Source organism: Lepidochelys kempii, chromosome 1 (genome assembly GCF_965140265.1).
Source record: "Lepidochelys kempii isolate rLepKem1 chromosome 1, rLepKem1.hap2, whole genome shotgun sequence".
Taxonomy (NCBI): domain Eukaryota; kingdom Metazoa; phylum Chordata; order Testudines; family Cheloniidae; genus Lepidochelys; species Lepidochelys kempii.
This window is the reverse complement of record NC_133256.1, coordinates 202,901,653-203,045,831: the sequence shown is the minus strand read 5'-3', so window position 1 is coordinate 203,045,831 and position 144,179 is coordinate 202,901,653. Positions and strand designations below refer to the sequence as shown.

At 45.9% G+C, this 144,179-nt stretch overlaps 1 protein-coding gene across 2 annotated transcripts; it reads left to right on the top strand.

Annotated features, from left to right (window-relative positions):
- The first annotated feature begins 51,854 nt into the window (after positions 1-51,854).
- ARHGAP31 (Rho GTPase activating protein 31) lies at positions 51,855-143,556 on the top strand. Of its 2 annotated transcripts, none has more exons than XM_073308932.1 (12): positions 51,855-52,044; positions 114,528-114,630; positions 115,205-115,349; positions 120,797-120,879; positions 121,618-121,725; positions 123,282-123,427; positions 125,368-125,566; positions 128,810-128,934; positions 132,006-132,065; positions 132,790-133,404; positions 133,881-134,179; positions 135,297-143,556. In XM_073308932.1, exons 1-12 carry the CDS (start codon positions 51,945-51,947, stop codon positions 137,835-137,837), a joined length of 4,524 nt encoding a protein of 1,507 aa, XP_073165033.1. In that variant the 5' UTR covers positions 51,855-51,944; the 3' UTR covers positions 137,838-143,556. The 2 variants fall into 2 exon arrangements, with proteins under 2 accessions (XP_073165033.1, XP_073165023.1); XM_073308922.1 differs by having other exon boundaries at positions 132,790-133,419.
- The last annotated feature ends 623 nt before the right edge of the window (positions 143,557-144,179 follow it).

Below are 144,179 nucleotides of genomic sequence, written 5' to 3'. Positions count from 1 at the left end.
AGGCATTTTCTCCCGCCCTCAAATAATTTTTGTGTCTCTTTTGGCTCCCTCTCCAGTTTTCAACATTCTTTTAAAAACTGTGCGCTGTATTCTAGTATTGGTCTCACCAGTATGGTACATAGAGATAAAGTCACCTCTCTACTCCTATTCCCCTGTTTATACATCCAAGGATTGCATTAGCCCTTTTTGCCACAGCATCGCACTCTGCTGCTTACGTTCTGTTGCTTGTCCACTATGACCCCTGTCAAGCTGTCAACAAAGTCTTTGTCCGTTGATTTTTCACAATGGCTCATTTTGTTTCAATGGGCCTTCTTAATGCTTCTTTCCTGTTTTATGAATTACAACAGTTGGCAAACACACAGTATAAGTTTATACCATGGGATCCAGCTGTTATAAGTGAGATCAATGCACGCAGCAACTCACAAGCATTTCATAAAATCCAAACACTAAACGCATTCTTATAAACTTAGCAACTGTTTTAACAATGCTAACACACAGGTGAGCCAGGCTGTTTTCTAGCTGTTTTTGAGAGTGTTCAGTGAGCTGGCACTTGGTCTGCCAGCATCACAACCCCTAAGTCATTTTCAGAGTTACTGCTTCCCCAGATGAGGTCCCCCATTCTGTAGGTGTGACATGTATTCCTTGTTCCTAGAGGTATAACTTAGCATTTGGCTGTATTAAAACACGTCTTGTTGGAATAGGCCCAGTTTACCAAGCAATCCAGATTGCTTTGTATGATTGCCCTCTAACCATCATTATTTACCACTCTGCCCATAGGCGCCGGCTTCTAATTTTCTCTGGGGGTGCTCAACCCCTGCTCAGCCCCAGACCCCACCCCAACTCCACCCCTTCTCCCAAACCCCCACCCCACCTCTTCCTGTTCCCGCTCCACCCCCATCCCCATCCCCACCCCCTCTCTACCCTTTCCCCCAAGGCTCTACCTGCCCCCCCTATTCCCACTCCTGCTCTGCTGCACTCGCCTCTTCCCTGCCTCTTCCCCACCCTGTTCTGCCCCTTCCCCTGAGCATGCCCTGTCCCCGCTCCTCCCCTCCCTCCCAGTGCCTCCTGTATGATGCTGAACAGCTGTTCCGTGGTGTGCAGGAGGTACTGGGAGTGAGAGGGAGAAGTTGATCAGTGGGGGCTGCAGGCTAGCAGGAGGGCGGGGGGGGAGCTTGGTTACCTTGGGTGCTAAGCACCCACTAATTTTTTTCCATGGGTGTTCCAGCCCTGGAGCACCCACGGAGTTGGCACCTATGAGTCTGCCAATCTTGGTGTCATCTGAAAATATTATCAGCAGTGATTTTATATTTTCTTCCAGGTCACTGATGAAAATGTTGATAAGTGTTGGTCTTAGTACTGATCCCTGTGGAACCCTCTGAGCAACACCCTCATTCAATGATGATTCCCCACGGACAACTACTTCTTGAGATCTGTCAGTTAACTAATTCTTAATCCATTTAACATGTACTTTACTGACACTGTATAATGCTCATTTTTAATTAGAATGTTTTGCAGTACTAAGTCAAATACTTTACAAAAGGCTAAGTATATTACATCTCTACACAGTTACTTTTAGCAACCAAACATGTATACTCATCAAAGAATAAAGACAGGTTTGTTCGACAAAATCTAACCATTTATGATACTTTTCAGGAATTGCCAAGGTGTCTGGGGTGAATCATTACCACCTGCTCACAGTGGGAAGTAGCCCTGCCACTACTCACCAGGGGAAATTCTCCCCAGCCACTGGCTGCTGCCAACACAGGTGCTCCGCTCTGGGCTCTGTGAGCCCTGCTTTTTCCCTGTGCAATCTAAGAATTTACCTCCCACTCCCCTGATTTTGTTACACTTTGAGTGCCCAGTCCCTTATCATCTAGACACCTGCAATGTACACTGATCCACTTTGTCTGTGGAAGCAGTGCACCCCAGTTCACCACTCTTAGTAGAAGGCACAATAGTAAAACCAAATTGAAGTTTATTGCACAGGACTTGAGATAGAGATTCAAATAAAAGCAAGCGTAAGGGTTTGGAAAGATTAGGTTACAAGCTAAAGAAAAACATAAAATGAAATCTATAGACTATACTTATTAACAAGTTACTTTCCTGTCTCGTAAAGTATTTCTCACTCACTGGTCAATCCTGACTGCACTTGTCCAGTTTAGTAAGCTGGGATCCATCTTTCAGGAGAAACTCCCACTGACAGAATCTTACCCCTGAAATGGACAACAGCTTTTGCTCTTTCTTCATCCCTTATACAGTTATGGACTATTGCCTCTTATTGCAAGGGGGCCCCTATTCAGAGACTTTTGGGGGGTTCTTCTGTCTTTGTAAATCCTCAAGCCTGCACCTGATCCTGACTAGCAGAGGGGTAGCCATGTTAGTCTGTATTCACAAAAACAACGAGGAGTCAGGTGGCACCTTAAAGACTAACAGATTTATTTGGGCATAAACTTTCCTGGGTAAAAAACCCACTTCTTCAGATACATAGAGTGAAAATTACAGATACAGGCATAAATATACTGGCACATGAAGAGAAGGGGGTTACCTCACAAGTGGAGAACCAGTGTTGACAAGGCCAATTCAGTCAGGGTGGATGTTGTCCAATCCCAATAACTGATGAGGAGGTGTCAATAACAAGAGAGGGAAAATTGCTTTTGTAGTGAGCCAGCCACTCCCAGTCCTTATTCAAGCCCAAATTAATGGTGTTAAGTTTGCAAATGAATTGGAGCTCTGCAGTTTCTCTTTGAAGTCTGTTTTTGAAGTTTTTTTGTTGAAGGATGGCTACTTTTAAATCTGTTTATAGAGTGTCCAGGGAGATTGAAGTGTTCTCCTACCGGCTTTTGTATGTTACCATTCCTGATGTCTGATTTGTGTCCGTTTATTCTTTTACGTAGAGACTGTCCGATTTGGCCAATGTACATGGCAGAGGGGCATTGCTGGCACATGATGGCATATATCACATTAGTAAACATGCAAGTGAATGAGCCTCTGATGGTGTGGCTGACGTGGTTGGGTCCTCTGATGGTGTCGCTAGAGTAGATATGGGGACAGAGTAGGCAACGGGCTTTGTTATTGGTTCCTGGGATTGGTTCCTGGGTTAGTGTTTTTGTGGTGTGTTTCTGACTTAGAACAATGCCTCCTCAGCTCTCGTCCCCTAGCGCCCCTCGTCTACTTCTGCTATCATCATATGGACCTATGGGAAGGAGGCCCTTGAAGAATTCCACCTGGATTTCAACAAGTTCCACCCCATCATCAACCTCAGCCTGGACCCAGTCCACACAAGAGATCCACTTCCTGGACACTACAGTGCAAATAAGTGATGGTCACATAAACACCACCCTATACCGGAAACCTACTGACCGCTATAGTTACCTACATACCTCCAGCTTCCATCCAGGACACATCACACGATCCATTATCTACAGCCAAGCCCTAAGATACAACCGCATTTGCTCCAATCCTTCAGACATATACAAACAAACACTTACAAGATCTTTATCAAGCATTCTTAAAACTACAATACCCACCTGGGGAAGTGAGGAAACAGATTGACAGAATGAGATGGGTACCAAGAAATCACCTACTAGAGGACAGGTGCAACAAGGAAAATAACAGAACACCACTGGCCGTCACATACAGCCCCCAGCTAAAACCTCTCCAGCGCATCATCAATGATCTTCAACCTATTCTGGAAAACAATCCCTCACTCTCCCAGACCTTGGGTGGCAGGCCAGTCCTCACTTACAGACAGCCCCCCAACCTGAAGCAAATACTCACCAGCAACTACACACCACACCACAGAAACACATGAAAACCTTTAAGAATGGAGATTCCACCGCCTCTCTAGGTAACCCATTCCAGTGCTTCACCACCCTACTAGTGAAACAATTTTTCTTAATATCCAACCTAGATCTCCCACACTGCAACTTGAGACCATTGCTTCTTGTTCTATCATCTGCCACCACTGCGAACAGCCTAGCTCCATCCTCTTTGGAACCCCCCTTCAGGTAGTTGAAGGCTGCTATCAAATCCCTTCTCACTCTTCTCTTCTGCAGACTAAATAACCCCAGTTCCCTCAGTCTCTCTTCATAAGTCATGTGCCCCAGCCCCGTAATAATTTTCGTTGCCCTCTGCTAGACTCTCTCCAATTTGTCCACATCCTTTCTGTAGTGAGGGCAGGGGCCTGCTCTAGGTTTTTAAACTCTGGTTGGTACTTTAAACACTCTTTATTGTCCTTTTGTCTGCCAGCCATGAATTTTTCTCTGATGTCTTCAGCTTCCCATATCAATTTTCTGCATTTCACAACTTCCAAATTATATTGATTGCTATCTATTTTCTTTTTTTCCCCATTTGCTATATGTTGCTTTTTTATTTCTAATAGCTGCCTTCATTTCACGAATGAATCAAGATGGGGTTTTAGCCGAAGTTGTCCTCTTTCTTGATTGTGGAATTGTGCCTTTTTGGCCATCTGATAAATACTTCTTAAAGAACATCCAATTTTCATTCACATTTTTCTGTCTACATTTTTCTTCCAAATCAACTTTGCTCATAATTTTCCTCATCTTTGAGAAATTAGCCCTTTGAAGCACCAAGTGTGTGTGTGTGTGTGTGTGTATATATATATATAATATGTATGTATATACACACACACATATATATATATATATATATATATATATATATATATATATATATAAATACTGGTTGGGACTGTCCTCTGTTTGCCCATAATGAATGTAATCAAGTAATGATCACTGGTCCCTAGGCAACCATCAACTTCCAGTCCGGTGATTAACTCATCTTTATCCATTATAATGAGGTCTAAAATAGTTACCTCCTGCTGGGTGCAATACCTTTCATGTTAGAAAATTATCACCTATAATTTTTTTGAAACTCTATTGATGGTTTTTCCACACATTACAGACAGGTATTTAAGGAGTCACTCACACTCTTCTCTGGTTTGTTTTGGTGATATGTAACAGACCCTCCCCAGCACCCATACTGGGTTTTGTTAGTTATCGATCCATATGCATTCAAGATCCTGTTGTTCTACGTTATCAATAACTCTAAACCAGCTAATCGTATCTCTAATGTAGAGTGCCACCCTCCCTCCTCTTGTACCCTCTCTGTCCTTCCTAAACAGGTTATAACCCATGGTTTTAACATTCCTGTCATTCCACCAGGTTTGGGGGCCAGGTTTGGATTTGCCAGATCTTCCGGCGAAATCCTGACCATGGCCCCAAACATCTGTGTATTGACTGATTTCTACTGATGGTGATGAAACTCTTACAATTGGGCTTAGCCTACAAGTGACACTTAGCTACTTAGAGCGTTCATAATTTCCAGTAATATTCCACAATCCTCTCCCGCTTCATTTGCTCATTTACACAAGAGCATGAGAACTGCTGTATCAGAACAGACCCATACCTGGTTGGTCAGTGTGTCTATCTTTAACAAGCCCATGAGCATGGTAAATAACCTCAAATCACACCAAAACACATGCAGCAAATATGGTATGTTTTTGTTTCTCAGTTTGCCATCATCAGCGAGGTATTTGTCGGAAGTTAATGTGAAGGGATGGGATTGTATTTCAATCTAAAAATAGTAAAATAAAGATTCCAGAAGGAGGTTGAATCTGTGCAGTGCCTTCAAGAGCAGAGAGCAGAAGTCTTGGGCAGGCGATGTTATGGTTTTGGTTTTGATTAGCTTTCTTGCCATACATGAACAGACCAATTGTTTATTTAGATCAATATCCTCTCTCCCTGCAGTATTGGAAGAGACCTATTGTCCATCCGGTGTGGCAGAGTGTCTCCAGCTGTGGCCAGTGGGGAGTGATTCAGAGGAAGGTGCAAAATCCCTACAATGCAACACATCATTATGTACCCCTTGGGGGGCATTTCTTCTTGACCTACACTGATGATTGGTTTAGATCCTCAACCATGGGGGTAGATGGTCCTTGTCATTTTTATCCCAGCTAGTGTAACGGTAGATGTGACTCATTCACCCAAAAGTGGTGGTTTAGTTTTGTACTATTTACTATATATATAGAGAGAGAGAGTAAAGAGATTGATATATAGTTTATGGAGCATAACATGATTAGTCCAAAGTCCAACCAGAAGCAGATTAACCACAGATCTTCTGTGCAAGAGGATCTGGGATGTTATTACCCAGTGAGTTACTACCAGCCACAGACTCCCCACTGCCAGGACAGCAGAGCAAAAGATGGTGCAGAGTGGCAGCAGACCAAGGAGGAGAAGCTGGGGAGGAAGTGGGCTTCCTCTTCATTTTCTCCTGACTGCATCAGCCCTTTTTGTCTTTCTGTCCTGGCTTATATCTCTTCCATTGCCAGCTTGGAGCAGTTTATACAGCCTGTATTTGCTGAGCCCTAGCCCGAGTGTCACTCCAGGCTAGGGGAAAGCTCAGGTGCCGGCTCCAATGCAAATCACTCAAGAGACGCTTGGTCAACCCTCAGCTGAGTCAAGCACTTACAGGGGAGTACATCACAAGAAGTGACACATCAGCTGTTTCCCCAGCCTTTCATACTGCTGCCTGCCCCCTAAGCGGGAAGAGGAGCCCAGCTCCAGCTGAACAGCATTAATCACAGCTGGCTTGTCAGTTGCACCAGAGGCAAAAAGTTTAACAGCAGCGTGGCTGAGGAGAAACAAATTTCCAAGGAGTCCTCAGGGCTCCCTGGATGTTGCCGATGATGGCAGTGGTTTCTGGAGCAAGCACAGCAGGCAGGATGGCTTGGTGCTGATGCAAAAGGGTATGTCTACACTGCAATTAGACACCCGCGGCGGGCCTGTGTCAGCTGACTTGGGCTATGGGGCTGTTTAATTGCGGTGTGGTCATTCAGGCTGGAGCCCCTACTCTGGGCCCTGAGAGGGGTGAGCAGGAACTTTGTACCTCATTGCAGCATGAAGGAAAAAGAATGGCATTGTGTCTTATGGAGTTGAGAGAATGCTGGTGCAGCAGGATTCCTGCCTCAGGGCACTAGTGCCAGCATTCATGCTGCTAAGCCCTGAGTGAAGCCGGATTCACATCCCTAGCCTCCCACAACAATGTGATCCAAGCCTCAGGGCACTAGGGACAGGATAGGTTTGGGGGAGGTCCCGGATGACTGGAAAAAGGCTAATGTAGTGCCCATCTTTTAAAAAGGGAAGGAGGATCCGGGGAACTACAGGCCAGTCAGCCTTACCCCAGGCCCTGGAAAAATCATGGAGCAGGTCCTCAAGGAATCAATTCTGAAGCACTTAGAGGACAGGAAAGTGATCAGGAACAATCAGCATGGATTCACCAAGGGCAACTCATGCCTGACTAATCTAATTGCCTTCTATGACGAGATAACTGGCTCTGTGGATGAGGGGAAAGCAGCGGACGTGTTATTCCTTGACTTTAGCAAAGCTTTAGATACGGTCTCCCACAGTATTCTTGCCAGCAAATTAAAGAAGTATGGGCTGGATGAATGGACTATAAGGTGGATAGAAAGCTGGCTAGATCGTCGGGCTCAATAGGTAGTGATCAATGGCTCCATGTCTAGTTGGCAGCTGGTATCAAGCGGAGTGCCCCAAGGGTTGGTCCTGGGGCCGGTTTTGTTCAATATCTTCATTAATGATCTGGAGGATGGTGTGGACTGCACCCTCAGCAAGGTTGCAGATGACACTAAACTGGGAGGAGTGGTAGATATGCTGGAGGGTAGGGATAGGATACAGAAGGACCTAGACAAATTAGAGGATTGGGCCAAAAGAAATCTGATGAGGTTCAACAAGGACAAGTGCAGAGTCCTGCACTTAGGATGGAAGAATCCCACCGCTACAGATTAGGGACTGAATGGCTAGGCAGCAGTTCTGCAGAAAAGGACCTAGGTGGTACAGTGGACGAGAAGCTGGATATGAGTCAACAGTGTGCCCTTGTTGCCAAGAAGACCAATGGCATTTTGGGATGTATAGTAGGGGCATTGCCAGCAGATCGAGGGACGTGATTGTTCCCCTCTATTTGACATTGGTGAGGCCTCATCTGAAGTTCTGTGTCCAGTTTTGGGCCTCACACTACAAGAAGGATGTGGAAAAATTGGAAAGCATCCAGCGGAGGGCAACAAACATGATTAGGGGACTGGAACACATGACTTATGAGAGAGGCTGAAGGAAACGGGATTGTTTAGTCTGCCGAAGAGAAGAATGAGGGGAGATTTGATAGCTGCTTTCAACTACCTGAAAGGGGGTTCCAAAGAGGATGGATCTAGACTGTTCTCAGTGGTAGCAGATGTCAGAATAAGGAGTAATGGTCTCAAGTTGCAGTGGGGGAGGTTTAGGTTGGATATTAGGAAAAACTTTTTCACTAGGAGAGTGGTGAAGCACTGGAATGCGTTACCTAGGGAGGGGTGGAATCTCCTTCCTTTGGGGTTTTTAAGGTCATACTTGACAAAGCCCTGGCTGGGATGATTTAGTTGGAGATTGGTCCTGCTTTGAGCAGGGGGTTGGACTAGATGACCTCCTGAGGTCCCTTCCAACCCTGATATTCTATGATTCTATGACTCTATGATACACAATGCCAGGCACTGAGCTGACAATTTATTTGGACTTCCAAAAAGTATTTTACAGAATCCCTCACCAGAGACCAAATTCCACCACCCGTACTCACATTGAGTCGTCCCTTACTCTGTGAGTATTCCCATTCATTTCAACTGGCTTTCTCATGAAGGTAGGCATTACTCAATGTGTGTAAAAGCAGCAGAATCTGGCCTTAAAGAAATAAAATAGACTTGGGAGGAAAGGTATAGTTCTCTCATGGATCAGAGAGATCAGAGAGGTCACCAAATGAAATTAATAGGCAGCAGGTTCAAAACAAACAAAAGGAAATATTTCTTCACACAACACACAGTCAACATGTGGAACTCCTTGCCAAAGGATGTTGTGAAGGCCAAGACTATAACAAGGTTCAAAAAAGAACTAGATAAATCCATGGAGGATAGGTCCATCAATAGCTATTAGCCAGGAGGGGCAAGGATGGTGTCCCTAGCCTCTGTTTGCCAGAAGCTGCAAATGGGCCATAGGGGATGGATCACTTGATGATTACCTGTTCTGTTCATTCCCTCTGGGGCACCTGGCATTGGCCACTGTCAGAAGACAGGATACTGGGCTAGATGGACCTTTGGTCTGACCCAGTATGCTGGCTGTTATGTTCTTAGAAATTAGCTAAGAGATAGAAAACAGGGAGTAGGACTAAAGGGTCAGCTTACAATGTGGCAAAATACCACAAGGTTTCCTATTAAGATCAGTATCATTCAATTCATTTGCTAAAAGAAGAAGATGTGATCAATGAGGTTGCAAAATTTGCAGATGACACTTCCTTAGGTAAGTGACGACTAGAGAAGACTGAAGAACTTCTGAGGGACCTAACAAAGCTAGGTGAATGGGCAGCACAGTGGCAGGGGAAGTTTAGCAGGATAGTGCACACTGGAAGGAGTAATTTGAACTACTCGTCTATATTGCTGTTGCTAAATTAACTCTAATGAGCCAGGGAAAAGATCTGGTCAATTACAGGGTGTGGCAGTGGTCAAAAAAGCAAACCAAATGTTAGGATGCATAAGGAATGAGATAGAAAACTAGGATTTTCCTGCACATCTGGGTAGAGATAGCAGCGATGATGGTGAAAATTGCAATATATTTTGGTAAACATCTTCATGTTTTTATTGTCTGATGGCTTTTTTCCATTGAAAGAGGTTGCATTTTGGCATTCTGCAGATTTTTAAGCTTGTATGCACCATAGTAATTTCTTGTCTTCATTATTTGTCTGTAAAACACATAGCATCAAGGGATGCTATATTGCAAATATGACTACTAAAATAATAAAATAATACTACTACTAATAAAAATAGCTACTGTTAGCATTAGTGATATATCATTGTAAAGTTGATCAAATTTGAAAGTTTTGAGACAGTTATATTATTTTCCCACTCTTTAAGCTAAACAGGTTTAGTCACTTCAATCTCTCTTCATACAGAAGTCTCTCCAGGCAACTAATCATTCTTATAACCATCTCTGAACCTCCTCCATTGTTGCTTTATCCTTTTTGAGATGGGAAGTCCAGAACTGACACAATCTTCTAAGTAAAGGGGCACTATTGATGTATTTAATGCCTTTGTAACATTTCCAGTCATCTCCATCAGCCACATTGTGGTCTCCAATGCTAGGAGAGTAAGTGGATAAAAAGCAACTTCTCAAGTACACTAACATGGAAAACTGCAGCTTCAACCTCATACTTCCCTCTGGAAAAATAACACGTTGTACACCCCACTGGTGTGTGGATGTGTAACAAACATACATGCCAGCATTGCTGAGATCAGAGCTGAGATTTTGTGTTACAGTGTGTTCGCGAGGAATGTGGTGTTTACTGTGTTACCATACATTTTGGAGGTGCATGGGACTTCTTTATAGAGGGCGGAGTCTGCCAGTTAAAACAGTTTATGGGATATGTTGGGGTTGAGCTATGTGAAAGAAATATAATTTAAATGGACATTTCTTGGACTTTAAGGGGGGGGTTGCCTATAAGCAACCTGAACTAGTTTTTAATAAAGATTTTTGTTTGTTTGTGGAATAAATATATAGTTCAAAAAATGTAAACCCGGGTCCCTGTAAGTAAGCTCCTAAACCCCAATTTAGACAGCTAGTTTTGGATTTAGGAGCCTACTTTAGGCACTCAGTTTTGAAAAGGTTGGCCACAAACTATATATAGGGACCGCTTCCCCCACCGTATTGGAAGGATGAAGCACAGTACCAAGTAAAGCCTCATTGTATCCCTGTGAGTCACTTTAGTAGAGGAATGGAAGAATATTGTGTCCTGTTGAAACTACAGAAGGCATTTTAGGTAGGCAAAAGTATTGATTCAGTCTGACCTCCTGCTCATCTCTCAGTCTGGTGGACTGAGTTCTCACAGAGGCTCACAGGCAGATCAGCATCTGGCTTCCAAAAAGGTGCTGTTGGATTTTAAGAGACTCAGGAATGGGTTTCTTCTGTCACAACAGCTGCAATACAGATGCCCTCGGAGGCATCTTTAGCCAATTGCTGGCAGCCCTCTTGCTGATTCTGGGATTTTTCTGCTCCTGTGGGGACCTGAGACTAAAGCTTTTGACATAAAGAGGCTCAGGCTCTATCCATCTTGGCATATGCCAGTGCAGATAAGACAGTGTGTGGCTACATGCTGAAGCTGGCTGCTGTAGCCAATGGACAAGACGTAAATGGAAAACCCCTGCAGTGGAAATAATAAGGGCTGGCTTTAGGAATTGGGAAGTTAGTTTTAGGGAGACCCTGCCCCAAACACAACTCATTTGGCTTTGCGAGGACTTTACATTTCTCTAGCTATGAGTTTCCATAGTGCCCATTACTACAGTATCTAAGTGTGGTCATGCGCTACATTGTGATACCACTAGTAAATGCAGGGCTCATTTTTGTCCCTCAGGTATTCATATGAATTAGAGGACTTGCACTCAACTCACTCAGATTATCAGGGGCTACCTGCCGCTATGGATACTGGGGAGAATTAATCCAGTTTTGGGCAATATCCAGGATCCTTCTTTTGACAAATACTGTAGAAATGAGACCGAGTAGTTTGCAGAACTTAGCCTTTGACCTGTGCGTGACATCACAGGTGATAGGTGGGCCTACTGTGTACAGACACCATATTGGGCACCTATAACAGGCACCTGGAGGCCTAAATGGGGAATTGGATGTCATCATGGATCCCCCGAGTGTGAAATCTGAGCCCTTAACCCTTAACTTTAATTATCAATACATCAGTGTTATTCCTATGAATCTCATGGTACTTATAGCTCTATTGTTTGGTGCTTGCACCTATCATAAATAAATGCCATAAACGACTGACAGATTTAATACAGCTGGTATGTTAGGAGATTATGGTTCCATATGATCACCTTGTGGATTAGCAATATCTTAAATAGTTTGCTATCAAATGCTAAGTTTTTATCAGAGGGGTTGATCTATTGCTCTGTCTAGGCTCATGCTTCTGAACATAGCGTCAGACTGTCTAACAGGGAATATAAATCCTGTTTCTGGGACAATATAGAAACGGAAAGTTGAGGAGCCAGAAGGATGGTTACCAGACAGTGGAAGTTCCTCTCTGACCAACCTCCACCATGGCCAGACACACTGCTATAGCTGGGTGGAGGGGGCTGGGTCCCGACCTCTCAATACAAACTTGAGATCTGCAAGGAGCCTAGTAGGAACTCATGCCATTGGTCTGAATGAGGAGCTTAAATAATAAGGTGAATGATGCCAGAACATCGCCCATCCCCAGTATTTTTTAGATATTTGACTTCTCTTTTGTCAAAAATGACTAATAGGGGAATATATTATTATATATAATAATTGTGGGAATGCAAAAGGCCCGTGCGGTCCCATCGTGATTAAGGGAGAGAGACCTTCTGGCAGTGCTTGGAAGCAGGCAACTTGGTATCACTGCTTTTATGGGAGACGGAGAAACTGAAAAGTTAAAAAGGGGATGTATTAGGTGCTGGTTCCGACGACAGAGGAGCAGAGACTAGCGATTAGGAAGTGGTGATGGGCTAGGTGCTTCAGCTCATGACAGCAGTAAAAATTCTAACCTTCAAGATTATTCTGGAATCCTACTAGAAGTGGCTTCCTAGGCCAGAACTGCCCCCAGAAAAGTGCCAATCGTAGTTCCTGAGCACTTCTTCTGGGCTTGGATGGAAGGGCAGAGATATAACCCAAGAGGAGAGTGAATTGAAGGTGGAAGGATCTTTTTCAGTCTTCAGAAGCTGGTTCTGTCTTGGATTAGTTATTTCATTGTGGCTGGCTGTCCAGTCCCCTTGCTGAACAAAGGTTCTTTGATCATTCTGTTCCAATCAGTACAAAGTTCAGCAGCCCACTTCTTAAGCCAGGAAGATCTATGGGGCCCCATTGTTCCAGTGCTGTGCATGCTTCCCATTTGATTCCAGAGCATCTTCACTATCCTGGTCCTTTGTCTTGGCTGGCGAAGGCCTTTCTGTCTTAGAGGCAGTCTCACCCTCTGCAACCCATTGGGACAGGTGCATGCTACCGGTACAATTAGTGAGCCACAGGTGCTGGAAGCAGAGCACTGTCAGCAGGAAGCCATTGGCTGTGAAACTCATGGCAAAAGGTCAGAATAAACTGGCCATTTTTAGAGCATGTACAAACGTTGTCTTTTCCCCTAGAGTTAGGGTAGGTTTGAAAAGGGTAGGTGTTTTCCATGAAAAATTTCAAACAAAATAAAAATATTTTATTTCATTCAAAAAGTTTCACCAAAAGTTTTGATATTTTTTGGTGAAATAAATTGAAACAAAAATTCCACTTAGTTTTGTGTGTAGAGAATTGATTGTTTGATTGGAATCAAAACCATTTCCATTCAGTTTGCACAGAAAGAGTTTGTTTTTATCTCCCCCCCGAACAACATTTTTTTAATATGACACAAAAGGATCATTTTTGTTTATTTAATTAAAGCATAGAAATATCTGTAAGGGAATACTTTTCATGAACGTTTTATTTCCTTTGAAAAACCACTTTTTGTTGAAAAAAGCTTTTGATGAAAAATTTGCAACCAGCTCTTATCTGCAGTACTAAAAGTAACCCTTCTACCAGGTGGTGTCAGCAACAAAAAGGAACAGATTCAAATATCTATGGGTACCTCTTAAAATTCACAGCTACGTTTAAGGGCCTTCTATAGAAGGATGTAGTAACACAGAATAGCCAGAAAGTAGGGTGCTCCAGCCACACCCCTTTCCTCCCACAATATATACACCCTCTCCTCTAGCTGGAGGTCTTCAGTAGAGCCATTATGCCAGCCTTATTCCACCTGAAAATCTCTTTTTTGTTGGAGGAATTCCAAGTGGGAAGATCTGCAGGCTTTGCAGCCCTTGCACACTGGCAGAGCTATACAGGGGTTGTAGCCGGGGACCCCAAGTTGGGGCCATAATTCATATGTTATATTTCTTTTATTTTTCTTTTATTGCTGATGAAAGATGTCAGCCTGACAGTCCTGGAGACTGAAATCTATTGTCTGCCCACAGGGCAGATAGCTGCAATGCAAATGTCCCTCCCTCTAACAATGTACCTCACACCTTCCCTGGGGAGACTGCCTCTAAATGCAGGTCAGACTCCCCAGCCTTTTTTTGCTGAGACTGCTAACAGGGGGATGTATCAGCAGCAATGTTGTACCACAAGTACTCCTTTTCTTTTTACGGATGCAGACGAACATGGCTGCTACTCTGAAAAGACATGAGAAGTAATTCTTCTGCTGTACTCTGCACTGATAAGGTCTCCACTGGAATAGTGTCCAGTTCTGGGTGCCACATTTCAGGAAAGATGTAGAAAAATTGGAAAAAGTCCAGAGAAGAGCAACAAAAATGATTAAAGGTCTAGAAAACATGACCTATGAGGGAAGATGGGGGGAAAAAAACCCTGTTTAGTCTGGCGAAGAGAAGACTGAGAGGGGACATAACAGTTTTCAAGTACATAAAAGGTTGTTACAAGGAGGAGGAAGAAAAATTGTTCTCCTTAACCATTGAGGATAGGACAAGAAGCAATGGGCTTAAATTGCAGCAAGGGAGGTGTAGGCTGGACATTAGGAAAAAACTTCCTAACAGTCTTGTTAGTTAAGCACTGGAACAAATTGCCTAGGGAGCAACTGTGGAATCTCAGTCATTCAAGATTTGAAAGGACAGGTTAGACAAACACTTGCCAGGAATGGTCTAGTTATTACTTAGCCCTGCCTTGAATGCAGGGGACTGGACTAGATGACCTACTGAGGTCTCTTCCAGTCCTACACTTCTGGTCCCTTTAATCATAGAATCATTTGTGACAATGGTTTGTGTGATGCGGACACCTGTCCACAAGGAACTGAACTGAGATTCATCGACTCATTCCACACAGACCACCTGAAAGCTGTTGAATAGCAATGACTTTCAGTTGTTGCTGAGCTGAGTGGGATTTAAACTAGCTATTTAGACATCAAAAGCACCACATCCCCTTGGCAATCTCCTCAGCTACGCATGTCCTCATGGCACAAATGCTAATCAGCCTTCCACATCTTTCCAGCACATATGGGTTGTTGATAAAGCAAGGGCAAGCGGACATCCTATTAGAGCACACTTCATAATGCAAGTGGCATCACAAAGATCATGAGAGAGCTGCTAGAGCCATTGATCAGAGAACTCTCAGCCTTCTGTCTTAGGGATCCGGCAAATACCAGCTTGCAGATCATTCAGGCTAAGCATGAATTGAGGACATTCTATACTTTTTAAAGGGCAGAAAATGTTTTATTTTGCATCAGGGCTATGTGCGATAATCTCAAAGAGCAGGCAGAAAGGTTGTAAATTCAGTAGAGGGTAATGGGCAACAAGGATTAAATGGGAAATTTCAGAGAGAGATACAAATCAGAATTGCATCTGCAGTGCTCCTACCTTGGATAAACATAACCCTGGCCATCAATCCTCATGCTTCAGGGCATAAACTGATCACCAGCTGGGGTCAGGAAGGAATTTTCTCCCCTGGTGTATTATTCAATATGTAGTTGCATCATGGGGGTTTTACTCCTGCTCCAGAAAGCATCTGGCCTTGTTGACTGTTATAGGATACTGTAATAGACGAGGAATGGATCCTACCTTTCCTGTGGTCCTATTTTGGTATGCCAAACCTATGTTCCTGTGCACATAGAATTATAGCACTCAACCTTTGTTAATCAACCCAGTTTAAGAGAATATATTGTGAATATTTGTGTAAATGGAGCTCAGATCCAGCAATGGGGGAAATAGCAAGTATGGGGATATCTGTATCTGCAAATAGACAAACCTCTAAGAGGAAGGATGGCCTAGGACTTGGAATATCCGATTTCAATTCCCTGCTCTACTACAAACTTCCTTTGTGATCTTGGACAAAAATCACTTAGCTACTCTATCTCTCTCTTCCCTCATCCGTACAATGGGGATAACAGTACCATCCTACTTCACGGAGGTGTTGAAGATAAATACATTAAAGATTATGAAACACTTTGAGGTCTACTGATGGCAAGTGCTCGGTAAGAACTAGATGTTTTTATGTGGATCAGCCAATGGCATGGGACAAAAAACAACATTTTGTCATGCACTATGCTTTAGTTTTCACATATGAATTAGGGAGCATGAAAGAGCATCATCAATTGACAGCAGACCTGGTCAGGTGCTACAAAAACAGTGTTAGCGAATACTGGTTCAGATTCTGCACAACTGTTCAGCTCACTCTCGTTCATCCCATTTTAATTTCTTATTCATGAACATTTGTGTGAATGGGTTTTTGTTTGGCAGGAATGTTTGTTGCACAGCTGTTACCAGGGTATTTGTGTCTGAGGAAGAGGATTTAGTATTCATCATCTGTAATTCTTCTAAATAAAAGAAATCAGTCCTCAAATCAAAGATCAGAAATAATACCATGTGACATCGGTGACCAATCACACACCAAGACCAGACTGCAAACAACCCGATGGGCTGCAATTCATTTGCATAAACCATTCACCAAAGAATTACAAATACTGAATAAAAACCAAAATCTGTTTGTGAATGATTCATGACCAGGATAAAGGGCTAAATTAGTCAGATAATTTATTTGTAAAAATAATCAGCCAACTCTTAATTAGAGGCTGGATACAGGATTCTCTAGGGAGGAAAAATGTTCATGACAACACTAAACCCTATGTGCTATACTGGTACTGCTAGTGTAAAACACTTTCCCTAGAGAGTAGGAACTTACCTGGGTGCACGGTGGGCTGGGAGAAGGCCCAGGAAGCACAATGCCTGCATTATCACAGAACCCCCACCTCTCTTGGCTGGGTCTGTTTGATCACAGCCTATGCTATGCCCAGTGGTCCTCGGGTGCAGATCAAAGGGATGCTGAAATCGCTTTCAAAATGAGCGGGGAGCACTGAAATTAGAGCAGCTACTCGCTTCATTTTAAAGAAACAAAAGTTCAGGTGGCGAGAAAATTAGCCATTATTTTGAAGCATAAGGGGACGCTATTTCTATCCTGGAAGAAGCTTCCCGCAGTTTGGGTCTCTGCTCCCAGCTCCAGCTCTTGAGATGTAAGAGATGATCCGGGGATGCCGCAGTTTAAACACTACCTTCTAGGACCTATGCAACTTACATGGGCATGTAGGGACTGTATTTAGAGGGATCCCAACACCACTCACTTTACTTGCCAGTTAGCATGGCACCTCTGATTCACCATCTGCCGGCTGGTTTGACTCTGATACCGGTGACAGAGGCTGAACCCCTGCACTGTCCTTTTTCCTCAGGCAGTTGGGTTTTAACTTCATCTCCTGGCTTTCCTGTGCAGGTGGGGTCAGCAGAGAACCCAGAGCCTCGACGACAGATGAGGGAGGAGGCCACAGGCAAGCAGGAGACCACCAGGCTGAGGGCAGTGGGGGTCCTGCCTATACGGAGGTGGAGAGGAGGGAGCTGGGGCCACCCTACCCTCGGCTACTTTATGAAGAGTTCTGCAAAGTCGGGCCCAATCCTGACTCAGAGGCTGACATTTGCCTCGTGTTCATCCTTAAACACTCCTGCCTTTGCAGTGATGACAAAGGTGCAGACGTCCCGTTGGACTGTGTCTGCCACCTGGTGGCCAGAGCTGAGTCAATTTGTTAGAGAAGTTCCCTAACTTGATCAGATATGCTGTGCCCAAGAGTCCTGCACATCGACACAAACATGACTAGAACCAGGATCCTCCTGGGCTCTTCTGTCAGAGCCCAAATCCTCTCCCATGGGTTGGAAGTCAGCCAATCTCTGCCTGACCCAACCAGCAGAAGCTGTGCTCTGCTCGACTCAGCTGTACCCATTATATCTTCAATGCTCCCACTTCTGCCTTTGGAACCCATTCCCAGGTAGCAACCTCTTGCAATAGCAGCCAAAGGAGCCTTTCCTCTAAGCCATGGTGGAATGTGATGAGGATGGTCAGTTGCACGAGGAAGCAGCAGGAGAAGGGGAGACACAATAACTGCGTGGACAATATTTTAACAACGGGCTCCCATGAAATTCCTCCCCTTAGATGATGATGAGTCTTATGTCCCAGCAGGGTGTATATATTGCAGAGAGGACAAGTGATGGGCGGGGGATCTATTTATTTGTTATCCCATTTCAACAAAATACTCTCTCTCTTCCCCCCGCCACCAGGCAGGGAGGCAGCTCCGATGGGCAAACCAACCGCTCTTCACCCACACTTTGCTGTAAAGGTTTATCCTTTGGCCCTGGAAACCCTCCTGGGCCTGTTGCTAGGGGAGCACAGGGCTCAGCTGGGGTCATCTGAAGTGGAGTGATGTCTTTATAGAAGGGCCAAAGGGTCTTTACCTTGAGAGATTTATTTCTTCACATACTCCTCAGTTGGTGCAGTCTGGTCTTTTCTATAGACAGAAAAGACAGGTTTCAGAGTAGCAGCTGTGTTAGTGTCTTTTCAAAGTGTGTTTTGGAGCCCTGGGGATATGTTGTCTCTGCCAGGGAGGATTCAGTTATGTCCAAAGAGGATTGAGTCATTCAGATGCTGAAAAATCACCCCAAGCCCTCTTCAGTTGTGTAATGGAGCCTAATACAGCCGTAGGCTCATAGGAACCATACATGCCACACGTGAGAGAGATGAATCTTGCTTCCCAGAAGTAGGAAGGGGACAAGCTGGCATTTATTCAGAGAGAAGCAGCTATTTGCGAAAAGAATGACTAAGCACCCAAAGCTACCAGAGAGGACTGGTAAGAACAGATCTGAAACACTAGACTCCCTGCAATCCAGCGCCGTATTAATGCCTAGGCCTAAGGCTGCAAATTTGCAGGGGCGGCAAATTTATAATAGCAGCCAGAGGCTGCTTCCCCCGGCGCCGGGTTCCCGCTCCCCGCCCCAACTCCACCCTTTCCCCACCCCCATTCCCTGTCCCTATTGGTCCCCTTCACCAAATCCCAGCCCCGCCTCCTCTCCTGAGCATGCCGTGTTCCCCCTTCTTCTCCCCTCCTTCATGAAGCTGTTTTGCGCACAAGCACTGGCAGGGAGAAGCAGGACCAGGTGGCGTGCTCAGGGGAGGAGGTGGAGGCGGAGCGGAGGTGAGCTGGGGCGGGGGCAGCAATTATTTCAGGGCCTAGGGTCAGCAAAATCTTTAATCTGCCAGTGCTGCAATCACAGGGTTAAATTTAGCAAGATCAATTTCCTCCTTACAAGGCCGATAACCAAGCACTATGCAGGCCACATGTCTCTTTTAGACCAGATTTTGAAACATAAGTCCTCTGCTCTACATTGACATATAAGGGGTGGTTCAGCACCAGCCTGGTTCTGCACCACCGCAGACGTGGTTTGGCCTGCTGCACTGGGCTGTGTCATGGGGTGCATCACTCACTGCCAGACTGGCACTTCCTCCTGGTCGCTCTGGGGATTCGCTCGAGGCCAACACCCCCTTTCACAGTCTGCACACCATCACTCAGTGTCTGCATCCACCTGCAGTGCCCTCTTTGCAGCTCACCGAGTGTGTCACCATCCATGTTTCCCCTTTTGGGGGTTAGCGTTGCAGTCCAATAATCATGCCACTTCCCCAGTGGTGACTGGGGGGACAGGACCCGGGGGATCCTGTGGATAGAAGCCTCCTGCTGCGCTTCTAGTTCCTCTCACCATAGCTACGGTCCCCAAACCAAGGCCATTTCCCATGGCCCCAGCACCTTCTTCACCCTTGCCTCAGGGCACTCAGCTGCTCAGTCCCTGCAGCCTGCTAGGAGCTCTCTCTTGCTCCCCCGGTCCCTGAGAGCAACTGACCTGCCTGAGGTGCTAGCTTTCTTTGAGCCTGCTAGGGACACAGCCCTCACCCCTTGGGCTTCCAGCAGTAACTGACTGTCTCTGGACCTGCAGCTCCTTTTATGTGATCCTTCTATGCCCTAATTGGCTGCTCCATGCAGCCTCCCTCCAATCGGTTGCTTCCTGTGCAGCCTTCCTAGGCTGCTTGGAGGACCCATCTCCAATGCTCCATTCTGGGACAGGGTGTGGCAGGACCATGAGGCCTCTATTAACCCCTTCTTCTCCAGGTTGGGGTGAACACCCCATTACAGGGTGGCTGAGCCTGCTTTAGCCCTAGCCACCTGCCACGTATGGCATAAACGATTTAGGCCTCTAGTCCTATCGAAAGTCAGAAGGAATTTTTAAAGTGCCACTGTTTGGTTCATTTAAAACTAGGCAAGGCGATAGAGGATATATTGTAGGGAACACCACAGACACACCCAACTCCTTGTTCAGGCTGTTGGGCAGTGGGGTTCAACAGACCATTCCTGTACCAAGCCGTGTTATCGGAGTGACCACCAGAAGGCATACAGTACATTATATCCCTGTATGACTTTGTTGCAGCTTCTGTCTACAAACTGGATTGTTGCAGAAAGCGGCTGTCTCTGAGGCTAGGGCTCTGAGGAAAGCTGTTGCCTGGAAACCTGCAGGCAGGCTCCTACCAGCCTGACTGTTCAATTTTAAAGCGTAGTATCTACAATGTTCTTCCTGGGGAGGGAATGGCTGACATTGCAGGTGCTGCAAGTAATTAGCAGCAGCTGTGTGTGCAGGTAGATTGTACTGGTGACAGGTAGATCATGCAAGTTCAGGGGATCTATTTAAATAAGCACCCAAAAGTTTCAAGTTGAGCAGCTCTGATCTGGAAATCAGATTGTTTCAATAGAACAAGATTTCCAATCAGATTTTGGTTAGAGGCTGGGTGGGAATAGCAAAATAATTTTTTTATAAATATTTTGGTATTGTCGTTTCCAGTCCTGATCTCAGGAAAAGCAGAGAGGTATGAAAATAGGGAGAAATAAATCAGCCTCTTCTTTTGACTCTCCAGAAGGGTTAAGTTTGGAGCTCAGGTTAGGGCTAGGGTGGAAGTTTGGGTTGGTACTTGTGTCATCTGAGCCATTTTATTTTTCCCTAAGTTGTTGATGGGTTTTTAAAATTCATTTTTTATCAATTTTCATAAAGAAATGAACAATAAAAAATAAAAAGGTAAACGACTTACAGCTTATATATGTTACCTCACGTTTCACAGGATCTCCAGTAAAATGATACAATTATACAACTTCACTACTTGTCAAAGCTGCAAGACCAAACAATACAAAATCAGAAAATATTACACAGACGTAACATGTGAGGGTGAGGATAACAAACAACCAACAACAACAATAATTAATAATATATAATAAAATCATCATAATAAATCATCATAATTAACAAGGACATATACAAATAAGCCAAAAAGGGAAGGAGAGGACCAGGCTGTAGGAGGGGGTGGGAAGAGGGAGAGAGAAAGTGGGGAGGTCCAGTGGAATGGAAGTCTGGCATTATTTGACCTATTTCAGCATTCTTTATCCAAATGTAACAAGAAATGGGGTCCACGTTTGTTTGAATTCATATAATTGTCCTATCTTGATAAGCTATCCTTTCTTTCACTGCTAATTCAGACCAGTTCAAATACCACTGCTCTATTCTGGGCACGAGCCTTCTCCTCCATTTTAGTAAAAGCGTGCACTTGAGGCCCTCAAGAACTAAAGTCTTTGTGGCGGAGTTAAACCCAGCGCAGCAGGTACATAACCTAGAATATAATTATCAGCTGAGGTTTGGTTGCTGAAGCCACGCACTATTTTCACTCTTGTGTTCACCTCTTTCCACAGCTGCCTTCCTGTTGGGCAGTCCCATAGCATATGCATCAGGGTTCCCTTTTCTATTACAGTGCCAACAAACATCAGAGGACACAGCCCCCATCTTGCACAACCTCTGCGGCAGCCAATCCATATTAACTAGAATCTTTTGCGGTATCAGGCGTAGCCTGAGATCACAGAAGCATATTGAACATTCTGTAACAGGCTCTGCCACTGGGGTTCTTTTAAGGGCTGTGCTAACTCCCCTTCCCACGCTTTCACAACGAACTTCAGACCAATGGAGTTCCTTTTCCTTAGTAAAGCATGCATAGTGGCCATGGGCCTGGGGGGTTTATGAAGCATTTCCAAGGTTCCCTGTAGCTCTGGTGCCATTGGCAGTCCTAGGGCATGCGGACTAAATTGATACGTTGTTAGCAAGTGACTTTTCCCTAGTTTTTAATACTGATAGCTGTGTTGGTTGTGTTCATTCACCAGATCTTTACAAAACTCCACTCTGAGCCCCGTTTCTCAAGACACTTGCTTTGGCACAGCACCCCACAAAACATCACCCAATTAAATGGGTCAAACATACATGACATTTAGGGATGCATACCAGCAACCAATCCTGTGAAGATGTTACTTTTCTGAATAGGATCGTATCTAAGGAAATTCCATCTGGCCGTAAGCTGAGCTAGGCAGAGTGTGTGAGTTCTTGTAATACATGGATTATGGATACAATATGCAAGTGTGTCCTTAAATAGGCATGATCCTTGAATAACGCTTCCAGTACATCTTGCATCATCCATGTGTGTGCTGCTTGCACTTTTGCCAGTGTGGTCGTGGTGTTATACCACATGTTACCATTAGATGTCAACCCACGCCCCAATATCCAGAAGTCCTCTGGTACCAAGTCAGGAGGCCATCATGCCACAGCTGCAGCCATCTCAGCAACAGGGTTGATTTTATTTTTCTCAATGGAAAATGACTGACTTGGTTTAACAGCGTTAGTTACTGCAGCCAGAGTCCTTTCCAAGCAGGAGAACAAGCTGCTTTTCCCCATAGCCACTGTCAGGTGTACCTCGTTGCCCTCCTCCAAAAAATAAACTCACCTTCCTTCCCATGAATTGTGGAAGAGGCATGAAATACTAGGGCTTCTACTCCATAGGACCTCCTACTGACTAAGAGGGAGCAAGCAGATATTTTGTCAACCGCTGCAACCCCTCTCCCCAAAACAAAGACCAAGGAGCCAGCACAGAGGAGCCTTCAGCCTTACTGTGGTCTTGGCAGCTTTCATAACCTAAGTAGGGTCAGGATGGGTCAATACGTGAATGAGAGACCTCCTTGTGTACAAAAAGATCCCCACAAGTGCTGCTGGTGATTCAGTAGGTGGCTTTGTTTGTTCCTAGTTGGTGAGGCACTCACTGTCTTTTTTGTCTGAACTGTAAAATCAAAGCCATGTGGTTATTAAAAATCCACAGACACATCCTGCAAGGGTGTGTGCAGGACTAGTGCTCTGGCCAAATTCCAAATCAGTACATTCTGTCTGTCTGATTTCTTGGATATGCTCTTCTTCATTCTGTGCCCTGTGCTGATAAACAGAGCCAGTGTTCCAGCCCAGAAGGGGTTGTATTACAGTGGCAGGTGAAAGTGATTCCACTGTGTAAGAAACTCTGGGAGCAAGGGGAGTAGTGAGGGCAAAAAACCTAACTGGCTCAAAGACTGAGCTTGATACATTTATGGAGGGAATGGTATGATGGGCGTACAGTCTACAGCCTACAATGGCGCGTAGCCGATCTGCGACTGCTAGTAGTAAATATCTCCAACAGCCAGAAATGGGGCACTAGAGGGGGAGGGCTTTCAGTTAACACAGATAATTCTTTCCCAGGTGGCTACCTAGTGGGCCTTGCAAACAGGTCTTTAAAGCACGATTTGAAGACTTCAGTAACTCAGACAGAGGTGAGGGGTCTATTACAGGAATCGTGTGTGAGTGAGGTGATGTGGCCTGCGATGTGCATGAGGCCAGACTAGATGATCATGATGATCTCTTTTGGCCTTAAAGCCTATGAGTCTATGAAAGATGCTATGTAAAACATAAGTTCTTGTTGTTAATGTGCAGAAGAAAGTACACAGTTTGCCAGTCATGGACTGAGAGTGTACTGCTCTGGTTTTTGGCTCACCAACAGCTTATCCAGGGTCATGATCAGGGGTCGGTAACCTTTCAGAAGTGGTGTGCCGAGTCTTCATTTATTCACTCTAATTTAGGTTTCTTTCTATAAGTCTTTAATATATAACTAAACTATTGTTGTATGTAAAGTAAATGAGGTTTTTAAAATGTTTAAGAAGCTTCATTTAAAATTAAATTAAAATGCAGAGCCCCTGGACCTGTGGCCAGGACCCAGGCAGTGTGAGTACCACTGAAACTCAGCTTGCGTGCCGCCTTTGGCATGCCTGCCATAGGTTGCCTACCCCTGGTCATGATAATTCCCTCCAAAAATAACACACTCAAGTCTTTCTTCTCTAGTACTTTCAGTCTCTTTTGATTTTGTCACATTGGACATCATGACACGGCATGTCACCACAGGATGCACCAGCCCAGCATGAAACAGGCTGAGATCTGTACAGGCCTCCTTTGTGGGAGAAGTGGCCAGCCCCCTCGTCCCTCCCTTCCCTTTCCTGTGGAATCAATTGCTACCAGGTGAAGCTATGGTGTGTTCCCACCCCAGCATGGGTTGGCATTGACCTGGTTGATGCTGTGCACCTTAGTCTGGCCCCACGGGTTTGTGTGTGTGTGTGTTTAACAGTCCTGTGTTACACCTCCCAAGGGGGCAGGCAGCATTAGAACTCCTGAACCCTTCCACACCCATATCATTAACAAGAGTGGTGGCCACTGGGAGCCAGCTCATTTCACACAATCACTGATGAGCCATCAGATGGGAACAGTCTTTTTTCACTGCCGTCACAGGGAAGATATAGGCCCGTATAGATTTTGCAGGGCCCACTGTGAATAACCATGAACGGGGCCTGTCATAAATATAAAGGGAAGGGTAACCACCTTTCTGTATATGGTGCTATAAAATCCCTCCTGGCCAGAGGCAAAGTCCTTTTACCTGTAAAGGGTTAAGAAGCTCAGGTAACCTGGCTGGCACCTGACCCAAAATGACAATGAGGGGACAAGATACTTTCAAATCTGGAGGCAGGGAAAAGGCTTTTGTCTGTCTGTGTGATACCTTTTCCGGGAACAGATCAAGGACGCAAGCCCTCCAACTCCTGTAAAGTTAGTAAGTAATCTAGCTAGAAAATGCATTAGGTTTTCTTTGTTTTGGCTTGTGAAATTCACTGTGCTGGAGGAAATGTGTATTCCTGTTTTTGTGTCTTTTTGTAACTTAAGGTTTTGCCTAGGATTCTCTATGTTTTGAATCTGACTGCCTGTAAGATTATCTTCCATCCTGATCTTACAGAATTGTTCTTGTATCTTTTTTTGTTTTTCTAATAAAGTTCTGTTTTTTAAGAATCTGATTGGGTTTTTCGGGTCTTAAAAATCCAAGGCTGGTCTGTGATCATCTTGTTTATTCTCAAGCCTCCCCAGGAAAGGGGGTGTAGAAAATAGGAACTCCAAGTGGTCCTTTCCCTGATAGTTGTTAAATCACTTTGTGGTGGCAGCGTTTACCTAATCCAAGGGCAAAGACTTTGTGCCTTGGGGAAGTTTAACATCTGTACCCTAGAGTTCAAAGTGGGGAAGGAACCCTGACAGGGCCTCATCCGGCTCCCTCTGCATCTGTGACCACAACTCCCTCCCCCTTCATCCCACGAACCACATTGTGTACCGTGATGCAGCTGGCCTCTTGTCTGCCTGCATCCCCTCTAATTGTGGTATACTGTGGTACTGTCTCTAACATTAGCCTTGTGTAACCACTAGAGAGCCTCCGAGTGTAAAGGGGTCTCTGCCATGAGGCCAGACACACTCTTGGCCTCCAGGCGCCATCTTGTCATGTATCTAATAAAGAGAGTTGCGGCTTAAACTTTATACCCCTGCTGCTGTCACCCTGGATTCCTGAAATGCAAAGGCTTCAGCACACTCACAAGAAAGACATGCTCAGCTTCCTGGACGTGCTAGAAAGCATGACGTTCATAGCCGGGTGCCAGCCTTCCCCCGTCTACTTGTGCACCTGACCCACTCCTGTGACCCCTTCACAGGGACTGGGCAGTCAGAAGGGGGCGCTGAAGCACCACTTTCCCTGGGGAGAAGGGAGTATGGAATTCGGTCTCTTTGGCTACCCACTGGCACGCAAATAAGAGGGGCCTGGGAATGCAGGATTGGGCTTTGGCTGGCAGGTCTGGAGAGTTTGTGAATGAACAGGGCTGTTTAGCTTAGGCCCAAAGCTGTCTTTGCAAACCTGGGATCTAGACATGAAAGGATGCTGCAGAGCCCAGCTGTGAGCGATGGAGCCTTTCCCGGTGGCCCTGCTTGCACACCTTGGAGTGTGGGCTCCAAGTGGGGAGTGGGACAAGTGCAGCCCGGCTGGGAGCAGGGAGCCCAGGAGAAGCCTGGCTCTCGCTGGAGTCCTCCACCCACCATGGTGACAGCCTGGCTTTCTTGTAAATTTCCTGGCTCCAGCATGGACAAGAATTTTAGCCAACAGCCAATGTAAGTAACGCAGTGTCTACATGGGCACTGTATTGCCCTAGCTGCTCATGGAGGTGGCGTTATTGTGCTGGTGTAGTAAGGCACTTACATCTGTGGGAGCAAGGTCGTAGTGTGTACACTGACATAATTAGGTTGACGTAAGCCGCCTTATGTCAACCTAACTCTGTAATGCAGACCAAGCGACAGGGAGATTAAGGAATTCAGGGGAGTATGGGAGACCGCAGCATCTCTGTGCTTCTTGTGTTCTCATTACAATGTGATGTGTCACAGCACGGTCCCAGGATGGCAGCCAGGCCCTTCCCCACGGGGCCCTCTCGCTTGCTACATTCATTAAAAGACACCCGACGGGTTTCCTTACTATGGCAACAAAGGCCTATCTAGTCTTTAGAGCAACCATACCAGTTTCCCTCCACAGTCCCCTCCCACAACAAACAGCAAGAATCCAGAGGGTTCACAGGGGATGAGGGGCGAGGAAGGGGACATGGAAGACCCCATGGCACTGCAGGTTAGCAGTATGATGAAGTAGCTCTTGTGGAGTCTTTTACAAACAGCACTTCCTGATCATCAGTTGTCTCTTTACTCTCAGGGAAATATCAGAATTTCAAAGTGGTGTTGTGCAAAGATCCGTAGAAACCCAACAACAAATTTGCACACCCAAGTATTGGTGCTTGCCTACTTAATCCAATAGGAACCACACAAGGTGATCTAATCAGTCACAACTAACTAACAAAGCTGGAACAGGAAATAGCCAAATCCCAAATATCAGAACTGTTTGCAATCAACCCACAGAGTGCTGGAAAAAATGGACATGTTTGCAAAACCTGCCAGATAACTTCAGATAATGAAAAATCTGAGGACATTGCAGTCTGCTCCAGGATAGTCCACAAATGGAAAAAGAGCTACATTTGCTGAATATGTGATTCACTGAAAATTATTTCCCAAGCTCTAGGACCCAGAGAGAGAGACTATGGGGTGTGACGATTTTATCAGCAGGAGATGATCCTGTTGTTACCCATGAGTGGTGACTGTAGGAGGATCTGGTTTCCTATATACGTCACTCAGACATGAGGCTATGGAAGAAAAATAGAAGCAGCTTTTTATCTGCAGCCCAAAGATCATCATCTTATGTTTACTTTCTATTGATGGTATGTATGAGCATTTTTCTTCCATTTCTTATTTTTGTAACCCCCACTTGGAGTTTGCCAGCTCCTGGACTGAGCCAGTAGTGGAGTCCTGCCTTATGAACTACAACCATGGGCGCCGGCTCCGTGGATGCTCCAGGGCTGGAGCACCCACAGAAAAAAATTAGCGGGTGCTTAGCACTCACTGGCAGCCAAGCTCCCCACCCTCCCTCTCAGCGCCTCCCATCCACCACGATCAGCTGTTCCGCAGCATTCAGGAGGCGCTCAGAGGGCGGGGGAAGAGCAGAGATGGGGTGCGCTTGGGAAGGGGGTGGACAGAGGGGGGGAAGAGGCGGGGCGGGGGTGGGAAGAGGCGGGCTGAGAGTGGGGCCTGGGGGAAGGGGCAGAGGCGGGGCAGGGACGGGGCAGAGCAGGGGTGGGAAGAGGCGGGGAAGGGTGGGGACTTGGGGAAGGGATGGAGTGGGGTCAGGGTCTGGGACAGAGTGGGGATTGAGCACCCTCCAGGTAGAGAGGAAGTCAGCGCCTATGACTACAACAATAAAGGCTACCAGAGCCCTCTGACCAGAGGTGAAAGAAATGTAAAGGATTTACTGGTACGCAGGGTGGCCAGGCTCCTGGGCAAGGTGGGGGGCGGTTCTGTGCCCCCAGAAGGGGTGTGGCCTTAGGCAGAAGGGGCGGGGCTGGGGCCAGACTTCCCCAGCCAGCCCTTCAGCGCTGCCCAGCTCGTGCTGCCCAGGGCTCTGGTGGCGATTTAAAGGGCCCGGGGCTCCGGCCCCTGCCACGGTGGTGGTGGTGGTGGCCGGGCGCCCTGGGCCCTTTTAAATGGCCGGGTCCCAGGGAAGCTGCCCCTTTTGCTGCCCCCCACACCTGTCAGCGGCCCTGCCGGTACAGTCCTTAAAGTGCCGCCGCAGCAGCGCTTTAACGTCAGCTGTGTACCAGCCCGCATCGGCAGCCCCTTTCTTACCGGGAGGCCGTACCGGCCCCTACCGGCTTACTTTCACCCCTGGCTCTGCCACCATTTCCCAGCATGCTTGGAGTCAGGGCTGGGGATAGAACAGACCAGAAGATGCCATTAGAAGGTTGTGTTTGTTTAAACCGGCCAGTGTTCGCAGTGCTGCAGCACTTGTCTCTGGACTCCTCCTCAGCCTGCCGCCTGCCTGGGAAGGTGTGCTGGAGGGAGCTGGGGGTTGGGAAGAGCTGTAAGTGCAGGGAGGTGGGAAACTGGTTGATTTGTTAACGTTTAGTACTTCTTAAAGCCAAACCCTTTTCTTCCCCAGATCCTATTTTCCTGCTCCCAGGAAAGTTTCCCCTTTGTTATATTGTTGGTTTTGGACGTGTCATTTCTTTGCTGGGATTTGTGTTGATGTACTTTATTGTTTCTTGTGTACTGGGTTTTATGCTCTTTGCCAGCAGTGGTAGCATCATTCATTTTCCCAAGGGACAGCACCCCTTGTGTCCTGGGCACAGTGAGGTGGAGGCCCCAGGCGTCACAAAAAGACCCAGCCCAGGCGAGGAGAGGGAGGAAGCCCCTCCAAGTAGCATGCACCAGAGTGGAGGTTTGAGCCACACCTCAGGGGAGGGGCTACATTTTTAGCAAATGCTATTATTCTGCAGCCTACATGCTGGCTACATTGTCTGCTTTCACGCCCAGATGCTCTTGAATGAAGTCACACAAGAAAATGATAAAAGACAGAAACACTCTATCACCTGTGGCTGAACACTTTTCACAGAGCGGTCACTCTGTGTCTGACCTATCAGATCTCATCTGCACAGGAAAGCTGCACAACACCTTCAGAAGACAAGCCTGGGAACTTAAATTAATAACTCTGCTAGACACTACAAATCATTGACTGAATAGAGACACTGGATTTATGGATTATTTCAACAATCTATAATCCACTAACATCCCGCAACTGGCTTTCTCCCTCCTGCCTCCTTTCCTCCCTATGACTGGAGGGGTAATGGGCCACTTCACCTTGAGTAGTCCTTTGAACTATGTGTTAACTATTTATGTTAAACAATCTGTTCCACCTTGTATTTAGCTGTGACAGTCTGGATATATCTACACTGCAATTAGACATCCATGGCTGGCGCCAGCTGACTCAGGCTTGTGGGGCTCGGGCTAAGGGGCTGTTTAATTGTGGTGTAGACATTCAGGCTCAGGCTGGAACCCAGGTTCTAGGACCCTCCGAGGTGGGAGGGTCCCAGAGCCCAGGCTGCAGCCCAAGCCCCATTGTCTACACTGCAATTAAACAGCCCCTTAGCCCGAGTCTCATGAGCCAAAATCAGCTGGCACAGAGCAGCTGCAAGTTTTAAATTAAAGTTTAGACATACCCTCTGCGTTCCTTTCCCAGACCTGAAGAAGAGCTCTGTGTGGCTCAAAAGCTTGTCTTTCTCACCAACAGCAGTTGGTTCAATAAATGATATCACCTCACCCAACTTGTCTTTAAGATCCCAGGACTGACATGGCTACAACAACACTGCATTGGGACACAACAGCGTATTAGAATTCAGGTAGCTAGCTCAAATACATTTATAATAATCCCTTAACAGTTCAGTGTCCCTTGTGACAGAGAAAAGACAGCTGGACTGTGATGAACGTAAAGCCTGTGAGCTATTCAGTTGCCCTTTCAGCTGGAGTTCAGGATTGCCTGCATCTGGCCTTGCTGTGCTTAAAAGGTCAGAAAAGGAGGTAGGGAGTGAAGATGCTTTCTGATTCAGGACAGCACCAAGTCCAAGAGCTACATGTCTCACAAGATCTTCTCTCACAGGTAAGGGGGACAGAAAGGGCTGAAGAAGCATTGTCTAGGGGGAGCAGGGGAAGGAGGTGGCTGAAGCCTAATTCCTCTCAGACAATCCTAAGTAATCATGAAAATAGATAAGCCGTCTTTACTTAAAGTGAACTGTCAAATAAAAATATAAATTCCTGTTGACTCATAAGCTCTGTGAATGATCTTCAGTCACTGGGCAGAGCCGACCAATGTGCTCTACTGTAACAGCAAGTATGAAATAAAAACCTCTCTTTGTTATTGCCACAATCATCACTGGGGACCATGTAATGAGCAGTGCTGCCAACTCCAGGGTTTCAGCATTCATGAGTCAGGCCTCCCCCAAATCATGAGATTTTAAAAGATAAATAAAAAGGCTCCAAATTGTATTCTATCTTCTGTTTTTTGAGCTTTTCCAGTTTGTGTTTTCAAGCTTTTCTCCACAATCAGAAGGGCTAGAAACATTTATTTTTAAAATGAAAGCTGAGAATCTCACAAAAATCATCTGCCTTCAGGAGCGAAGTCTTTTAAAAAATGCCAAGTGTCACGAGTAGTTGGCAACACAGGAAGTGTGATACACAGGAAACTCCTCTTTAGTTCCTGGCCCCTTCTGCCATGGCTGGGGTCAGTAACCACTGACTCCAGGAGCTACTATTAAGAGTTAAGTAATAGCTGAAACTGTTTGAACTCTCTACTGCCTTCCAAAACATGTTAAAGTACAGCTGTGCAGGGCCCTGTTCCCTGTGTCCTGCAGTGGTTCAGGGTGAAATATGCCGTCTCATTTCTACCTCCCCTTTAGCATCTGCATTTTGCAGTGTACATACTGCTTCCCCAACTTTGCCACTCGCTCACACTGATTTCTGCCCATGGCCACTGTTCTGCACTGACTGTGAGCTGGTGGTTTGTGTTTCATAGCAGCAGAAGTGTAGCTGGTTACCTACAGATTATTTTCCTTCCTGAGGGGTTTCTACTGGCCAACACGTGGGACTGCTTTTAACACCCTTCTTTGGAATATTGTGGGTCTGATTTTCAAACAGCAACAAGTATTGCAAGTGCTCAGCATCTCTTGAAAATCAAATCCTGCATTTCTATGGTTCACTGGATTGGATTTCACCCAGCATGCATTAGGCTTCTCAGGGTATGTCTACACGACGAAATTAGGTCGAATTTATAGAAGTTGGTTTTGTAGAAAGCGGTTTTATACAGTGGATTGTGTGTGTCCCCACACAAATGCTCTAAGTGCATGTAGTCGGTGGAGTGTGTCCACAGTACCGAGCCAACCGTCGACTTCCGGAGCGTTGCACTGTGGGTGGCTATCCCACAGTTCCCGCAGTCTCCGCCGCCCATTTGAATTCTAGGTAGAAATCCCAGTGCCTGATGGGGCTAAAACATTGTCACGGGTGGTCCTGGGTACATATCGTCAGGCCCCAGTTCCCTCCCTCCCTCCGTGAAAGCAAGGGCAGACAATCGTTTTGCGCCTTTTTTCTTGAGTTACCTGTGCAGGCGCCATACCAAGGCAAGCATGGAGCCCGCTCAGCTAACCGTCACCGTATGTCTCCTGGGTGCTGGCAGACGTGGTACTGCATTGCTACACAGCAGCAGTTAATTGCCTTTTGGCAGCAGACAGTGCAGTATGACTGGTAGCATCATCGACATAGTCCTGGGTGCTCTTTTAACTGGGTGCCTGGGCAAACATGGGAGTGACTCAGCCAGGTCATTTCCCTTGTTTTGTCTCATGGCGATTCAGTCCTACCGGCAGTGCGCTGTCTTTTAACCTCCAGCTAGCAGAAGATGATGGCTAGTCATCATACTGCACCGTCTTCTGCCGAGCACCCAGGAAATGATTATGGCTAGCGGTCGTACTGCACAGTCTGCTGCCAGCAAGATGTATAAATATAGATGAAGTGGCTCAAAACAAGAAATAGACCAGATTTGTTTTGTATTCATTTTCTCCTCCCTCCCTCCTTCCCTCTGTGAAATCAACGGTCTGCTAAACCCAGTTTTGAGTTCTATCCTTAAGGTTTTGAGTTCTATCCTTGAGGGGGCCATTCAGTTTCTTGCTAAGCCACCCCCTTTGGTGATTTTAATTCCCTGTAAGCCAACCCTGTAAGCCATGTCGTCAGTCGCCCTCCCTCCGTCAGGGCAAAGGCAGACAATAGTTCCGCGCCTTTTTTCTGTGCAGACGCCATACCACGGCAAGCATGGAGCCCGCTCAGATCACTTTGGCAATTAGGAGCACATTAAACACCACATGCATTATCCAGCAGTGTATGCAGCACCAGAACCTGGCAAAGCGATACCGGGCGAGGAGGCGACGTCAGCGCGGTCACGTGAGTGATCAGGACATGGACACAGATTTCTCTGAAAGCATGGGCCCTGCCAATGCATGCATCATGGTGCTAATGGGGCAGGTTCATGCGGTGGAACGCCGATTCTGGGCTCGGGAAACAAGCACAGATTGGTGGGACCGCATAATGTTGCAGGTCTGGGACGATTCCCAGTGGCTGCGAAACTTTCGCATGCGTAAGGGCACTTTCATGGAACTTTGTGACTTGCTTTCCCCTGCCCTGAGGCGCATGAATACCAAGATGAGAGCAGCCCTCACAGTTGAGAAGCGAGTGGCAATAGCCCTGTGGAAGCTTGCAACGCCAGACAGCTACCGGTCAGTCGGGAATCAATATGGAGTGGGTAAATATACTGTGGGGGCTGCTGTGATGCAAGTAGCCAACACAATCAAAGATCTGCTGATATCAAGGGTAGTGACCCTGGGAAATGTGCAGATCATAGTGGATGGCTTTGCTGCAATGGGATTCCCTAACTGTGGTGGGGCCATAGACGGAACCCATATCCCTATCTTGGCACTGGAGCACGAAGCTGGCGAGTACATAAACCACAAGGGGTACTTTTTAATGGTGCTGCAAGCACTGATGGATCACAAGGGATGTTTCACCAACATCAACGTGGGATGGCCGGGAAAGGAACATGATGCTCGCATCTTCAGGAACTCTGGTCTGTTTCAAAAGCTGCAGGAAGGAACTTTATTCCCAGACCAGAAAATAACCATTGGGGATGTTGAAATGCCTATAGTTATCCTTTGGGACCCAGCCTACCCCTTAATGCCATGGCTCATGAAGCCATACACAGGCACCCTGGACAGTAGTCAAGAGCTGTTCAACTACAGGCTGAGCAAGTGCAGAATGGTGGTAGAATGTCCATTTGGACATTTAAAAGCACGCTGGTGCAGTTTACTGACTCGGTTAGACCTCAGTGAAACCAATATTCCCACCGTTATTACTGCTTGCTGTGCGCTCCACAATATCTGTGAGAGTAAGGGGGAGACGTTTATGGCAGGGTGGGAGGTTGAGGCAAATTGCCTGGCCGCTGGTTACGCACAGCCAGACACCAGGATGGTTAGAAGAGCACAGGAGGGTGCGGTGCACATCAGAGAAGCTTTGAAAACCAGTTTCATGACTGGCCAGGCTACTGTGTGAAAGTTCTATTTGTTTTTCCTTGATGAAACCCCCGCCCCTTGGTTCACTCTACTTCCCTGTAAGCTAACCACCCTCCCCACCTCCCTTTGATCACCACTTGCAGAGGCAATAAAGTCATTGTTGCTTCACATTCATGCATTCTTTATTCATTCATCACACAAATAGGGGGATAACTACCAAGGTAGCCCAGGAGCGGTGGTGGAGGAGAGAAGCACCAGGAGGGGTGGTGGAGGAGGGAAGGATAAGGCCAAACAGCACTTTAAAAGTTTAAAACTTTAAAACTGATTGAATTAAAATTGAATGCCAGCCTTCTGTTGCTTGGGCAATCCTCTGTGGTGGAGTGGCTGGGTGGCCAGAGGCCCCCCCACCGCGTTCTTGGCCGTCTGGGTGAGGAGGCTGTGGAACTTGGGGAGGAGGGCGGTTGGTTACACAGGGGCTGTAGCGGCAGTCTGTGCTCCTGCTGCCTTTCCTGCAGCTCAACCATATGCTGGAGCATATTGGTTTGATCCTCCAGCATATGGTTGAGCTGCAGGAAAGGCAGCATTGAATCCTGCCTCCTCTCATCATGCTGCCACCACCTTTCAGCTTCAGCCCGCCACCTCTCTCTCTTCAGTCCGCCACCTCTCCTCCCGGTCATTTTGTGCTTTCCTGCACTCTGACATTGTCTACCTCCACACATTCGTCTGTGCTCTGTCAGTGTGGGAGGACAGCATGAGCTCAGAGAACATTTCATCACGAGTGCATGTTTTTCACCTTCTAATCTTCGCTAGCCTCTGGGAAGGAGAAGATCCTGTGATCCTTGAAACACATGCAGCTGGTGGAGAAAAAAAAAGGGGCAATGGTATTTAAAAAGACACATTTTATAGAACAATAGGTACACTCTTTCACGGTAAACCTTGCTGTTAACATTACATACACAGCACATGTGCTTTCGTTACAAGGTCGCATTTTGCCTCCCCCCAGCGCGTGGCTAGCCCCTCCACCCTCCCCGCGGCTAACAGCGGGGAACATTTTTGTTCAGCCACAGGCAAACAGCCCAGTAGGAACGGGCACCTCTGAATGTCCCCTTAAGAAAAGCACCCTATTTCAATCAGGTGACCATGAATTATATCACTCTCCTGAGGATAACACAGAGAGATAAAGAACGGATGTTGTTTGAACGCCAGCAAACATACACTGCAATGCTTTGTTCTACAATGATTCCCGAGTATGTGCTACTGGCCTGGAGTTGTAAAGTGTCCTACCATGGTGGATGGAATAAGGCTGTCCTCCCCAGAAACCTTTTGCAAAGGCTTTGGGAATATATCCAGGAGAGCCACGAATGCCACGGCAAATTAATCATTAAACATGCTTGCTTTTAAACCATGTATAGTATTTTAAAAGGTACACTCACCAGAGGTCTCTTCTCTGCCTGGCGGGTCCAGGAGCCCACCTTGAGTGGGTTCGGGGGGTACTGGCTCCAGGTCCAGGGTGAGAAACAGTTTCTGGCTGTCGGGAAAAATGGTTTCTCTGCTTGCTTGCTGTGAGCTACCTACAACCTCCTCCTCCTCATCTTCCTCATCCCCAAAACCTGCTTCTGTGTTGCCTCCATCTCCACTGAAGGAGTCAAACAACATGGCTGGGGTAGTGGTGGCTGAACGCCCTAAAATGGCATGCAGCTCATCATAGATGCAGCATGTTTGGGGCTTGGACCCGGAGCGGCCGTTCGTCTCTCTGGTTTTCTGGTAGGCTTGCCGCACTGCTTCAGGTCCCTGTTATGGCCTCTGTCCTTCATGCCCTGGGAGATTTTGACAAAGGTTTTGGCATTTCAAAAACTGGAACGGAGTTCTGATAGCACGGATTCCTCTCCCCATACAGCAATCAGATCCCGTACCCCCAGTTCGGTCCATGCTGGAGCTCTTTTGCCATTCTGGGACTCCATCATGGTCACCTCTGTTGATGAGCTCTGCATGGTCACCTGCAGCTTGCCATGCTGGCCAAACAGGAAATTGAAATTCAAAAGTTCACGGGCCTTTTCCTGTCTACCTGGCCAGTGCATCTGAGTTGAGAGTGCTGTCCAGAGCGGTCACAATGGAGCACTCTGGGATAGCTCCCGGAGTCCAATACTGTTTAATTGCGTCCACAAGTACCCCAAATTCCACCCAGCAAGGCCAATTTCAGTGCTAATCCCCTTGTCGGGGGTGGAATAAGGAAATCGATTTTAAGAGTCCTTTAAGTCGGAAAAAAGGGCTTCGTCTTATGGACGGGTGCAGGGTTAAATTGATTTAACGCTGCTAAATTCGACCTCAACTCCTAGTGTAGACCAGCGCTCAGAAAGGTCACAGGCATAATGTACTCACCTCCTTGTGCCCACTCTTTGGCTCATTTTTTCCTTCCCTAATGGAAATGCCAATGTTAGTTGGCATCTAGGTTTTGGAACAGATATTATTGACACCCTAGGCTTCTGCACTTCCAGTAGACCCCAACACAGACTAGTTGCTGCTCCTGTAATTTCCCCTAGGCTAGGGTCATGCCCTTTTGTGTATAGATGGATTGGTTTGGGAGGCCTAGCGGAAGTAGCGGAGTTGGAATTGCAGTGTTCAGCTGTGCTGCTGAGATTCCTGACTTTCATTGTAGAGACTGATGGATTGGCAGAGAGACACCTCCATCTATGACTTTTCCTGTCTATTCTCTTTTTCCTTTTCTTTCTTTCCCCCCTTTTCACTGGAACTCTTCTCCCCCTCGCCCCATTTTCCCATATGTTCTATATTTTTAACGCCCGTGCTTTTTTGCTTCTCTTTCCATAAGTCTTGGGCTGTGGAAGAAGTTGTCCATTGGGGGCACACAGGACAGAGGAGAAGTTGCGGGTTGTTGTCTGCACCTGCAGCCCAATATGTGTGAGTGGCTTCTACTGCATTAGGAGCTGTCCTGGTGGGCGAGCACGTAGGAAAGTCTTCCCAGGAACATCCAGCTGAGGCAGATCCAAGCTCTTCCCCTGTGCCCTAGCTTCATAACTCATCCCTTCTGTGCTGTGGACCAGGCTGATTACCCCATGGGTTTAACAACATTGTGATACAAGCAGTGTTTCTTTCCAGAGAGGCCTGAAGTAAAAGGGGCAATTGTTTCTTTTTCCCACTCTAGTAGTAGGTTACAAAGGGCTGCATGACGCTTGGATGCCTGACAGTTTCATTAGCAAGTGCTGGCTCCTTTCCAAACAATTCTTTCAGGTCTCATTGTTTGGTAGGAAACAAACAGGGGGAACAGCACTGGGTGGGCACATGAGAGGGTCTAAAAATAGAAGGGTAGCTCCAGAAGCCAGGCTTCTTGGTCATAATCTACTGCAAAGAGAACAAAACCCTCTTGCTCTGTCGGGCTAATTTGCTACTGCCACCACTACTACACAGGGCCATGCTCTGACTGCTCTCAGCTGTAGCCATAAGACCTGGCCCAACAAGCCAGGTACGCTGAGTTGACAGCCTCTTGATGCACTTCTGACTCTGTCCAAAACTCTTTGGACCAACTCCTGCTGTAACTCACAATCTACAACACCCCAGTCTGTCAGGAAAGAACTTGAACCTGTCGCTGACAGGGTGAAAGAGCCAACGCAAGCCTGGCATGATGAAAGGATGTTTTTGTCCCTCCTTGCTTGGAGATTTTAGGCCCCATTCCCTACTGCCTAGTCGCTGCAGCTGGTAGACCCCTAACTCTGCATAATGCTGAAGACAATGATGCACTACTAGGGATATTTGCTTTTGTAACTTCATGTGGAGTCAATATTATAAGTGATTCAGAAGTGACAAAAATAGACTATAGTAGCATTGCCTTAGCTGAATTGGGATCCATGCTGTGGCATCAACTGCTGCTGGCCACTGCACACCCTGGCACTTGTCAGGGTAAAAAGATGCCTGGGGAGAGGAAGTGCTGCAGCCAGAGGTATCCCAGAGCACAGATCCCAGCTCAGCAGCAGAGATAGCAACTACATACATGACCAAGATTCTTGTGGGGAGGGAAGGGAAGAGGAGGAGGAGGAATTTTCTCAGTTTGGAGCACCAGCATCCTGGTAGGGAAGGACTCCCTGGAGCATGAGGGGTGCCCCCCATAGCTAATTTCCCTGCTCAGTGTCCCCCACACTAGGGAAAATGTCAATGCGGGCTTCAGTGGTTGGTGAGCAGGTCAGAAGGACAGGTATTTATCCAGCAAATGAGGTAATGAGCCTGGCCGTGGTGAGGGAAGTGCCTTCCTGGCAGGCAGAGAGAGCATACCGGGGAGAGGAATTGGCATTTTTCCTACCAGGGTTTCCTTTAGCGTTTGTACAATGTTAGGGCAATAAACAAGAGCAGGACCTGCCAGTTGCAGTAGCACCTGGTTCTCTCAGCTACAGCCTATGTCTGCAGCTGCCAGTGGGTGCTACTGCTCACAGCTGATGGCAGGGGAAGGAGGGAAAGATTAGTATTTAGGAGTTTGATTCCTTTTAATCCAGTTTAAGTTTTTTTTGTGTTGGTGGGGGAGGGAAAATAGCAGCTGGGGCTGTGAGGATTGGAGGCAGCGCTGGCTTCACAGTCATGGCTAAGTAGTCACAGCAGCAAAAACAAATGCCACTGCCTGGAGGTTTAGGGCAGTTTAGAAACAGTTTTTTAGAGATTCCTAAATTAAAATTTATGCTAGAAGATGGCAAAAGCCTCCCATGGGAGCCCCCTCTCCCCCCACTGGTAGTTGGGGAAGATTCGTGAGTAAAACAAAAATCCCACAACTCCTAGAACAATGGGCAACAGAGAAATAATGAACATCCCTTTAAATAATTTACTTATTCAAAAATTCAGTGGGACCTTTTCAAAACAGTCCCCATCTTCCATAGGAGGTAATCCTGATAGCAGGAGAGTTCTGTTTGAGGGACTAAGTGGCTAAAACCCATTCCTGCCTTCAGGCAAGACTACTCACCATAAGACACCACACATCCCTACACACTGGTTAGTTAGACTGACTGTCTATCCTTCCTTCCTACCCATGTGTATAAAGAACATACGTCATCCACCAGCCTAACACCACCCACAAACACCCACCAAATAATTCCCTTAACCAACACTCCTACCACCTGAATCACTCTATTGCACTGGCATACTGCTATTTTTATAGTGCCAGGATAACCCAGAATTCCTTTCTTCTCGGGCAGTGTGACAGAGGCAGTACAAGCCAATCACACTGTAAAGGTAAGACATCATGTGCTCAAGAGGGGAGCGGTGCAGGGACAATCTTCGAATGGCAGTGCTCTCATCCAATTAAAAATTGTCCATATGAGGATTTTATTTTCCATAGTGGATTGACATCATTATTGGCCAATGAGATCATAAGGGTATTAGAGCATCCATTCAGTAGTACAGTTCCTCAACCAACCAGAAATCTCATTTCAGACCAGCACTGCTAGAGCAGAGGAGAAAGATGTTCTCCTAAGGCTACACTACGAAATTAGGTCAAATTTACAGAAGTCAGTTTTGTAGAAAGCTTTTTTTTACAGTCGATTGTGGGTGTCCCCACACAAATGCTCTAAGTGCATTTAGTCGGCGGAGTGCATCCACAGTACCAAGGCAACCATCGACTTCTGGAGCATTGCACTGTGGGTAGCTATCCCACAGTTCCCGCAGTCTCCGCCGCCCATTTGAATTCTGGGTAGAAATCCCAATGCCTGATGGGGCAAAAACATTCTCGCGGGTGGTTCTGGGTTCATATCGTCAGGCCCCCCTTCCTTCCCTCCCTCCATGAAAGCAACGGCAGACAATCGTTTTGCACCTTTTTTCAGCGCAAACACTATAGCACTGGGAACATGGAGCCTGCTCAGATCACCGCGGCAATTATGAGCACTATAAACACCGGGTGTGTTATCCAGCAGGATATGCAGAACCATAACCTGCAAGAAAAGCGAAACCAGGCAAGGAGGAGGCAACTGCAGCGCGGTGACGAGAGTGATGAGGACATGGATATAGACCTCTCACAAAGTACGGGCCCCTGCAGTGTGCACATCATGGTGTCAGTTGGGCAGGTTCATACCATGGAATGCCGATTCTGGGCCCACGAAACAAGCACATAGTGGTGGGACTGCATAGTGTTACAGGTCTGGGATGATTCCCAGTGGCTGCAAAACTTTCACATGCGTAAAGGCACTTTCATGGAACTTTGTGATTTGCTTTCCCCTGCCTGAAGCTCAAGAATACCAAGATGAGAGAAGCCCTCACAGTTGAGAAGCGAGTGGCAACTTGCAACGCCAGACAGCTACCGGTCAGTCGGGAATCAATATGGAGTGGGCAAACCTACTGTGGGGGCTGCTGTGATGCAAGTAGCCAATGCTATCACTGAGCTGCTGATATGAAGTGTAGTGACTCTGGGAAATGTGCAGGTCATAGTGGATGGCTTTGCTGCAATGGGATTCCCTAACTGTGGTGGGGCCATAGACGGAACCCATATCTCTATCTTGGCATCAGAGCACGAAGGCAGCGAGTACATAAACCGCAAGGGGTACTTTTCAATGGTGCTGCAAGCACTGGTGGATCACAAGGGACGTTTCACCAACATCAACGTGGGATGGCCGGGAAAGGTACATGACACTCACTTCTTCAGGAGCTCTGGTCTGTTTCAACAGCTGCAGGAAGGGACTTACTTTCCAGACCAGAAAATAACCATTGGGGATGTTGAAATGCCTATAGTTATCCTTTGGGACCCAGCCTACCCTTTAATGCCATGGCTTATGAAGCCATACACAGGCACCCTGGACAGTAGTCAGGAGCTATTCAACTGCAGGCTGAGCAAGTGGAGAATGGTGGTAGAATGTGCATTTGAGCAGTTAAAAGTGCGCTGGCGCAGTTTACTGACTTGGTTAGACCTCAGCGAAACCAATATTCCCATTGTTATTACTGCTTGCTGTGCGCTCCACAATATCTGTGAGAGTAAGGGGGAGATGTTTATGGTGGGGTGGGAGGTTGAGGCAAATTGCCTGGCCACTGATTACGCGCAGCCAGACACCAGGATGGTTAGAAGAGTACAGGAGGGGGTGGTACACATCAGAGAAGCTTTGAAAACCAGTTTCAGGAATGGCCAGGCTATGGTGTGAAATTTCTTTTTGTTTCTCCTTGATGGAAACCCCCCTCCCCCAGCACCCGGTTTCACTCTACTTTCCTGTAAGTGAAGCACCCACCCCTCCCCCCTTCGATCACCACTTGCAGAGGCAATAAAGTCATTGTTTCTTCACACTCATGAATTTTTATTTATTCATCACACAAAGAGGGGGATAACTGCCAAGGTAGCCCAGGAGGGGTGGCGGAGGAGGGAAGGACAAGGTCACACAGCACTTTAAAACTTATTGAATGCCAGCCTTCTGTTGCTTTGGCAATCCTCTCAGGTGGAGTGGCTGGGTGGCCGGAGGCCCCGCATCACATTCTTGGCCGTCTGGGTGAGGAGGCTATGGAACTTGGGGAGGAGGGCGGTTGGTTACACAGGGGCTGTAGCGGCAGTCTGTGCTCCTGCTGCCTTTCCTGCAGCTCAACCATATGCTGGAGCATATGAGTTTGATCCTCCAGCAGCCTGAGCATTGACTCCTGCCTTCTTTCAGCAAGCTGACGCCACCTACCGTCTTCAGCCTGCCACCTCTCCTCGCGGTCATATTTTGTTTTCCTGCACTCTGAGATTGTCTGCCTCCACGTATTTTGCTGTGCTCTGTCAGTGTGAGAGGACAGCATGAGGTCAGAGAACATTTCATCACAAGTGCGTTTTTTTCGCCTTCTAATCTTCGCTAGCCTCTGGGAAGGAGAAACATATGCAGCTGGTGGAGGAAAAAAAAAGGGAGAGTGGTAGTTAAAAAGAGACATTTTATAGAACAGTGGGTAGACTCTTTCACAGTAAACCTTGCTGTTAACATTACATAGCACATGTGCTTTCATTACAAGGTTGCATTTTGCCTCATATTGAGGGTATGCCGGTTTGGTTGGAGAGATCACTCATGCAGGGCCGGGCAGCAGAATTCGGCTTGCAGGCAGCCAGGGTAAGCCACAGTCTTTTGACTTCTTTAACCTTCATAACATCTGGGAATGGCTTCAAACAGCAGCACCCTCATTTCCCATACGAAGTAGCCATTGGGTTGGCCATTAAAAGTGGGTTGGCAAATTAAAAGGAGGGGCTGCGGTTTCCGGGTTCACGTGCAGCAAAAACCCAAATAACCCCCCCACCACCACGCACACCCCCAATTCTCTGGGATGATCGCTTCACCCCTTCCTGCACCGCGTGGCGAACAGCGGGGAAGATTTCTGTTCAGCCACAGGCAAACAGCCCAGCAGGAACGGGCACCTCTGAATGTCCGCTTACTAAAACCACCCTCTTTCAACCAGGTGACCATGAATGATATCACTCTCCTGAGGGTAACACAGAGAGATAAAGAACGGATGTTGCTTGAATGCCAGCAACCACTGGGACCACACACTGCCATGCTTTGTTCTGCAATGATTCCCGATTAGGTGCTACTGGCCTGGTGTGGTAAAGTGTCCTACCATGGAGGACAGAATGAGGCTGCCCTCCCGAGAAACCTTTTGCAAAGGCTTTGGGAGTACATCCAGGAAAGCTTTATGGAGATGTCCCTGGAGGATTTCCGCTCCATCCCCAGACACGTTAACAGACTTTTCCAGTAGCTGTACTGGCCGCGAATGCCAGGGCAAATTAATAATTAAACTCGCTGGCTTTTAAACCATGTATACTATTTTAAAAGGTATGCTCACCAGAGGTCCATTCTCCGCCTTCAGGGTCCAGGAGCCCACCTTGGGTGGGTTCGGGGGCTACTGGCTCCAGGTCCACAGTGCTAAACAGATCCTGGCTGTTGGGGAAACCGGTTTCTCCGCTTGCTTGCTGTGAGCTATCTACAACCTCCTCCTCCTCCTCATCTTCCTCGCCCCCAAAACCCTCTTCCATGTTGCCTCCCACTCCTTGGACGGAGTCAAAGCACAGGGTTGGTGTAGTGGTGGCTGCACCCCCTAGAATGGCAAGCAGCTCATCATAGAAGCGGCATGTCTGGGGCTCTGAACCGGAGCGGCCATTTGCCTCTCTGGTTTTTTGGTAGGCTTGCCTGAGCTCCTTAATTTTCATGTGGCACTGCTGTGGGTCCCTGTTATAGCCTCTGTCCTTCATGCCATTGGAGATTTTTTCAAATATTTTGGCATTTCGTCTTTTCAAACAGAGTTCTGCCAACACGGATTCATCTCCCCATACAGCGATCAGATCCCGTACCTCCCGTTCAGTCCATGCTGGAGCTCTTCGGCAATTCTGAAACTGCATGGTCTCCTGCGATGATGAGCTCTGCATGGTGACCTGTGCTGATCAGCTCGCCTCGCTGGCCAAACAGGAAATGATATTCAAATGTTCGCGGGCTTTTTCCTGTCTACCTGGCCAGTGCATCTGAGTTGAGAGCACTGTCCAGAGCTGTCACAACCAAGTACTCTGGGATAGCTCCCGGAGGCCAATTGCCATGTCGAATTTGGGGTAGTGTGGACGCAAGGCTGATTTCAGCACTAATCCCCTCATCGGGGATGGAGTAAAGAAATCAATTTTAAGAGTTTAACTTTAAGTAAAAAAAAAAAGGGCTTCGTCGTGTGGACGGGTGCAGGGTTAAATCGAGATAACGCTGCTAAATCCGACCTCAACTCCTAGTGTAGACCAGGCCTAAGGTTCTGGCTGCACTTTTCCCCCACCTCCTGATTTATGTATTCTCCATCCATGGCTCCACGAAGTCACAAGACCTCCTTATCAACCTCCTCCTGGCGCTGGCCAAGTTGGCCATCTACCATACCAGGAGGAGGATGCTGGATGGGGAGGTGCTCTGTGACTGTGGGGCCTATTTCCGCCCCTCCCTTTGATCAAGCATCTGGGAAGACAGGTTTCAGAGTAGTAGCCGTGTTAGTCTATTCACAAAAAGAAAAGGAGTACATCTGGGAAGAGTTCCTCTGGGCCATGTCCACTGACCCCCTGGACACCTTCAAGGAGAGGTGGGTGCTGTCTGGGGTTCTCTGCTTGGTGTCCCCCTCTGGCTTCCTGCTTATGACCCTGTGACCCTCATGCCCATTCCTGTTTTCTCATTTGTTGCCTCGCTGACCTTACTTGAACCCTGGGTTCAGTAGCTCCTCCTCTTAGGCTTTCAGATGCAGATGGGCTTATGCCCACCCACCCCCAGGATTTCAATAGTGTTAGCTTCCAGTACTCTGTCACAAGCAGCATTTTGAATTGATGTAGATGGGGCAAGCTGGCATTTGCCAGCTATAAGAACGCCAAAGAGGCGTTTATAGTAGTTAAGATGATGAGGGCCTGGGCAAGAGTTTTAGCTGTGTGAATGAAGAGAAAGGGATGGATGGATCTAAGGGCTTGTCTATAGGGAGACATACTGCATGGCAAGCTGGGGTGTAAGTCTACAGCATATCAGCCTGCCGTGCACTAAGCTGCTGTGTGGACCTTGTTGCTGTGCACTATACGTTCTATAATGTGTTTTGACATACAGCAGTAGATCAAAGTGCACTACAAAACTTTTGGTGCTCAGCAGCAGGGTCCACTCAACAATTGAATGTGCAGCAGGCTGTACGCTGTAGAGTTACACCCCAGCTTGCTGCACATCAAGTTGCGGTATGGACAAGCCCTTAGGGATGTTGTGCAGAAAGAAGCATAAGACTTGGACAGGGTCTGGAGGTGAGGGTCAGGAGAGAGGGCTGAGTCAAAGAGAGTACTCAAGGTATGGGCCTAAGTGACAGGTGGTGGTCGTGTCCACAGGGACTGGGCCCGAATGCTTACACTGCAATTAAACAGCCCCTTAGCCTGAGCCCTGCAAGCCTGGGTCAGCTGCTATAGACCAGCCACCACTATCTAACTGCAGTGTAGACATACCCATAGCCATCAGTGATGGCCCAGGATGCACCTGTGCTCCACCGTTCAAGGAGAAGAAAAGGCAGCATCATCTCAGACCTGCCCTCAATCATCCCAATATCGGCAATGGGGGCGGAGCCTGGCAATCTCGTGCTGCGTGCAGTCTGCTCCGCCTGCTCTCCTCTGACAGCACACGGCAGCAGTGACATCATCACACGAGTTCACAGCTACAGCTCTAGGTATGGGCCTATTGTGCCTAGTGGTTAATCTGTCCCTAGCACAGGGCCAGCGGTAGGGCTGTCCCACCGCATGCAGGTATGATGTGCCCCCTTCACCCATGGTGCCCTTAAGTGTCTGAAGCACTGGGGCTCTGAGCCATGCCACAAAGCAAGGTTTTAGTTTTTAACAGGAAGAAGGAAGAAAAAGATAAGAGTGGTGGGAATGCCATGGCAGGGGGCTGGGAGGGCAGAGGAGGGGTGTGAGAGTGGAGGGTGTCCCATGGGGGGAAAGAGAGAGGTAAGAATGGAGGGCCTCCCATGGCAAGGGGCTTGGTGGGAGTCCCATGGCAGGGGAGGAGGAGGGAGGTGAGGGTGGTGGGTGTCCCATAGCAGAAGGGTTGGTGGGAGTGGCGGGTGTCCCATGGCAGAAGGAGAGGAAGATGGGAGTGGGAGGAGGTCCTATTGTGGCGGAGAGAGCTAAGTGATGAATGTGGTGGGAAACCCATGCAGGGTTGTCCCCAATGCCTGATCCTATCATGCACCCATAAAAACAAAGACAGCTGTGCAACTCCACAATACAGTCCAGCTCTGTGGATGGGAGTAGACAGGAAGCTGGGCCGGAGAGGGGTGGGAGAAAAAAGCAAGGATGGGGAGGGAGGTTGAACTGACGTGTCAGGGCCTAACAATGAACCGTCTGTGTCAGGAAAACAATCTTACTTGGCAGAGCTATTTTTAGGGGTTCATTTTTTCCCTCAGCTCTTCCCCTCCCCCTTGTCCCCACCCTGCCTTTTGTGCTGAGCGGCGCCTGGAAGATTGCTGGAGATTTAAAAGCCACGGATGGGAAAGAGTTCAACACAATGACGGAAACACAACAGGGAGGGCAGGGACATGCTCCCAGAAATAGCCCCTGAGTGGCGCCTCCCCCACAGTCCCTAGGTCTCAGAAGGGGAGGGCACCATACCTAGGCATTATGGCCAAAGCTTTTCCTGGGGCCCTTTCTCTGTTTCCAGGGCACAAATGTCCCATCTGTGGAGAAATTACAGAGTCATTAACTGTCCCATATTCAGTCACACAAACCTGCCTGCGGCATCAAATTTGTGAGGCACACTAAATCCCTAGAGAAGCTGGCTGTGTTGGGTCGACCTTCTGTCACAAAGCCCACCTCACTGCATGCATTGGTGGGTCAGCCCCTTCTAACAATGGAGCTTTTGTGACAGCATGTGCTTGTGCTGTGGTCAGCCTCTGTCACGTATTGTACAGCAGGCTAATAGTCAAATATTACAGCCAGCAGCATGTACTGCAACATCATAACCTATTCTTCAGCACAAAGAGCCAGGGAGGACAAACTGAGGAAATAATGTACTAACCAAGCCAAATCTCTACTAGCTCCAAATCCTGAAAAGGTTCAAAGTGAAGATATTAAAATAAATGTTACGGGCTTTGACTTCCTGGGTTGGGCTGAGGTACTGTGGAACAAGCTGTTTTCATGGTGTTTCCATATTCCGAGCTGAGACCAGGAAGCAATGGGGATCTCCTGAGAAACCTTGTTTCTGTGAGGTTACCAACCTGATTTTGTGCCGCTCTTAATCTGCAGTCTCATTTTCAGGAGGGATGATTCTCTTCCCCCCGCCCCACACCGTCCAGCTTCCATCTCCAGCTTCGAATTCTGTTTTGCTTCCACTGTCTGTACTTTTGGCCTGAACTCATTGTCTTCTTCCACTTTGCCCATCCTCATCTTCACAAACTCTTCCATGAATGACATGTGCTTGGCTCTATCTCTTTTTGGAACCCTCATTCCTGCCGTCATCTGCTCTAACCTTAACTATGGCAACTCTTTTTCTCTATGTGCTCTTCTGACTCCAGGAGGTATCCTAGACTCCAGCACCTATCTGTAGCTCATCCTCACACGGCTCACTTTCTAAGTTATACAAAGAAATAGGACCTACTGGCTCCACTGTTATTTCAGGTTTCAGTATAAAAATGTCCTAGTTTTGAAAAGCCTCCATTGTTCTGCTCCAGCCTATCTCACTGACCTTGTCTGTCTCTAGTCAGCCCCTCAGTCCCTCGGGTGATCCAGCAATGACCTCCCCTCTGTCCTTTCACAGAACAGTGTCAGTGCTGCTTCTCCTCTGAAGCTCCTGCTGCCTGACAGGGCTTCCTGTGCTGCTCTGTCTCCTCAACACTAGAGCTGGGCAAAAATTTTTGGACAAACATTTTTTCATAGAAAATTGCAGTTATGGGTTGGCTGAAACATTGAGCAAATTTGTGTTGAGTTCACCAGATGTTTTCAGTTGGAAGAAAATCAAACCCACCAGCCAACCCCCCCCCCCAAAAAAAGTCCCCCAAAGTCACAACATTTTGTTTTGACATTTTTTAAATGAAACGGTTCAATTTTTTTTTAGTATTTGACTTCAATTTTATTTGTAAAAAAAACCTTAAAAAACTCAAAACCAAAATGAAACATTTCATTTCAGGTAAAAAAAAATGTTTTATTTGACCCAAAAGAATTTTGTAAACAACTTTTTTGATTTGCCTCCATTGGCCCAAAGTTATTTTTTTTAAATTTCATTTTTTGTTTTGGTCAGCACACTAAAAAATCAGTTATCTGCACTGCTCCGCTCAATGCTCTGCCACTTACTAAGTCTCATCTGAAAACAGATCTTTCTTCCTTGCATCTTATACCTCTTCATTCCTCTCCCCCTGCTACTCCTTTCTTTCATTGTTTTGTTCAGCTCAGTGAAGCATTCTGGGATAGACTGGAAGATGCTGTACAAACTGAAGTTGCATTGAATTGGATTCTAGTATGGGGCAGAATCTCCAGGAAGCCCTTACGTGATAGAAAGAAGGAAAGTACATTAGAGAAGAGAAAGACAGAGGGAGGGACTCAGAATGACAGACACAAGATTCTATTCTGCAAGCTCAATGAATGCAGAACATGCACTGAAGCCAGTGTGACTGCTGTGTGTGTAGGGGGAGAGAGAAATTAGCAGTATCTTAATAAACAACTAAAAATAGCAAGTAACCTGGGCTTCTACCCTGGGCCACTACAGGCCTCCCTCAGCCTCCTCCCACTTCTTGTTTAAAATAGAGATGTTTCCTTTGGGGGAGCGGGTTTCTGCCACTTACCATAATTACTGAGTGCCAAATTATGATAGTCTTGCTCACAATGAGTAGTACCTTACTCCTGGGGTTCTCAACCTTTTTCTTTCCAAGGCCCCCCCAACATGCTATAAAAACTCCATGGCCCACCTGTGCCACAACAACTTGTTTTCTGCATATAACAGCCAAGGCTGGCATTAGGGGGTAGCAAGCATGGCAATTGCCCGGGGCCCCATGCCACAGGGGTCCCCTTGAAGCTAAATTGCTCAGGCTTTGGCTTCAGCCCTGGGTGGCGGGGCTCAACGACCTGGGCTTCAGTCCCATGAGGTGGGGCTTTGGCTTTCTGCCCTGGGTGCCAGCAAGTCTAATGCTGGCCCTGCTAGGAGGCCCCCCTGAAACCTGCTTGCGGTCCCCGCAGGGGCCCCAGACTGCTGGTTGAGAACCACTGCCTTACTTCACCATTAGCCCCATTTGACTTCACTGGGGCTAGGTTGTGGATTAAGGTACTATTCAAGAATGACTGAATACGAGCAAAGGTATCAAAATCTGAGTGCTCAGAGGAGCACCTCCCCGGCCCAAATTCTGGTGAACTTAGTCAGTTTTTACTCAGCTGAAGCCCCTAAAGAGTCCACTGAGATTGGGACCGAATAAGGACTCGGTAACCGCTCAGACCGTCAGGATCTGGCCTTCTGTAAGGAAGCCCAAGAACTCCTCAGTATTTTTTCCATCATTCTCCCCTCTCTTCTGTGTGTAGTTTGCACGGCAGATTAGCAGGCAGCAGGGACTAAACTGTCTGTACCATGGGGGTTGATAGTAGACAATCATCATCAACCTTATTTTGGAGATGTCTTGATCTGGACATCCTGTAACTCTGGCAGAAGAGTCTAGCAAAGATCTTGAGAGAAGGCAGGTGGCGATACCTTTCAGAATTGGATCACTGGACATGGTGTAAGATACAGACAAATGAAACATGTTGCACATAAGTCCAGCCTTCTGCAATAGTGTCAGAGCTCCTCAGCCCCTCAAGAAGAAGCTGTTGTGTGTGGAAGGAAATGCTTCCTTTGAAGCCACCCAGATGGGCTTTCTCTTCCTAAAGAAGTCAGCCAGCAGCTGGTTTGAATGAGATTCAGAGAAACATCTGCATCCTAGTGTCTTTTTGTATGAACCAGCCACTGGACCCTTTTGAAGTTTGCCTCTCATCAGTCACAGTATATGAATTTTTGCAGCAAGATGTTGCTGTGGTGTGTGATGTGTTTGTAGCATTATGTTATAGAGCAGATCCTGATGTATTGACTCAACATCAAGGTGTTGCAAGAAGCCCAGAATAAATTCAGGATGTTTCAAATCTTCTGCAAGCCAGGCTAGCACTAAGGGAACAGAGAGGAGGCTAGTCGTGAGAGCAGGAAGTGGAAAGTCAGGAGTTCCAGATTCTGGCTCTGGAAGCACTGTGATCTCGTGGTGAGAGCAGAGGGCTGGGAATCAGGAGAGTTGAGTACCATTCTCAGCTCTGAAATTGACTTCCTGTTTGTCTGTGGAGCAGTCATTTCCTCTTTTTGTGCCTCAGTTTCTCTAGCTGTAAAATGGGAATGAGATTAATTGGGTAAGCAAAGTGAGGTCCTACACACAACTTGATGGTGTTTTTCTGTCTAACCATGTGTAACAGGATAACCTTTTAAAGCTGCAGCTGATCAGTTCTAATATTTCAGGGAATAGTCTAGGCATCAATGGGTGGAACCCTATTGATTTTGGTGACAATCTGAAGACCAGAAAAGTCTGATTTCCATTAAAATCACTAGTTGGTCACTCAGGATAAGAGATGAGTCAGTGGCCCCATAGGGGATGTCTCTACACTGCAATAAAACACTCATGGCTGGCGTGTGTCAGCTCACTCAGACTTGCAGGCTCAGGCTAAATGGCTATAAAATTGCAGTGTAGACATTTAGGGTTGGGTTGGAGCCTGGGCTTTGGGACCCTCCCCCTTGCAGGCTCCCAGAGCATGGGCTGCAGCCCAAGCCATGCATCTACACGGCAGTTTTATAGCCCTGTGAGCCCAAGTCCACTGACATGGGCCAGCCTCGGGTGTTTAATTTCAGTGTACAGATGCCCACAGAAGCCTGTGGGTGGGCAACAGAGTCACTTTGAATTCAGGGTGAGTACTAAGTTAGGGAAGGTGAGCCCCTCACCGCATTATGGCCAGCCCCCCCACCCTCCTCAGCTGGACCCCTTGATACCCCAGTTCCAATCAGGTCTCACTCTAGCTGAACCTCTCATGACCACCCCTCTCCCCAAGCTCAGAGTCCTATTGATTTTGATAAAAATGGGGAAACTAGAAAAACCTGAATTTACTGGAAAATAGATCAAAAATTAATCAAAAATTAATTAATCCAATTAATCAAAACTGAGCAGAGTTGGGGGGGGGCAGGCTGGGTGTACAGCTGGGCCTACATAAGCAACAAAGCCTACTGACCCTCTAGTTTACCCCCTATGTAAAGCATTTGGAGAGCCTGGGAAGATAGGTGCAACAGAAGTGCAGATTTCTTCACACAACGCAGTCAATGCATGGAACTCCTTGCCAGAGGATGTTGTGAAGGCCAAGACTATAACAAGGTTCAAAAAAGAACTAGATAAGTTCATGGAGGATAGGTCCATCAATGGCTATGAGCCAGGATGGGCAGGGATGGTGTCCCTAGCCTCTGTTTGCCAGAAGCTGGGAATGGGTGACAGGGGATGGATCACTTGATGATTGCTGTATTCTGTTCATTCTCTCTGGAGCACCTGGCTTGGCCCCGGTCAGAAAACAGGATACTGGGCTAGGTGGACCTTTGGTTTGACCAACTGTGGCCGTTCTTATGTTTTTATTATTAGCACGATTAGTTGTGAGAGAGACAAGATGGGTGAGTGAGGTCATATTTTTATTGGCCCAATAAGGGGTGCTGGAACAATTTGTATAGTGGGGGTGCTGACAGCCATTGAACCCAACTGTAAACCCTGTATATGATGAAAACCACTTCAAGCCGGGGGCTGCAGCAGCACCCCCGGTTCCAGCACCTACGCCCAACTTCTGTTGGCGAGACAGACCGTGCGTCTGTGCAAGGCAGCCCCGCCAACGCTGGGCTGGGGCACGGGTGGCAGTCTGAGCTGAACTCCAGGCCCCCAGCTGTGTGCTCCCCAGCCCCTGGGGAGATTTCGGTTCCTTGCCTCCAACTCCCTTCACGGGGAAGCCCCAAAGGAGCCTTTCCTGGCAATTGACTCCAAAGGGCATGAACGTAGGAGCCCAGCAGCATCTGTTTCTGCTCTCGGCGGGGGAAGGGACCCCTCCCCCGGCCCTTGCAGAGCTCTAGCACCGGCGTCTCCGGGAGGGAAGCGTCCCGGGGGGAGAGGGCTCCGGAGAGAGGAACCAGTGACCGGAGCCGGGCACTGATCGAAGCCATGTCTGGTCTCGCCTCCCCCCGGGCCTCCCCGAGGCGGAGCGCTGGTGGCCCAGGCAGCGCCCGCTCTCAGGCCGGCCCGTTATCTGTCAGGACACCCCCCCCCCCCCCATCCAGCTCCTCTCTCCGCCTCCTCCCCGGCCAACTTCCTTCCAGCCTTTCCTGGGCTGGAGCGTCCCCGCAGCGGCGGCGCGGCGAGGGGGGAGGAAGGCGGCAGCCGGAGGAGCCAGGGCAGGAAGCGGGCTCCCCACTCCGCTCCCGGAGGCGAGAGAGCGGGGCCGCCGGCTCGCTCGGCCTCTGCCCGGGGTGCTGCGGTCCGTCCCCCTCCCGCCCCAGCTAGCGGGGCGCCGAGGAACCGGGCGGGGTTTGCTCGAGGAGCGCCCCCGCCCCGTCGTCCAGCTCCGCCGCGGGCACCGCTCCGGCGCCGCCGCCCCCGCTGATGAGAAGCCCGCCGGGCCCGGGCTGTGCGCGCCGCGGCCGCCTGCCTGCCGGGCAGCCCGGTCTCGCCCGGACCTGCCGGCGGAGCGCTGCGGCCGGAGCCCCCGTGTCCCGCCCCGGGCGCGGGGCAGGGGCGGCGGTGTGAGGGGCAGCGCGCGGGGCGGCGGCCGGAGCGGGGCGAGCCGCTGGCGGGACTAACTCATGAAGAACAAGGGAGCGAAGCCGAAGCCGAAGAGGAAGGGAGCCGCGGGCGCCTTCGGCTGTGACCTGACGGAGCACCTGGAGAGCTCGGGGCAGGATGGTAATCGCCTCTTCAGGCCCTGGGGAGGGCCGGGGCCGCGGCATGTGGGATCCCCGGGCACGGGCGGCCGCAGCGAACGGCCGGAAAGCTCGCTGCTGCCTGACCTCCTCCTGCAGGGTGGGGCGAGCCGGGCCGGGGAGACTGGGTGTGTCGGGGGAGAAGGGGCTGATCCTGCTTTCCAAGGGCTCCAGGTTGGCAAGCCAGGGTCACGCCTAGGGTCTGCTCCTTCCAGGCTCTGAATTGCCACTGAAGTCCATGGGTCAGTGCTTAACTCACCTCTAGGCTTGGCACTGTGTAGCCCCGGCACCTCTGGGCTTGCCACATCCCTTATGAATGTGAAAAACTTGCTTGGGACCTGCTGCCTAATTGCTTGAGCCCGGGCAACTCTTTCATTCCAAATGAAGCATGGGGGGAGAGGGCACTCAGCACCCACACAACAGGGTCTTAAAGAGGAACCCGGAACGCCCCTTATCCCTATGTCCAGTAAGGCTCCCATCTCCTCTTTCTGTTGCTGTGCTGGGCAAGGACAGAAGGGATGAGGGAGGGACGTGTGTGGGGCTTCAGGGGGTCAGCTGAGATCATATAACCACATCCTTGCTTGGTCTCTCTCTATCCTCGCCTCTCCTTCTTCTGGGCTTTCAGATGAGCATGTGGTCAGGGCCGGCTATAGGTTTTTTGCCACCCCAAGCAAAAAATTTGCCACCCCAAGCTCAGGTGGGGCTGGGGCTCGCAGGCGGCGCTGGAAGCGGAGGGAGTGATGTCACCTTCTCCCAGCGCCTGCAGGGGCTTGACCCCCTCCCCCACCTGCTGCGCAGAGAAGCCCCAATACAAGGGGTGGCACAAGGCAGCGCAGCAGCCAGTGCGCAGATGAGGTGGCGCAGCCCCGGCTTCCCGGCAGGACTCGCCCTCTTCTCCCTAGGTAGCGGCTGTGCCCTGGCAGCTCAGCATCCTGGGGCTGGGGCTTCCCCTTCCCGCTGTGGCCGGAGGCGCGGTGCCCTCGCCCTGTCTAAGTGGCGCAGCTCCGAAAGTGCAACTGCCCCCCCCCAAAAAGGATGGCCGGAATGCCGCCCCTGGAAATGTGCCGCCCCAGGCACGTGCTTGCTTTGCTGGTGCCTAGAGCTGGTCCTGCATGTGGTGGGTCAGACTGGGGGTGGCTGCAGTAAAGTCAGAGGGTTTTGGTTTTTAAATGACTGGTTTGGGATGAGGAAAGGAAAAGAGCTTATTTCTTAAAAGAGGGATGGGATGATGGGAGAAGCAGCTGAGACCTCAACAGATAGTCTCTGCTTGCCAAGTAGATGGGGAAAGAATAAATATGTGTCTGCCCCAGCTCCTCCATCTAAGTTAGCATAATGTTCCAGTTACTGAGTTACTTTCCCCAGATTCGGGCTACTCTGAGTGACAGAGCTCTTGCAGCAACGTCAGCTCCATGTAGGGTGGGCCTTACAATTGGGTCTTTCACTCTATGATGATTAGGATGATTAATGATGTACTTAACATGCCTGCCTTGGCAGAGAGATAGACTAGATTATGTAGTAAATCTTTTCTATCACACATGAAAGATGTGCTATATATGTGTGTGTGATATTCATATACATGTGCATGTTACATATGTGCATCTCTCTGGTTAGTGCAAAAGACAGTTTACAATGCAAATCAGCAGTAATGTTAAGTACTTACAATATCTTCTACGTATACAGTACCTTAATGCCCAATGCTCCAAACAGCAAACAAATATAACACATTTTAAAACAATGATACACGAATTATGTGTGCTAGTGAATTCCACCCATCACCCCAGCAGCCACCTCTGGTGAGGAGCTGTTTACAGCAGCTCATAGCAACGCTGCACAACAGTTTAGGATAGGAAAGAGCAAGCATATCCAGTGGAAACTGCTGAGGCAATTTAGAGGGAAAGAACAGCATTGTCCCAGGTGAAATTAGGCCAGGGCAGCTGGACTAAAAAGCAAGCGTTTATTACAAAAAATACAGTGGGTTGTTTTTTTATGACAATGAGTGGTGATGACCTTGTCTTAGGTGTCATTTGTAGGATGGTTCACAATTCAATCTACTTACATGGTCTGTCTTGAAAAGCAATGTGGGAAAATGTGGATATCCCTTTCTCGTATATAATACTGTGTTATTTTTTGAATAGTATGTCACATTGCCCAGTGCTGTATGATTCAGAAATGAAAGGCCCAATTGTTATATATTCCTTTAGAAGGATATGAGTTAGATCATAGGGTAGAAGTTAAATCAGAGGGCTAGGGGAGGATGGAAGAGACGTGGGAGCATTCATTCCTCTATTAGCAGGATCAATACTCATGAAATAAAATCTATCAGAGTGACTGTGAGGGCAATGAGGGGGCCAAATGTCACTGATGGGTTTACAAGCCTGCAGCTCTCCTCTAATTGGAACTATGGGATGAAATTCGAAGGGCTGTGAAGGCATGGAAGATAATTGTCAGTGGGACAATTTAACTATCCAAAAATCAACTGGCTGCAGGAACAAGCCAGTATCCCTGCAGGCAGGGGCTTTGTGGAGGTAATAGGAGATAACTCTCTCCTGTGCAGGCAGGATCCTAGAGGGTGTGAGTACGTTTTGGGGGGGAATGATGCTGGCTTTAGCTATTGCCTATTCAGAAGCAATATGGGACCGAGGTGCTGGTCCAGAGCATCTGGTAGTCAGGACATGGGGATGGAGCACTTTGATTGGTGTCCAGAAAAGACATTCTAATGTGGAACTTTGTGAAAGCAGATTTTCAAATGCACTCAGAAGGATTAATTGGAACAGCAGGCAAGGGTGTAGAAGGGACTGGAGCCAACTCAAACTGGTTCTACTTCACACAGAGTGGCTTTTTCCCAGCTTGCAAAGCTGCCTTGTACAGTGATTCCACAAGCTCTCATAAACCAGTGAGTGTTAGACCAGCTCTGTGCTTAGAAGGGAGATCTCTAAGGAACATCTGGGTGCTGCAGGATGTAGAGCTGGCAATTCTTTATGGTTTTCTTCCCTCTGGGTCAGTACATAATCATTAACTCAGCATGCTCTTCAGGGGTGCTGTGCTCATAGAATTTAAGACCAGAAGGGACCATTGTGATCAGGCAGTCTGACCTCCTGCACATCTCAGGCCACAGAGCCTTACTTATCCCACCTTGTAAAGAACGCTAACCTCTGGCTGAGTTACTGAAGTCCTCAAATAATGGGGTGCTGCTTTTCAGATGAGAGATAATACTGAGCTCCTGAATTCTTGTGGTCAATTCATTTAAGAGCCAGTGGTGATTTTTGTAAGGGCTTTAGTCCTGATGTCCTTACCAAATTCCAATGGAGAAAATTATATTTTGCTTCAGGTATTAACTTTTCTCCTTCTATAGTTTTTTGTCCTTAATTGTTAAACAGCAACTACATTCCACCCCAGAGATGGCTGTATTTTAATGGTGGATGAGAAGATGCTTCTGTATTCCTTACCTACTATACCTAAGGCTTAATTAACAATTGCTTGTAAAGTGCTTTACAATCATAGGATGAAAGTTGGTGTAAAAGTACAAAGTAGTATTATTAAATAGGGGCAGAGAGTCAAAATATGTTAGCAGGTATAATGGATGGCTCAGGGCATTGATAATGTGATACTGTGCATTTCTCCTCTAGGATAATTCTTCAAGTCCAGCATGGATCAGCAGGGGCTGAAAGTTGTTGCTGTTTGATGTCTGGTTGGTTGCCTGTGTGCAGGGGTGGAAGTAACTTAAAGGACTTACTGGTACGCAGCGTGGCCGGGTCCTGGACAAGGTTGGGGGGAAGGCTCTTGGCCCCCAGAAGGTGCGGGGCCTCAGTCGGAATAGGCGGGGCTGGGGCCAGACTCCCCCAGGCAACCCTTCAGTGCTGCCCGGCCCATGCTGCCTGGGGCTCTGGTGGTGATTTAAAGAGCCTGGGGCTCTGGCTGCTGCTGGGAGCCACGGGCCCTTTTAAATTGCCGGGCCCTGGGACACTGCCCCTTTTGTGGGTATGGTGCTTAAAGCACTGCTGTGGCAGCGCTTGAACGTTGGCTGTGTACCAGCAGCCATTTTCTTACCGATATCCTGTACCGGCTTACTTTCACCTCTGCTTGTGTGAAATGTATTTGCTGGGTCTCAATCCGGTTCCTATTATCACCGCACTTGATCCTTCCTGCCTTCCTTGACCGTCTCAACTGAGTGGGTGGGGTGGGGTGTCTGAACTCCCCTTTTACCCTTAGAGGTGATCCCTCTGGGGCAGAAATGAAGCACATTGGTTGACTGGAGGGTGACAGAGGGCGCTGTACCTTTTGTGGGGATAAACCAGTACTGCCAGTCCTAAGCATTCAATAATCATGAGTCGGCTGCCCCAAAACATGAGATTGGTTTAAAAATCATGAGATTTTCTAAAATGACAAACATGGGGCTTTTTTCTTTGCCTTCTGGTTTCTGAGCTTTTGGGGTGCACTCAGCTCACGATGTCCAGTTTTTCTCTGCAACTGGGAGAATCAGAAACTCTCTCTCTCAAGAAAAAAAACAGAAAAGCTTCAGATAACCCCCTTGTTCCAAGACTGGAGGAGCTGCTCTGTGTCCCATCTTGTCCCATTTGCAGTAGAGTTAATTCTCCTGCTGCTGTACCCTTCTGTGGTTTGTTGCACATCTGTTTCCTGCATGATGCTGTCTGATTGGGATGCAGTGACCTCAGATTTTCCCCACACCGCCCCCCACCCACTCTCTGTAGTTCCCTCAATGGCTGAAGTCCTTCGCCGATAGCACCCAGAGCTCTTTAAATGTCTTTGTTTGACTCCAGTTGTTGGTTTTGTTCTCTGGCTGAAAAAGTGGGGTTGCTTCGTTAATGGCCCTTGAAACAAATGGCCCTCTTGTGCTCAGTGGTTGAGGCTCCTTCTTTTCATGAGCAGAGGACTCTGATGTGGCTGTGAAGTGGGGCCTGCTAGCAGTGCCCTCTGGAGAGGAAAAAGGGGTCAGTGTTTTCTGGCTGCTGCCAATGTAACACTCTGCTCACCCTCCTGCAAGCCCTGAAATAGTATTGACCGTGGGGAGACAACTATGGAGTTTAGTAGTGGGGGTGCTGGGCCTGGGCCAGGGTGGGCAAGGCTTGCCCCGGTGGAGGCTGGATCGGAGCAAGGTTGGAGGAAGGCAGTCCCTGTGCTCTAGACACACTACGACTTGTTGCTCTTTGTAGCTCCTCCCCTTCACTGTGGCACAGCCCCCAGGTGGGACTTGATCACATTGTTAATCTCTAACCCCCCAGGCCTGAGAGAAGGTTATTTAGTCAGTTCATCCAGCTATCCATATACCAAGGCCAAATCCTGAAAGCCATACTCACATTTGACTCAGGCACAAATTTCCACTGAGTTCACTGGGAATTTTGTCTGAGTTAGGACTTCTGGATTTGCCCATTAATTAATAGGAAACCTTGGTAGCAGGTCTGGGGGTCGCAAGATTGTTTGCATTATGGGAAATACCAACCCTCACCACTAACTTCTCATCAGGTAGATGCAGCCTGTCCTATGCCTCAGCCATTATGGTAAGATTCAACAACAGGGCAGCTTGTATAGAAACTAGAACATGTTGAGAACGGTTAGTGCCCACCTGGCAACTGACAGATCAAGAGGAGCCCTGTGATGTTTGCACATGGGGAGGGAAACCAGGCACAGTGCTCCTACTCTCTCTGGGTTGGATTAAGACATAGGCATATTTTATATGCCTAGTGCCCAGCTGCCGGAGACAGGTGACTATGTCAGAATCACATATTTCATTTGATTTCAAGTAAATCTCCAGCCCTCCTAGTTACATAGAAAAGCTTGAAAATCTGATCCAAGTGTGAGCACTGCATCAACATCTTCCTGAGCCTGCAGACAGCCTCAGACACACAACAGGGTTTCGGAAAGCACAGACAACCAAGGCCTGTCCTCTTGATGACCCTCAAAAAGGATTTAAAATGACACATGAAAACAGGACTTCTTGTTCTGTTGTGTGGGAGTGTTTGGCTGGAGCAAGAAGCAGAAAATGACCTTGAATCTGTATGGATCGACATCCCAACAGATAAAGCTCAAGATATGATATTATTTGGTGACTGCTACAGACCATCAAATCACGCTAGAATATGTTATGTGACATTCATCCTGTTATCTATAATATGTTGGGAAAAAACCCTGTATGATCATGGGGGGCTTCAGTTTGAATGACATATGCTGGAGGTCTCATGTTGCCAGTACTAAAACGTATTTGGAATTTTTAAACTTTATAGATGACAGTTTCCTAACTCAAAACGTGTTGCAGCCAACATGGGAGAATTCTATAGTACGTCTTGTCCTAACAGAGAAAGAGGAACTGATAACACAACTAAGAATTAATGGCCTTGATCACATTAATAATGTGCAAGCAGAATAAAGTCCAGACCAGTACTATATATACTTGGTGCTTTAATAGGACCAATTTCACAAAACCGAAAACAATTATGAGCCAAATCAGCTTGGAGGAAGAATTTAAACAGAAAAGTGTGAATGATAATTGGGAATCATTTAAGAGGACTTTACTAGATGCCTCAAAAGCCACAATCCCACAATTGAGGAAGAAGGCCATGCTGGTTAAAAAACTGAATAGATTTATAGGGGAAGTGAAGGTTATCTGTAAAAAAATTAAAAAAATATATTGAACACATGGAAGAAAGGGAAAGTTGATAGTAATGAATATACATCAGAAGTTAGGGATTGTAAAAAATTGATGAGGGCAGCAAAGGGACACAAGGAAAAATCTCTGACCAACAGAGTTAAGGACAATCAGAAGGAGTTTTAAAAATATAACAGGAACAAAAAGAATCCTGAGAATGGTATTGCTTCATTACTAGATGGAAATGGTAGAATTATCAATAATAATGCATAAAAAGCAGAGGTGTTCAATACATATTTCTGTTCTGTATTTGTGGAAAAAACAGATGATGTAGTCTTATCATATGGTATGAAAACAGTCTTTCCATTCCATTAGTATCTCTGGAGGATGTTAAACAGAAGCTGCTAAAGTTAGGTGTTTTTTAAAACAGTAGGTCCAGTTAACTTGCATGTAAAAATTTTAAAAGAGCTGGCTGAGGAGCTTGCTGGACTGTTAATGATGATTTTCAGTAAGTCTTGGAGCACTGGACAGTGCTTCCAGAAGTCTGGTAGAAAGCAAATGTGCCAATTTTTAAAGCAGGTAAACGGTCTGACCTGGGTAATTATAGGCCTGTCAGTCTGACAGTGATACTGGACAAGATAATGGAGCAGCTGTATAGGACTTGATTAATAAAGAATTAAAGGAGAGTAATGTAATTAATGCCAATCAACATGGGTTTATGGAAAATTATCCTGTCAAACTGACTTGATATCTTTTTTATGAGATTATAAGATTGGTTGATAAAGGTAATAGTGTTGACATAATATATTTAGACTTCTGTAAGACACTTAACTTGGTACCACACAACATTTTGATTAAAAAACTAGAATTATATGAAGTTCACATTTCACATGTTAAATGGATTCAAAGCTGGCTAATTTATAGGCCTCAAAATTTAATTGTAAATGGGAAATCATCATCATGTGGGTCTGTTTCCACTGGGGACCCGCAGGGATTAGTTCTTGGCGCTACATTATTTAAACATTTTTATCAATGACCTAAAACAATAAATCATCACTGATAAAGTTTGCAGATGACACAATGATTGCGGGAATGATAAATAATGAAGAGGACAGGTAACTGGTTGAGAGCGATCTGGGTCACTTGGTAAACTGGGCGCAAGCAAACAATGTGCAATTTAGTATGGCTAAATGTAAATGTATGCATTTTGGAGAAAAGAAGGTAGACCATACTTACAGGATAGGGACTCTGTCCTGGGAAGCAGTGACTCTGAAGAGGATTTGGGGGTCATGGTGGAAAATCAACTGCTGGCCCTAGCTGAACAATGTGATGCTGTGATGAAAAGAGCTAATGAGAACTTGTGATGCATAAACAGGGGAATCTCTAGTGGGAGTAGAGGTTATTTTAGTAGTAGAGAAGTTTATATTTGGCACAAGTGTGATTGCTGCTGGAATACTATGTCTAATTCTGGTACCCACAATTTTTACAGGATTCAGAGAAGAGCCACAAGAATGATTAAAAGATTAGAAAACATGCCTTATAGTGATAGACTCAAGGAGCTTAATCTATTTAGTTTAACAAAAAAACAATTAAAAAGTGATTTAATTACAGATTGAGCATATCTACATGGAGAACAAATATTTAATAATGGGCTCTTCAATATAGCAGAGAAAGGTATAACACGGTCCAGTGGCTGGAAGGTGAAGCTAGACAAATTCAGACTGGAAATAAGGTGTACATTTTTGACAGTGAGGGTAATTAGCCATTGGAACAATTTACCAGGATTATGGTGGATTCTCCATCACTAATAATTTTAAAATCAAGATTGGATGTTTGTCTAGAGGATCTGCTCTAGGAATTATTTTGGGGAAGTTCTGTGGCCTGCATTATACAGGAGGTCAGACTAAGTGATCACAATGGTCCATTCTGGCCTTGGAGTCTGTGAATGTAGGAACTCAAACTAGGCATGCAAAGGATACAAGCAAGGGATGAGGATGCGTATCTCTCCAGGACATGGGAGTGGAAATGACTCCACAATGCCATTCCCTACTTCCTCTCTCCACCGACACCCATCCTTAATATCCATCACCCTGTCCTTTCCAATACCCACTTCCTCAATATGGATCTTCTTCTCAGTCTCCCCGTACACATCACCTGCTCTCACAGTACCCTTTACTCCTGGTCCCATTACTCGTCCCTCATTGCTCTCCCCAATCCCTACCATACAACCCTAAAATCTCTCCCCAGTGCCTATCATTAATCTACCAATATAAATCCTCCTCCAATAACGGTGTCTCCAGTACCCATCCTACAGTATCCACCGTCTTTCCACTCCCCGTCTCCATCACGTCCCGTACCCTCTCTGCCAAAGCTAATAAAACCCTTCTAACATTCCTCCCTCAACACCCATCTCTTCACACTCACCGTTCCTATAGAAGAAGCATTAGGATGACTGCATTGAGTGAGCATTAAAACACGGCTCATTTAGTGTTAGGACCCTAATAAAAAAATACTGCAATTTTGGACCGTAATAGCTCTCCGAATGCATTGCAGTAGCACTGTTGTGCATTGTAATGTTTCAGAGCATTACTGTAGGAGATATCAACATTTTTTTAAGGAGGTAAATTAATAATAATTAAATACTAAATACTTTGCACAGAAGAAAGAAAACACAGAGCCCTAGCCAGTTCTCCAGTCACTTACTCCCGATCTTGGGACAGTATCTTGTCACCACATCAGCCATAATGACCATGTGCTAGGGAAACAGAGTTTTATGCCATTTATTTTACAGTCATACTGCTGCCCTTGCTCCGATGAGCAGGGAGACCTACCTTGCAGGCAGCATGTGATTTGCTGTAAGGAGATGGTCCAGATGGAGCCAACTTTGAAACCTGCTGTGCAGATGTGAAGCTGGCTTCTCCAGGCCATGTGGCTTTGCAGCCGCACGCATAAGCGTGCTCAAGCATATGTTTGTATGCTGTGTTATCATGCATGGATGTGTGTGTGAATCATAGAGAGAGAGAATCATAGAATATCGAGGTTGGTAGGGACCTCAGGAGGTCATCTAGTCCAACACCCTGCTCAAAGCAGGACCAATTTTTGCCCCAGATCCCTAAATGGCCCCCTTAAGGATTGAACTCACAACCCTGGGTTTAGCAGGCCAATGCTCAAACCACTGAGCTATCCCTCCCTCCATGTGTGTCCTTGCACACATGTATGTGCGGAATGTTTTGATGCATTGCTCTGTGTGTGCAAATGTATTTGCATGCTCATGTGAGTGTTTCTGTGCACAGGGACATATGGGTGTGATTATATACAGTAAACACCGAGGTCTGTGTAAGCTAGTTTGTGTTTGTATGTTCATAAAGATGTGTTTGTGTGCATTGGGGTCTGCCTTTTTAAGTATGTTTGTCTGCAAATGAAAGTGTGTGTACAGGGGTATGTGTTTGCCTTTATGACTGTGCAACTCGCAGGCCTATATTTGTGTGTAAGAATGCATGCACAAACCCTCACTTTTATGAAAAGTGCTGAAGAATCATTAATGCCCATGCAGAAGACATAAGAGGGCACTTCTTAAGGTCTCATTGAAAAGACCCAATGTACATCTACTGCAGAAGGATGAAAGGCTAGATTGTCCCTCCTGTGTTTTGAATGTGGAGTGCCAAGGATTTCAACCTTGAAGTTTAGACTTCTAAATCATCTCCTTACCTGGGTATCAGCTGGAGAACATATTAAAATGAATGTCACTAATATACTAATGCAAATAAATTCACTATACTATGTGGAACATGTTGCAGGCTGTCGACTCGTGGTGTATATAGATGTATGTGTGTGGTTTCTCCTCAGGTTGGTGTTTCCATGGTCTTGTGGTGGGCAGAGACTGCAGGCTCTGAGAACTGGAGTCAGTTTCAAGGTGCTGTGATTTGACTCTTTGAGGAATGTATTAGTAAACTGAACCCCTCCCAGTGAGTATGGGACCAAACTTTTTTTCAAGACAATTGCTGCATAGGGAATCAAAGGTTGAATGTATGAACTACGGGGCATGTACTCATGTGTGGAGGGAGAAGAGGGATGGTATCATGGAGCACCTGGGTCTGCATAGGTGAAGGGGGTGCTTCTGTAGATTCCTACATAGATGTAGGCAGCCACAATGGATAGTGTGTGCAAATATGTAATAATCCCAAGGTTGCTTTCTCTACACCCACTTTCACTAGCAGTGCGTCATATTGCAGGTCCCAGACATCAGCCTTTATAGCAGCACTGTGAAAGCAACAAGAAAGCAAATCTGAGCTGGGTGTTAACACTGGAAACAATGGGAGCAGAAGCCATCTGTTTGCTGTTGTTACTTTGCTATTCTTCCTTGTTTTGGATGTTGTTTGTATTACTTCCTCAGTCTGTTTGTTGGTTTCTGGGAGCTGGGTTTTCATATCCCTGTAGCTTGGTTGAAGATTTGTGTTGCAAGCACAGCTCTCCCTGCTTTGTATCTATATTTCCCTGGCTAACTCATGTGTGAATCACATATTCTGGGTCCAGGCTGCTTCCTGCTTTACATTTACCTCATCAACCACTGCATGAGACAGACATGTTGTTTGCATGCCTCCCTCTGTTTTGATCCTGCATTTCCCTTGCAAACAGTATGAATCACATGTTCTGGCTGCATAATTTGAACTAGGTTTTACAGAAGACACATTCTGAATTAGCAAACATTTTCTCTTTATTGGTAACAGCACATTTTATCTAGACTTGGTCGCAAACTGCTGGGGGCTGCAGTATACAGGATTTCACAGCTCCAAAAGGCACAGGGAGATGAGATGCTAGCATGATACAAAGGCAACAGCTGAAGTAAAGATACTGCAGAACTCTTACCCAGATTTGACTTTTCCCAAATTTGAGTTTTTGATTTTGGAACTAGATTTTGGGTCAGGCCCCGCTCTAGACTGGAGCTCTCATGATTCAGACACAGTACCAGAATGGTTAATCTGTAACCGTGGCCTTATGTATATTCTGCAATTCTACAACCACCATATTTGCTGCAGAGTATACACTGTGCCACGGATTTCTGCTTCAGTATCTTAGTTCTCATTTAAAAAAAATTGGAGTCCTCTTAATCGTAGAATCATGGGATCATAGGACTGGAAGGGACCTTGAGAGGTCATCTAGTCCAGTCCACTGCAGTCCTCATGGCAGGACTAAGTATTATCTAGACCAGGGGTGGGCAAACTTTTTGGCCCAAGGCCACATTTGGGTGGGAAAATTGCATGCAGGGCCATGAATATAGGGCTGGGGCAAGGAGTTGGGGTGCAGGAGGGAATGTGGGGTGTGGGAGGAAGGGTCTCAGGGCAAGGGGTTGGGGTGCAGGAGGGGTATGCGGTACTAGAGGGGGCTCAGGGCAGGGGGTTGGGGTGGGGGAGGGAGTGTGAGGTGTAGGAGGGGGTGCGGTGTGCACGAGGGGGCTCAGGGCAAGGGGTTGGGGTGCAGGGTACTGGAGGGGGCTCAGGGCAGGGGGTTGGGGTGCAGGAGAGGTTCTGGGTGCGGGCTCCGGCCCGGCGCCACTTACCTTGTGCGGCTCCTGGGTGGCAACGGCGTGCAGCGGGGCTAAGGCAGACTCCTTGCCTGCCCTGGCTCCGTGCCGCTCCCAGAAGTGGCCGGCACCATGTCCCTGCGGCCCCTGGGGGCGGGGGGGCTCAGAGGTCTCCGTGCACTGCTCTTGCCTGTGGGTACCGCCCCCCACAGCTGCCATTGGCTGGGAACGGGGAAATGTGGCCAATGGTAGCTTCGGGGGAGGTACCTGCAGGCGAGGGCAGCGCACAGAGCCCTCTGCCTCTCCCCCGTCCCCCAGGGGCTACAGGGACGTGGTACCGGCCACTTCTGGGAGCGGCGCGGGGCCAGGGCAGGCAAGGAGTCTGCCTTGGCCCTGCAGCGCCACAGGGGTGGCAATCCTGTGAGCTGGATCCAAAACCCTGATGGGCCGGATGTGGCCCGCGTGCCGTAGTTTGCCCACCCATGATCTAGACCATCCCGGACAGGTGTTTATCTAACCTGTTCTTAAAAATCTCCAATGTTGGTAATTTCACAACCTCCCTAGGCAATTTATTACATTGCTTATCCACCCTGACAGTTGGGAAGTTTTTCCTAATATCTGCCCTTAACCACCCTTGCTGCAATTTAAGCCCATTGCTTCTTGTCCTATCCTCAGAGATTAAGAAAAACAATTTTTCTCCCTCCTCCTTGTAACAGCCTTTTATGTACTTGAAACTGTTATCATGCCCCCTCTCAGTCCTCTCTTCTCCAGATTAATTGTGAAGTAAAATTTGAGACTATGAGCTGAGGGTGAGTGATGCAGTGATGTCTGTCTGAGTCAGCAGCCATCCTGAAACAATACCTTTAACAGAGTGAACTGCTTGATTCATCTTCTTTGGGATGTTGACTCAGAATCCTAAAGATGATAACATAAATGTAAACATTGCAATTGGTGCATTGCTGATCATATGGGAGACACATCCAGCTAACATGCCTGTCCTACAATCCCAAACAGCTTCCCAGGCTTTCCCAGTGCCAAAAACCCCAATTGTCCTCAATCCTGCTCCTCAAATCCTTCAGCTTCTCCCTTAACAACTTCTGCAGTCCAGTTATATATTGTCAACACAAACATCTACAACAGTCAAAGACTGACATGGACTGCACAGAGGACATTGTAGCACAAATTGAATTTAGTGTCAAATTAAATAATACAGAGGTTACTGTACTGATTGCAGAGGGGAGTTGGGCACCCATGCGTCAATAATAATAATTGGGTGTGTGGAAGGGAAATAAAATCATAGGTGGAGAAAACACCCTTGACTTTAGTAGGAGCCCAACCTCTTTCCTCCCCCTACTACCAACAGCTAATGCTGTGTGCCTCAGCATCAATGCAGAAGCTCCAAACAGTGCCCCTGTCTAGGCACACATATAGGCAGGGCAGAGACAGTAACACAAGTAGCTTAGTGTTTAGTACTATTGAGTGAACATGTGAGACAATTCCTATTATAAATTAGCCTCAAGTTTGTTTAAAACTCAGGCCAGGGTCGGACTTTGAGTCTGCAACTAAACAAGAAGGGAGGGGAATTTGGTATTTGGTTATGACAGCTTCAGATCACACTAGTGCTGAGAGTCCTTTAAGGTACTGTGGTTAGATCCTCTGTGTCGTAGTTAGTTCTGCAGTCCCACTGCTGCTGAGCTTGAACAACGAACAAATGGGTGCTTTATTAACACACAGATTTCATAATAGGTCACACACGTCTATGCAGGATCTTTGTCTAAATAAAAGCATACAAATAAAATTCTGGGGCAGCAATGTATGGTGCCTGCAGTGGCCTCCCTCCCCTGATGATTCTTGGTCGGCACACGCCGCTGTAAAGCGATCCCATGTGCACCAGCACCTGACACATGCCCAGACTCTTTCACAGAGGCTTTGTTGCATGCCCCTCCCTGGAGTGGGGAACAGGCAAGAGGATGGGGAATGCATGTCCTGCTGCCAGATTCTCAGCTGCCTGCTGCTACTCTTGGAATTCTGCTCTAGCAGCTGAGCAGGGTTGCAGCTATTCATCTTCTGCTCCTGTTCCTTCCATGTTTAGAGCTTGACTAACTGAATGCCTTCAGAGATGCTAATATCCCACATGCTCCCCAAGCCCAGGAGCAGCTCAAAGACTTATCATTTGGAACAGGAGGCTATGTCTGTTTCTACAATTATAGAACCGTTTAAAAAAATCAAACCAACCTACATCTTAGGCCATGCGTGGGCAAATTTTTTGGCCTGAGGGCCACATCGAGGTTCTGAAACTGTATGGAGGGCCAGGTAGGGAAGGCTGTGCCTCCCCAAACAGCCTGTCCCCTGTCCCCTATCCGCCCCCTCCCACTTCCCGCCCCTTAACTGCCCCCTCAGAACCTCTGATCCATCCCAACCGCCCCCTGTCCCCTGACTGCCCCCCCAGGATCCCACTTCCCGCCCCCTGCTCCCCGCCCCCTTACCATGCCGCTCAGAGCAGCATGTCTGGCAGCTGCGCTGCCCGGCTCCAGCCAGCCATGCCGCTGTGCTGCCCGGCAGGAGCTCGCAGGTACGCCGCCCAGAGTGCTGGTGACACGGCGAGCTGAGGCTGCAGGGAGGGGGGACAGCAGGGGAGGGTCTGGGGGCTAGCCTTCCCGGCTGGGAGCTCAAGGACCGGGCAGGACAGTTCTGCGGACTGGATGTGGCCCATGGGCCATAGTTTGCCCACCTCTGTCTTAGGCCCTACTTTACATTCTCCCAGTTATAGCTGGGTTGGGACATGGTTTGTGAGACAGCTAAAGGTTGTCGTGTTGTGTGTCTCTGAAACTGGGTCAAACTGGGTCAAAAACCTGGATGGTCCAAATGGGCAGAGGACAGTCATGTTGTAATTGGGTCCCTTGACTTATTTCTAATTTTAGTAAAGGCAGGCAATTAGACATAAGCCCCAACCAAACTCTCAGATCCAATCCTTATTTAAAAAAATACCACTGTGATTGCCACAAACACTGCAGTATCTGTACTGTATATTGTTTGGAATTGATACTGTAGTACTTCGGGTTTTTTTTAATAAGGTCATCTTCAAACCCTAAGATGAGTTCCAGATCAGAATTGAGTAAATGGCCCCTGTCTTTATAATGGGCTGAATCAAAACCACTGATCTGAGCACCCCTAAAACTTAGATTGTGGATGTTTGGAAATCTGGATCCAAATTGTGAAATTTGAGCCTATCTGTATTTCAGAACAATAATGTTTCACATGTTCTGTCTCTGGCAGTGTGTGCTATTCAGTATCTTGTTGTTGGCTTGCACCAAGAGAGGCTGGCAGAGCAAGTGTGTTAAACAAGATGTTGGAGACTCTCAGAGTCTCATGTGAGGCCTGCACTGGTTTCCTTTTTGAACTTCCTCATTAGTGGGTTGCTTTGCTTATAGTAATGATGGTTAAACCTCAGAAGTTTGAGTTTTGATCAGGGAGGATGATCCTTCGTTCTGGATAACCATCCAGAACGTCTTGGGTCTGTGTTGTAATTTGAATGAAATAAACAAGCAATCAGCAGGATCAAATTGATGATAACAGCTTTGAACCATATTGCTCTTCTTTTACCTCCCTTCTCTCTCCTGTCCTGTTTGCCTCTAGTGCTCTCAAGTGGGTTAAATACCTGTCTGTCATTCTGCTGCAATAGTGAAGAAGATTAAGTGGATGTAGAGTTCTAAACATGGCAGACCTAAACCTACAGCCTTAAACTGTGCTTGAAGCACTTTCATATACACTATCCAGGACTGGAGTCTTCCAAGGAAATCTGTTGCAGGAAGTGGTGTTGATGATTCAGTAGATAGATGTTGGCCTTCCTTCTCACTCAACACAGTGAATGCACCAGGATGGTGTGAGGAGGTACTGCCCTTTGTTAAAACAAAGGGCCGCCTGACTGCTTGAGCACTGTTAAAAAATGCTGGTTTTCTTTTTTTCCCCAGGATAGAGAAGTTTATGGTGATTATCTGGTCAGATTATCATTTGCATATGTACTTTCTGCATCCCTCAATTCCCTTTCTACAGTTTCAGTTGGATCCATGATTTGTCTTCATTCCCTGTCCTGAGCTGTTGTATAGTGTTTCTGTACTCTGTTAAACAGCAGCCGCATCCCAGCCTAGAAGGGAAATAATAATGGTTCCCTGTGTCTGATTTTAGTGCATCTTTTATTATAGAGATTAAATTTTTGTAAGGTGGTGGAATGATTTAGCAGAAGAAAATACAGTTGCAGTCAATCAGCAGGGTCTCTTCCTTAAGGGAAGAAAATTAAGTGACCATAGATAAGCAAAGAGAAAACTGTTCCACGTTTGGGATTCAGCTCGGAATTGTGACCTTGATTGTGGCACCCAGCCTCCCCAAAGGCACCCTGTCCCTTTGGCCTCCCTGGGTTATACCCCACCTGTTAAAACCCTGTGCCAGAGATGGGGTAAATTGACGTTAACCCCTTGTTCATGGGGGGTCCTGCCCTCTTCCAGAGCCTCACTGTAGAACATAAAAAGGGATGCCACTCACAACCCAGGGGAGACAAATAGCGTCCTTGATGCCCTGCACGGTGCTTTAAGAAAGTCCCTTTAGCTGCTTTGTGCCTCAGTTTCCCCACCTGTTAAATGAGGCTGCTAATCTTTGGCCATCCCTCTATGCAAGGATCATGTCTACCAAGGGGGTTCACTGGTGAGTTTTTAAGTGGCTGAGGAGCCTAGTTCGTGCCCTGCAGGTTTTCCCACAGAAGTGACAGGTGTAATTTTGGAGGAAATCTAGTTGTTGGCTGGACTGTTGTGCCCTTTCTTTCCTCCCTTGTCGCTTCTCTGTTTCCTGAGCACGTCTGTTCTCCTCCAAGTGAGCTGTGGCTTGGTGTATGGGTGGCGCCACTGTGTTCTGTTCTGCGCCGAGTCCTCCCAGTTTGTTGGGTTGATGCCTCCCGTTTTAAGGTGTACTTTCAGTATGTCTTTAAAGCACTTCCACTGCCCTCCGTGAGCCCTGTTTCCCTGACTTAACCGAGATAAAAGTACTTGCTTCAGGAGGCAAGTGTTGGGCATATGTGCACAGTGGCCAGCCCAGCAGAGTTGGTGTTTCCTGACCTGCACTTCTATACTGCTGATGTTGGCTGCAGAGAGAATGCTGATGCTAGTGCGTCAGTCTTCCCAGCTGATCCTGAGAATCCTCCTGAGGCAGTGCTGTTGGAACCACTCCAGCCATTTGAGATGTCGTCGGTAGGTTACCCAGGTCTCACACCCATAGAGAAGGGTGGGGATGACAACTGCCTTGTAAACCAAGATCTTAGGGATCTGCAAACAGGCACCATAATTGAAGACTATTGGCACAGCGGATCCTGTATTCAATTTCTGTGTCAATGATGGCTGTTTGCGAGAGGTGGCTGCCAAGGTATGGAAAATGGTCCACATTTTCCAGGGGTTCTCCACTGATGGTGTTTTGTGGAGTACAAATTGTAGTTTGTGCAGATGAGGGTTGGTAAACTACCTTGGTTTTCCCAATGTTGAGAGAGAGACCCAGGCTGCGATAGGCACCTGAAAAAAGGTTTAGGATATTTTGCAGGTCGGTCTCGGTGTGTGCAAGAATGACTCCGTCATCTGCATACTGAAGGATCAGTGATGTTAATTAGATTTTGTTTGGAGATGTCGGAAATTGAGGAGTTGACCATCCATGATAGTACTGGCCTATTGTCCCTCACAGAAAGGGGCAAGTGGAGCTTGCAAAGCTGAATTAGTTCCTCTTCATTAAGCACTTTGAGATTCTAGTGGGTGGGGGTGCTGGAGAAGGCAAAGAGTTATTTATATCATACCGCAAACCCCAGAAATCAAATGGCAAGTGCAGCAGCAGATGCTGCAGGATTCCAGGCTGCTTTGGGCCTTACTTGGGAGTTCAGAACCCTTGCTTTCTCATGGGAACAAGGCTGTGGAAGAATCCCACACCCAAACCCAAGGCAGGCTATGTGTTACATGTAGGGCTCAAATATTAAACATTAAGAAGGGGGCTCCTCCTCTTCTCCTCCCCTCCCCCAGTGTCATTAAGCATCCTGCTTACACATAAACCTTCTGTTTATTATCTGGGAAGGGAAGGGGTAAGGGCTATCTCTGACTGACTGACTGACTCCCTCCTTCCTCTGGCTGTTTGCACGTTAATTAGCTCATCTGTACGAGACAAGCTTGCAGCCCTACAGAGATGTGATTCAGTGACCGAACAATGTCCAATTATCCCAGCTCAGGGAGCGAGAGGCAGGCTGCTGGCACGTGGATGTCACAACCCCAGCCAGATGGCTCCTTGAACTTACTTGGCTAGGGCCAGTAACACTGCTTGGGGAATTTGAGACGTGTCAGCAGTTTCAGCCGAGCACTTTTCCGAACTACCAGCAACATAGTTGTCTGAAATATTAGGAATGACTTCGCTCCCACCAAGAGCCCATTGAGGAATGCACAGAATGGAAGAAGCTGCTGATGACTTGAATGCTCAGCGGCATAAAAATTCATATGTGAAATGAGTCTTTGGAGTCTCAAGTTGTTTTCTTTTTCTGTGGGCAGTTTAATAACGTGGTGCAGACATAGTACAGTAATAACACCTTAGCTTTCTGAAGGACCTTTCATCTGAAAATGCTTCATCCATCTATCAGTCTATTAATCTGTCTAAAATACAGACGCAATCGGAGGGAGTATAGGCCTGTAAATAGGGCACTGCAATAGGTTCAGGATTCTACTTCAGGGTTGCTGTTGACTTACTGTGTGACTTTGAGCAAGTCACTTCCCTGCTCTGTGCCTCAGTTTCCCCATTTGAAAAATGGGAGTAATGATACTAACCCATCTTTCTGAAGAGCTATGGGTGAAAGTGCTCTGTGTGGACTCATTATTATTGTTACACGGTTTGAAGGGTCTTGGATCTCATGAATTACTTCACCTATTACTGAAATGCAGTCACCTTAGGGAACATAGGAACTGTCTTTCTGGATCAGACCGTGGTCCATCTGGTCCAGTATCCTCTGGCTGACAGTGGCCAGCACCAGCTGCTCCAGACGGAGGTGCCAGGAATGGCAGAGTGGACAGTTATGGGATAATATGCCTGTAAGGGAAGTGCCTTCCTGCCCCCGGTGGGATAGTGGTTAGCTTATGCACTGAAGGATGAGGTTTTATATCTTGAAGAGAACATGGTAGCTCTTTAATAGTACCTAGCAACACTGCCCAACACCTTAGGACAGGAAAGAAAAAAAATAGTGTCTAAATGAAAGAGCAAAAGGGATAACCTGAACAGGGATTTGGCCAGGGCTCTGGCTTTAACCCTGATATTCTGGCAAAGAGTGCTAAGAGAGCTTTGGAGACCAGAACCTCCATTCTGCAGCCATTCTAAAAGACAGCACCTTCAGCAGTCCAGCCTTTCCTGAGCCCATGCTTGGATATTAGTGCTACTGACTCATAGCAAAGACTGCCACCACCACCTAGGTTTATCCTGAAGATCTCTTATCCAAGTACTAGCTACGTCCTACCCTAATTAATTTGTCACAGCTGATATCACAGCCAGGGGAGCAGCTGGCTAAAGAAATGGCTGAAAGGAGCAGAGTGTGTATGAGAGATGAAAAAATCCTGTGGTGGAGCAGAATGGAGGGAAAGAATGGGGAAATGAAAGAGAGGTGAAGGTGGCAGAGAGAAACTGTGTGAGGAATCTGCAAGCCAAATAATGGTGCTGAATGAGAGCGGATGGCCGTGGGGAAGGTGCAAAACTTTCTGAACAAGACTTAGAGTCATGGCAGATTTAGTGCTAGGGGTAGAGCCAATGGAAAGACTCTTCTGTTTAGGTAGGTACAAGACAATTACACTGCCAGCAACAGATGTAGTGCTCAGGAGAGGCAACAGAAAGAGAGAGAGAGAATATAATATAGAAGTGCAAAGAATTCTTTTTATTATCCTAATCCCCTATTTCCAGACACCGAAAAACATTGACCTTTTTCGGTGAAATTGCTCCTGGTTGTTTTCAGTCTAAGAAACAAATCTTGTTTTGGAAAGTTTGAGAAAATGCCATTCAGCTGTTTTCTGTGTGACTGGAACATGAGCAATCAAGCTTTTCACCAGTTAAAGAAATTTGCCCACTGTTCTTTTAATGCCTGGATAATTAAAAAACAAAAACAAAATACCAAGCTTCATTCTCAGAACAACGCCAAATTCGATGTGTCCATGGAGTGCTCCGTGATCACCAGGTATTGTGCTTCACTTGAAGAAATTTGACTTTGAAGTAAAGTCATAGACATTTAAAAGTTGCCTTCTGAGAGTGCATCAGCTTCCTTAATTCTGGAAGCATGCACCATGGTACAAAGATCTGAAAGTGCTCACATTTCATAGTCTCCTAGAAATGAGAAGGATAGTTGATTTACCATGCAACAAGCCATCAAAATGTAAGGAAGTTTGATTAAACATGAGCTCAACACTCTTTTCCTGCAACAACTCTCCTTATATTGCAACTTCTGATTTCTGCTGTATAATTAACGTCTTAAAGCCAATGGCACAGCAAACTCTACTTGCAGGACAAGTCATTTGAGGATCTATCTAGAAGAGACACAAAGGAAGCAGGGCCCAGAAAAAACAAGCATTTGGCATTGGAATGTTGAGAACCCCAGTGTTGTAGACTACATGGGGATTTTCTTTTGTTCTTCATGCCCTCTTCTTTCTTGTTCTCTACTCCCTCCTTCCTAGTTCCTTCCCTTGTTCCTCTTTATTCCCAGCAGCTACCCAGTTCCCTCTCCCCGCCCTGAATCACTGGGCAGATGGGCTCTTCATCAGGGAGAGATTTAGTAGCACTACTGGAAATGGTGTAAAAATGGGGATTTAATCAGGGTGCTTGCAGCGGACACTATTGGCCAGGGGGTTCTCAGAATTCAGAACACAGAACAGTTGCTTCTTTCATAGACTGCTGTGGAATAAGCACAGATCTGTTCCCCCCAGGGCGTTTTCGTGCAGCAGCAGTCTCTGTGAAATAGAACTTTGCTGGGAACACATTTCCTTTAGTGACCCCAGGTACCAGCATGCCCATATGAGAGCCTCTTTATTTAAGGCCTGCATTGGGTTGTCCTCTTCATGTCAGCTGTGAACAGCCCTGTCCTGGGAAGTGTTTAGAAAAGTGGCCAACCTGTCTCTTAAAGAAAAACAGCGGTGGGTAATAAAATAGTTTCCAATCCCTTGATCCAATGCAGCCAAGTCACTAATAATTATCTCCTTTAATTTTTTTTATATAGAAAAGGCATCTAAATATGACATATCAAAGTAGGAAGCAGCCATATGGTCATCCTGGTCATATGAATCAAGTTGGGGAGGTAAGAGCAAAGAAAGAGAGACAGACACCAGCAGGAGATTCCAAGAGGACTTTTTAGTTCTGTGTTTTTTTTTCTCTTTTTGTTTAGTGTGCACATCCATATAGCACTAATATTTCTTACCAAAAAGGAACTGTGGGAATCTCCTGATGTTCCCTATCTCTCCAACTGCAGCCCTGAACCTTCCTGTCTTGATACATCCCATCAGTCTGTGTTTCCTGATGGATTTGGCAAACCCTGGGATTACACAGTGGCCCAATTCATCTCAAAGGACATTTTGAAACATTTTCAAGTGTTTTTAAATACAGCTTTGTAATTTCCTTGTTTAACTTTCTGACTGACTGAATTTTCTGAAGTCCTCTAAGGCAATAATGAAAATCAATGCTGCTTTCCTTCACCGGATTTTGCTGTTGCTGCTTCCAAGTTTCAATGCAGGTGCAGAGGGGTGAGTGGGTGCCTGTTGCCCTCTGATTATTAGGATCATGGCTGTACTGTTCCCTGAGTTCTTGTTTTCCAATCCTCCATTTTAAAGCCATCTATAAAAATTACCATCAGGAGTGCCCATGCTATTGTGTGAAAGGGGTGTTAGGTCACACAAGCTCTACTAAGGTGGCCAATCAAAATGTATGAAACTTCCATAACAAAGTCTGAAAGTAGGGGAAACCTGCCTGGATTTAGGTTTTGTTATGAACTAAACCTGGGGCTTGGTTTGCAAACCCTTTGGCCAAATCTAGAGCATTTTTGAGGCAAACTTTGGTGGCATTTTGGGTTTAAGCTGGGCCATATGAGTAGAAACCAGGTGAAACTTGAGAATCTCGGCTGAGTTTTGCTGTCAGTTTGTGGCTTTGTGAAGAAAAACTGGAAATAAAAGATTTTTATGACCTAAAACCGCTATCTCACCCAGTCCCAGTGGCTGCCTGAAATATATTTGCCCTGTGGAACAGTATAATTATATCATGGCTTGACACTGCATCATGATATTGCAGCAACTGGATTGCCACAGTGCGACACTGCATCGTATACAATATTGTAACATTTGGGTCCCCATGGTGTCATGCTGACATTGTGCATCACAGCTGTTTCAGGATGTGAATATTTGACATCCACTCCTTGCTGTGTGATGCCTGGAAACTGGAAATAAATACAGAACTGTTTAAATGTTCTGTAAGCCAGCTCAGACCAGTGATACTGGGACTGGCCTGCAAATGTCAGAAAAGCTGGTGAATCTGGGCTCCCCCCATCTTTAATATAAAAGACACAGGTACAATAATAAGCTAGAGGCAAGCGACAAAGATGATCAAAGGGATGGAATGCAAGCCATATGAGCAAAGGCTGAAGGAAATGAATATGTTTAGTTTGGAAAAGAGGAGATTAAGGGGGGACGTGATAACAGTCTTCAAATACTTGAAAGGCTTACATAAAAAAGATGGAGAAATTTTTTTCTCCCTTGCCATAAGAGCAGGAACAAGAGGCAATGGGTTCAAACCACAGCATAGCAGATCTAGGAAGTTTTTCCTGAGATTTAATCTGTCTGTAAAAACAGTAGGACAATGGAACAGACTGCCTTGGGAGGTTGTAGAAGCTACTTCACTGGAGGTTTTCAAAAGGAGGCTGGATAGCTGTCTGTCTTGGATGGTTTAGACATAACAAATCCTGCATCTTGGCAGGGGGTTATACTAGATGACCCCTGCAGTCCCTTCTAACCCTATGGTTCTATGAATTCCAGAATAAACTGAGAAACAAAGCTTCACCTTCAAAAGGAGGGCTTCAGTGCTGGCATATCCCAGTGAGAAGCCAAGGGATGGTCCCTTCTCGCCTTAGAATCTATGAATCTGTGAAGCTGGCTTGGGTTGTATCCAGGTCCTGGGATATCCCAGGTCCGGGCCTAGGGGGAGGAAATATATACAGCTTCCCATCCTTGAATCCTACTTGGCCTATGTCTCTGGAATCCCAGCACAGAACTTCTTGCTGTTTATCAGGCTAAGGTGAAGAGTGAGAAAGGCCCCACTAGGCAACCTGTCTGATTCCAGGTTTGTTCTTTTCAAATGGCTCTGAAGAGAGTTGAGACAGAGAGGCAAATTATGGATCTGAATATCCACAGTGTTCGGGGTGCTCAGGGCCAGTGTTTTTCATATAATCATAGAATTGGAATAATAGAATCATAGAACTGGAAGGGACCTCAAGAGGTCATCTAGTCCAGTCCCCTGCACTTGTGGCAGGGCTAATTATCTAGACCATTCCTGACAGGTGTTTGTCTAATGTGCTCTTAGATTCCACAACCTCCCTGGGCAATTTATTACAGTGCTTAGCCACCCTGACAGTTTGGAAGTTCCTGAAATGTGACGCCTGGTACTGGACACAATACTCCAGTTGAGGCCTAGTCAGAGCAGAATAGAGCTGAATAATTACTTCTAGTGTCTTGCTTACAACACTCCTGCTAATACATCCCAGAATGATGTTAGCTTTTTTTGCAAGTGTTACACTGTTGACTCATATTTAGCTTGTGGTCCACTATGACCCCCAGATCCCTTTCTGCAGTACTCCTTCCTAGGCAGTCATTTCCCATTTTGTACGTGTGCAACTGATTGTTCCTTCCTAAGTGGAGTATTTTGCATTTTTCCTTATTGAATTTCATCCTATTTACTTCAGACCATTTCTCCAGTTTGCCCAGATCATTTTGAATTTTAATTCTGTCCTCCAAAGCACTTGCAACCCCTCCCAGCTTGGTATCGTCCGCAAACTTGATAAGTGTACTCTCTGTGCCATTATCCAAATAATTGATGAAGATATTGAACAGAACTGGACCCAGAACTGATCCCTGTGGGACCCCACTTGTTATGCCCTTCCAGTCTGATTGTGAACCACTAATCACTACTTTCTGGGAATGGTTTCCCAACCAGTTATGCACGCACCTTATAGTAGCTCCATCTAGGTTGCATTTCCCTAGTTTATTTATGAGAAGGTCATGCGGGACAGTATCATAAGCTTTACTAAAGTCAAGATATACCACATCTACCACTCCCCCCCCCATCCACAAGTCTTGTTAACCTGTCAAAGAAAGCTATTAGGTTGGTTTGACACAATTTGTTTTTGACAAATCCATGCTGTCTGTTACTTATCACCTTATTATCTTCTAGATGTTTGCAAATTGATTGCTTAATTATTTGCTCCATTATCTTTCCAGGTACAGAAGTTAATCTGACTGGTCTGTAATTCCCTGGGTTGTCCTTATTTCCCCTTTTATAGATTGGCACTATATTTACCCTTTTCCAGTCTTCTGGAATCTCTCCTGTCTTCCTTGACTTCTCAAAGATAATCTCTAGTGGCTCAGATATCTCCTCAGTCAGCTCCTTGAGTATTCTACGATGCATTTCATCAGGCCCTTGTGACTTGAAGACATTTAATTTGTCCAAGTAATTTTTAACTTGTTCTTTCCCTATTTTAGCCTCTTCTGATCCTACCTCATTTTCACTGGCATTCACTGTGTGAGACATCCAATCACCACCAAGCTTCTTGGTGAAAACTGAAACAAAGAAGTAATTAAGCACTTCCGCCATTTCCACATTTTCTGTTATTTCCCCCCCTCCCCCCATTGAGTAATAGGCCTGCCCTGTCCTTGGTCTTCCTCTTGCTTCTAATATATTTGTAGAATGTTTTCTTGTTACCCTTTATGTCTCTAGCTAGTTCGATCTCGTTTTGTGCCTTGGCCTTTCTAATTTTGTCCCTACATACATGTGTTATTTGTTTATATTCATCCTTTGTAATATGACCCAGTTTCCACTTTTTGTAGGACTCTCTCTTTGATTTTTAGGTCACTGAAGATCTCCTGGTTAAGCCAGGGTGGTCTCTTGCCATACTTCCTATCTTTCCTACTCAGGGGATAGTTTCCTCTTATGCCCTTAATAATGTCTCTTTGAAAAACTGCCAGTTGTCTTCTGTTGTTTTTCCCCTTAGACTTGCTTCCCATGGGATCTTACCTACCAACTCCCTGAGTTTGCTAAAGTCTGCCTTCTTAAAATCCATTGTCTTTATTTTGCTGTTCTCCCTCCTACCATTCCTTAGAATCATGAATGCTACCATTTCATGATCATGTTCACCCAAGCTGCCTTCCACTTTCAAATTCTCAGCCAGTTCCTCCCTGTTTGTCAAAATCAAATCTAGAGCAGCCTCTCCCTGGGTAGCTGTCTCCATCTTCTGAAATAAGAAATTGTCTCCAATCCATTCCAATAACTTATTGGATAATCTGTGCCCTGCTATGTTATTTTCCCAACAGATGTCTGGGTAGTTGAAGTCCCCCATCACCACCAAGTCCTGTGCTTTGGATGATTTTGTTAGCTGTCTGATGATTTTGTTAGCTGTCTGACTCCATCTCTTGTTCAGAGCCCTGTGCTCTCTCTGCTGTGTGTGTGTGTGTGTGTGTGGGGGGGGGGGGCAGGCAATCACCGGTCACGAGCACAGGATGTATGCATAAAGCAGATGCAAATGTTTACAGGTTTTACATATCACCTGCTGAGCATATAATGGATGTTCTTTGGAGTTTGTGATTAGCCATTGTGTTCCACCAGCCAACGCTGGCTCGTTGATGTGATTTATAAAGTAGATTCAGGTCACTGGCAGGCGAGCCAGGTTCATAAATTCCTTGGATTTGCTCAGAAATTTCATGATCTTTTACAAGATTTCCGTTGATTCTTATTCCAGTTTCAAACTGATATGGGATATTTCTGCACTGGCAGCACCACTCTGACATAGCACCTGGCTCGGACTTGACAAACACCTAGTATGGCTGTTCTGGGCATCAATTCCATGGTGCACTGTATCCCAATCTATCCTGAGTCCACAGTGAATTACACATTCCCCAGTCTTCCCGACTTGGTGCCTGATCCTGCATTCCTTGCACACTCAAGATTCCCCAAAAACTGACAGGAGGTTTGGTTGTGGAAGGAATACAGGATCAGGCACTGGAACTGCAGTTTGCTTTCAAGCCCAGTCTGAAGTGCTGGTGGGGAAAAGGCCTCTTCAGTATATTACTGTGCTTTAGGCTGACCAGATAGCAAGTATCGAGACAGGAGGTAGGGGTTAATAGGTGCCTATGTGAGAAAAAGACCCCAAAATCGGGACTGCCCCTATAAAAGCAGGACATCTGGTCACCCTACTGTGCTTGGCTCTGCAAAGTTTATGGCTGTCCTAGCACCACGTGTCACTGTGATACCTCGCTCCTTCCCACAGAGGAGAGCATGCAATGAGAGGCAGCCCTGGTCTTGGATCAGCATTTGAGTGTTCTCACAAGCTGCCTTTTACCACTGAGTCACTCCAGATGCATAGTTTGTGTGGCCTTGGGCCTGATTCTGATCTCAGTTACACTGCTATAAATTTGGGGTGCCTCCATTGACTCATGTGGAATTACTCTGGATTTATACCGGCATGCTGTTTTCCATGTGCAAAGAGCAACATGCATCTGATGAAGTGGGTTTTAGCCCACAAAAGCTTATGCCCAAATACATTTGTTAGTCTCTAAGGCGCCACAAGTACTCCTTGTTCTTTTTAAAAGTTTCAGTCGCTTTTCATGTAGTCTAAGTGAAGCAACAAGAAAGAACAAAAGTAAAATCTCCAGGAGAGAGCACAGTGACAGGCTGCTTCTAGACTGAACACAGATTCTTCTCCCAGTTACTGCCATTCTGAGGCAGGAGTAACTCCAATGAAGTCCATTGTGTAAGTGAGAGGATAATGAGGTCTAACATGCATTTGTCACTGCCAGTGTATTGTATTGGAATTGCATCTGGAGTTAAAGATAGAGGCAACACAAACTGCAACTTGTGCAGAACTTGTGCACCAGCACACCTGTTTAGCAGGACAAACTGCTGAGAACACATCATGCCCATCCTCTGCACCTTCCACTGGTGGAGGCAACCCAAGCCCCTGGTCTTAAAATTCTTCAGGGCCCTCAATGAGTTGGGATATGGCTGTGTCAGAGTGACACTGGAGCTGACAATGCCCAGGGTGTATAAAGTCAGAGAACAGGCATTGACCACTGAGAGCAGTTGTCTGGGGAATGTCCTAAAGGAGGGGATAAGAGTGACCACCTTCAGAGCATGAAGCAAACCTCACCATTTGGCCAAACCTTCCCTACAATAATTGGAGACAAGGAACCAGACCAGCACGAAACAAAAAAATGGCTGTAAAGCAAAATCTATTGGCCTTGGGAGAGGTGCAGAGCAGAGACTAAGGAGAATTCCATATGACCCTTGAGTATTGTAAATGGTGCTCATACAGTACAGTGAACAGCTGAGGAATATGACAGAGCCGTGATGCCCAACCTTTTCAGACTGAGGGCCCAACGTGTTATTTCCAAAAGATCACAATCGCAGACTCTCAGGCAGTGCAGAGGGAGTCCTCTCAGAAGGAGCAACTCACAGGTCCCTTGCTGGGGATTCCCCTACTGTGAGCTATGCTGGGGCTCCTAGGCCTCCCTCCTCACAGCCCCTGATGGAGGGGCATCTTGAGAGGGCTGTGGGGTGTGGTGGTGGTAGCCAGTGTACACTGCACTCCAGCTCTCTCCCAGGTGCAGTATGGTGCCGAGGGGACCATTGCCAGACAGTGCAGGTTAGAGCAGTCCCCAGGCTGGGTGGTGAATCAGGGGCTGTGGTTCTCAGCGTCTCCCTTTCCTCACTCTCCTGGGCTGCCTGGGGCTGTGGGGAGGGGTACACCCTTTGTTAGCACTTCCCTACGCTTAGGCAGAGCCCTGTGAGCTCTGATCCTTCTCGCCCTGGGGCTCTTACAGCCTAGCTTGGAAACAGGCCACAGAGCAGTCAGACCAGGTCTCTCCTCCCTCCCCTGAGGTGCAGCAGGTAGTCAGTGGGGAACTGCTGAGCAGAGAAGGGACAGCAGCTGTTCAGAGCACCCAGCTCACACCGGGGCTGCAGGGGAAGCAATGGGAGGCAGCTGGGAAGGAGTTGCCCCCATCTCTCCCTCAGAGTATCCGGCCTGACTGAAACACCTGGGTTTAAAATCACAGGACACGGCTCAGGGAGCACGTTTTCCATTCCCAATCAAACACGCAGTTATTGAACACAGACACCCTTGAGGGCCACAGTTCAGAGTCTTGTGGGCGACAAGTGGCTTCTGGGCCACAGGTTGGACCCCTTCCCACCTAGACAGAGAAACTAGCACCCAGGCAGGATGGCGCTAGAGCAGCAGTGAGGAGCTCAGACTGCCCCACAGCTGTGTGCCAACCCAGGGTCAGCCGTGATGCAGGCAAGCAAGTGTTCTTTTCTTCTCATTTCTCTCCCAGCAGAAGCAGGCTATGTAAAGAGGAGGGCAGGTGTTAAGGAAAGGGGGAGTCTAGCCACCCATCCCAATGTTCTAGGAGAGTCCTGAGTTCCAGTGTGGTTTCCTGTGCTCCCAGCAGCACAATCAGCTAGTGGTTTGAAACCAACAGTATGTGTGTCCCTTGCTAGCCAGGGCAGCTGGAAGTGTATGTGTCTGTGTAGATTTCATGGCACTGTTGCTGCTTCAGGCCGCCGCCTTGGTGAGAAGGAACAATAATGTCCTAAAGCAACTATCCCTATGATTGGATGACTGCTGAACACCCACCCCGTCACAGCATGCAGTGTGGGAGATGTTCAGACCACCCAGATGATGGCATCAGCAAAACCATGATGTTTGCTGACATTTCAGGGGAACAGAGAGCTGAACAAAGGCTAGGTTGTTTGACTTCAACCCAATTTAGAGTTCTAGTCAGAAGAGGTGGGCCTGAACCAAAACCCCAGATCCAAACATCCTTAATTTTTGGTGTGTTCTAAATGTGGATTCAGGTTAAAAATTTGAGGCTTGGGACTGTCAGCTTTGCCAGGCTGAGATGGGGAAGAAAAAATATAAGAAACCAAGTGTCCTGTGAAAAGAAGAAGAGGAAATGAAAAAGGAAAAGAGGTGGAAGAGATCAGATGACAGAAAGAAATGGACGCGGCCTTAGTGAATGCCTAGGGACTGACATGATTGGCTTTTGAAGCAGGCAGAAAGTTCTTCTTTTCCAGTGAGAACTTAACCTGCATCTCTTTTAGCCTTTCCTGAGAAAATTAGACATGTAGCTTCTCCCTAGAGGGCCTCTGGGTAGCTTCTTGCCATTATGGTGGTATTTAGTCATGGGGGAACCAGTTAGGAAAAAAATAAGGACTAGAGGTGGGAACGAGCAATAAAGATTGAATTCAGTTCTAAACATTCCCAAGGAGACGTTTTGGTCCGGGGTTTTAGTCTCTCACTGGTCTCTCATAAGAACCAGCCTAGAACTTTGCCCCAAACTTGAACCTGCTAACCCTGGCCAAAACCTTTTAGGAGGTTCCAGTGTATTTATTTATTTAAATGTCATATGCCTGTTTGCATCTAGGTTTCAGATAGCGATGGAAATCTGGGGTGAGAAAGGTATTTCTGCCTTGGAAGTACAGGGTATCTCCCAGAAAAGCCTGTCCTTGTGAGTTTTCCAGCCTGATTTCTAGACCCAGTGATTCTAGTAAGCTCATATAAATGTCTGGGTACGTCACCAACCCTCTGAACTCAGAGCTGTGCTTATTGCTGTGAGGCTCATATGGAGGATGGCTGGTCTTGTGGTTGAGTCAGGGAGTGCAAGTCACAAGATTTAGGTTCCACTCCCAGCTCTGCCTCACCATGTGACCCTGGACAAAGTCACTTCCCCCATCTGAGATGAAGATGATAATTGCTCTCTGTCCAGGGGCTTTGTGAGGCTGAATTCATTGCTGTTTGTCAAGAGCTTTGAGCTTCTCGGATGGAAGTGAAATACATTTTTGTAAGACTGTGCTGGAGCCTGATCCTTTCACTGTGGGATTTGAGTAACTGATTGATTTAAATGAAAGTTACGTGTATGGTGTGGGGTGATATACAAGCTCTAGAAACACACACAGTATCCCAGACGAAGGTCCGGTCTACATTACGGAGTGAGGCAGCTTACGTTGACCTAACCTGTAAGTGTTTACACTAAAATGCAGTTCCCGTGGATGTAACTCACTCACTACACCAATTTAATAACTCCACTTCCATGAGAAGTGTAGTGCTTAGGTTGACAGTTTCAGTGTAGACTCTGCGTTGCTTACATTGGTTGTTGCTGCCTTTCAGAAGCCAACCCACAATGCCCCACACTGGTAGTTAAATTGGTGCAAGCTCTGCTGGTGAGGATGTGCACTGCCGACACAGGGAGTGTAGACTGGACATGCAAAACTGATTCAATTACTGCGATGGCTGTATGTTGATGAAACTTAGGGCAATTTAATTTTGTAGTGTAGTCTTGCCCTGAGTAAATCTCAGTTGCCTAGACTCCCATCCATGCAGAACATTGCTGCCCCTCTTTTCGCATGTGCAAAGAAGAGCAAGCGCATTCTTCCCATGCTCAGTCAAATTCACTAGCTTCCCCCTAGAGCTGGTCAAAACTCGGAATTTCATCCCTACTTGGAACAAAAGATGGAAACTTCCTGCAAAATGAAATTTCTGAAAAAATTAATATCATATGATACTTATTGTTTTGATTTTTATAATAAATGTCAAAATGAAGCTCTTCAGCATTTTCAAAACGATGTTTAAATATTTTTTCATTCAACATTTCAACAAAATCCATACCTTCCCATGCAACATCTTAATTTAGTTGAATCAGCATTTTCCAAATAAAACTACCAACAGAAAATTTTCAATTGGCTTTGCTTCCCCTGTTGTTCAGGATCCAGTTCAAAATGAAGCTGCATTTGGCTGTATGGAGTACGTGCTGTATATGCTTTAATTTATTATTGCTATATAATAAACTCTCCAGGTGGACTTGCCAGATTTTTTCTCTGAAAGTCTCACCTGATAATAGAGACAGAAAAGACCAGCAGGATTATTTTGTCTGTCTCCCAGAGGTCAATGCAAGACTGTTCCCTACAGTGTATTCTTCAACCAACTTTTAAATGTTTCAAGTGATGGCATTCCCACTACTTCCTTTGAGCAGACTATTCCACAGCATAATACTCTCTCACCGTTAGGACATTTTTTTTCTACCGTTCAGCATAAATTCCCCATAGGTACACCCCCTTGATCAACCTAAACAATCCCTCTCCGTTCTTGGTGTTTACACCCATGTCCAGAAGTTTATGTGCCCATCTCCCCATACATCATAATTTGCTCCAGCTATGCCTATTTACCATAGGTGTGTTATTCTTCCCTCATAAGTCAGTTGCTGGAGATCGTTTTGAGTTTCTGTTCTCTCTCTGCACATACAGTGTGGTATCCTGTTTGCTTTTACTTGTAACTACAGTCATGCACGAGGCTGAAGGATTCAAGGATTTTTCCATTAATAATCCCCACACCCTTTTCCTGGTCAGTGCAGTGCTTGAGAGGGACTGAAGTAATTCATTCACGAACAGAAAGCTACTAAAAGAGAGAGAGAGGAGGTGCAAAAGGAAAATGTGACTTTCTGTGGAATCCCTGATCCGTTTCTGTAGAGAGCTTGTTATTTAGAGTGTGACTTGGATTGTGTGGGATTGGGGCATCAGTGATTTCAGATCCAATCTGCTGAGTTTGTTTGTTTGGCAAATGATTTTCTAATTGTAAGTGCTGCAGACTTCACCAGGGCCCTGCACGCTATCCCTGATATGAGACTGCAACTGGATTCTTTCTGCCCCCGCTGCCCTCTCCAGCAATAAAGATGTCTCAATTGTACCCTAGCTGACAATTCTGCTGATGATGCACGAGATGGAATACAATCCAGTTTATTCACATGCGATGGAGCTGGATCTGCAGGGCAGACAGTGATAGCCTTGGGGACCAAATCTGCTCTCATTTAGATATGTGTAAATCTGGAGTAAATTTGGCTTCTTTGAGTTCGCTAAATGGCACCGTGGGACTCTTACTGCATTGTAGCAGCGTCCACGTGGTGAGTTCCTGACTAGCAGGCTGGTGCACTGTAGATTCACACCTGGCTTGCCATCCACTCATTAGCCATGTAGGAGGCCAAGGTGGCTATTGCTGTAGCTTGTCTTTACTAAGACTAAATTCCTCAGTGGGAAATCTGGGAGCCTAATCATTCTCTGATGTTCTGTGCAATAAATTATTTCTCTGGTATTCACAAACACTGGTGACGCTGAGATATAATTGTATTGTCTTGGCTTCTTTCTTTCTCTTTCTTTCTTGTTAGAGATAAGGGCTCTATCCTGACTAAACACACAAATGCAAGAATAAAACAATCCTGGCAGCCTCCCCATTATTCCCATCCCCATTTTTTTTTCTGCTCCTGTGTAGGAAAATGGCTCCTTCCAGTCCTCATGGAAAAGGTTACATATGCTGACAGGAAGTCCATTTGCTTTAGGAGGAAGTGGGGCCTGACATCAACAGGAAGCCCTGTGCAGCATAGCTACTGCTGCTTCCAAGTGAGAGAGGCCTCGAAAACAATATCGGCCTGTAGTTTAGAACTAGCTCGCAGGAAATGAATGCACGCTGGTGTGTGTGGTAGAGAGGAAATGATAAGCGCTACCTGCATTGACTTGGAGCAGAGATAGCAAAATGGGGGGAAAAAAGGTGTTTTTTTTTTTTCACGTTAGTTCAGAGCCTGTCATTTGTCAAATGAAAAACAAAATGAACAAAATATGGAATATACCAGAAATCCACTGGGTAGTATGGAAGCCAGGGACTACAACTGAGAAGAGAGAGTGTATTTATTATTGCTGTAACAGCTGGGTGCTGGCTTCTTCCCAGTGCTAGCATTGAAGATACCCTCCCCACTTGGCCGCACATGCATATCTATTGAGTGACTGAAGGGATATGAAGATTTAACCTTCCCAGTGTGGGGGAAAAGGGGACTCTAGGGGAACGGGGGTGAGGGAGGAGGTGAAGGGAGAAGTATGGAGACAGCTCCTCACAGTCTGGGATAGAGGAGGCCATGGGATAGAAAGAAGAATGAGGATAAAGAAATACAGATAACACTGCTGAACAGCCTTCCCCCTACAGCCGAGGAAAAGAAACTCTGGAATTTAAGAGAAATACTGACTGTAATTACCTCCTTTACAGGTTGTTTCTCTTAGTGGATGAAGGAGCAGACTTATTCTGCAGTGTTCAACTCAACCCTGTTCCAATTCAGAGGGGCTGCCCCTTTATGAGTCACTGTGAGGGTGACCACATGTTCAGCCTCATTATATTGTTGCCCCTTCTTCCAACTTCAGTGTTGCTCTTCCACCCAACAGTAGCAGATGTCTGGGACCTTGTAGGTCAGCTTCCCAGGGGAGGAGAAATCAGTGATGTGGAATCTGGGTGTATTTTAAGACCTGGGCTACACGGGGGGGGGGGGGGGGGGATTCAAACTAAGATACGCAACTTCCGCTACGCTATTCGCATAGCTGAAGTCGAAGTATCTTAGTTTGAGTTACCTGGCTGTCGTCATGGCAGTGAGTTGACCATGGCGGCTCCCCCGTCGACTCCGCTTACTCCTCCTGCCGAGGTGGAGTACAGGCGTCAATTCGGGGATCGATTTATTACATCTAGACGAGATGCGATAAATCGATCCCTGATAGATAGATCACTACCCGTCGAGCCGGTCGTAGTGAAGACATACCCTAAGTGTACCTTGCTTTATCTATACAGATACACCAGTCCGGGAACAGAGGTGGTCATAAACAGCACATAGAGGCAAACTCTTCTTCCAGGAATCTCAGCTCAACAACAATGCCAGGTTCCCAGGTAGCAACTCTGCCTCAAGAAGTGGCATTAATAATAGACCAATGGAGGGTGCAAACTCTCCTGCTGCTTACGTGGCTCCCTGTACTCAGAACATTGCATAACAAAACCACCAGCACCACAGAGCATGTTTTCCCAAGACTGAATATTTGCTTACACACTAAGTGAAAGACCTTGAAATACTAGGTGTTAAAACAACACCGAGTAACACCTGCCATAACAACATGTTTTTGAACTCTTAAAAACTGAGCAAAGTTTTGCCCTGCCCGATCTCTCTTTTACACTGATATAATTTAGTGTCCCAGCCGAGAGACCTCTGGTTGCTTGATTGAGCCAGGTCGGAACACCGTGCACAGTGAGGCTCAGGTATTCTCCCTTCAAAAAAGGAGGCAGTGAACCCGGTTGGAGGCTGTGCTGCAGCAGTGGCTGCCAGCAGCATTCCGGCACACTGCTCGCTGCAGATGCAGTCGTACCTTCCTGTTTGTCACCTCTGACCTTTGCAGATTGTTGTGGGAAACAACTGTCACTTTGAGCACATGCGGAGTATTGATCTGACAAGGACAGCAGATGGAACACAACAGTACAGGGTTGGCCAAACTTACTGATCTTCCAAACTGCATACAATAATCTTCAGAAGTTCGAGAGCTGGGCACACCTGCTGGGGCTGGGGGCTTCAGCCTTGTGGGAGGCTCCTGCTGAGGCTCGGGGCTTCAACCTTGCTCCTGCTGAAGCCCTGAGCCTTGGCAGGCACCTCCTGCAGGGCTGAAGCCCTGAGACCCCTTTCCCCGCTGGACAAGAACCCCTGCCCCACAACTCTGCCCCAGGGAAGAAGCTCTGAGCTCTCCTTCCAGTGTGACAGGTGGAGAATGGGGAGAGGGCATGAGGAGGTCCGCGAGCCACACTTTAACTGTAAAAGAGCTGCATGTGGCCCATGAGCCACAGTTTGGCCACCCCTGCAATAGTATTTGCTGCCGACTTTGAAAGAGACATGGTGCACAGCATGCATCCAGATGTTGGAGCCATGCCAGTTAGGAGTCTTATAGCACACACCACTCCCCCATTTCTGTCCTCTTTATTAAATGGAAAGGAAAATTAAAGAGACCCCTGAGATCAGGGCTGGTGTACCTGAGAAAACTGCAGCCCTGAGGATTAAAAGATATGTCTGAAATCACCAAGCATTCATCAGCTAAAGGCTGCATCTGTAGACTAGTCCCCTGAGTTAAGCTGAGTTCAGTTATGAACTTATCTGAAGCTTGAGAGATTTGTCCTGCTTTTATTGGCAGTGTTTTCTCCATACTGCCCAGAAACAGAGTCCATGTCCTCAGGTGGGCAGGTTACTGCTCAGCGTTAGACACCCTGAGGATAAAAACAACCATGCATGATCTACACAGGTGCTCCTCCCATGCTAGTGCAGGTGATTTACGTGCTTGTGACTTCTTTTAACCCTTACATGTATGTATCTCCCATTGGGTGTGCCGAAACTAGGGAATGACTTGTTCACAATGTGTGGCAACTATGCATCCCAGGGGTCTTTTTCTCCACTAAGGTTGAAAATGTTTTGGTTGTTAGACAACTTGTTCCATTTGAACTTCCACAGTATATCTAGCTCCCGGCTTTTACAGGTTTTCTCCCAGAGGTCGAGCAACTTTGTTGCACCAGAAATTTCACCAGAAGTCTAACACTTTGGTATAACAGGAGCAGGTTTCATCAAGGGTCTAGCCCCTCATTCTACCAGGGAAGCATCAGCTTTCTGAGTTAAAATGACTTCACCCTCTTATAGTGGTGGGCAGTGTTTCCTCTAATTTTTCCCACACATGTGCCAAATGAATTTTGTTATGTGCACCAGTATGGAGGTGATGTGTGCAGGGGGCTCAGGGCTGGGGCAGAGGGTTGGAGTGCAGGGGTGTGAGGGCTTCAGCTGGGGGTGTGGGCTCTGGGGTGGGGCTGGGGCAGAGGTTTGGGGTGCAGGCTCTGGGGTGGGGCTGGGGATGAGGGGTTTGGGGTGCAGGCCGCCCCGGGGCTACAGTGGGGAGAAAAGACTTCCCCCAGTTCTTTGTCCATGTAGCAGCACCTGGGCTGCGGGGGTGAGAGGTGCCTCTCCCCGCTGCAACAGCTCCAGGGCTGGGGCCAACGGATAGATGCCTCTCCCCTGGCTGCAGCAGGTCCGGGGCTGGGTTGGGGCCGGGTCACCTGTCCCCTGGCTGCAGCAGCTCTGGCGGATAGGCGCCTCTCCCCTGGCTGTGGCAGGGTCCTGTTTGGGCCAGGGGGAGGGGCGCCTGTCCCTCAGCTGCAGCAGGTCCACTGGGGCTGGGTTCCCTGAGTGCCTGTGCTTAATAGGCTGCTGCGCAGCCCCACACCTGCACAGCTTATAAGGAATTTACAGGGAATTTAGTAGGTAAACTGTTTTCAGCCTCATTTGAGTGAGGCTGAAAGGAATGCGTGTCAGCAATAAGTCTGAATCTCCACTCTCCCTTGCACCTTTTGTCGTTAATTACACCTGTAGAAAATGAGTGTAAATACTTCTTTCAGTCAAATTTGGTAGCAGTGTACACTCACTTAGGACAGGTGTAAATGACAAAGTGTAAGGCAGCAGAGAATTGGCACCAATAGGTTATTTTCCTAGTGTACAAAGGCCTGCTGAAGTAAGTGGGAGTTGTGCATGTGTGAGGTCTCCTGGAACAGGCCCAACAGGAGCAATTCTTGCAAGGGTAATACTGAACCCTAAATACATGCCTTGGTGAGTAAGCAAAGATGGAACTGTTTTTAACTTGTTTTAAGTTTCTTTATTTATTATTTCTAAGTCGCTTGCACATATTTTCTCTTACCAATTTGACATCTTAAATCCTTATTTCCTTTTTTCCCAGGCTGCTGTTTGCATTCACTTTTCAGTTTCTCATTTGCAGCAGGCTAAGTTGGAGCTCTTCAGCTGTCTTTCCGTGATGCATAGTGCTTCTGTAACGAGGCTGGTTCTGGCGGGATACAACTGAGAATGCCAATTCAGGACAAATTGCCTAAAGCAGGGCAGTTACAGCTCAAGGCTGGGGTTCCTTTGCACACCATGGCAAACCAAACCAGCCAAACAGAGAAGACTTTGGTTTTACCCCACTGGCTAACCACAAGTCACACAAGCAATTTCCTTAGACACTCCAGTTTCCCAGTATCACCACCAGTGCCACTTGTTATGGGGACAAATGGTTATGAAAACCAATGCCCCAGTAAAAGAAAAGAGGTTCTCCCGATCCCAAAGGACCAAGCCCCAGACCCAGGTCAATATACACATTAGATCTTACCCACAAATCACGCTGTTGCCAATCCTTTAGAATCTAAAATCCAAAGGTTTAGTCATAAAAGGAAAAAGATAGGGATGAGAGGTAGAATTGGTTAAATGGAATCAATTACATACAGTAATGGCAAAGTTCTTGGTTCAGGCTTGTAGCAGTGATGGAATAAACTGCAGGTTCAAATCAAGTCTCTAGAGTACATCCACAGCTGGGATGGGTCATCAGTCCTTTGTGCAGAGCTTCCATTTGTAGTGAAGTTCCTCCAGCGGTGAGAGCAGGATTGAAGACCAGATGGAGGAGCTGCAGCAGCTTTTTATATTCTCTTGCCATGTGGTCTGTCTTTCTTTGTTCCAAAGACATGTTGTCCATCACACAGCATGGAAAAACCTCAGAGTTCTGTCCATAGGTACATACCTTGCTGAGTCACAAGTTGTGTCTGCCTTCTCTCAATGGGTCAGTTGTATAGCTGATGGTCCTGAATGGGCCATCAAGCAGGCTAGGCAGAGCTGATGTCAACTTGTCTGGGGTGTTCCCCAGAAGCATAGCATAAGTTTGAAATACAGACAGTATAGAGCCAATATTCATAACTTTCAGAGTAACAGCCGTGTTAGTCTTGATACCCCTATACAGATAGCATAAGCATAACCAGCAAACCATAACCTTGTCTTAGACACCTTATTTGACCCCTTTATACAAGACTTGGGGGCCACTACAGGACTTTAGTTGCAACAATGATCTATAGGGTCCCAGTTCATGTCAATAACGTCACAGCTTCTTAAAAAGTTTTGTAGCTGTTTGCCCTAAATCATGGGCTATCTTTAAAGAAGCCCATTGAGGTAACATCTGGAAATTGCTGTGCCTGCTCTTTGTCAGTGGATCAGTGAAAAGCCTGAGTGAAAGTGTCAATCTGTATCAGTGTGACCAAGGGCAACATTTAAAAGAAAACCATGACCTAAAGCCAAAGATATACTACATGGGGTGCAGCCAAACAGTCCTCTGCCCACAGGGAAACAAGGATACCAGGTCTGATTCTCCACTGCCTTGCACCATGTTGTCATTTACATCTGCACTAAGTGGGTGTAAAATTCTTCCAAATCCTTTCATGCCCACTTGGTGCAGATACAAATAATGATGCAAGATGCCAGGTGGTGGGGAATCAGGCCTGTCACTTCCAGGATTCAGCTCTCTGCTTTCCAGACTACAAATCTGTTTGACTACCAGAAAAACATTTATAGTGAAAAGATTCCCCTGACTGTGCAAGGGAATAGTTGCCTACTCGAGCGATCTGGAGGCGGTCCTGAGCTGTGAAGTTTAGATCCGGATCCAGTTCTTGATTTTCTTACACTGTCTGTAGATGTTCAGCTCTGTGGTTTTGGTTTGGACTGTGACAGAGACGTGGGCCAGCAGAGGGATCAACTGATTGGCACTGGGGGCAGAGTGGATATGTACTACCCCGGGATGTTCCGGGAGGGACTTTGCCCCAGGCATCTCATTGGTGTGCAGGGGGAGCATTCTACCTGTTACACACCTGGAGGGGGTCCAGCATTCTCCCTCCAGGATGTCTGGCCAGTTCTGGTCCAAAGTTTGTCCTGGATCCAGACTTCTCTGAATTTGAATATCACGGATATTCAGATCCAGGGTTTCAGGTTAAGCCCATCCCTATTCTTCAGCAATGTGCTCTGGAGGAGGTGAGACTCCGATCCAGCCCCTAGATATGTGCCCAGTATGAGGCCATACAGAGCACTGACTTTTTGGGGATCCCAGTTTGTCAGCATCCTCTCCCAACTCACACATCCAGCTTCCCTGTCCTTTTCCCCCTAAGCTTGAAAGAACCTTAGGGGCTCAAACCTCCATGGCCCAACAATGACAAGGAGCCAGCCCCAACCAACTGCTGAAACCCTCCCTCCCTCTACCATAGCCATTCCTGAGGTGCTGTGAGAGTCATTGAAGTCTGTCAAGAGCCAGTCATGCTTTACGTCAAACAGGACCCAGCAAAACCTAGAGCCAGACCTGAGGAGAGGGTAACAGACCTGCAGCACTGCCCATCTGCTTTTCTTCATCTTAGTGTCTCTTCAGTCTATCTAATTATAGTAATAACTTAGATGGAGCACCTTTAATCCTGAGGGCTCCTAAAACACGTTACTAACTGTACACAGACATCACTTTGCCCACCATTAAAATGCAGTCATCTCTGGTGTGGAATATGGCAGCTGTTTAGAACTACACAGCAACATGGCACTACCGTGTAGGGCAGAAAATGAGGAAGAATTCTGTATAATAGAAAATACTGTAGGCTAAATTGTGTGTGTGAGAGAGAGCAACTGGGATAAAAGAGGGACATAGCACTGGGGTTCTAAAACTGTCTAACTTATACTATCTGCTGGTCCTCTTCAGGTGTACCCCAGAACCTCTGCACCCAGAACAGTATTCTAACAGTGAGACCTATGGGCCTTTCTTACCCCACCCCCGCAAAAGTGAGGGAAGAATCCGCATTGCTTGGCATAGTTAAAACGAGACTGAACAAAACACTATAGCAAGGAACAGTTCTGCACTGGCCACCAGGGAGATGGACTAGAAGGGACCAAGCTGTTTTTAACTTCACCACTAGATTCAATGATTCTAGGAATCCTTTGCAACTGCTCCCATTCTTCATGGGAGATGCTGTTTCCCATGGTCTCTTAAAGTAATGGCTGATGGGGCTCTGCTGACACCTCAAGAGGACTGATTGCAAGTGACTGGGCAAATGTATTTCAGCAGGAGAGTAGAGACAGCAAATGGAAGCAGGCTTGCTGTTCACCATAAACCTGCTGCTGATGCCCTTGTGGGTTGTATCTCTCATGCTGAGAGTGAATGAGAAATATACAAAAACTATATGTTTTCCTGTTTGCCTAACTACCCGAAGATGAACTAATGTGGCTTATGTCCTTCCCCAGTCCTTCTAACAGAGGGAGAGAACTGAGAAAAAGAAGGTAGATGAGGGTATAACAGAGCAAAGAGAGAAAGAAGCGGACATAATGTCACACCCATGGGCTGTGGACCTGTTTACTGATTTTGACTGAAATCAGTGAGTGCTCAGGAGGCATCAGCAGGGGAGTCTTCATTAACAGAAAACTCTCCAATTACAGCTTTGCACTTTTATTATTCTCCTGCTGACTCCTTCCCTCAGCTCCCTCGAATGTCCCATCTGTATATGGCACCCGCTTGCTTCCATATTCTATCAGCTTTTGATACAGCACTTAAACTAGGCATTTCGCCAGGTGTCATCAGAAGCAAGGTGAATGGTGAAACTTCTGTAACACCAGCATCCGAGCCCTGCTCATTTTCATATACCTAAGCCTTTACTACTAGGGAGATTATTACATTACACCAGGGGTGGGCAAACTACAGCGTGTGGACCGCTTCCGGCCCATCAGTTACTACTAGGGAGATTATTACATTACACCAGGGGTGGGCAAACTACAGCGTGTGGACCGCTTCCGGCCCATCAGACGTTTTAATCCAGCCCTTGAGCTCCCGCTGGGGAGCAGGGTCAGGGGCTTGTCCTGCTCCATGCATACCATGGATCTGCAGGCTCCCGGAAGAAGCAACATGTCCTCCCTCCAGCTTCTATGCATAGGGGCAGCCAGGGGGCTCTTCCCCTGCCCCAAGCGCTGCCCCCACAGCAGTTCTCCCTGGAACTGCGGCCAGTGGGAGCTGCAGGAGCAGCGCCTGTGGACGGGACAGCGTGCAGAGCTGCCTGGCCGCACCTCTGTGTAGGAGCTGAATGGGGTCATGCTGCTGCTTCTGGGAGCTGCTTGCGGTAAGCGCCGCCCGGAGTCTGCACCCCTGATCTCCTGCCACGCCCCAACCCCCTGCCCCAGCCCTGATCCCTCTCCCGCCCTCTGGACCTCTCGGTCCCAGCCTGGAGCACCTCCACTCCAAACCCCTCATCCCCAGCCCCACCCCATAGCCCACACCCCGAGCCCTCATTTTAGCTCCCTCAAAGAGTGTACTGAACACAAGATGGGTACTGTATCAAGGAGCAAAATCCTGGCCTGTTTGAAGTTCAATGAGTTTTGCCTTTGCCTTCGATGGAACTCAAGTTTGGCCCAAAGAATTGAATACCGTATTGAATTGCATCAGCTTAGAATCAAAGGACTAGAACCAGCGTAGACTGCGGAAGTTGAGAGTGCTCAGTGATTTGCAGGATTAGGCTCGTTTTGTGAATGGATTTGCCAGTCAAAATGATAACACAAGGCTGTGCTTCAGTCTCTGGGATAGATTGCTAACGGTATTTTTGTGGAAACCCCAGTGCCAGTGCAGCAACGGTTCCCACAAACGAATAAAAGAGAGTGTGTTGGTTGTTGGATGATTTAGTTGCTCTGGCTCCTGCATAGACAGGATCAGAGCAGTGCCAGCGATTCATCTTTTTGGCTGACTTGATGGCAGCCGACGGGGAAGAGGGAAGGAGGGCTCCAATGAGATGATTCATTTTTAAACCTATTTGGTGCTGTTTAGTTGTCTCTTACTGTTTAAACACAGGGTGCGTGAGGGTTCCGGCAGCGCAGCCATCACAGCCAAAACTAACAGTGGAATCTGATGGCGAGGCAGTTTATTTTTTCTTCTTCTATAAAGTGAATCTCGTGCTGGTGAAAGGTGTTGCATTGACAGCCCTGGAGACTGAAGCTCTCTGTCTATCCCCATAGCTATGCAGGACAGGCTTTCCCCCATGCTGTTCCACACCAGTGGGCCTTATCCCTGAGTTGGAGGGATTTCTCTGGGGGCGAGAGGGGAGTTCAGGCTCCCTGGTCCGTTCAGTCTGAGGCTGCCAACAGGGGGGCCATTCAGTGCCAGTACGATGAGATGGGCGTGGGGGAGGGGATTCAGGTTGTGTTTGGAACAGTCACAAATTGCAATTAAGAATTTGAAGGCAAGTTGGAACGTTAAGAGCTGAGTTTAATAGGAGGGCAGAGCCCCCTAGTGTAGATGCAGAATAAGCCAACAGTAGGAATTCTGCTGGCATAGCTACACCAACTCTCCAAACGTTAGCCATGCCGACAAAAGTACTCCTCTATCAGCATACCAGTGTCTACACTGGAGGTTTTGCTGGCATAGCTATGTTGGTAAGGGGATATCTACACAAAAAAGTTTTAACACTTTAGTTATACACTAGTATAGATAAAGTGGTACAACCCTCCTCATGTGAATTCAGTTATGCTGGTATACGTGTGTTTATGCTGGTATAACTGCTCTTGCAGGGTGAGGGGAAGGCACCTTTACATGGTACAATGGCATCCACAGGAGGTCTTTTAATGGTATAAAGTAGGGTGACCAGACAGCAAGTGTGAAAAATCGGGACGGGGTAGGGGGTAATAGGAGCCTATATACAAAAAAGTCCCAAAAATCTGGACTGTCCCTATAAAATTGGGACATCTGGTCACCCTAGTATAATGGGAGGAAAGAATCATACTCCTGCCAGAAATAGTTATACTGGTACAAAAGCCTTGGATTCTATTCCCTGCTCTGCCACTGATTTGCTGTGTGATCCCGAGAGGGTCACGTCACCTCTGGATCTCAGATTCCTTATCTGTAAATCAAGGATAATAATCCCACCATTGCCAAGTGCTTTGAAATCCTCAGTTGAAAGCAGTTCTGTAAATGCAAAGCATCATTGACTGTATTTATGTGTATTGACTGTATTTACCTAACAATAAATGCAAAATGCAGTGCTAATGCAGCATAAGATTGGAGAGTTAAAGTCATTAAAAGTAAGGAAATGTGAAAATAAAAGTGACATTAACTCAGTTGTGCTGCAATATGTAATAATGGCTATTCGTTTTTGTGATATGAAGGCAGATTAATAACATAATACTGTTTATGTGGTAAAATGTGTGCCCTAGCTGTATGATGTATAATGTATAAATGTATAAAATGTATAAAATACATTTGTATAAATGTATATTGTATAAAATAATGGGTGGTAGAATGGAGGTAAATCAGGTGCTCTTCTTTACCCTCTCTTCTAATCTCAGAACAAAGAGGTATAAAATTAAATTGAAAAACAAGCAAAACTGACAAAGGGAATAATTAATTTGCACTTTGTGCACATATAACATGTGGAACTCACTGCCACAAAATTTCACTGAAGCCGAGAGCTTAGAAGGATTAGACGTGGATAATATGAGCATCCGCAGTTACATTAGCTAGGATTAAGCAATTTAGAAGGGATATAGAGCCTTTTCAAATAAAAAAAATGGTCAAAATCAAAATACAACATTTTGATTGACCCAAACTGATTTTTGGGATGGGAATATTGTTCTATATCTAGAAATATTTATGGGATGGGAAAATAATTTCATTCCCAGCTTTAGTCAGGAGCCTGGTGGGAGGTAGGAAACCGTGACCATTCATGGCCTTCATCAGAGGGATATTGATCAGGATAGAAAGGAGGCATGATATGTAACTGCTGTATAAGGAGTGTGACTTGTATAGGAATGTGGCATGACACATGTTCATGGAATGAGTCTATGATAAAAGTACATAGTCCCATACCATAGGGCCCCACCATCGGCATTCAGCAAGAATGGTGTTAATCACTGAAACTGGCCTTTTGTTTTATTTTTGTCTAAGGGGAAGAGAAGCATAATTTTCTCTCTCTGCGTTATGTTTATAACTCAGTTTCCCTTCTGACTGATGCCTGGTTCCACACTCTCCTCTTCTTCTCCATCTGTTTTTTATTGTAGTTTCAAATGAGGACATTTTGGCTGTCTGGCAGAACAAGCGGGGGTTTGTGTGACACCAGCTGCCTCTTCCAACTTCCAAGCCTCCAGCATGCTTTTAATTATAGAAACTCATGAGGATTGGGACATCTACCCCCATCTCTCTCTCTCTCTCTGTCTCTCATGCACACATCACACACACACACATTGCTGCAAAGTTCAGATCCAAATCTGAACTTCCTCAGAACCCCAGAATGTTCAGATCCAAGATTTCTGGTTGGCCTCTTATAGAGCTAGAATCCTGTTGTAAAATTCACATTTGGATCTGAACTTACCCCCAAGTTCAGGGATGATTGGACCCATTGTTTTGGTTCTGACTCATCTCTGAAATAGAAAAACAGCCAAACCAGAATGAAATGATCTCAGACTGGCACAGAATGGGGGTCAGCTGCCCACTACCACTCTCCCCTTCCCTCCTAATGCCCTAATAAATCAGCTCTGTAGGAGATCAGCTCTGCTGAGGGATTTCAGTGCTGCAGGTTCTGCTGAAACAGAACATTTATTGTGCTCCAGTTTCACACAAGGGCTGCATTTAGGGGCTTGCTTTGCAGGAAATTGATACAGTCCTTTCACCTCCAGAGATCTGAGGTCAAGTCTATAATTTCTGGCCACAAGTGAAATGAGTCCCATGTGAAATTTTTTTGAATCACAAAACCACGACACAATTTGACACAACTGGGTGTTTCTATTCAGAAGAATCCAATGACTGGAATAGAAGGAAATCATGGTGCATGATGATTGAGGGGCACTGGCAGAGCTGTGTGGGGAGCCCAGCACTGGAACAGCAGGGGCTCTGTTTGTATATTACCTGTTTATGCTATGTTAGGCTGTCTCCATAGTTATCTGCCCCTCACTTCCATGAATACTAAATTCACACAAATGTTTAAACTCGGTAAAAGTATTGAAAAGGTTTGCTGCTGACCTGTATTCCCTCAGGTCCCTTCTGTTGCTTGCCTGTGGATTGGGTTAGCCTCCCTCAATTGGTGCATAACAGGGTAGATTTGCTTTAAATCAAATTGATTTAAATAATGATTTAAATGAAATTCATTTAAATCATGATTTAAATCACTAGTCAGGAAGGCGCAATTTAATTATGGATTTCTACATAAAAGTGCATTCTTGTTGGTTGTTATAACCTTAATACATATTCTTCACAACTCAGAGATAGATGTAGGTTTCATTTTTAGAAGGTACACATTATACATTTTTAAAGTGATTTATTTTGAAAACTTTTCAGATTAGTTTTACAGCTGTATCAGTTTGGTTTGATTGTTTGGTTATTTCATTTACAATAGTTAATTGAAGCAGATATTTATGAAGTCATTTGGAGGTGAACTATCTCCAGTTCAACAGGTTAATCATTAATATTTGGAGGATTTTCTTGCCATGCTGTATTAGGAGGAGAACATCACCAGACAGATATTTAAATTGTTTTATTTAACTAAAACAACAACGTTATGTATTCTGGATTTTTTTTCTTCAACAGCAAACATATAATATTTTAACAAAACAAGCATATGAATTTTTGAATTTAGTTAAACGTTCAAGTTTTTTAAAATCAGGTTTGTTTTTGTTAAAATTGTTTTTAATTAAAATAGTTAAATTGACTATGTCAGCCAGGTCAACATGAGAAACTTAAAATATTGGCTTTTGCAGCAAGCTCAGTCGTCTTCACCTTCATTTTCCTGTTTGTTCATATTCTGGAAAAGAAAAACAAGCTTTCCTGCTTTTTCAGGTCCCAAATGATTTCTCAATTTGGAATTAATTAGTCCAAAGGAAGAAAATATTCTTTCCTTTCCGGCAGAAGAAGCTATTGCTGTTAAAAGTGAGATTATCGCTTCAAAAGTCTCTGAATCCAAGTGCTTAAGTGACTTCCACCAGTTCACTGGTGTGACTTTCTTTAAAACATCATCAGCAAACATATATATTTCTTGAATGGTTCACCCTTAGCTTTGAAGTTTATTATAGTTGGCATTATGGAGGGATGATTGCTGGATGTCCATGTCATAGCCAGCTCCTCTTCTTCAGCAGTTAAGGTTTGACCCGGTACCGAGTATTGAGAATATATGCAAGAAAATGAGCTGGAGATAGTGCTTGTCCCATTCGTTTTTTTAATGCTTGTAATTTAACTCCGTCATTGCATATTTCTCTTTTTAAGCTCTCACTCGGTTCCTTCCAAATTTCAACAGCGTCAGCAATAAAACAGCTATTTCCCTGCATTTTGTTCAAGGCTACAGAAATAGGCTTCAGGGTACTCGGCATGTGTTCAGCATTTCTCTTAAGTCCAGTGTTGAGAACTTTGGCTGTGACAGTGCCATCTGTTTTTTCATGATTTTGTTCACAAACTGTCATCAGATTAGGCCAGTTTTTGATAGAATGCTCAAAACAGTCCACTACTGAGTTCCATCGCTCGTCTTGTGGGAGAGTCAGCTTGGTTCTTCCCATTTTTTTTTCAGAGCAGCTGTGCAAAGTGGTTGTTATGGAAGTATTTTTCAATTTGAACAACATTAGCCTTTAAAGTCTTTGGCTAGGAGGTGCACCAAATGAGCACTGCAGCTATATGTTACTAGCTTGGGACTCTCTTCACTCTCTTCTAAATCATTTCTTCTCATCTTGGATACATTTGCAGCATTGTCTGTGACCAAGCTGTGTTCTAGACATTTGAATATTTTTTCACAGTTTGTTATAGCTTTTACTGCTGCTACTTGTAGGTATTCTGCTGTGTGTGCATTTCCTGATGTATCAATTGTTTCTGTAGGGAAGACATTCCCTTCTTGTGTTGTCACACAAGCACATACAACAGGATCATTGTGGACATTGCTCCACCCATCAAGACTCAGGTTAACAATTTTACCCTCTAGACCTTTTGGACACTGCTCAATTTCTCTTACATACGCTTTATCCAGCAAATTGCCTGCGACATCTGCTCTGTTGGGTGGATTGTATCCTGGTCTCCGTGACTGAACCATGTTAATGAAGTGTGGGTTCTCAATCAGACGGAAAGGAGAGTTTGTTGCATAAACAAACCGGGCAATTTTTTCATCAATTACCTCTTTTTGTAATCTGCTGATTCTTATCACAAATTTATCTATGGTTGTTTCTGGATAATGGAGATTTTTTTTTCTTTTTGCTACAGTTGATATACTGTGGCTATGTGACATACATGATGTGACTGAAACACTATCATTGGCAGATAACTCTGAAACTGTAGAAAATGATGGTGATCTTGAAGGTGGATAGTCTTCAGAATCCTGCATATTGAGGATGGATTCTCCTAAACAAAATAAGTCAATGCAGTTATTTAATTATTATTACCATACTGCTCATTTAGTATTACTCATTTGTAGAGGGGTGGTCACCCGCTCCTGCCTTAAAAGGCTTAAAACAGCCTGAGGAGAGGGCTGTGGCAGGGAAGGAAAAGCAGGGCTGATTGGGAGAAGCAGCCTTAGCTGGGGGCCACACAGGGCCAGCTCCAGGCACCAGTGAAGGAAGCAGGTGCCTGGGGTGGCCAATAGAAAGGGGTGGCACTCTGTCCGAGATTGGGGCGGCACGTCTGCGTCTTCGGCGGCAATTTGGCAGCGGGTGGTTCACTCCCTCTCTCCCTCTTCAGCGGCAATTCGACGGTGGGCCCTGCTTCTTTTTCTTTTTCTTTGCCGCTTGGGGTAGCAAAAAAGCTGGAGCCGGCCCTGGGGCCACACCCCAGTCAGGCCACGGCTGGTTTAATCAGGGCCCAGCTGGCCCTTATAAGAGGGCAGTGGGCCAGAAGCACACAGAGTCTCCCTCTAGCTGAGGAGGGAGATGGACCTAGCTGCCTGAGTGCTAAAGGGTACTGGAACGAAGCAGGGCTGGGGGAAGGCCAGAGGAGCTGGGGAGCTCCGGGCCAGCAACTCCCCAGGCTGCAGGGCCTTGTACAAGGCCCCTGGAGGTACTGGGTTGCAGGGGAAGGCAGCAAGTCAAAACCTCCCTTGTCTATGATGACTGGCTTGTACAGACTGCAGTTGGCCTCAGTGAAAGGGGGCTAGATGGTGACTAGCAGTAGCCCATAGGCTGAGGGAAAGTGGAGATAGTGGGTAGGGATTCCCTGGGGAGGGGAGACCCAGATCTGTGGGTTTGGAGGGGCAGCACCCCAGGTAAAAGGGCACTGGGGTCCGGGAGGGACATGGGGGCCAGCGACGGCGAGACACTGGCAGAGGGCGCTCCAGAGCTGGTAAAAAGAGCTAATTCCCAGACAGCCAGCAGGAGGCGCCACTGGGTGAGTCTGCGCCCAATTACATCATTGCATTCACTGATACTCAGTACTACTTTAAAGATGAAATTGTAAAAGGAAGATCTGCCTATTTCAGCTGTTTATTTTTTATCACAACTGCATCTAAAATGATAGTACCATGGAGTAACAACTATATTTTTTTGCTCAAACATGAGAATTCAAGAATAGTCCAGAAGGAAGATAGGCAGTCCTTAAGAAACAAATATGAAATAAAAAAAATTTACCAACCTGAAGATCCTGCATGATGTTATTTCATTTGGGCAACCAGGCCTTGCATTTCTTTGTTCCACTGTTTGCATTTTGCACGCATGCCTGTCTTACCCGCAGGTAGAGGAACATCATTAAAATATTCCCAAACTGGGTCTCTTTTACAGCCTGCTGCCATTATAGATTTTCCTTTCTAGTGAGAGAATGGCATGGTAGATCTCAAATCAATGAAGGCTACACTCAGAAGGACCTCAAGACTTCTGGAATATGCTGCTCAAACAGTTTCATTTTTGTTTCTACTGCCTGTCCCTCCCTTCTCACATTTACCTCCAGACTTCTCCTTGTCCAGATCTATTCCGCCCCCAAAAATCTTCGATTCATTGAACTTTTTGAAACTTTGCTCTTTTAGAGAGATAAGGGATTGACTCTGTGTACACAAATTTGCAGAGGGACAATAGGGTTGAGGTCTGTTATTTCTCACCTCTATATATTATTTATTTATTTATTTTATTTAAAACATTTTTGCTGTTAACAAGCATGTTATCTCTGGAGACACAAATCCAATTTGAGAACTTCAAAACTAAGCATTTCTGATAGTATCTTGTAGACTGAGCACTGAGTCCCATTGGGTAGATAGAAAGATTAACCTAAATAATCTATACAGAAGCTCCTGGAGCCCCATAAGATTGGGTCCCTAATCCATGAACTATTGGAACTCATTTACAAAACTTTTCTTAAACGTTACATGAATATATTCTCTCATACTATAGAATTAGAATTTGTAATCCCTATGCCATGATGAGATAACTTTGCGCTATAATGCATCTTAATTAAAACTATCTTTAGACAGGTTTTTTCCTAAAAAAAAAAAAAAAAAAAAAAGCATTTTATCAAAAAATCTGATTTAAATTAAAAAAATCCAATTTTTTTTAAAAAAAAGAATTTATGGTCCATCTAGTCCAGTAACCTGTCTTCCGACAGTGGCCAGTGCCAGGTGCCCCAGAGGGAATGAACAGAACAGGTAATCATCAGTGATCCATCCCCTGTCACTCATTCCCAGCTTCACTGATTTTTATCCACACTGGTGCATAAGAGATTCTCTCATCTGCCTGAGGCCTCTTGCCCTGATTTATTCCATACAAATCCCAGGCTCAGCAGATGAAAAGAGATTTTTTTAAACAAGTTTTTTTTCCCCTGAGGTCAAATTAGTCACTTGTAGATGACTCTTGAATTTCTGGTATTTTTTTCTTATATCTGATTATCCTTCATGCTGTCTGACTAAGGTAGGGTGACCAGATAGCAACTGTGAAAAAACTGGACAGGGGGTGGGGGGTAATTGGTGCCTATATAAGAAAAAGTCCCAAAAAACTGGACTGTCCCCTTAAAAATGGGATATCTGGTTACCCTAGACAAAGGAGTTTTAAGGCATAGACCATATTACTGAGCCATCTAGATGCTAGTAACTGGGTTTTTGTGTGGGTTTTTAACATTCTTTACAGTTTACTCAATTAATTTGTCTCTCATTAATTTGTCTTTTTCCTTGTGGCAAACACTAGTTCTGAATTTTGTGGATTTCCAAAAAGCATTTGATAGTGTTGACTGAGAGTCACTGTGGCAGACAGTATGAATCTATGGAGTCCCCAACAAAATAATTCACATTATTAAAAATTTGTATCAGAATACTCAATGTACAGTAAAGATAAACCAGGAGCTCACTGACTAGTTTAATGTTAACATTGGCTTGAGACACTGTTGATTTTGTTTTGCGACAGACTATCAGTATGGAAACTGGCATTTCATGGATAGATGGCGAGCTTGGAGACTTTGACTTTGCAGATTACATCTGTCTCATAAATAATTCAGTTAAAGATGTTCAGTGAAAGACATTTGGTCTTGCAAATTCTGCCAAGCAAGTAGGTCTTACCAATAAATCAAAGATGGAAATTATGAAAATTAATTTACCCACCAATGATTTTATCTACTTCGAAGGTGAAGCCTTGAAAATCCTCAATGGATGTACTTATCTGGGTAGCACCTTAGAGACTAACAAATTTATTTGAGCATAAGCTTTCCGATGAAGTGAGCTGTAGCTCACGAAAGCTTATGCTCAAATAAATTTGTTAGTCTCTAAGGTGCCACAAGTCCTCCTTTTCTTTTTGCGGATACAGACTAACACGGCTGTTACTTTGAAACTTATCTGGGTAGCATCATTCATAATACTGATGAGTGCATGTTTGATATGAAGTCCAGAGTACGTAAAGCGGGTGCTGTATTTCAAAAACTTAACCGCATGGAACCCCAGTACTGTGTTTCAAAAACATAATCATATGGAACTCCTATGTGATTAGCAAAACCACCAAACGCAAGATCATTAGAAGCAATGTCCTAAGTGTCCTTCTATATGGAGCAGAGTCATTGAAAAATAATCTGTCCATTCAATGCAAACTAAACTTCTGTCCATGCACGTGTCTGCACAGAATACTCAAAGTAAAATAGATAGCTAAAATAAGGAATGAAGAGGTCCTAGAATGGGTACAACTACTTATATCAGTACAAGCAGTACGAAAGAAGAGGTGGACATATTTGGGACACCTTTTAAGAATGTCCGATAATAGGCTGCTTAAACAAGCATTTCTTTGGCAACCCCATAGCAAGAGATGGAGAGGCTGGTCTATAGGCAGTCTCCATAGCACAATAATGGATGAAGTGGCATTATTACATCTGAATATAAAAGACCTGGAAAAATGAGCCCAGGATAGGGACTGTTTGACGTCTGCCTTATGCACCTGCTGGTGTGGGAAGGAAGATGATGATGAAACAGTGATTCACCCACCTTCCCCCCAGAATAAAATTGAAATTAACATGGATATGTCTTATTTTTTAGTATTATTTGTATTTTATATCAGAGTTGCTCCTCGAGGCCTCAACCAAAACTGAAGCCTCATTGCATTAGGCGCACACAGTCACTGTCACAAAGAGCTGATGATCTAAACAGGCAAGGGTGGGGTGCGGAGGGAGAGGGGAGATTTCTATTTAGTTTGTCTTTCTAGCTAATCATTTATATTATGCTCCTCATCACAGTGTCTGAGTGCCTACTCATGTTACAGATAACCAGCTATCGGTTGTACTCAGAGATGGAAATGTTTCTCTCTCTCCTTTCCAGGGGCATGTCCTAAAGGAATATTTGGCTTTTTGGGAAAGGGGTGGGAGAAGCTTTCTTCTTTCCTCTCTTCCCATCAGTTTCCTTCCATGTGATTTATTAGTGCAGTTGCCGTTGCTGGGAGGAGGATGCTGTTACTGTGAAAGGATGAGTCTCACATTTCATCTCGAAGGCAGTGACATCATGGAAGAACCATAGATGCATAGTTTTGAAGGCCAGGAGGGACCTGTCTGAGTATCTAGTGTGACTTCCTGCATGGCACAGGTCATAAAACTTCCTGGAAATAATTTCTGTCTGAACTAGAATAATTCCTGTTTGAACTAATCCTTCAGGATGGAGTTGTATAGCCAAGGGGCTGCTACTGAGAAAGTTCTGTCTCTTGCTGCCATGCATCTTCCCTGTTTTGTAGACAGTTTAATGGTTTCTAATGAACACAGCTATTACAGCAGGTGAAGGCCACAGAGACAGAAGTCACATCTCTGGGTTAGTCCTGACCCATCCTCTTGAGGGTCTTTAATCAGCACAAGGTCCTTGAGTTTGATTCAGTATTAGATAGTGAGACAGTATAATGAGCCCTGTGCTCTAAAGACACAGGACAAATTCTCCTCTCTGTTACTTTGGTGCAACAACTGTGAAATCTCCAGAGAGGAGAGTTACTTGTTTGGATCATGTGACTTTCAGAGTAATTGCTGGCAGATGTATGAGATCTATGCATTGCTGGGGTTCAGTGCATGTGTGTGGAAGCAGAATAGGGATATGAAAGAGGGCATTCTCAGGCTAAGGCACAGGAGACTAAAGGTCAAGAATTCCCAAAATGACTGCAGTGGGTGGGTGCTCAAATTAATCATCATGAGGAGTCATCGATGTAATCACCCAGATGAAACTCCACATAGAAATAATTCTGTAGGGAGGGCTTCCTGAGTGCTATAGAGACTATTCTGACACAGCTTAAACCTGTTGATTATCAAGCCATGTTGCAAAGCCTTTCTATTCCCTGGCTTTTGACAACGGGGTGGCTTAGGGAGACTGTAGGTAGGCTAAGGAGGGATGGGATTTGTGAAATGGCAATGGGAGAGGGCGGGGTGACAAGCAGTCATGCTGTTTTATTGGTTTAATTTACATGACTTGCTCATGTGCTGCTGAAATGATTGGTGTCGTTTTTAGATTGCCAAATGAACACATATGAATAGGAATTTGGAGCAATCAAATTTTTGAATTGCTCCACTCCAGCTCTGCTCCGGCACCAATTGTGACAGCTCCGCTCCACGCTCCAACTCAAATTAATTTTTAACTAAATAAAAAAGTGCGTACTGTAATTTTGAAAAAACATTTTTATTCAGACTTTTAAAACAATTTAATGTAATCAACAATAATACAAACTAGAATAATTCATAATTCATTCTGTAAAAAATTATTGCAGCAATCAAGTCATGTTTCATAGCCTGCTGCAAATCATTTAAAATTAACTTTAAAGCCAAAAACAGTCGCTCTACACTAGCTTGAGTTGTTGGCATGCTCGAAGCAATTCTACAGGCAGCCTGAATGAGGTGTGGGTAGCTGTGGCCTCAAAAACAGACTTAACTTTTAGCCTACCAATAGACTCCATAGCCTCACAATCTTCCCCAAAAGTTTCTCGCTTCATTACAATTATGAATCAAAGAAACTTGCCGGCGTCTTTCTTGTTTATCCAATTCCTTTTAGAAGGTGTCATCTTCTGAAGAATTGGTGCTTGAATTATCTCCATTTCCCTGTGATGGTTGAAGACGTCTCAGGGATGGACGCTCAAACAAGTTCAGAGTGGAGAGGGAAGTTTGAGAACAGCCTGCTATTTCTGAAGGATGTGAACTTTCCGAAACTGCAAATTCGATTGTCGATGACTCATTTTGTTGTGTTTCGTTTACTTCAACCTCTTTCGCCAAGTTCAAATGTAGCAAAAGATTCTGTTTTTCAAGTCGTCAAGCAATATCAAGGAGCCCTTCCTTTGCCTTTGGTATTTCCCTTGAGGTAAGAAGAATCCAATACAGTGGGTCAACATAAACTCCAGCAAGGAAATTAATATTGTCAAAAAGCTTCTCTTCACATTTCTGCATGGAGGATAGAATTCCTTCTGCAATTTGTCCACCATTTTCTTGCAAGAATTTTGACAGTTTTCACCATTCCTTCATTAAAACTCCCAGGGTTATATCGACAGCTTGAAGATTCATGGTTATTTGGTTTGGCTTTGCCAAGAGGTCTCGCAGGTATTTCACTTCATCCCATTCAGCTTTTGTTAACTTGAGTTCTCTTGTTCCAGCAGCAGCCACTTGTTCACAGTAAGATTGAAAAACAAGAAGCTCATCAATCATCGCAAATGTTGAACCCCAGCGAGTCACAGTATCCAATGATTGAGTTACCCCACGTAAATCAAGCAGAACACTTGGAATACTTGGGGTTCGTAGTTTGACAATGACTTGTCAAATTTTTGCTAGAAATTTCTTCGCATGTTCTTTGTTCAGTCCATCCCAGATTGCCAACTGAAGAGTGTGAATACCACACCTCATCAGTTGGACTTTTGAGTAGTCCTCATGAAGCCATGTTGGAAATATGAGGCTAGGGTCATTAACCCATTGCGCAGCAGCATCCATGTTGAGTTTGATTTCATCCATTCCTTTAGTTCCTTCATCAGGCAAAATAGCTTCAGTTCTGTCCACATACCAGTTCTCAGAGGTAGAAATGGTTTTACTGTCCTCGCTGAAATTTTTGACGGCACACGTCATGTTTGCTGCATTGTTAACGCAGATGCTCAGCACTTGCATTTCACTGATCCCAAATTTTTCTAAAATAGCTTTTACTTGACTTTTCACATACGAAGAATTGTGACGCCCTTCAGTGTCAATTATGTCCAAGATTTTTACCACAGCTTTATTTTTTCCTTCTTCATAGTACTGAGCATTGATTGCAAGGAAATTTCTGTTTCCACAGGTTGCCGCATCCATTTTCAGGTAGCACAGCTTTTGCTCCAAAGCTTTCTTGAGCTCTTCGCGACCAGACTCAGCTGTGCTGACAACTAAATGATGAACCGCATCATGCCCTGTCAAAACGCCAAGCTGCCAACCCATTTCACCTGCAATTTTTTGGATCTTTTGTTCTTTAGCCTGAAGGTAGTGAGTGGTGTTGAACTCAAGCAAACCATTTCCATCAGCCCTTCACAGAAAGTATTGGCATCCATGGTGACTGTAACCTTTGAGGACTTCAAATATGAGTCAAGTTTTGTTTGCTTAATTTTGGGTTTCCTTTCAGATGAAGCTCCGCAAAAAATCTTTTCTACAGGAGTTTTCAAAGAGCCAGATGGACGTCATTTAGCTGCGTCAACCTTTTGTTTTGCCTCATCTTCCTGGTCCCTTTTTGTAACTAGAGCCGCATAGTTTTCAGAATGGTTACATTTTACATGCCGCCAAAGGCTGAAACTTTTCACAGCACTTGCTTCACTTGTCTTGAAGCTGCATGGTTTGAGCTCGCCATTCACTTCCTTTTCCACCTTGCACGTTGCAGATTTCTTCTTTGCTTTTCCCAAAAGCCCAAATTTGGGCTTTTCAAATTCTAAAGTAAAGACGTAGTTGAGATCCTTTTCCATAAATCGGCTATCAATCATGGGGGGCAGATTTGATTTTTTTGTGGAAGCCATGGCCAGATCTGCTTGTGCTGCTATTGCATCCAAATGTTTCTTGTTATGATCTTTGAAAAGCAATGAACAAAAGCATTACATTTTTTTTATAATGTACCTGCTTGTGATATCTTAACCAGTTAAGGTACTTTGAATTTATTTTGGATTTTCTGGACAAAAATGATCGCATTTTCTTTTTACACAAAATTATTATTAAAGTATATTTTAATATTGTAACATGTTTCTTGCAGTTTTAATGAAGTAAGAAGTATTTTTAATATACATAATATAAATTTTTATTTATAAATTGCAAGTTAGTTTTTCTTATGAAATTTTGCGGTAAAATATTCAAAATATTTTCCAAGTTTTTAATTAATATCTCAAAAACACTTTAATATAGATATATCAATGAAATTTGGTATGTGCCATAGCGTTAGTATGTGCTATTGCTATTCTACAACATTACTTGTTGGGAAGTAACGAGGCTACACGTTACAAGGTTGAAAATAAACTTTAATGGGAAAGCGGATTCAAATTGCAAGCACAGTCCTTTTAGTAAAGAGATCAAATTTCGAAAATAGGTTTTTGTTTCATCAGCCTGAATAGATTATACAAGATAGAACCTGTTATTTGCTCTATCTTGTATAATGTTTCCAGCCTGATGAAGAAAAAATATATTTCTGAAAATTTGCTCTCTTTACTAAAAGGACTGTGCTTGCAATTTGAATCCGCTTTCCCGTTAAAGTTTATTTCCAACGTTCTATCATACAACATCATTCAAATAAAATTATTTAAACTACAGGCATCGTGAACTGGGGGGACTGGGCCAATTTTATTTAATATTTTTTAAATCTTCGACTATTTCATAGAATCATAGAATATCAGGGTTGGAAGGGACCTCAGGAGGTCATTTAGTCCAACCCCCTGCTCAAAGCAGGACCGATCCCCAATTAAATCATCCCAGCCAGGGCTTTGTCAAGCCTGACCTTAAAAACTTCTAAGGAAGGAGATTCCACCACCTCCCTAGGTAACGCATTCCAGTGTTTCACCACCCTCCTAGTGAAAAACTAGTATTTAACAGATACAACCCTGGAATATGATTTAATGCTAAAACATGCATTTAAATGATACTCTTAATTTATTTTGTATAATTAACCGTTTCCGAGAAAACTGTTTAAAAATTTTAATCTGCTTAGAATGATACAAAAAATTTTACTTATTACTTATTTTTCAGCTTTGGAACCATAATTTTTAAATGTAATAATAAATAATAACCAAAAATTATTAACTTTATTATGGAACAAAGTAGTACTGGTCGTAGCCAGGGGCAGTCGACGACAAGCCTTTCTTGAAATATGAAATAAAAATGAGCAACCGCCAGTTCAGGATGCCTATGGTTTAAATAATTTTGGATAACGTAATATGGTAGCACATACTAATGCTAAGACACAGACATAATTTCATTACTTTATATTAAAGCGTTTTTGAGATATTAATCAGAAATTAACTTTTTATCACCTCCTTGAAGGGACTGTAGCTCCCTTAGGAAGAATTTTAGGACACGTGTTCACAGAAACATTTTTTCTTAAAATGACCTAAGGATTCACCCCCAAAATTGTGTTGGACATTTTCCAATCACTCTGGATATATCACAAAAATCACTCCTAATTTATGCAAAAATGTTTACTGTATATTTATATGCCTGCTGCACACAACTTTTTCAGTAAATTTAAAATTACAAACAACGCTACCAAAAGGCCGTTGAACAGATGACATATCAAATAAGTCCGCCAGAATAATACGGGAACATGTATAAATGAACAAATGTACCGGTAATGGGAGCCAGTGTGAGAAATGAGCGTAAGTGGTTAATATCTCTTGCGATATCATAATATATCAATAAACAAAAACATTAGTTTTTTGCAATATACCTGTTCGTGATATCTTAAACGTTGCGTATTGCATCACACTTTTCCGTAATCGCAGCACTCAGCACGTCTCATTGATCAACCCTTACAAAAGAAGTATCAACACATACTTATCTAACTAATCTACATGAGTATGTACTCGCCTAACCTTGGCACAAGGGTGGGAGCCGTCTGCAGTGTTGCAGGATGTCTGATAATTAGCTGATTCTTTAATAAAACATATCTCCACAAAACTTTGTAATTTTGTATCTGTACATTAAATCTTGATTTCGGCTGAAGTGAGAATAACTGTGACATATTACGTAAAGTGGTAAAGTAGATGTTAATATCAGTTGTTATACAATTTGAAACTTTTTGGCATCTTTAGGACTTTCTTGCTAAATATAATTCATTTTGGATTGAAAATGAAAAAAAAAAACTGGAGCAGTGGAGCGGTCAGGATTTTCTGTGCTCCGGCTCCACTCCAGCTCCAGGCAAAAACCTGCAGCTCCACTGCTCCGTGCTCCAGCTCCGTGCTCCGCTCCAAAGCCCTGCATATGAAAAGAGATGCCTGTGAGCACCCAGTACATATATAGCTTGGGATATTTCTATTCCAGCATTTTCACAACCTTTCATAACACTCAACATTTGGGCTGAAATTTTTCATACTTGGTGCCTTCCCCAAAGGTGTATTAGATTAGGAGGAGGAGGAGGAAAGTTTGAGGAAAACCCTTTTCTTCCCCCATTTTTGAGTTATGAAAAATTGAATAAAATTAATGTTTCCCATTGCAAAATGGTCAAACAAACAAATCGGAACCACATTAGGCCAGATTATCTTGTACCCAGTACAGTTCAGAGGTGTGGGGAGCCACCAGGGTTGCTGTTAGTCACCTTTGGGGCAGTCTGATCCTCAGGCTGCTGGTCTTGCAGAGAAACTTAGAACAACCTTAAGGGGCCATTCCTGCAGCTGGGGATTGCTAGAGTGTAACAGTGCTCTGGCAATGCTTCCTTTCTCTTGGCCCCATCTTTTACACTGGGGGTAGGGGGGTTGTCAGTAACAGAGATGGCATAAAGCTGGCTCAACACCACACGAAGATTCCGTTCTGCTGATTAAACCTCAGAGAGTCACTTAGCCGGGAGCACCAAATCGTAGAAATGTAGGGCTGGAAGGGACCTCAAGAGCTCATCTAGTCCAGCCCCCTGCGCTGAGGAAGGACCATGTAAACCTGGACCATCCCTGACAGGTGTTTGTCCAACCTATTCTGAAAAACCTCCAGTGACGGGGATTCCACAACCTCTCTGGGAAACCTATTCCAGTGTTTAACTACCCTCATAGTTAGAAAGTTTTTCCTAATATGTGATCTAAATCTCACTTGCCGCAGAGTAAGCCTATTACTTCTTTTTCTACCTTCAGTGGACATGGAGAACAATTGATCACCATCCTCTCTATAACAGCCCTCAACATATTTGAAGACTGTTATCAGGCCCTTCCTCCGCCTTCTTTTCTCAAGACTAAATATGCCCAGTTTTATTAACCTTTCCTCATCGGTCAGGTTTTCTAAACCTTGTATCATTTTTATTGCTCTTTTCTGGATTCCCTCCAATTTCTAAACATCTTTCCTAAAGTGTGGCACCCAGAACTGGACACAGTGCTTCAGCTGAGGCCTCACCAGGCCAAGTAGACTGGGGACAATTACCTCCCATGTTTTATGTATGACACTCCTGTTAATACACCCCAGAATTATATTAACATTTTTAGCAACTGCCTCATGTTGTTGACTCGTATTCAGTTTGTGATCCACTATAACTTCTTTTCAACAGTACTACTGCCTAACCAGTTATTCCCCATTTTGTAGCTGTGCATATGATTTTTTTCTTCCTGAGTGTGTAGTATTTTGCACTTATCTTTATTGAATTTCATCTTGTTGATTTCAGACCAATTCTCCAATTTGTCAAGGTCATTTTGAATTCTAATCATGTCCTCCAAGGTGCTTGAAACCCCTCCTACCTTGGTGTCATTTGTGAATTTTATAAGCATACTTTCCAGTCCATTAAGCAAGTCATTAATGAAAATATTGAATAGTACCAGATCCAGAACAGACTCCTGCAGTACCTCAGTAGATATATTCCCCAACTTTGACAGCGAACCATTGATAACTACTCTTTGAGTATGGTATTTAAAATCGTTTTGTATCCATTTTATAGTAATTTCATTTAGACCACATTTCCCTAGTTTGCTTATGAGAATGTTATGTTAGTGTCAAAAGCCTTACTAAAATCAAGAGATATCACATCTACAGCTTCCCCATCCAGTAGGACAATAACCCTGACAAAGAAGGTTGGTTTGCTATGATTTGTTCTTGATAAATCCATGTTGGCTATTACTTAGAACACTATTGTCCTCTAGGAGTTTGTTCCAGTATCTTTCCAAGTATCGAGGTTAGGTTGATTGGTCCATAATTCCCCAATTTTTCTTTTTTTCTCTTTTTAAAGACGGGTACTATGTTTCCCATTCTCCAGTCTTGTGGGACCTCACCTGTTCTCCATTTCTCAGATATAATCATTAATGATTGTGAGATTGTTTCAGCTAGTTCCTTCAGTACCTTAGGGTGCATTTCATCAGGCCCTGCTGAATTTAATACACCTAAATTATCTAAATGTTGTTTAACCTGTTCTTTTCCTGTTTTGATTGCATTCCTTCCTGGTGGTTGTTAATATTAATTATGCTGAGTATGTGGTCACCATTAACCTTTTTAGTGAAAATTGAAGTAAAATAGGCATGAAATACCTCATCCTTCTTGATATCATCAGTTATTAGCTCTGCTTCCCCGCTAAGGAGAGTACCTGCACTTTCCTTCATCTTTTCTTGCTCCTAAATTATTTAAAGAACCAGTTCTTATTGCCTTTTATGTCCCTTGTTATGTATAACTCATTTTGTGCCTTAGCCTTTCTTATGTTGTCCCTTCATGCTTGAGCTATTCTTTTGTTCTTACCCTTAGCAATTTGTTCATGTTTCCATTCCTTATAGGATTCCTTTTTGATTTTCAGGTCATTAAAGAGCTCCTGAGGGAGCAACGCTGGCTTCTCACTATTCTTTCTATCTTTCCTTTGCACTGGGATAGTTTGCTGTTGCACCTTTAATATTGACTCTTTGAGAAACTGCCAGCTCTCTTTGAACTCCTTTTTCCCTCAGATTTTCTTCCCATGGGACTGTGCCTACCAGTTCTCTGGGTCTGTTACAGTCTGCTTTTTTGAAGTCCATTGTCCTTATTCTGCTGTTGTCACTCCTTTCTTTCCTTAGAATCATGAAATCAATCCTTTCATGATCACTTTCATTTAAATTGCCTTCCATCTTCAAATTCTCTACCAACTCCTCCTTGTTGGTCAGAATCAAGTCTAAAATGGCTGTCTCCTTGGTTACCGCCTCCACTTTCTGAAACAACAAATTGTCCCTGATATATCTGGCCCATTGTGTTCTGAATGGGAGTACAGTGACGGTGGCTGAAGTTTGAAACCTGATCCTTGGCATGGGCAGAGACCTCCCTAAGGACTGGTGCCTTGGCTTGGCTTGCAGGGGCAGGCATGAAAATGTTATAAAAGGTTGAAAAATCACTTCTGAAAAATGGCATCTGCTAAGACTTTTAGTGGAGTGCAAAGATGACTACTCCTCTTGTGACCTCTCCACACATTCTCCCTGCCTGACCTGAGCAGGATCCTACTGCTGGGAGAGAGTGGGCATGAGGGGACATGTAAGTGTCATGCTACATTAAGTAGCAAAATCCTTCAGGAAAAAAACAAAAACCTTTCCCTTAATGGCCAGGACAAGAAAAAACAGCACTGGTGGGTTGGTGTAGGAAATGGATCCAATAACCCCTTCCCATCCCTCCCCAATGCACTGCTCCATGTTATGGCCCCAGTGGTGCTGTGCTGCATGGTACGTAAGAGGTACAGCCCCCCTGAGATGGCTCCCGCATGCCTTCTCAGTTGTGCTATATTCAGACCCTCCTTGGTCTGCTGGATCTGGGTCCTAAATATCAAAATCCCTGCTGATATGACCTTACTGCTGCATATTATAACCACTAGAACCCAGGAAAGGTTCAGCCAGTAGCCTCGCTTCACGGTACTGGCTAGGCCTGGTTTTCTGGTTAAATGTACAGCTTAATCTATTACTGTTTGTCCTACAGAGCATATGGGACACACAATGTGGCTGAGTTAATGCTGCTGTGAGGAACCTTAACGTCTGCATTTCCTGACTGTCTTGGGATTATAACTGTACAGCCTTCATACTGCATTAGTGTAGTGATTTGCATATAATAGGGAAGGACTCTGCCAGCTGAGTGCACTGGGGACTGCAGGGGATGGATCTGAACCAAAAGGATGACTGGCTCAAATACTTGTGTAATGGGAGAAAGCAAAACCTCAGATTGAAACACACCTGAACTCCAGATCTGGATATGAATTTAGTAGTTTGGGCTCTTTTCTAAATCCTTAGCTGGTATAAATTGGTGGAGCTCTTTTGAAGCCCAAGGAGCTATGTCAGTTTGAGGATCTGGCCTATATTTCCATCTAATCTAATCTCTCTAGGTATTTCTAAACCCTAGTCACTGGGTACTAGGCTCACACACAAGAGTAGATGCTTCTCTGATTTTTAAGCAAACTAATCAGACCAGTTGGCACAACACAGCTAAGCTGGAGACCTCTTGAGAACAGCTTGCTTGGAGGATTCCCACTTCTTCATGCTCCCAGTTATGATTGAATCACTTTCCCCTCTGGAAAAAGCCTTTTTCTTGCATTTCACGGTATGGCTAGAGCAGCCGTGTGATTAGAGGCCGTTATTGTCAGAACAGATGATGACCATGGCTGCTGCAGAACTGTCGTGCGACCTTCTGTCTAGCTCTGTAAATCAATTTGTGGCCACCTCAATGATTTTATTTTGCTATTCTTGATCTCACCAATTACAATATCCTTTCCTGGTCACTGCAGAGAGGCTCTGCCACCGTTTAATGGGACTCTCTCCTCTGAGGACCCTCATGAAAGATCTTCTCTCTGCCTAGTCACTGCTGACCTCATCTTCCTTTCCTTTATTAGTCCCTTACGTGCTGAGGAGCTGTGCCGAGTTCATTGAGACCCATGGCATTGTGGATGGAATCTACCGGCTCTCTGGAGTGACATCCAACATACAGAAGCTGAGGTAAGGGCAGGGGTCTGACTGCAAAGCGGGGTTCAGTGGCATTGCTCAGTACCATTGTTTGGGGCTAGTCCAGGCATAGACTTGTTGAATGTCGTCCCAAGGTAGTGTAATGAGGGCAGCAGGGCCCAGCCCTGGTAAAGAGGAGACCAGATTTAGAGAAAACCTTAGTTCCTAACACTGGTAAAGACCAAACACACTACTTTATGGAGACTAACTTTTGTCCCCCCAAAAGCACCCCACTCTGGGTCCATTAACGGAGTACTTTGGGGGCAGCCTAGGAGTAACCAACCTCAGGGGCAGTCCAGGAGTATCCAACCTCAGGAGAGGGTAGTCGCTGTATGTCAGTTTTAGGACCCATCAGTGGAGCTGTGTGAGGAAAACCAGAGAAGAATGAACCTGGAGCCTGAGCTTCAGGAGAAGATCTGGTCCAGGTTGCAGGTAAAAGAGGCAGATCTCTGCTTTCCAGCCTATAACATATTTCTCTTTCCCCTCTGCCTGTGACAGACAACTAGGCATGGACTGTTTCCAGCTCCTGTTCTTCCAGGCTGTTATATCTCTTTCTGTGTTGTTTCAGGCAGGAGTTTGGCTCTGATCAATGTCCAGACCTGACAAGGGAAGTTTACCTTCAGGACATTCACTGTGTGGGGTCACTCTGCAAGCTGTATTTCAGGGAGCTTCCAAACCCACTCCTCACTTATGAGCTCTACAAGAAATTTACGGTGAGCCTTTTATTCTTTTTCACAGCCCGGCATGCACATGTGTTTTGGTAAAGGTAGTTGGTTGTGTTTTAGTCTCACTCTGATGACCCCATGTCAGGGGTTTGTGTGTGTGTGTAGGGGGATCATCCATCAGTGCTCATGCACACTCCTGCTATCTTTTCATTTTGTCTGTTGCTGTCTCGCTCTTTCTCACTTTGTTTCTCTCTGTCCCTTCATTGTTTCCCTCATTCTCTTCGCTATTTCCATCCCTCTATCTTTGTGTTACACTGTCTCCTTCTCTTCCATATCTCCCTCTCTCATTCTGTTTTTTTCTCATTCTTTCTCTTACTCGCTTCCCCCCCGCTTTTTTTTCTCTTTGTCTCATTGAACCTTTCCTTCCTTCCTTCCTTCCTTCCTCTGGCCCTCCCTCCCTTCCTCCCTAATTCTGATTCTTTCCCCCATTGCTGTCCTTTGCTTGTAATTTTTATAACATGTGAATTCACAGGGCCTGATTGTCTGATGCACTGTGCAGTCATTTACACCTGTTCACAGCGAGTGCACAGTGGGTGTAAAATACTACATCTTGCAGATGTGCTAGTGTGCACTCAGTTTGCATTGATGTAAATTATGACACAAAGTAGAGGGCAATGGAAAATCAGGCCATAATGATCATGTCCTGGATACAAAGAGCAGGTGAAGGTGGAAACTGTTCAAGCAGAAATCTGTAACCTCATTTAAAGTAACTGTAATTCAAAGTGTAATAACTCCATTCTGCAAAGCGAATACAGATTATGTGTGGATACAAGTAGGAGCAGACTGCTGGGGGCAGAAAAATAGACAATGACCCTTGCTGCTGAGCCTCCCTAAGTCTGTGCTGGTGACCATAGCTGGATTTCTAAAAGAACTGGACAATTTGATGACAGTTAATATTTTATTTTTGGCACTGCAGATAGTAACACCTGTAGTTAAGGTTGCCTGATGCTTTCCACTATAAAACCCTGCATTCATTTGGTTATAACTTTGCCAATCTTTAATCATTTGGGCTGAAATTTTCCACGCTGGCTGGCTGACTCATATTGAATGTTTTTGGAAAGTTTCAGATAAAACAGTTCATTCATTTCTCAGAACGATATTAGGGAAAAGTACATTGTATTGCCCATGTTCAAAAATTCTTAGAACTGTTTTGTTGAGAAGCTTTGGTGTCTCCCCTTAACTTTGAAGCAGAGACTAGAAATTCGGCAGGGGGATCACTCTGGTGTCAGGAATGCTAGATATTATAGTGATGAGCATGGTATATGAATGTATGTAGAACAGAAAAGCCTTTTGTTTTCCCCTTGAAAATATGTGCAAGTTGGCCAAGTTTTAAGTCTTTGAACAATCTCAGTTTGCACTTGCTCACTAGAGACTTGTTAGAGTTTGGCAGCTAAATTCTCCAAAGATTCCATCTGTATTGAGCATGCTCTAACTAAGGGCTGCAGGGGCTGAACAGGACTTTCCCTGCAGTTACTTCTCTTGGCTGCCCAGGGACAACTATCATGCCCGACATAGGAACTGAGAGCAGGAAGATGGTCTCTCTTGTGCTTTCACTGCTGGGCCCAGGCAGGAGGACAAGAAGGAAGAAAAGGCTGATAGGATATGCAAAGGGGTGAGGAGCCGGGTCTGGGGGGGTAGTGTGGGAGGAGACTGGGATAAGGAGTAGAGGGGATAGAGAACTGGGATGATTAAGATTTGGCAAAGTTAAAAGCAACTGAAAACAGGTTCTTATTACAGCTGTGTGAAATTGTTCAGCCAAAACCTTTTTCGGCAAAAAATGCAAGATTGGATGACACTGGAACGTTTTGTGAATTTGTGTTGATTTTGCCAAATTGTGTAGGTAAAATAATTTTAAAAATCCAAAAATGTGAAAATGTTTCATTATGACATTTTTTAAAGGAAATGTTTCATTTTTTCAGCTCTAAATGACTTTTTGTTTGGAAATTTCCTTCACATTTTTTTTTAAATTAAAATGTGAAAAAAACATTCAAAATCAAAATGAAACATTTTGTTTCAGGTCAAATGAAATATCTTTTTTTTGACCCGAAGCAATTTTTTTTCAAGATTTTGATTCGCTGAACATTTTGAAAAATGTTGGCTTCAGGGTTTTATAATGGGAACTGTTGGGCAGCCTTAACTATAGGTATTTCTACTTACAGTGGGTAACTCATTTGACTAGAAATACTAACAGAAGCCCCCAAAAAAGAAACTATTCCCCAAAGTCTAGCGAAAACCACCAGATGGGGAGTCTGGTTGAATGTAGGATGGGTGCCCCAGTGCCTAGACAGCAGGGTGTGGGTGGGAGGCAGGGATGCCTGGTAATCCCACCCTGTCTGCCTCACTCAACACTGTGTCTGAGGAAGGTTAGGCACAGCTTTGAGTCACCACAGTAATTCAGACATTAGTGTCTCAGGATAGGAAAATTCTTAATGACCAGAGAGGGATTAGCCTTTCGGCTTCAGTGGTATCACATTTATAAATGCGATGACCCTGCCATGGCATTGCTGCATATTTACCTTTGCAGTGTGACACTCCCTCTTGCTCTGGGCCTTCACCAGCTCATAATCCAGTTCTGATCGAGTTGGTGACTCTGGCACTGACAGACTCATTCTAACACTAGTGTAAAGGGACTGATTGCTCCATCGAACCAATTCAAAAACAGAAGGCCACACACCTTCTTCTTTCCTCAGTTTTACTCCACTTGCTAGCCAGAGGTTAGGAGGAACAGGGTACCAGCTGAGCACACCCAGTGTGGTCAGTGTAGTAGAAGGGTAAGAGATCATGTCTGTCCTTGACTGTGTATCTGAAACTCCCTGTCTCTTTCCAATTTTTTCTTCCCATTCACAAGGTGAAAGGTGAAACAATCAGCAATTAATGCTACATTTGAAAAAAATACATTAAATAAAAGCAGTTGGCTTTTCCTGGGATTCTGTGTCCTCTCCTTCTTGATGCTCCGAATCTATAATTCCACATGTTGAAGATGGTGCCCCATGGTTTTGTAAGCCATGCCATGGGTTTCTAGCTCAGTTGGCTGAGAAGTATGGCTGTTGAGTCTGAGTCAGTCATGACATCACATGAATCAGCATTTGCTTGCTGTCTGTTTCAGCTTCCTTTCCTAGAACCTAGAAATGAAATGTGTGAGCCAAAACCCAGCTGATGTCTGATGTTTCAGATTTGCATCCAAATGTTTGGATGCTTCTCCTGATCCATCTTTGGTCAGAACCAATGGCCTGGAAATCTCACATGAGAAGCGTAGGATTTATTGTGCTTCTTCTCTCTCGAATGATGGAAACAGGTTTTTTTATAGGTCAGTACTTCCACTGGTGGATTGAAACAAAAATAATCAGCTGAGATGGGTCTGAGTTGTAAGATTTAAATCTGGAGTGGAACTTCCCCCAATTCAGGAGTTTTCATCTCTGGGTTTTCAGTTCAGCCCATAGCAGAGATGGGGTCAGGCACAAAGCTCAGATTTGGATTTCCCAAGTTCAGAGGTATCAGAGCTGTCTTTTTATCTGGGACTATCTCTGGAGCTGAGGCTTGTGGAGATAAAAAAAAAATGACAGGTTAACTTTCACCCCACTAACTTCTTTGAACCTCAGAAAAGGCTCAGTTCCTGCTTTGAATGAAGATTAAGGTTAGAGCTCATTTAATCCAAATAAGGTGTCCGTCTCTCTCTCCCCATCAACTGTTTTGACATTGGAGGCAGGCTGGTGGTATATGAACACCTGATCTCTCTCTATATATTCATTATTGCTGCAAAGCCCTCTCCTCGATCGATGCCTGATTAATGGTATATAAGTTTGACAGCACACGTGTACCATGTCAGTGACATTAAAGGACTTGTGTTGGTGATCCTGGCTATGCTCTTATTGGTGAGATCATTGGTAACAATGGTGAAGGTATTGACTGATGACATTGTTGATGCTTCTGTTGCTTGGTATGGTAATTGTGATGGTGGTGGTGTCTATGCACCTGTGGTTGTGGGCTGACAACAAAGATCAGAAATAGGTTCAAGGCACAGAATTCAAATCTGGGTTCCCAAAGTGGGGGCTGCTTGGATCCCGGCATGCAGTTCATGCCCATCTCTGGTAGCGAAATTGATTATGGCAATTTACATGTGGTTTTGCATAAAGGATGGCTGATAGTGAAAAGAATAGTGACGAGAATAGTGACAGCAGAATAAATAATGGGAATGTAGTAGTGACAGTGAAAACACAGGAAGGGGTTTCTGTGGTTGTGGTTGGTGATTTCAAATTAATTATATTTAAGCAACTGATGGTTAGGAAAGGCTTGTTTTCTTCATCTCAGTTCTAGATTTGCTGACGTCCTTATGTAGGCAAAACTCCAGTTGGCAGGAGCGGTCACCGTGTCTTTCTTTGAACTCACTCCAACCCCCAGCAGTAGCAGAGTGGGCAGGTGGATCCTAGATAGCCTCACATTGTTTGAAGTTCCTAGTGGCTTCTCCTCTCCCATTGTAATGTTGAAAGGGAATAGCTGACAGAAGACTAACAATGCAGAGAAGAACTCTCAGGAATTCAGACAATAAGTTCTTAAATCTCCTCTCAGCTCCTGCTTTGCAGAGAACTGCCGGGCTAGTGGTGGTGGGGAGGTGCCTCACCTCCGTTTTATCTACGCTGTTCCACTCTAATGGCTAATGCAGATGTTTGTTATTCTGTCTATGCAATTGTATTTCTAGGCACCTGTCATTGTAGCTCATCTAAAATACCTCATCATCACAGGAGCTGCTGTATCTACATACAGTAGATAATAATGCTTGTTTTTATTTATAAATTACTTTGCCTTTCATGCCCACAAGTCCCAAGCTGTTTTCATTTCACAGGGTTTAAAAAGGACCCATTTTTTATTTGTTCTCAAACTTTTTTTGGAAAAAGTTTCAATATTTTTCATTTGTTATTTATCATTTCCTCCTCTTTTCCTTTCATTTATTTTCCCTCTCTTCCTCCACCCGCTCTCCGTATTTTTTGTTTTTTTTCTTTCCATTTTTCTCCCAGTCAGTGTGTGTGTGTGTCGGGGTCGGGGAGGAAGGGGAATCAATTTTCAAAAATGAGTGGGAGGAAGGAGGGGAGGGAGAAGGCAGGAGTCAAAAAGAAGAAAAAGGAAATACATCTCGCAGCTGAAGATCTCAAAGTGTTTAATGAATTAAGGCCCAGACTTTCAGCTGTGAACTGAAGGAGACTAGGGCTCTATGCCCCGCAGTGAGGTGGGTAAGTATGGTTATCCTTACAGGGAGGTGAAGTGACTTGCCCAAGGTCTCACAGAAAGTCAGTGGCAGGACTTCCTACTCATAGCTCTGTAATGTAATGAGACAGTGCTCCCTCTGACACCTGCCAGGCCTCTGTACACGTCTCTCTCTGTCACTTCCTCACTTCCTCTAAATCCATCACCTCAATGGACTATTTCCTTTCTCTCCACAGGAGGCAATATCTCGCTGCCCAGAGGAGGAGCAATTGGCCCGAATTCAAAATGTCATCCAGGAACTTCCACCATCACATTACAGGTAAGAACTCAGCCGTTGAGGCTGTGGGGATCCATACGGTGTCTCTTAGCTGTGGGAAGGATTCTCTGAAACAGCTTCAGCTTCGGGGAGGAGCTGAGAGGTGGGTTCATTCATTGCCACCAAATTCAAGAGCAATTCACCTGTCCTCTAAATAAAATTAAACAGATCATTGCATTATGTGTCTGAAAGAGCAACCAGCCCTTTCTAGCTTCCGTCAACCCGGCTCTCCCTCCCAGCTGCCATAACGTATTTGGCCAGTTGCTCAGTGCTGTCCAAGTGGGAGAAGGCAATTAAGCACGTGTATTTAAGCATACAATGTGATCTGAATTTCCACAGCCACCATATGCATCAGTAGCCCCCTTCTTTCTGCTTCCTACTGACCTTCCTCCTCAAATTCATTTGGGTTGTGCCACATGAAGCCATCTGCAATAACAACATCCACAGTGTTCTGCACCACTGCTCATAAACTCTGACATCACAAATCGCTGCTCTGGCTTTGAGCCATGGTGCCCATTTTGCCAGTCTCATATATACAGACCCCACAGTCACTGCGGGAGACTGAAACCAGTACTATCAGCACCAAAACACAGGCCTCTACCTCTTGAGCTAAAGGAGCATTCTGTTAGCAGATCTTATATGGCAGACTGCTGTAATCTCGCGGGCTAGCAACTAATGGGAGACTTGATCACATGTGCAGGAGCTGAAGACTTTTTCTTTATCCAAACCAAATGCTTGCAGGACTCTGGAATACCTGATCAAGCATCTGACTCACCTGGCCTCCTTCAGCAACATGACCAACATGCACACCAGGAACCTGGCCCTAGTGTGGGCACCTAATCTCCTCAGGTACAGTAAGGACTTCTTTTCACTTCACTCTTAGGGGAGCGCTGCTGAGCTACTGCTGGATCATCTAAGAGTGAAACTGACCAGACAGTAAACAGAGACTGACCAGTTAGTCACAGACCGAGCCCGCTGAGAAAAATGCAAAGAAATAAACAGCATAAATAATAGTGCAAAGTAAATATCATTTAAAAAATTCTCCCAAGTTGAATAACCTGAGGTTTTACTAATAATATCCAGGGAAGGAAATCTATGGATTTCTAAAAACTATATTCTTTTTGACAGTGTCCATTTAAAAATGAGGCGTTTGCTCATCATTATGGGATTGAAGCAACTGTTTTCAAAATATGGGTGATTGAGTTTGATAGGACAGAGCAATGAGTGACTCGGGAAGGGGAGATAGTGCTACATGTTATAGATGACTTGAATCCAAATCCATTTTGGTCACAAATGAAATGAGTTTGAAGATCTTAAGATAGTTGCTAGTGGACGTTCGCTGGTATCACAAGATCACCAAGCAGTTTTTCGTAATTTACCATGCGTGAAAATCAATGCTGAGAGCCAATCCTGTGATTGGATCAAATGTTGAAACTATTGAACATTGCAAAGTGGATGTTTACTACTCAGACATTTCCATTCCAGCTTCTGTCCTTCTTGTCAAATGACCTGAAGTCTGTTTCCTTTGTAATGCAAGTCCCAGGGAGGACAAGAAAGCAGCAGGCAATGCAACTGCAGTCTCCTTACATGGTTATCCCTTTGGCAATGCCCCAAACCGTTATCTAACAAACCACTCATTAACTTTACAAAGGATCCATTGCCCAGAGATAATTTCTTCAGTAACACTTTGGCATGTCAAGATAAGGAAGGTTTTTCTGCTGAGAGAGTGAGAATGCAAGAGTGCTGGGTGGAGTGAAGGAAGGGACAGGGACTCATAGACTCATAGATATTAAGGTCATAAAAGACAGTCATAAAAAATAGCAGGAAAAAGAAGAACCCAAGACATGGAATTCAAATCTGCTCTTCCCTCACATTTGATTGGGTTCAGTTCTGGTGGTTTGGCTTCAAATCCACCTTACAGAGATAAGCTCAAACCACAAAGTTTGGAGCTGGAGCCAAAGTCTGAGGGGGTGCTGGGCCCAGTGTTCGGTTTAGTCTCTAAAAGGAATAGAGTAAGAGGACCGAGAGAAGGTGGGAAAGGAAAAATAGAATGGTGGAAATAGGAAAAAGAAAACTTCTGATGAATAAAATTAGTTAAAATGCAAAGGGGAGAGGAAATGGAGAAAGCAACACAAAAGGAAAAAGGAGAGATGAGAAAGGAAATGGGGAAAGAATAAAGAAAGAATGGAAAGTTAAAGAGAGAATAAAGGACTGGAAGAGTAAAAAGAACAAGACTCAGAGCAACAGTGGGTAAAAAATTCCTATTCCAGAACATTCCTGCTGTATCAGGGAAAGGTTCCACCCATGACCTACTGGGGAAGGTCAAAGCAATTCTCTCCCTCACATACTGTATCTTAGGATGCAGGGGTTTTATTGTATTTATGGCTGCTCCCCCTGTGGTACAGGTCGAAGGAGATCGAGGCTGTTGGCTGCAACGGAGATGCAGCTTTCCTGGAGGTGCGAGTCCAACAGTTGGTGATTGAGTTTATCTTGAATCATGTGGATCAAATCTTCAGCAACAATATAACAGCCAGCTCCATGGAGAATGATGGTAACTACCTCCCCTGCCACATACGCTAACTGCTGGCCGCTCTAACCCTAGCCCCATCCCCTCCCACCAACACCCCAATTTCAACCCCGTCCTTTCTCATAGATGCTCCCAAACCTTCTCACTAGTACCCTAGCCCCTCACTGACTGTAACACTTCTCACCAACACCTCAGATCCTTCTCTTCAACATCCCCGATAGTCCCTACCAAAATGCAAACCCACCCTAAACCTTCTCACCAATGCCTGACCCGACTAATCGTGACACTTTTCATCAACTCCCTCCTCACCAGCGTGACAGTACTCCCAATCCCAACATTAACCTTTCCCATCGACGCTCACGGATCTACCCTTGATATTCCAATCCATCCTAACCTTAGCCACCCCACTTAGCTCTTCTCACCAATGCCTAGAACCCTAAACCTTCCCACCAACAGCCTGAGCCCAGCCTAAAATCTTCTCCTTGCAATGTCAGGCCTTCTCCAATCATAGCTCTTCACACCCTTGTCCCCATCTCTGTCGACAGCCTTCTCCTCCCTTTGCTTGTCATGTCTAATCCCAGCCCTTCCTGCCATCAAAAAAACATGTCCAAAACTACAGTGTGTGCTTTGCATGGCATTCGGATCATATGTCTAAGGATTTGCTGCTTTATAACTGGTGGCATTATTTCATAAACTGAGAATTTGTCCTGGACTTCAGCAGAATTGGGAAATACTGTTCTTGTTACTCAGATACAGGCTTGTAGAGAAAGTGCTTTTAACGGGGGCTCTTGGTCCTGATTAGCCTCACATAACCTCAAAAATGTGCACCCCTATAAGTTTGTAATTCTTTTCAGCTTTTATTTGAGCTTTAGGGGAATTTTTAGCACTTAAGGAAGTGAGGGACTTACCATGTTGCCTAAAGACACAGTGTAGGCAGTGGCTATGCAACCTCCCCACACCCAGCTCTGTCACTACCCTTAAAGTCCTCTGCTGGAAATCACCCGCTCAGAGCTCCAGCCCTGACCTGTGGACACCCCTGTTCTTCCAGTGCTAATGCAATGCCTATGGCCTTCTGTTCTCCCATGGCAGAGGTTAGAGGCTGCAGGATGAATAATTCTGCCCTAGGATTAGTTCAAATTGGCACAAATGTCATGATGGAGTAGTGACTCACCAACATAAAGGGTTGGTGATGCGTTGCAGAGCCTTTGATCTCCAGGTCACCAGTTCAAATCTGGCCTGTTTTGGTAGTGACTGAACGTTGTTGCCTGCTAACAGCTGTGTGGAGTCCTGTGAGGAATACACGGACGGTCTTAGTCCAGTTCTTAGTGGGGAAGTTCCCATATCACAGAAGCCACCAGCACTGGCCCTCATTGATTCCCTTGTTCAGCAGAAAGGCCAAAATTGATTAGACTGTAGAGGCTGAACTCCCCTCCCACTCTGAGAGGAGGCTGGCCCATTGGTGAGGCAGTGTGTGGGAAGCTAGTCTTGCTGTTGCCCACACAAACAGGGGCCTTCACTCTCCCTGATTGTCCTTTTGCCAGAACAAAATTAATTATGAAGGAAAAAGTAATGTCACTGTTCAAAACAACCCCCCTAAACAAACAGGGAGAAAGACTACAGAGTAGAGACAAGGGCCAGCCACAAAGTTGGGATCTGGATCTGAACTTCCCCAAAGTTCAGGAGAATTGAGATCCAGGTGTTTTGGAGGGACACACATCTTTCATACTCAGGCTTCAGCAGCAGCCAGTAGAGCACAATACAGAGTGTGGCTAGTGAGCAGAGCCTTGTTGGGAGGCACTGCAGTCTGATGAAGAAGATTGCTGTGGAGACAGAGGACACATTGGACAGGCGCATCTCTAAGCAAGTGATTTTCCCCCTGCAAGAGGTGATCCTGTGGAGGAAACATATGAGAACCCTTCTTAGGTTCTCCCTTCAGGGCTTGAATGTTCTTTTTTCCTTTTCAGAGAATATGCCTATTGTGAAGAGTCTGACCCTGCCCTCTGCCTCCCTGCCTATGAAACTGGTGAGTCTGGAAGAAGCTCAGGCACGGAGTCTGTCAGCCTCCCACCCTGCCCGGAAAGAGAGGAGAGAGAACAGCTTGCCTGAAATTGTCCCAGTCACCGGATCCCTCTTCCACACTGTCGTTGACCTACCCGACAGCAAGTATGTGCCCAGAGAAAGCTGAAATACAAACCGATGAAAGCATACCTCCCCACGGTCATGAGTTTGGCGGGACTGTCCCGCTTTGATTCCCAAAAACCTCCTGTGCTGACTGAAGTGGAACATTTCCCGCATTCGGTGGCGCCCGCAGCTGTACACACCATTGGCTGGGCCAGAGCTAGCGAAGACAGTGCCTTCAGCTGCTCCAGGGCATGCTCAGCCCCTTTGGGCGTGCTCAGTGGCTGCAGGGGAGCACAGGGATGGGGAATGATACTGCTTCTGAGTGGGCTGGGCGGGAAGACAGGGACTGAGTGTGGCGCACTCTCAGCAAGTGAAGCTCTGGTGACGGTGCCTGCAGCTGGGGATGGTGGTGACCAGCTGTGTCCCACTTTAGCCATTTGAAATGTTATGTGAAAGACAGAATGCTCCCCCTCCTGCTGCACGCCCACTCCCTACATTGTGATCCCCTTCTCCACCCATCGATGAACATACCAACACCATCGGGGTTACTGTGCTCCCATCTCCAAGGAGAAGAAATCAGTCTGTCTCTTTGCAAGCATTGAAAATGTGATCATACAACTTTTCTAGGTCTCTGTGTTCTCATACGTCCACCATTCCTCAGCACAGAACCAGGCAGGCCCATCCTGTAAGGCAGCTGCCTTGACTTCCCTGAATCTGCCCAACCTGACTGAATATGAAACAGATCTTGAAATCATTTGTTGTAAGAGCTCCTCCTGCTGGTGGCTGGTTTGAACTGCAGCATGAGGTGTCCATCTGCCTAATTCAGTAGTTTTCAACCTGTGGTCTGCGGACTAAGATTTCCAACAGGTTCCACAGCTCCATTCGAAATTTTTTAGCAGCCCACAAATGAAAAAAGGATTTAAAACCACTAGCTTAGTTGTAAAAAGAAAAGGAGGACTTGTGGCACCTTAGAGACTCACAAATTTATTTGAGCATAAGCTTTCGTGAGCTACAGCTCACTTCATTGGATGCATTCAGTGGAAAATACAGTGGGGCGAATTATATACACAGAGAACATGAAACAATGGGTGTTACCATACACACTGTAAGGAGATTGATCAGGTAAGGTGAGCTATTACCAGCAGGAGAGTGGGGGGGGGGAAACCTTTTGTAGTGATAATCAAGGTGGGCCACTTCCAGCAGTTGACAAGAACGTCTGAGGAACAGTGGGGGCGGGGGGAATAAACATGGGGAAATAATTTTACTTTGTGTAATGACCTATCCACTCCCAGTCTTTATTCAAGCCTAAGTTAATTGTATCAAGTTTGGGGGAATAAACATGGGGAAATAGTTTTACTTTGTGTAATGACCCATCCACTCCCAGTCTTTATTCAAGCCTAAGTTAATTGTATCCAGTTTGCAAATTAATTCCAATTAATGAATTGGAATGGAATTGGAATTGGAATTAATTCCAATTAATGAATTGGAATTAATTTTCAAACTGGATACAATTAACATAGGCTTGAATAAAGACTGGGAGTGGATGGGTCATTACACAAAATAAAACTATTTCCCCATGTTTATTCCCCCCGCCTGCCCACCTGCTGTTCCTCAGACGTTCTTGTCAACTGCTGGAAATGGCCCACCTTGATTATCACTACAAAAGGTTTCTCCACCCCCCTCCCCGGCCCCCGACTCTCCTGCTGGTAATAGCTCACCTTACCTGATCCCTCTCCTTACAGTGTGTATGGTAACACCCATTGTTTCATGTTCTCTGTGTATATAAATCTCCCCACTGTATTTTCCACTGAATGCATCCAATGAAGCGAGCTGTAGCTCACGAAAGCTTATGCTCAAATAAATTGGTTAGTCTCTAAGGTGCCACAAGTACTCCTTTTCGTTTTGCGGATACAGACTAACACGACTGCTACTCTGAAACCTAACTTAGTTGTATGATTCACTGTGTCCCTTCATGCAAAGAGAAGAGCCACTAGGACAAATATCACTCCTGCTGTATCACTACGAGTACATCTACACTGCACACTCCTCATGGCAGCGTGTAGAGTACATGCCCTGCACGCCCCGCTAGTACGGGTATAAATAGCAGTGTAGATGGTGAGACAGGAAAAGACTCTGAAGGGAGAAGAGAGCGGGGAGCTGCTGGAGCCTTTCCCCATTGCCTCTTCTGTGTCAGAGCCTTTAACTGATGTGCGTAGCTACATACCACGGTGTGGACACAGCCTTCCTTTCACTGCCGTGTGTATCTACACATACCCTGTGAACCAGCGCTGTCAGTAGTGGAGGTATAGCCGAAAAGATGAAATCAGATGACCTTGCTGCAGTTGCCAGGTAGATATATATTTAGATAAATACAGAGTATTATCTATCTAATCCTAATCTAATCTATTCTAATCTAATTTAAATAAAATATGGGCGCTGAATTGCCGTGGCTCAGAGATAATAACCTCTACAGCTGGAGACTTATTAGTGACCCATAAGGAACCTTAGCAGTGATGTATCTACATACTTCATATAGTAACAGCAAAGGACCACACAACAAAGGGAAGAGGTACAGAGGCAGCCCGCTCCCCGAATAGGATACCTCAACCCCTCCTGCCCTCCCCCCTCCCCCCGAGTGTCCTTTTCCTCACACTTTCAGGAGAACGGGCCTACCTCTAAACCCCTGGTCCCTCCGTAACACAATGAGAGGAGACTCTGTACCTCTAACATCCTCTTCTCTGTACCAAACTGATAGGAAGGGTTGTTGAGGGCAAGGCAGAGATGCAGGGAGTCTGTGTCTGAAAGCAGGAGCTGCAGAGAAGGTTCTTCCACCAAGATTGGTGAGAGTGTGGGAAGAGAGAAGATCAGTCTGATGCTAGATGAACAGAGGGACTGAGGCAGAGAGATGAAGACAAAGATCCACACAATACTGTATACAAAGGAGAATATGCATGAGATGTGGTGCTTCTACAGTTTTACACCGAGCTTTTCAAAGGGGCCCAAGGGGCTTAGCACCCAACTCCCATTGAAAGTCACTAGGATTTGTGGGCCTAAACCCCTGGGACTCTTTAAAAACCTCTGCCTTAAGGTTATTCTAATGTTTGCCTTGCAAACCGCAGTATTAAAAAGAGAGAGAGAGAAAGAGAGAGAGAGAGAGAGAGAGAGAGACACTAAAAGAAGAGCAGAGGCTGAGGGGGATGGGGGAGACAGGTTTATGTGGCACACCAGGACTAGTGTTCAGCCCCAGGTACCTGGCACTAATCTCCTGTACATTTTCTCTTCCAGGAGAAAATTATCCACCAAATCCAAGAAATGGAAGTCAATATTTAACCTGGGCCGGTCTGGATCAGATTCAAAATCAAAACTGAGTCGAAATGGGAGTGTGTTTGTGAGAGGGCAGAAACTCTCTGGTAAGAACCAGCTTGTCAGTTAATTTCCTCTCTCAGCCAGCTTCCCCTAATCACTCCTCTCTGGTATGGCAATGGTACAATAGATAGCCTGTTGATGTTAGTGCTGCAAGAATTCAGATCTGGGGTGAAAATCAGATTAGGCTTCGAGAGTTGGGAGGCAGGAGGAGTCACATAGTTGGCTCCTTCCATCATGGGCCTTTCACTTGAGTATGGAAATGAGAGGCAGTCAGAACCAGGGAACACTAACCCAGAACATCCATTGTAATGCTGGGGTGAATGTGCTTCGTTGCCCAGACCCTACCCTGGGCCTAGGAAGCACTAAGCCCCAGTTCTGCAAAGCTTTTTAGGCTTAAGAGCCTAAATACCATGGAGGATTTCGGCCTTAAGTGTTGTATTTGATGGATTGGCTAACCCAGAGTGGATTTAGGGGAAGCTGCACTCCTGGAAGTATTATGTCTCATAGGAAATGGCGCATGGCCAGGTTAACACACCGTATGTGGTACTGAGTGAGAGACTGTTCTATGCCTCCAGGGCATTAAAGACCCAAAGTGTCTTTGTATAAACTGGCATCATGAGTTCCCATGTTTATTGTCTCGTGGTATTTGGATAAATAAGATCACATTTTCAGAGTTTACAGGCGAAAAGATGTTTTTCCTAATGGCCAGCATCCCAAACTCTAGATTCTCCTGCACTGAATACCAAATGAAAAGTATTAAATATTTTTGGATATTTTTCTACATTTTCAAATATATTGATTTCTATTACAACACAGAATACAAAGTATACAGTGCTCACTTTATATTATTATTTTTTATTACAAATATTTGCACTGTAAAAATTATAGACAAAAGAAAGTGTTTTTCGATTCACCTCATACAAGTACTGCAGTGCAGTCTTTTTATCATGAAAGTGTAACTTACAAATGTAGATTTTTTTTTGTTACATAACTGCATTCAAAAAAACAAAACAGTGTAAAACTTTAGAGCCTACAAGTCCACTCAGTCCTACTTCTTGTTCAGCCAATCGCTAAGACAAACAATTTTGTTTATATTTACGGGAGATAATGCTGCCTACTTCTTATTTACAATGTCACCTGAAAGTGAGAACAGGCATTCACATGGCACTTTTGTAGCCAGCGTTGCAAGGTATTTATGTGCCAGATATGCTAAACATTCGTATGCCCCTTCATGCTTCAGCCACCATTCCAGAAGACATGCTTCCATGCTGATGATACTCATTAAAAAAATAATGCATTAATTAAATTTGCAACTGAACTCCTTGGGGGAGAACTGTATGTCTCCTGCTCTGTTTTACCTGTATTCTGCCATATATTTCATGTGATAGCAGTCTTGGATGATGACCCAGCACATGTTCATTTTAGGAACCCTTTTACAGCAGATTTGACAAAACATAAAGAAGATACCAATGTGAGATTTCTAAAAATAGCTACAGCACTCGACCCAAGGTTTAAGACTCTGAAGTGTGGTCCGAAATCTGAGAGGGACGATGTGGGGAGCATGCTTTCCGAAGTCTTAAAAGAGCAACACTCAGATGCAGAAACTACAAAACCCAAACTATCAAAAGAGAAAATCAACCTTCTTCTGGTGGCGTCTGGCTCAGATGACAAAAATGAACATGAGTCAGTCCACTCCGCTTTGGATTGTTATTGAGCGGAACCCATCATCAGCATGGACGCATGTCCTCTGGAATGGCAGTTGAAGCATGAAGGGACATATGAATCTTTAGCACATCTGGCACGTAAATATCTTGTGATGCTGGCTACAACAGTGCCATGCAAACACCTGTTCTCACTTTCAGGTGATGTTATAAACAAGACGTAGGCAGCATTATCTCCTGCATATTGTAACCAAACTTGTTTGTCTGAGCGATTGGCTGAAGTAGGACTGAACGGACTTGTAGGCTCTAAAGTTTTACATTGTTTTATTTTTGAATGCAGTTATTTTTTGTACATAATTCTACATTTGTAAGTTTAACTTTCATGATAAAGAGATTGCACCACTGGTATTAGGTTAATTGAAAAATACTATTTCTTTTGTTTTTTACAGTGCATATATTTGTAATCAAAAATAAATACAAAGTGAGCACTGTACACTTTGTTTTCTGTGTGGTAATTGAAATCAATATATTTGAAAATTTAGAAAACATCCAAAACTATTTAAATAAATGGTATTCTATTATTGTTTAACAGCACAATTAATCACGATTAATTTTTTTCATGGCTTGACAGCCCTAAAAAAATACATTTTGGGTTCTTTTAATTAGCTGTCCGGTGTTGGAGCCTTTAGGGTTCATGTGTTCAAGTTTTTCTCTGCAATCATGAGGGCCAGAAACTTACTTTTTTTTCTTTTTCTTTTTTTTTTTTAAAAAAAGGTGGGATTGAGTCTCACATAGTCTCATGAATCCAGGAGCTGAGACTTTACAGAAAAAAACCTTAATATCACAAAAATATCGCTAAACTCACTAGAGTTGGCAACACTGCAGTATCACTTGTATGGTTGGTACTGTATAATAATTAGAGGTGAGGTTGGATCAAAATCCTGGAGCCAAATCCCCTTGAACTTTGGGAGAGTTCAGATCCTGATCCAAGCTTTGTGGCTGCAGCCCGTCTCTGACAGTGTACTTGCGCACCTGCAATCACACCCACCCCATATGATTTGCATATGCAGTGCAAGGTCACACAAGAAGCCTGTGGCTGTCTCTGTTTTAACCACAAGACCATCCTACCTCTCTGATAAGGAATACTTTTAACACGCTACCATCCCAAACCAGTCATGGACCTGAGCTACAGTGCTCATTTCCAGGCCTGACCTCTCCCAAAATGTAGGGGTGTGGGAGCCTGGGGTTCTTTCTGGGCCCAGATCTATACTAAACAGTGCACTGAGGGAGATCAGGCTGTTTTTTTGTTAATAATGGGACACTAAATGCCTTTTCACTGCATTAACCCACCCTCCGGTCATTGTATTGGCTTTAATTATGCTGTGCTCTCCAGCTGGTTGTAAACTGACAGGTCCCAGGATCTGATGTAGGTTTCTAAACTTATTTTTTCACAGAAAAAGCAACTATTCGACCAGCTAAAAGCATGGACTCGCTGTGCTCCCTGCCTGTAGAAGGTGAGACCCTGACAGCCTGTACCTAGGGCTGCTGAGCTGCAGGATGGGCCTGTGAGCTCTTAGCTCTCACGAGTGTGTGCATAGGTGTTGGCAGGTGTTTTTGTTTCTATGCATGCTCACCCACCTGTGTCTGTGGTTACGTTTCTCTCTGTGTTGGATGTTCTCATGTTCTTCCATCAGATGTTTACACATGTCCATGCATTACCATACATGTGTATATGCACTGCTCTACCCGTCTGTGTGCTTGTATGGTGGCATATGGGTCCAGGCATGTATAAATATTTGCTTGTGTGAATATCTGTTACCAGTACAATGGGCTTCATTCAGCTCTGCATTATTCCAGTGGGCACGAGGTCCCTATTTGTGGGAAGGCTGCCTGGAAAGAGGACGAGGCAGTGCCTGGCACCTGCAACCAGCCAGCAAGGCCCAGACATGGCTGATTGGCAAGGGCACACAACGATGCCCAGAGCCAGTAAGGATCCTGCACAGTTTCCAGTGGAGAGGATCCTGTCTAGCTTCAGCTATCTGTGACAGCTGCCAACTCTGGGTAGAGTCCCTGGGGGAGGAGCCTGACGGATGTAGGTTCTGTCCCTTGCCCTGTATCGGAGACTCTGCAGGGCTGGGGCTGTTCACTAGGGCCTGCCCTGTCTCCTGGGTGTATGGAAGAAGGCTTTCCGCTGTCACTGCTCACTTTGCCAATTCTCCATTTGTCTCCTCCCCCCAGGGGAGGATGAGAAAGGCCGGTTCAAACGCACAGTCACTGCTGGAGGGTTTTTCATCCCGGTGATGAAAACGCGGACAGGAGGCACAAGCAGCTCAGGTGACCTCAGCAAGGAGAGTGAATGGGACCGTGAGGGGGCTCCAGTGGGGGCCGAGGGAGGCTCAGAGCTCAGCGGGGATAAAGCTGGCCCCACGGCCCCCGAGGCGAGGCCACCCCCAGAGCAGTTGAAGGTGTTCCGGGCCATGGAGGATGCTGAAAGCGAGCAGACCTCCCCAAAGACGTGCCGCATGTTCTACACCTCCGACACAGCCTCCAAATCAGGCTTCCCCAGCAGCCTCTTCCCTCTGGAAGCCTCCCCCCGGCACCAGCGGAAAGCCCTGAACATCTCAGAGCCCTTCGCCGTTTCCGTGCCCCTTCGGGTGTCCGCAGTCATCAGCACCAACAGCACCCCATGCCGCGTGCCTGCCAAGGACAAGCCTGCCCTCTCCAGCCTGGAGGAATCATCTGCTCTGGGGCCAGGCAGCGCCGCTCCCACAGAGCCAGAAGCGAATGGCCAGCCCAGGACTGAGCAGGCCACAGACAGGGAGGAGAAGCAGCCCAGGGCTGAGTCTGCATCAGGTAAAACTTATAGAGGTGAGCAGTGGACAGCCCCCGCAATGAGCTATGCAGGGCTAAAGCAGGGCTGAGGAATTGCTCCTGGTAGGGACCATGGTCCAGTGAGGCCATTCCATCCAGTGCAAGGCAGTGGAGAGACTAGGGGCTCCTAGTGGCACACCTTGGGTAGGGAGAAGCTCAGTGGTCCCAGTGGAGGCTTGGGGGGAGGGTGGGCATTCTGGGGAAAAGCGCTGGGTGGGTGTAGAGAAGTAAGGTCATTCCACGGGGGCATGGGAATGTGGGACTTAAGCCATGTGAACTTCCTGACAGCAGTGCCCTGTCCATGACGGCAGGGACTCTAAGCAGTGTAGTGCAGGATTTTGGGTTTTATCAGTCAGGATGAGTTGAACCTACACAGGTCCTTTATCTCAATGCCTTGGGCCAGCTGCAGGCCCTGTGTCGTGAGTGGTTTATATTGCTGATCCGTGTTTCTAATCCAGGTCCTACCACTGAGCAACTAATGGCAGCCAAGGAGCCTGAGTCCTCGGAAACCTCAAAGCCAACAACAGAAAACCAGGAGCTGCTAGGCAGTGGCAGCAGCACCAGTGGAAGACAAGCCCCAGAGCAGAGCCCTGGCTTGAAACAGACACCAGCACCCGAGGGCCCGGCAGGCCTGCACTTGGCAGGTGAGATCGAGCAAGGCCAGCTCAGGACGCAGGAAAACCCCTCAGAGAGAGGCAGCCAGCAGGAGGCGACACCAAGGGTTAAAGCGGAGGAGGCCTTGTTCCCGAGAGAGCTGGTAAGGAGGGAGCCTTGAAAGGAAGGAATATCCGTTGTCTCAAAGCACCTGAGGGAGATGGAAGTATCCCCATCTTGCTGGGGACTGCTACAGGGCACTGGGGAACTGTTGCATGTGTGTCTGCATTCGAGCAACCTCAAGCTGTGATCTTGACATATAATATAGGCTAATAAGGGTTAGACTCTATTCAGTATACAGCTGTCATGTCCTCTCTCACTCCCCTCTTCTGTTAACTATACCCTGCTGTCGGTACTGTCTCTGGAAGCTTCTCCATATGTCTAATCGTTTTGACCCTCCATCTCTGACCCTCCTCCCCCTATTTCTGCCAGGTTCTTTATCAGGTCTGTGATTTTCTCAGTCTGATTTTTTAATTCCATTCCTGATCACCCAAACATTTTGTGGGCCCACTGCTGCACGCTGAGCGGAGTTTTGATTTGAGTCACTTAGTCACCCCAGATCTTTCCTCTGAGTGGTTACAGATTAGTGGAGTCCAGCAATGTGTATGAGTAGTTCAAATGATTCCTTCCAGTGTGCATGACCTTGCATTTGGCAACATTTCTTTATGGGGTGTGTAGCGCCCCCTGCTGGGGTAGGTGAGTCTATTTCATGGGGCAGGTTGGGAGGCAGTCTGAGGAATTGTAGCTATTGTTTCTCAGCTAATTCACTTTGCCCACTTGCCACCAGACCTGAGTCCTAGCTCCACCTCTGATGATCTCCCCGGTAAACCCATTTGTTTACAGGCAAATGCAAAGGAGGCAGTGTTGCCTAGTGGATAGAGCACTGAACTGAAAATCAGGAGATCTGGATTCTATCCCTGGCTCTGTCAGTGGCCTGCTGGGTAACCATGGGCAAGTCACTTCACTGCCCCATGCCTCAGTTTCTGTAAACTGGGGGTAGTGATATTGACCTCCTTTGTAAAGCACTTTGAGATCCACTGATGAAAATGCTACATAAGAGCAAGGTATTATTATTTTATTTAACCAGATTTCTGGTGGCCAGCATTTCCACTAGTCTGACGGTATTCCTGGAGGGCTGCTACAGGCTGCGTTGTGGGCAGAAGGCAGATGGGCACGTGGAGTGATGGCTGTCAGGTTATGACATTTCTGATGTTTTTCAGGCTGAAGATGATGCTGCCAATGCCCTGATGGAACCTCTGTGGCCGGAGATTCAACAGGAACTCAAAATTATTGAATCTGAAGAGGAGCTCTCATTCTTGCCTACAGATGTCCCCAAGACAGGCCCACACCAGGAAATAATGCACTCAGCACTAGCTTCTGCATCCTCTGCATCACCACAAACGGACAGCTTCTCTTCTGGTTCTGTGCTTGCCCTGACACTGGCTGAACAGGAAACTCCAGCCAGAACCCCACAGGTCACATCTCAGTTGCCTTTATTTGGTGTCACCTCCAAAGAAAGTTTGAAGGAGCCTGGCGGCCTCCAGGGTGGTAAACCTAAAGTGGTAGCACAGCATGACTGCTCTCCTAACATACCCGAACTGGGTACTGTCCTGTCTGGGACAGCTTCTCCAAAGCATCATCTAATGGTGGAGAATGTCAGCAGTGATCTTCCACCTCCCCACCAAGACCAGAAGCTTTATGATGAGCAGCAGCTCATTGAGCGTCCTTTAAAAGAAGGTGTCTCAAATCCCAAAAGGATGCGTCCAGACCAAGTCAAGGAGAAAGGCAACACTGGCCTGCTGCATAGTGAAAAGGATGGCATTGCTGTAGGCCAGGATGGAGTCCTGACCCAGAGGGAGAAACCTGATAGAGTGACTGTAGGAGGTGGCCTGATCTCATCAAAGAGGGCAAGTGGAGCTGGAGCCGAGAAGCCCAAAGAGGGCGGCATGGCCAACAAAGCCCAGGACTCTTTCGACCATGAAGAGGAGGATGCATGGACAGACAATGTCCAGGGCTTTGAGCTGGTAGAGCCATGGGAGGATCACCAGTGGGTCACCAGCCCTCTCCATTCCCCTACCTTCAAGAACCTCCAGGAAAAGGCAATGCAGGACTTCCAGTCACAGAGCTACGGAGTGGAAAGGGGCCTTTCTGCTCGGCCACGTTTCAGTCGCAGTCTTTCTCTGGATAGCAAAGACATGGTGCTGAGTGTGTGGGCTATCCAACCATCTTTCACAAGTGCAGCTGAAGAGCTCCCACGTGGCTGCACTAGATCGGGGACCAAGGACCTGTTAGAAACACTGCCAACCTCACCACCCAGGCTGAGCCACGTCGAGCGAGCCGAGACCTCTCAGAGTCCTCGAGAGGACTCTTTAGAGCCTGAGGGATCAAGTGATGCCCTGAGCAGCGAGGCAGAGCCTGCAGCAGGGAGTCTGCTAGCCAGGCATGAGGAACTACGCGCTGCCTCTCTTTCGGAGCCAGGGGAGAAGGAAGTGGATGGCAGCAAAGAAAACCCTCAGGACTTGACACCTGAGTTGCCTTTTCCACACTGTAATACCCCAGACAGTTTCTTGCAGGCAAAGAAAATAGATGAAGATCCATCCAGGCCTCAGGACGCTGCTCCCACTGGAGTGGCTGTCACCAAAGGGCTGTGTTCTACCAGTGAGTCACAGCTGAGTAACAACAAAAGTGAAGACATTCCCCGTAAAGTGAGAACCAGGCCATCATCTCTCAACTTGGATTCACTCCTCCCTGCCCCTGATTTCTTCAAGTTTGAGAGCCTGGCGGTGCCCACTTCACCTGGAAACCTCCTATGTGTGCAGAAGGAAGGGAAGAGCAGTGATTCTGTCCTGTCACTGCCTGCTGCCTGCCCTGCCGGGAACATAGGTGACCCCTGGGGATCTCGCTTCGATCCCCGGGAGCTAGACCTGGATTACATGGCAGTGGCCCATGCTGCCACCGGCCGTCGTAACTCTGCCCCTGTGAGCGTGTCAGCGGTGAGGACCTCCTTCATGATTAAGATGTGCCAGGCCAGAGCTGTGCCAGTGATACCACCCAAGATCCAGTACACACAGGTCCCACAGCCACTACAGACTCAGAACGTCGACCGTGACATCCCTGCATCGCTGGGGAGGAAGGAAACAGAAGCCCACTCAGGCAGCAGGCAGACCCCCCGAGCAGCTCGGGGACAGCTGGAGCCCCCAAAGAGCCCTCGGGTAGAGAAGAAAGCCAAAGAGGAGAAAGAAAACAGTGACCCCACTCAAATGGATTCAACATCTTCTAGGCACGGCAGCCTCAACCCTCTCCCAGATCTCTCCCTCTCCAGTTGTAATTCCACCCAGGAGGTGCCCGTGTTGCGCCGAAAGCGCACTTCAGAGGGGGAGACCGCAGGAGACAACCCACAATTCTCAAAAATGGAGAGGCCATCGGGGTTTTCCAAGCCTTCCTACAGATCCAGACCAGGAAGGCCCCAGAGCCTTATCCTCTTCAGCCCACCCTTCCCCATCATGGACCATCCATCTTCCTCAGCAGACTCCAGAGTGTTGTTATCACCCATAAGAAGCCCCTCTCAGAGCAACTCTCCAAACCCTATTTGTGGCGATCTGTCTGGGAACCTACAGACAACGCCTGAGGGGGTCACTCTGCGGAACAAAATGACCATCCCCAAAAATGGGCAGAGACTGGAGACCTCCACCAGCTGCTTTTATCAGCCCCAGAGGAGGTCAGTGATTCTCGACGGGAGAAGCGGGAGGCAGATAGAATAATGCCAGCGCGCCTAACCCCTCTTCCCTGGTGGATGAGATGGGAGTGCCCACCTTGAGACCAACTGTGCTATTGTTGTTGTTGTTGTTATGATTATAAATATTGTATGCAAAAAGGACACAAATCCTTTATTTCCTTCTGCAGAGCATTTTGCTCCTGAGGTTCTCATTCTCTTTATCTCCCTTCCTCCTTTTCGGGCAACCCCACATTATCTGCTCTTTGGAAAAAAAATTCCCAAGGAAGTTTGTTTTCTTCAGTCTTGTTTTCTAACACACCCTGTGAAAGTCTCACCCTTTGTCTGAAAAAAACATGGCATGGTCCAATGGACATGGGTGCACTGTATGTGAAGGAGGTAAGACCAGACGGGTACATTTTTCTCCCTTGCACCCCCTGGTGATGATGCAGGATCTTCTGTCCAGCCATCCCTGCTGTACTGCTCTGCGTAGCATAAGCAAACTGCAGAGGAGAACGGTGATAGCTGAAGGTGGGAAAGTAAAGCTGACCTGTAAAGATCACACTGAGTGCGTTAACCTAAAGAGCTTCCAATGGCAAACACTCTGTCTTGAAGGCATTGCCTATAGCTGTTCTTTTGTAACACAGACATGGTGTCCCTGAATGTGCAATGTCTGGAATGAAAGTGGCTGAACAAGATAAGCCCAGCTTCCCTTTCAACTTAGTGATTCCCACTTGCCTGGCTGTCTTGCAGTCAGTCCCTCCTTATTTGTTGGGGGTTGGCTTGTAGCTGGCACTCTGGTTCCAGGGTGTTAGACATCACTCTGGCTTATTTTAGTGGAAGAAAGGTTCTGGCCAAACAAAGACCAAGAGTATCAGTTTTCACCATCGCCTAGGGCTTAATGACCTGTCCACAGCGTCCCCCAATCGTTTTTCCCACCTGCAGTGGCACAGTGGGATCCGAGCAGCTAGACAAGATCATGAGAATCCTCTGATCAGCACATCCTTGGCCCCCCTCCTGGTTTGCATGTTCCCAGCCACTGGTCTCTTGCTACTTTTGCACTTCAGATTCCTGAGATATGAGGCCAGGTCACTGAGAGCCTGGCTGACTTTTACCTCCCCGGCCGTTGGTGCCTTCAGATTGATTAGGAGGAACATTATAGAGAGGATGATTTGTTGGTGCACAGGAATGGAGGAGCAACATGCATGTTATCCCAGGAGGGAATTCTGTTGGAATTAAACTGTATGCCGAGGGGCTGTTATCATTACTGTCAATACGTGGTCATACAGGGACAGCTGCCATAGGAATGGAATTAAGGCTTCCGCTACAAAGTCTTTGACTTAGGGTTAATCGCAGGCTCGTCTGTCAGCTGGTGTGTGACCAGAGGCAAGTGCTTGGCCTTGTACTATCCTCGGTGTCTCTGCAGTTAAAATGTCACTTGTGACCCTACAGCAGATAGAGACATCAGTACTGATACAATCCTAGTAACGGTGTCCATGAGGGCCATTCTTAGCCAGTCTTAGAGCTCATAGTCCCTCTGCGAGCTAGCATGGGCTGTGGCAGGAATAGTAACTGAGCAGCTGGAAGGGCAGGCCTATGAATCCCATGGCCAATGGCAATCAGGAGATGCTCCCATCCAAAGTTATAAATTCATTAACATCTGTTAGTTGTCTGTGTTTAGATCTTTATTTGAAGGCACCTGCATTCTTGGTGTCTCAGGTGAAATGTCTGCTGGTTTGCAAACCCAGCCAATGTTGACCATTCGGTCTGGGTGGAGAGTAAACTCCCATGTCATTGGTCTGGTTGGGACTAGAGGTGTATAGGCTCCAAGAACCCAAGGATGATTCCCCACCACTTGGCATCCAATTTTCTTATTTACTCTTGTGCAAAGCGAGGACAAATTACTGAGTCAGAATGCTCTGCCCTTCAACATCATCTTACCATTTGACCCCTGCTTTGCCTGGACATAAAAGACCACACAAGAAGCAAGGTGGTGGAGAATCAAACTCATGTGGGTTCATAAACTCAGGTGGGATAGTAGTCTGGAAAGAACCTATAATCCTCACCCAGATTCATGCTTTCCCATAGACTTCAGCAGGGGTTTTACTTGAGTAAGCACTGTGGGAGCTGGGCCTGAGCATGCAGCCCCTCAGCAGTGATCTCCTCCTGGCCCCTGCCTACACAAAACCCTCAGCAGCCCCCCACTAAAAGAGGGGCATAGCTAGTCCTCCAGCTTTCATTTAATGTGATACAGCATGGAGCTGCAGTTCCACGAATGCCAAGTGCCCTTGTGTAGCTCCTCTGGGTGGAGGCTTAACCATCGCCACGGGAAATTGTTAAAGTAGGTTAGCTGCAATATTTAGGGGTTTATTACACAATTCTGCAAATGGTAATGTGACTGGAAAGGGTTCCCGGGTTTTTCAGTTTCAGGGAATGCATTTATTTTGGGTGGTGATTTACACCTTCTCCCTGACCTTGTAGGAACCCAACCATTGCGGCATTGTGCCGGTAACTGGGAACTGGAATGTGAAAGTAGAAATAGACCAGGCTAGGTTCACAAAGAGTACTGTCCAAAAAACAACAACAACAAAAAAAACGAAAATCTGACTCTTTAAATTCTTTCATTTAATCAAACCTGTTACTGAAACGGAGGCAGAGTCACTCTATAGAAATATAGAATTTTAATCTTGACAGTGTCCCTTCAAGAAATAAGTCTCTGGGTTAAGTGGGAAAACCCTTCAAGAGAAGATCACTTTATTAGGAAATGCTACTTAACACTACCAAAGGCTGGACCCAAACACCACAGCCCTTTGAGGGTCTTCAAAATTTGAGCCAGCTCCCAGATCTGGATTTTACAAATGAGCACTCTTTTGATAATGGGCAAAATCTTGGACATGAACATCCCCAAATCTTGTGGTGTCTGAAATCTTATCCGAATTTTGCAGCTTGATCCCATTTCTCCTTGAAAACTAACTGGCTTCAGCTGATGCATAAAGTACTAAGGTAGGCCCCAGAGAGGGACAGCTCTGTGGCAAGCTAGGTAAGGTCTAGCACAGGGATCTCAAACTCGAATCACCATGAGGGCCACATGAGGACTAGTACATTGGCCCAAGGGCTACATCACTGACACTCCCCGCCCCGCTGCCCCTGGCCTGCCCCCACTCCACCCCTTCCATGAGGCCTCGCCCCTGTCCCGCCTCTTCCCACCCCTTCCCCAAAGTCCCCAACTCTGCCCCATTCCAACCCCTTCTCCAAATCCCTGCCCCTGCCCCACCTCTTCTCTGCCTCCTCCCCTGAGCATGTGGTTCCCCGCTCCTCCCCCTCCCTCCTGGAAAGTGCTAAGCACTGCCAAACAGCTGTTTGGCGGCAGGAAGTGCCTGGAGGTAGGCAGAGGAGCGGGGCCATGGTGCGCTGGGGGGAGAGGAGCTTGGCGGTCCGCAGGAAATAACTCCGGGGGAGGGGCAGGGAGCTTGGTGGGCCACAGGAAATAACCCCGCGGGCTGTGTGTTTGATACCCCTGGTCTAACAGAAACACTCCTAGACTTATGGAATCATAGGATTATAGGACTGGAAGGGACCTCAAGAGGTCATCTACTCCAGTCCCCTGTATTCATGGCAGGACTAAATATTATCTAGACCATCCCTGATGGTGTTTGCCTTACCTGCTCTTAAAAATCTCCAGTGATGGAAATTCCACAACCTCCCTGGACAATTTATTCCAGTGCTTTAACTACCCTGACAGGAAATTTTTTTGCTAATGTCCAACCTAAACCACCCTTGCTGCAATTTAAGCCCATTGCTTCTTGTCCTATCCTCAGAGGTTAAGAAGAACAATTCTTTTCCCTCCTCCTTGTAACAACCTTTTATGTACTTGAAAACTGTTATCATGTCCCCTTCTCAGTCTTCTCTTTTCCAGACTAAACAAACCCATTTTTTTCGATCTTCCTTCATAGGTCATGTTTTCTAGACTTTTAATCATTTTTGTTGCTCTTATCTGGACTTTCTGTGATTTGTCCACATCTTTCCTGAAATGTGGCACCCAAAACTGGACACCATATTCCAGTTGAGGCCTTATCAGTGCGGAGGAGAGTGGAAGAATTACTTCTCGTATCTTGCTTACAACATTCTCGTTAACACATCCCAGAATGATGTTCGCTTTTTTTGCAACAGTGTTACACTGTTGACTCATATTTAGCTTGTGATCCACAATGATCCCCAGATCCCTTTCCTCAGTACTCCTTCCTAGGCAGTCATTTCCCATTTTGTATGTGCGCAAGTGATTGTTCCTTCCTAAGTGGAGTACTTTGCATTTGTCCTTATTGAATTTCATCCTATTTACTTCAGACCATTTCTCCAGTTTGTCCAGATCATATCCTCCAAAGCACTTGCAACTCCTCCCAACTCGATAAGCATACTCTCTATGCCATTATCTAAATAATTGATGTAGGTATTGAACAGAACCAGACCCAGAATTGATCCCTGTGGGACCCCACTCATGCCCTTCCAGCTTGACTGTGAACCACTGATAACTACTGTCTGGAAACAGTTTTCCAACCAGTTATTCACACACCTTATAGTAGCCCCATCTAAGTTGTATTTCCCTAGTTTGTTTTATGAGAAGGTCATGTGAGACAGTATCAAAAGCCTTACTAAAGTCAAGATATACGTCTACTGCTTCCCCCTATCCACAAGGCTTGTTACCGTGTCAAAGAAAGCTATCAGGTTGGTTTGACATGATTTCTTCTTTACAAATCCATGATGACTGTTGCTTATCACCTTATTATCTTGTAGCTGTTTGCAAATTGATTGCTTAATTATTTTCTCCAGAGAGCAATCAGAGATGGACCTGTGCCACAAAGTTTGGATCAGGAAATCAAGTTCTGCGGAGTTGGGAGGATTTAGATTAAATTATCCATGTCAGCTGATTGTAGAGCTGGGCCCAAGTCACCAAGTTCAGCTCTGGAAACAAACTTTCCCAGAATTCATAGGGCTTGGAACTAGGAATCTGTTTCAGACCAGTTGCTACTAGCTTAGAGAAAAGGTCCAAGCTATGCTGTAGGGTCTTGGTGCAGTTGGTAGAACCATGTGTGCAATAGAGAACTGCACCATTGCAACTTGCACCAGTGCAGCTGAACCAGAGTAAGTTGTAATAGTGTAGCACATTCACATTAGCCATCCCATTTTTGGGTGCACTTCTGCCCCATGTCCATGTGCAGCATACCCTGCACCCATTGGAGTAGCATTTATGGGAGACAGGTTCATCCCACAATATAGGATCTTCCTAAGTGTAGGGGAGGTATCTGTTGCCTGGTTTTATTAGCATGGAAATGCTTTTCCTGACTAGATCACAAGGCTACAGTTCCTCCCCCACTCCCATCCTGTGAAGAGTGTGAGGGCCTCTCTTTTAGGGTTTTCAGGTGGCCTCTTATGCCCTCAGGCCTAATCCTGACATTGTATATCACACTTCTGTTAATTTATGAGATCTAGAAGAGGGGACAAGGAATACCCAGATGGGTCAATTCCCGTTCTATACAGTACAAGGAGGGGATGCATGCAGGGTGTTGGTGGGTATGGGGGGTCACCTGGCTGGATGGGAGGGGTGTTGGATGGTGGGGGTCACCTGCATCAAGGGGAGGTAGAAGTGGGATTCACCTAGCTGGATAGGTAGTATGGTATGGGGGTCACTTGGCTGAATGGGAGGGGTGCTGGATGTAGGGACCACCCAGCTGGATGGGAGGGGTGCTGGATGTAGGGACCACCCAGCTGGATGGGAGGGGTGTTGGATGTTGGGGGGGGGGGATCACCTGGCTGACAGGGAAGAGCTTTGGTGGCTTGTGTGTGTGTGTGTGGGGGGGAGTCCCCTGGTTCCATGGCAGGAGCATTGATGAGTGTGAGACTGGCTGGTGCAGTCATGTCCTTGGGGGAAAGCAGGAGCTAGGACTGTCCATTACATTGTAAACTATATTAACTTAGACTGTCCGTCCCATTCGCTCATTTTACAAAGGCTGAAGCACTTCTTTGATGCAGCCTTTCAGCACGTTAGGGCTCTGGAGGAGGTTAGGTCTGCAGCAGACAGCAGCAGAAAAGCCTGCAACTGTTTCCACCAGCCAGAGTCCAAAAAGTGCAATCAAAATCTTTTTATCTTTTCTTTCTTTAGATTGTATAATGCCTGTACTGATGAATACTGTGTTAATTTTTATATATATATATATATATATATAAAAGAACATTATATATAAATATATTAAAATGTAATTAAAAATGAAGGAATTGTCTAAACAGGTCCATCACATCTGTGGAACTTGGGCTGATGTACAGATATAGTTTTCCATTAAAATTTCTTTACTGCTGAGAGTGTGAGCTGGAACAAGTTATAACCAGCACAGGAAGG

Bases quoted from the DNA above. Each gene is read 5' to 3' on its own strand.
- ARHGAP31 (XM_073308922.1), top strand. From the start codon at position 51,945: ATGAAGAACAAGGGAGCGAAGCCGAAGCCGAAGAGGAAGGGAGCCGCG. The intron at 120,880-121,617 runs GTAAGAACTCAG...AAATGCTTGCAG, and splicing joins CTTCCACCATCACATTACAG to GACTCTGGAATACCTGATCA. The intron at 125,567-128,809 runs GTATGTGCCCAG...TTTCTCTTCCAG, and splicing joins GTTGACCTACCCGACAGCAA to GAGAAAATTATCCACCAAAT.